The 126,481-nt window shown below is 38.3% G+C and overlaps 3 protein-coding genes and 1 long non-coding RNA gene across 8 annotated transcripts; all 4 read right to left on the bottom strand.

Moving 5' to 3' along the window:
* Positions 1–8,220: 8,220 nt before the first annotated feature.
* On the bottom strand, positions 8,221–18,516 carry FBXO5 (F-box protein 5). Its single transcript, XM_052694529.1, has 5 exons — positions 18,277–18,516; positions 12,278–13,008; positions 11,520–11,610; positions 10,274–10,435; positions 8,221–9,347 (listed from the first exon to the last, which is right to left on the bottom strand). The coding sequence occupies exons 1-5, from the start codon at positions 18,514–18,516 to the stop codon at positions 9,096–9,098; spliced, it is 1,476 nt and encodes a 491-aa protein (XP_052550489.1). The 3' UTR covers positions 8,221–9,095.
* On the bottom strand, positions 17,891–31,435 carry MTRF1L (mitochondrial translation release factor 1 like). Of its 3 annotated transcripts, none has more exons than XM_052694498.1 (7): positions 30,820–31,435; positions 28,365–28,444; positions 26,966–27,146; positions 21,851–22,014; positions 20,911–21,028; positions 18,987–19,123; positions 17,891–18,740 (listed from the first exon to the last, which is right to left on the bottom strand). In XM_052694498.1, exons 1-7 carry the CDS (start codon positions 31,433–31,435, stop codon positions 18,537–18,539), a joined length of 1,500 nt encoding a protein of 499 aa, XP_052550458.1. In that variant the 3' UTR covers positions 17,891–18,536. The 3 variants fall into 3 exon arrangements, with proteins under 3 accessions (XP_052550458.1, XP_052550468.1, XP_052550477.1); XM_052694508.1 differs by having other exon boundaries at positions 28,365–28,534; positions 30,820–30,935; XM_052694517.1 differs by having other exon boundaries at positions 26,966–27,121; positions 28,365–28,534; positions 30,820–30,935.
* Positions 31,436–33,875: 2,440 nt separating this feature from the next.
* On the bottom strand, positions 33,876–101,518 carry RGS17 (regulator of G protein signaling 17). Of its 3 annotated transcripts, none has more exons than XM_052694553.1 (5): positions 101,338–101,518; positions 63,702–63,845; positions 42,730–42,819; positions 39,111–39,345; positions 33,876–36,483 (listed from the first exon to the last, which is right to left on the bottom strand). In XM_052694553.1, the coding sequence occupies exons 2-5, from the start codon at positions 63,818–63,820 to the stop codon at positions 36,295–36,297; spliced, it is 633 nt and encodes a 210-aa protein (XP_052550513.1). In that variant the 5' UTR covers positions 63,821–63,845; positions 101,338–101,518; the 3' UTR covers positions 33,876–36,294. The 3 variants fall into 3 exon arrangements, with proteins under 3 accessions (XP_052550513.1, XP_052550503.1, XP_052550522.1); XM_052694543.1 differs by having other exon boundaries at positions 101,342–101,518; XM_052694562.1 differs by having other exon boundaries at positions 42,730–42,807; positions 101,342–101,518.
* A 15,773-nt stretch (positions 101,519–117,291) lies between these two features.
* On the bottom strand, positions 117,292–126,133 carry LOC128086259 (uncharacterized). The gene is made up of 4 exons (XR_008209313.1): positions 126,056–126,133; positions 122,463–122,542; positions 121,254–121,434; positions 117,292–119,063 (listed from the first exon to the last, which is right to left on the bottom strand). It is a non-coding gene; the product is annotated as an uncharacterized LOC128086259 (long non-coding RNA).
* Positions 126,134–126,481: the final 348 nt, after the last annotated feature.

Raw genomic sequence — 126,481 nt, 5'->3', positions numbered from 1 at the left:
TACTGTGGCTAAGCAGCTCAATTTACTTCTGAAACACTGCTAGAGCTGTCAGATAGTGAATCTAAGTTCTGTGACAACACAGCTGTAGTAATTGAGCATTACTCATTGGTATATAGTGACTGCCATGCCATGAGGTATAACTTTCATGTTTATTACATATCAAAGGCAGTCTCAAGATTGGCCCAGCACAGACAGTAAGTACAATCTATATCTACTACAGTGTTTCCACTTCTGGCATTTGTAATTTCAGCATTGGTGGCAACATCAGCTAGTACTAATGCCTCTGTAAGTAGCGGCTTCTCATTCAGCAGCAGTTACTAGTATGCGTAGGTGGGGGGTTTTCTGCTGTATACCCTTCACTGAAGGTATTTGTGAGGAGGCCAACAATCATGTGGTTTTCAGGAAGTTGCACACAATCGTTCATATTTTTTCCTATACTCAGTATTGTTGGACAACACTTCAACTGTCTGGTGAGATTACTGTAAAGGAAGAAACATCTGTGTGGCAGCCATAGATTCCCATGCTTCTTTGAGAGATTTTGCATAATGAAATTGCATGGAAAACTTCTTAAGGATCAATCACAAATAAATTTTCAGGATACAAAATCCTGTTTTTAGCAAGGATTAACTAGGTTTCTAAGAACACACATTTTTTTCAATACTTAAATACAGATATTTCTTGAAAAGTGTTCTCCTTGCTGCTAAAGAACTTCTTCAAGCAGTGATTGGCTGTGCCAAAACATGAAGTTTTTTTGCTCACCTTGTGCTGATGAGTTGAACATGAGTCAGCAGGTTTCCCTAGACTTTAAGAATAGGCAGCAGTCACAGAATCATTTAGATTGGAAAAGATAATGAAGATCATCAAGTACAAAACTATCGAACTGACTTGCTTACTCCCATTGCTCAACCATGTCCTTTAGTGTAATATCCACTTATCTCTTAATTACCTCAAGGGATGGGGACTCTACCACTTTTTTAGGCAGTCTATTACAATGTCTCATGACCCTTTCCACGAAGAAACTCTTCCTAATGTCTAATCTAAACCTCCCCTGCAAAAACTTGAGGCTGTTTCTACTTCAAAAAAGGGTCCAAGCCCCCATCCCACTGCAGCCTCCTTTCAGGTAACTCTGGAGAGTGATGATGTCTCTTTGAGCCTCCTCTTCTCCAGACTAAGCAGACCCAGTTCCTTCAGTTGTTCCTCAGATATTTTCTATAGTCCATTCTCCACCTTTACTGCTCTTCACTGAACATGCTCCAGAATCTCATTATTTTTCTAGCACTGAGAGGCCCCAAACTGAACACATTACTTGAGATGTAGTCTCACCAGTCACAGTTTGCGTTCAATTTCTTGTAAGCACAGATTACTATTCAAAGCAGCTTCCCTATAATTTCTTCCATTAACCTATGCTTTTAGTTAAGTATTCACCAAGGACACTACTTTGTTTCCACTTCACCTATTGAAGGCTGTAAAACCCATTACAACCTAGCTGAGGTTTCATTGGAAGTCAAGTAGTCCAACTTTTTTAGCGAGGCTTAAGGTAGAACCTTGAGATTCTAAGGAGAGTGAAAAACATCTTTGTATCTTTCATACCTCATGACCACTGAAGCCATGTAGTCCAATTTCTTCCCCTTAAGTGTGAGAGTAAGAAAGAGCTTTCCTCAAAATTCTGTATAAGCCAGAAATACAATTACATAGATATTTTTAAGGGAAACAAACAAACAGAAACAGTGTAATTGCTCTTCACCTTCACCGTGTAAAAATTATTAGGTCTATCAGAAACTACCTACAGTTTCCTGTATTCAGAAGTTGAAAAAGTAAATGTATTAAGTTTGTAATATCCACAGTCAGCTTCAAAACAGACACAAACTTTAATTCAAAGTGTATCATATTCTGCAGCACCATTCTAAATGTGAGAGTCCATACTACTTTTCTCAAAATTAACATACAGAAATAGGCAGTTCTGTCCAGATCACTTTAAGGTGTCTGTGTTCTTCAGGTCACAGAAATTTCAGTAGACAGATGAAAACTTGGTTAACTTTTACTCACAAGTTTTTCTACCTATCTATACTGGGCCATGTAGTGTGTGTATCAAGTCACCAAACATTGCCTTCTCCCCATCTCACAAACATGCCAGAGATTAATGTCTGCTGCTTGAGGGCTGTTATTTGCTCTAAAGACATCATTCTGCATTCAGTCTTTATTACAGGAATAGTTAGCAAAACTGGTAGAGTATAAGGTATCCTAATAGAATAAGGTATATAAGGTGGCTCCAAAAGTAATGCATTCTATTTGTTTCCCTAGAAATGACAATAGGTGGAAAGAGCACGATGATAGAATCATAGAATCATAGAATGGCCTGGGTTGAAAAGGACCAAAATGATCATCTAGTTTCAACCCCCCTGCTATGTGCAGGGTCACTAACCTCCAGACCAGGCTGCCCAAAGCCACATCCAGCCTGGCCCTGAATGCCTCCAGGGATGGGGCATCCACAACCTCCTTGGGCAACCTGTTCCAGTGCATAAAAATAGTGCAGTGCTTCCCAAGCACAACATAAGTAAACCCTGTCCCTGTGCTCTACCATGACGTTTGCTAAGCACTAACTTCTCACCAGCCTTGTATGCTGTACGAGCATAGACAGTCCACGCAGGATGGGCTGAATGGAGTTGTAAGAAAGGGCATTTTTTTTCTTTTCATTGGTTGTGTGCTTTGGGAGGACAGGAGGCTGAAGGAACAGAAGTGTTGTCTGAGTCTCTAATCAAACTTCTCCTGGACGTGTGTAAGAAGCCAAACTAATTAAACAGAACATCAACCCGCTGAGGGCATCAGGTGTCGGGAAAACATTGCCTGGAGAAAGCAGAGTGGGTTGGTAAAGCAGGTGCCTCACAAAGGATGGAAGTGTGACCTTGCATTACAGAACTGAAATGCACTATGGGAACACTTTGTGTTGGTGCCTGCAGAGGTTTGGAGCAGATGTTGTCATAATCTTACATGCAGGAGGCAAATGAGGAGCAGAAAGATGAGAAAGACCAGTCCCATTTGATCACTGAGCATAGCAAGAGTGGAAAAGAGTGGAAAAGAGTGGATGCACCTCTGCAAACAGTTTTTTTCCTCTTCCTTTTTAACAGTAAGAAACTTCGAAACACCCGCAGTGGGAAACAAAAGGTTAATTAAAAAGAACCCCAGTTTTTACTCTAAACTGATTGCTGGGACTCCTGCCAACCTGTTAAGGTTAAAGAGTTCAAGCATGCATGGGCTGTGGGTGGAATGGCTAAAATTTACAGCTAGCTCCCTGGAAAGTCACAGTTCAGCTGTTCTCCTGGAGCAGGTCTGTCCCTTTCAAAGTGTGAAGACTGACAAAACCTTTGCTCTCACCAACTGTAAATATACAACCAGCCTTGTCAGAGTACGTTTGTAACATCACGTACAACAGCAAGAATTTTTTTTAACCTCCTAAACACACACACTCACACATACATGCTTACTCCACACAGATGCACACACACAAGTGCAAAAAAATAAAAATTGTCTTTTCCCAGGAAACACAGAAAGGCAATAAATAAAATGATGGGAAAGGCATTTATGTTTTCCCTCCCTGGAGAGGCAATAGACAGAGGACATGCGCAGGGTGATTTCATACTGTCCTGGAAAACAAGCAACATCTTCCTTGGGCTGTGCAGTTTATGGCCAAGTCCTGTACAGGGCTCAGGCACTTCACAACAGAGCCAACACCGCAGCCTGGTGGGCTTAAATCACTGCAGCACTGTGCTGCCAGCCGCCCTCTGTGGAGATGAAGAACAAGCAATTGTAAGAGAAGATACTGCTAAAATAACCATTTTACACTGCCCTGGTGCCTACTTTCTGAGGACTTCATAACGTGTTACTGATAGAAATTACTTATTCTTTGCAGCCACACAGAAGGATCTTTAGAAAGTTGGACACAGACGTGTTTAGATTGGGATTTTCAAAGTTTTTGGAGCATCCCTCTGAGCCTGTGGAACCACACAGACTATGAATGGGCTTCAGTGACTGAACTCCTTGGATGATTGGAAGCAGAATTAATATTCGTGTATGAGTTTACTGTCCTGCCCTAGAATTCATTTTTAGCATTGCAGTCATCTGAACTAAAATAATTCCGCAGCGCCCTTTTTTCTTTTCTTTCTCAAAGAAATTCCTTCTGTGTTATCATTTTCTCTACAGCAAAAATTTAGGCTAATAGAAAATGTTGAGTAGATTTTTTTTGTTTGGCATTGCCTTAGCAGAGTGGAGGGATTAAACTGGTTGCTTTAGGAAATATCAGCCCAGTCTGTCTGCCAACAAATTCTACCTTGGAAATTCATCTGCTTTTGTTTGGTGAGCTTTTTAACCGGTCGGTGGGGCATTGGCTTTTGGATTTGCTCCACTGCTTTTGTTCTGCTACTTCCTTCTGCTTTTATTTATAGAATAGCACACGACTCCCTGCTCCTCAGAATCCATGATCTATCCCATTGTGCTTTCAGGCAAAAACAGGTTTCCAATGCTTTTCTCACATTTTCAAAAAGCCTTCTTGTTATCTCTTTCTATGAGACAAAGAAGTTTCTACATCTCCAATGTGAAGCTCCAACAGGCCTTGCTTGCACGTACACATGTCCATCATACATTTCATTTGCATTTCTTTCGAGGTGCTTCAAGAATGAACACACATATAAAAAAAACCATGCAACTCACAGTTTGCAAACTGCCACGTTCTTCCTTTGCTTGTGTTACATCCGCCTCACAAATTCTCTGCCTGACATGGCTGTTAGAATTGCTAACGCTCTGTGATGAGGACTGCTGCTGTCATTTTGGCTGTGTTTACACAGTGCCCCTCACAGCAGGGCTCACTTCCCCACCACGGCCCCTCACACTACAGCATATGCTAATAAATAACAGGAGAACAAGATACTTCCCTCTTTGTGGCAGCAGAATTGTAACAATCCTGATAAATACACCAAGGACTAGGAATGTTTCCAGAAGCTGTAAGAAAAGAAGCAGTAATTTATTGCAGGTGCTAAAAATACATTATATACCTGTGAATACAGGTGACCATCACTTGCTCAGGCAACCAGCGCTGTCCTTGGAGAGGAAAGACCACAAATGTCTCTTTCTACCATAGAGCAGCAAACAGCAAAGTCCTCCCCAAGTTCTGGGGGGCACATGCTTGCATTTTACTCCACAACAGAGAGGAAAAGCAAAGGTGGCCTGAAATACAATTAAATGTACTAATAATTAAATAATATCCTATTTGGGTTTCTGGATGGATCCAAAATGTTTTAAGTAATTTTTTCTATCAGGTTCATTATTACCCTTACACTTCATACAGCATTGCCACATTCCTCCTGTTTAATTTTATTTATCCCTTGAGCAAAGTCCCCCCTCTGGTACATCCCTTTATGTGCCTGGTCCATCTCTCTCCCTTGCACCCATTGGCACTTTCTGCCACTCCACAGCCATTGAAGCAGAAAGACTGGAGCTTTACCCCCCAGGGCAGCCAGGTGCTGGGGGGGCACAGACCCCTTTGCACATGTGTATAAATGGAATCAGCTGCCCTGCTGTCAGAGCTCCCCAAGTTTCCAGGGCGCCTGATCAAGCCACATTCCCTGGGTTATTCATGGATGCTTTCTCAGGAGCCTAAATGGATCAAGATTTTTTTAAGGCTAATAGGGCAGCTCCAGTTTCCATCAGCTGAGGATGAGGTCAAACAACTTGCTTTCATTAGCTCATTTGTTTTTGCCAAGAGAGTAGGCAAGGCATCCTCTCCCATCCCATCCCCCATGAGACTCCCAGTTCAGGATTTGCATGCCAAAGAGGTGGAACCCAAAGCAGCAAGAATGCCCACTCAGCTCGTTCTCCCAGTCCTCCCACCCCACACAGGGAAACATGCAGCATTACAATCTCTGGCAGCTGGGAGCATCTGATTATTTGTATGGAAATTTGCTCCAAGTTGAGAAGTGGATCAATGACTATTTCTCAAGCTGGCTCCATTTTGAGAACCAAAATTGAATTCTGGAGAAGCTGCTTGATTTCCCAGCTCTCCGCCACCAGAAAAGAGATTATTGCATACAGCAGGGATGATATAATTCAACTCCAACTAGGTTTGGGGCCTATTAGACCCAAATATAAAACTCACTGAGGCTCCAAGGAAAAGAGAATTGCTCTGTGCTTTACTCTTCCTTGCCAGGCCTTTACTCCTATCTCTATTCAGTGTAAATCCATTTGCTTATATTCAGTGCTCCACACAGATGGAAATGGCAGTTCAGGACATAACACAGGAGAGACTCATTTCGAGCAATTTAGTTCTCCTCCTTTCCCAGCTCCCCAGTTTGCCCTATTTCCATTACCCAACTGTGCCACCTCTGCTTTCTATATAGCATCGCTGTCTGCCCACCTCTCTCCTTGTTCTTTTTTATTTTGTTTGTTTTTTAACCCTTGAAAATACTTTTCTTTTACTTTCAGGCTTTTCCAGTCTGTGTCCCACATCTCTGGGTACACCCACCGCACACCCCCAGTGTCAGCACCCTCCCTTCTCCTGCCCAGTAACTGTTGGTGCTCTTTTGGCACTGTGTTTAATTCTGGAGAAATTTGGCTCACCTTTCACTATGTAGCCTCACCCCTCATACCATTCAGAGTGAGTTTTTATTGAACATTCTGATTATAAGAGGCAGTGTGGTGTTGAAGCCTTCTTATCACAGCTGAGAGATGTGCCAAACACACAGAGAGCTTGTCCTGCTCAGCCTGGGACAAGCAGCACCTTTCCAATCTGTCCTCAAAGGGGAAATTATGACTTTCCCTTCTGCATCCCTTCCCTCTCAACCTGGCCTCTCCCAGAATCAGCCTGCAGAACACATTGTGCTGCAGGAGATGCCACGGCTCTATGGAAAATTTATCATGAGCTGTGCTTCTCTCTGATTCACAGTCTCAGCTAGAAAACAGGTTTTCAACACAGTGACCACTGTTAGTTATGCATTTTTGCCAGCAATGATCTAGAGTCTGCTTGCCACGTTCCTAACAATCTGCACCTGCAGAAGTGACCTATTGTCACTGTCCCCACTGCTGAAACACACCACATCACTGAGTTCATATCCACTGTTTGGTCTCCACAAACATTCATCAAGCATTGACGAATGTCAATGAGTACATTTTTTTCCACATGAAGGAATTCAGTGACACAACTTTGCATCACCCACACTTCCAAGTCAAACACAGTATTGTCAGACTGCCCCTCTGCTGCCACCTGTTGCTCGCCAAAGTCACGAAATGTTGTCAGGAAAGGTTCAACCTCTACTGCCATACCACCATCTGCCTCTGATGTCATGGGCTGACACTAAATAGGATGCATTTGTATAGTGGGGTGGAGGCCTTCTAGCTTCTATTCTAAACTAACTTGAGAAGTTTTACATAAAGTTATTGACACAAGTCACTCAAACTCCTAGGATAAGTCTCAGATTTAGGTTAGGAGATTAAGTTTACCACATGAACACAGAAATTAAAGAATTCTGCCTATTTCTACCCCAGCTGCCAGAAGTGAAAACTCAAGTGCAGGAGGGCTCAACTGCAATATTTGATTGCGGTTAAACCAGAAGCTCATGTAGGACACTATGCTGCTATCCCAGTGAGTTGTTTGCTTGCTAACTAAAAAACAAGCAAGAGAAAACAGCAGTCATTTCCATCAACCAGTCAATCAGTGTTTTCTTGAAAGCCTGCATTCCTTTGCTGTGGAATGGTTAGAATGAGTTTACTAATAGCAAGGTAGATTACAGAATCACAGAATGAATCAGAATGGCCTGGGTTGAAAAGGACCTCAAAAATACCCAGTTTTAACCCCCCTGCTATGTGCAGGGTCACCAACCACCAGACCAGGCTGCCCAAAGCCACATCCAGCCTGTCCCTGAATGCCTCCAGAGATGGGGCATCCATAACCTCCTTGGGCAACCTACTCCAGTTGTCACCACCCTGCAACAGCACAACAGATTCCGTCAATTGAAAATCTGCTACAGTGTATTAGATCAGAAAAATAGTAGCAGTTACAAGGGCCCTTCAGTAAGGAGTCAGGAAGAGAGAAAGGGATTCAGTAGGTTTTACACAAAACCAGGAGATTTGACTGCTGTAAAATCAGAATTTTTAGGAAATATTACTAGCAGTGATGAAAAATGAGCATGAAAAATTACGGTTTAAGACTGAAAACAAGAAGTCCAGAGTTACTAATCAACTTGTGGAAAACTGTCATTTATTTTCACATTTACAAGACAAAAAAATATTTAACTTATTTACAAATATATACAAATACTAAAATGCATCTTATTATTTTGAAATAAATTGGCAGTATTTTTTTAGCAGTATTGCCAAGACACAGTACTTTCCTTTTTTTTTTTTTTTTTTTCAAAAATAAAAAAGATAATAAAGTGTTTCACCACATTTCTAACAAAACATCTGTAGATCCTGAATGAAGGGAGGAAAAGAAAATTTAAGATTCAAGTAATGCAAGCCATCAAAGAATATGGTATTAACATTCACAGTTTAAAACTCAGGGAAAACCTTGAAAAATTAATAAAATTTCGAGTCCTACACAATTTTATTTTAAAAGAGACTTCACTCACCTCATCTGACATTTTCACTAGAAGTGTTGTTAAAAATCTGGAAGAACAAGAGTAAGTATTTAAATAAAACACAGTTTAGGCTTCCTCCTGTTAACAATTCAAGAATGGCTCATACTGTGCTAGGAAGATAACTTGCCAAAACCATTTTTTTTAAATTCAGTACTTTGGTGAAAACGTTTGGAAGTCTTCAAACACTGAGGACAGAAGTCATCAGGGACAATATTTAAAATGTTATTAGAACCCACATCCAGAGTTTTCTTTTAAATTTGAAATTAAGACATTTCAAAATAGTTATTTCTGAAAACTCCTAGGAATGCAGAAATGACCAAATAGCACAAGGGAATCATAAAATTAACCTTTTTTTTTTTTTTAAACAAATAGCACAATAGCAGAAAGCATGTTTTGGTTTGGTTTTCTTCATGGAAGGATTAATGTCCTAAAAATCCTTTGTGGCACATCTGGCAATATATATGTCAGGATGGATCACAATCGACGCAGATTCTGCTTGCTTTTCTTAGTCCCAGGGAGGGTTCCCAGCTTAAAGCTTGATTTCACTGGTTTGCCAGTCATACAGTCACTGGAGCTGTGGTAGCTGCACATGCATTTCGTACAGAAGTCAAAGCCACAACTTTCACGATTGCACATTGCTCTTTGCAGATAGGAGTCGTACTTTGCAGGTGAGCCACAGCGATTGCAGACTTTGAAGCTTTCAGTGTTTTTCAAGGTCTTGGCTGCCTAATGGAAGAAATACATAAAGTCATAAACGGAGGGTAAACACACACTGCAAACGTTCCCCGACATCATTAATGTGCCACAAAATAAATCATGATTGCTCTCACTCTAGAGAAAGAAATTACACACACACTAAGTTTAATTCTGGTTGCACCAGATTTTCGTGGGAGACTGGACAGTCTTAAGGTACTTTGGACAGGATGAGAAGTATGCAGATTTTCATTATTTCAGCTTGAAGGACAGTAAGACTAAATGCAAAGCTTTAAGAAAAGCAGCCCAAATCCAAATTCTGAAACCTCCAAACCTCATCTGAGAACAGTGACTTTTAGCTAACTTCAAAAAGAAAAAAAAATTCCGAATCCTACTGAAAGTATTCATTTCACTTTTCAAAAAATGAACTGGTTGCTTAGTGTTTGAAACAAGAAATTGCCCACTGGAATTGAAGTAAAATTGACAGATTGTCTTGGATTGCATAATTTGAAAACGTGATTCATTATAAACCCATGGGAAATAGAAGGAAATGACTACACTTGTTATGACCAATGGAGGCCAATACTGAAGCAAAAAAAAAAAAACAACCAAAAACCAAAAACCAAACCATTGAGCCATTTTGATGATACTAATTACAGGGAGGAAAAAATTGATGTAAAACATCCCAGTGTATTAATGTTCTCCATTTTGTTTCTCTTACTGTCTTTAAATAGGTTCAAAAAGCAAAATTGGGCAGCTAACAGCCATAGCACAGCCTGGGTTGAAAAGGACCATGATCATCTAGTTTCAACCCCCTTGCCACAGACAGGGCCACCAACCACCAGATCGGGCTTCCCAGAGCCTCATCCAGCCTGGCCTTGAATACATCCAGGAACAGGGCAGTTACAAGCACTTCAAGTTGGAGATGCTTTACAAGTTGAACAAAAACCCCCAGTTACCTCAGAGAACTCCATGAGCCTGCTGTAATTTTTAGACGCTTTGGATCTGTTGCCTTTTTTACTCAGGCTGTTTGGTGGGGTTGCTTTCTGAACTGAAGCTAAAGCCGCTCGGTAGAGAACATACTCCCTTGTTGCAGCATGTTCTGACGTCTTAGTGCCACTCTAACAAAGAGAAAACAAAAGAAACACTTAAGAGATGTATCTGGTAACTGTTTATAGGCTATAAATCAACTTTTCGTTTAATAGAAATCAAAAACTTTACAGTTTACTTTCTTATTAATACATCATAAATATTTAAGCAGAAAATTCAATTTAGGTTTTAAAGCACAAAGCAATATTTCCACATATTTGCAGAGAACGGGAATGCTTTTACATTTTCTTTCTGAAAAGTAAACTCCTCCCTTCTTCCGATTTTGTTTGCATTTTTTGTTGTTATTTTTTGTTGTTGTTGTTTTTTGTTTTGTTTTGTTTTAAAAAAAGAAAAAGGTACAATGGTAGGGGAAAATGAAGCTTTGTGGAATTAATGTTTCTATCAGAGGTGTCCAACTGTTCCTCTACAACAGGTTGGCGTCAATAAGTACTACCAAAAGCTCAGCACAGTTGACTACCTCATTCTGTGGCAGACACCAAGCCTTGTTTTACTATCTTTTCACCTGTCAGGGAAAAACACAAAATGCTTCTGGTGTTCTGGAAGAGTTCTGCCTTGGTAGAGTGATAGATATAGCTCTGTATAGTTCCATAACTAGGTCTTGTATCTGTTGTTTCATCCAAAAAATATACAATGATAGTAGCTCAAAGTAGTGGAAAAAGGTTTATTTGTTTGTTTTTGTTATTTGTGGTTGACCACTTCAGACTGTTGCTTGAAAATGATCATCTCTGAGTCCCTCTTTCCTGAATCAATGGGGATGCTAAAGCAGCAAGCCTCTATGGAGGCTCCTGGTGAGTAGTGCTGGAACCGACACTCCTTTCTTCTCTAAACAGGACTTGTGGAAGAACATCCACATCTCTTGGGCCAACTTTCTCAGTAAATGCCCCTTGGGCTGTAAAAACAGTTTATACACTACAAGTGAAGTGACCATCAATATGCGAGATAACAGGGCATCCTAACAGCACAAACTCCAGCACACCAGTGAAACTCTTTCCAATCTAAGAATCTCTTTGATTGCTTAAGTCTGGGAAGATCCTGGAATAACAAAGACACACCACTGTTTTATGTTTTAAATATCCTATAAGTGCAGAAACTTACAGAAAGGTTATCCAAAGCTTTACTATACATTTGGAAACCCCATTTATCTTCTTGCAAAATCTTCTTCCATGTTGCGCTGACTTTGGCAAAACTGTAATGACAATACAAACATATCAATTACCTTCTAAGAAAGCTGGAATACTCATTATTTAATAGCAGGGATAACTATCCATACATTTATTTTTTCCATACACAAATGGGAAACGTCAACAATAATTGTCTTGTCTTTCTAGGAAGACATACTGTCTACAAATACAACAATTCTTGAATTAATGAAATGGAAGGGATCTTAAAGATAATCTAGTTTCAATCTCTCTGCCATGGGCAGGACTGCCATCCACTGGATCATGCTGCCTGGAGACCCATCCAATCTGACCTTGAAGGGCTCCATGGACGGGACACCCACCATCTCTCCATGCAGCCTGTGCCAGGGCCTCACTGCCCTCTGAATACAAAATGTCTTCCAAGCACTAGGCTCAACCTCCCCTCTTTTAGCTTAAAGCCATTTCCCTTTGTCCTGTCACTATCAGGCTGTATAAAACATTGGTCTCCCTCCTTTAAGCACTTGAGCTGCCTTTAAGTCCCCCAGGCTCCCTTTGCGAACGAACCCATGCTTGCTGTGGCTAATGACTGCATTGTCTTCCAAGTACTTTTAATAACTCTCACACTGATCTCTGTAACTTTGCCAGACAATACATGTGTTATGTGAGAATAGGTGGTTTACTTTCCCAGTGAAATACCAAAATTGATATACTTACTTTATTAAGTCCATCTCACCAAGATGTCTTAAGATGCTTGCTAATATATGCTTCAGGTTCTTTTGGAAGAGTTCAGCAAGAACGTCTATTCTATCTAATCCCATTTTCTTTCCAATTAAATTACGAAGTTCAAAATGTTCCCTGAAAACAATTCTGTCAAAATCAGTCCAAGATTTGAGATTTCTTTTACCACTTTTTTTCAAAGTTGAGCAAATCATTTCTTCATAATGGCTTACAGGTAACAAAGTCTTCTTGGACAACTGTACTTGGAACTCATTCTTCTCCAGGCAGTGCTGTGGTGTGCTACAGAGATTTCCAGACAAGGGCAGGCTGTCCTCTTGTTCTGTTGCATCACTGTATTGGCTACTTAACATAGAGGAATAACCACTGTCCTCATTAAGTTTACTATTTTCCAGTGCCTCCATTTCATAGACCCCTTCATCAAATCTTTGGGTTACGTGTTTGTTTTCTTTGTTATGTACAGGCTTTCCTTCATCTTCAGGATCTAGATTTCTGGAGGCTGCATGGTACAGTTCACTCAGTATTTTCTGATGCTCTTCATCACAGCTTCTGTAAAGCTTTTCCCCAGATTTCAAAGGACAGGGTTCCTCTGGTTTTGTTTTCTCTGCAGATTTTACAGGTGTGAACCCACCATGAAGAGCCGTTCGATCGAAATCACATTTCATTTTGAAAGAGTGATTAAAGTTCGATTTCATTGCTCTGTTTGTATTCTGCAGGTAATAAAAGGGAACATATTAGTGCACATCCTAAACTGCATCACAAAGTCTTTCTGTTGCCGTCTCTGGAAAGAGTGAATTTAGCTTCCATCCAACTAACCCTCTAGAGCATACAATGAGTGGAACCAAAAGCTTGATCAACCACTCAAAGCTAGAGCTTGATGCTGCATATAGGTGGAATGAGGGAACAGTGACAGAGAATGATTTACACTGCCATCATTCCACTGGTTTTACGCACCAGTGCTTCCCATTCCTGCCATTGCGCAATGATATGATGGAGACGCTTGCTCTTTGGTAGCAGCGGCTCCGAAGGCCATAGGAGAAAGCACAGTGGCCCAGTAAGGAGCAGAGCCATCCCAGGTCTGCCCAAAAGACTGGCACCCCAAGGCCAGAGGGAATGCTACTGATGCAGGCAGGCATCACGCAATTTTGGAAAGGGAAGGGGGCGAAGGGCACAGCAGAAATGAGCCAGACCACGTGGAGGCGTGGGGGCAGCAGTAGTGCTCAAGGTGAAGTAAGGTTACAGGCGTGGTTTTGGCGGGTGAGAGGCAGAGGCGCGGGGACTGGTGAGTGCTGGAGGAAATGGGGCCCGCGCTGCCCGTTCCCTCCCGCCCGCCAAGTGCGGGGCTCTTCCGTGCCGAGACTGCGGGGGGATGGGCATGGGGAGCCAGCACTGCTGCCCAAACCTGCGGAGAAAGCATTTCCCTTATGCTTCGGAATTGTTATGAAAGACAAGCTCCTCCATCTGAGCTGATGTTTAATTTAGGGAATTCAGGTAATTTCAACAGATTGACAAAAACTATAAAAAAAATGGAGCTCCTTCAATGCACTTCGGAGAAAAGCCCACTCCTTCATACCTATGTGCCGAGGAAATATGGAACGAATCCATCTCTGCCTTTGCACAACTAAAGCCAGAGGCAGGATACGCGGCTCCCTCACCCCTTCCCCCACAACGAGTACCGGAACCCCAGAACCGGGCCCACAGCCCGCGCTGTCAGCAAGCGGCTCCCGTTCGGCTGGGATCAAGGACACGGGGGCAGGGAACCGCGCTTTCCCCTAACCGGTTGCTTTCCCCCCCAAATAGTGGTAACGGGGCGGCGGCGGATGCCTCCCATCGACGGCGCGGCCCCGCGGGCGGAAGGGAGACAGAAGCAGCGCTGCCCGCCGCTGGGATGGGCGCCCCGCCGCACGGCACAGCCCGGTCCCAGAGAGGCGGGCTTGGGACAGGCAGCGTCCCGCATGCAGCGCGGCAGAAGGACCGGAGCGTCCCGTGGTTTCCATTCATCGCTATCCCATCCCAGCGCCGGCGGTAGGGAGAGAGCAGGCAAGGCTCAAGAATCCCCATTTCCAGTGCCCCTGACTCATCCCCGCGCATTTCAGCCGGTGCTCCCCACCCCACCGCCCCATCCGTCCTCGCTGCCCAGGAGTTCGCACCGCAGAACTCCCTGTGCAGCTCCGAGTCCGGCGCCACCTCTCCCCAAGCATCCCCGCACGGCGCGGCGCAGCCGGCGCTCACCTGCAGCGCTGCAGCCGCCGCGTCCCGCAAGCTGAAAGTGCGCGGCCGCCCTTGCCGGGTACTTTTAAAAACTTTGAATTTGGTACCAAAAGAGCGCCAGCCAATCGGACGCCGCCGGTTCCGGCCAAGCGGCCAATGGGGAGGAGGGCAGGAGGCGGGGGCCAATCCGAGGCGCGGCGAGCGAAGCTGGCCGCCTTCCCATTTTCCCTCCTCGGCAGGCGGGGAGAGAGAAGAGTGGTCGGGCGGTGGCGCGCGCGCGCGCTCCGCGGAGGTGTGGCCGCGAGCATCTCCCGCCCGGCCGCGCTCGCCCCTCGGTCCCGGCAGCGCGGGAGCCGCGTATCGCCCTGCCTGTGCGAGCAGACCCTGCTTCCGGGCGCTGCTGCGCTCCTCCCCCGCCCTGCCCGCGTGGAGGGTCTCCTACTGCTTGTTTAAAAGAATGAGTCGCTACAGCAATGCTGTGACGCGTCTGAGTGCTACTGCCGCCTTCCTCCATCTCCATTCATTTTCAAGTGGATGTGTATGGGACAGTCACAGCATCTCTCTGCATGCATACGGTATGAATTCATCATCAGTGAACAAGAGTTCCAGGGAAGAACGTGTTGCATGGACTGCATACCTCATCACCTCTCTTCCCCACCGCTGACACAGGGAGGAGGATTTCTTTTTAAGTATAATGGGCACTAGTAGTTGTTGGCATCCTGAGAACAGACTGGAAGTAAGAAGGTACCCCACCACCCTTACAGTGCATCTCACAGCTCAGGAAGGCCACACGTGCAGTGAGACTACAGGGGCTACTCCTCAAGTAATGCCTCCATGGCACCCAGAAAAAAATAGCACCCATTGACATTCAATGATGCTTGCTGAACATTGATAGCCATTAACCAGTGGATGTGAGCATAGTGAGGGTTGAGGGGTGTGTTTCAGCAGCGGCAACAGCAGGTCAACCTCTGCTGATGACTTTTACAAATGCAGCATGCAGGCTTCTGTTCGCTGCTGCCAAATGTGCACAGTTAATGGCGGTGACTATGTTGAAAAACTGTTTGTAGTTCAGAATTTGCTCTATCAAATATTGTCACTGTGTACTTTGCATCTGTCGTAGTTGCCCTGGAAATAAACAGGAGGCATAACTTTCGGAGCAACCTACATACAAATCTTGCATTAAAACTAATACAGCACATAAAAGAGACTTCAAACCTTTATGGCATAAAGTCTGTACTGGCAGACCAGCGAGATCCCTACACTATGTTATAAGCACACCCTGTACAGCACTCAGGTGTGTTCATTTTTAGATGCCAGTCAGCCGCCTGCCAGAATCACAGGGTCCCTGGATTCCTGACTTTTCTCACGCTAGCCCCTGGCCAAGCAATGAAGCACCCAGAATCTGCTTAGGAGACAGAAAAAAGCAGGGAGATTGTGGGCCTGGCAGGGCTGGACCAACAAGGCCCCACACGGGATATGAAAGGAAACCTTATGGCGGCAAAGACCTTAACTAACATTCATGGGGTTCATGCATTAGTCCCAGAGCTAAGCCAGGCTCATGTCCCTTATGCACCTAGAAAAATACAATGCTAAGAGAGAAGGAATCTCACACTCCTTTCATCATCTGGTAGAACAGAACCTGGCTTTAAATCAGGAAGAGTGCAGTAATGGCTCTGTTTGCAGCACTGATGTGGTAGAAATAAAGACTTCAGTCTTAGATGCTGATCCCATCAATCTCTAAATATTTTAAATACAAAGAGTGTACCAGCAGATCTGCTGGTAAATCTAGACATAGGTAAGGTTTCACACTTCTCAACAGGAAATGTGTACCTCACCTAACATACACAGGCACGTCAACATCTTAAGGTAATATATACAACCCCTTTAATTTAAATATTTGGAACTTGGTCTTTCTTACCAGGCTACGTTTGCTAGAAAACAAAGCTGATAGAGTCGATACTTGTTTTTGAAATGCATCCATTCAAACTGCAATCTTGAAATGAACAACACAGTGGGATTGAGTGTACTCTCAGCAAGTTCACTGATGATAGCACGCTGAGTGGCACAGTTCAAACAATAGAAGGGAGGGGCACCATCCAGAGGGACTTGGACAAGCAAAAAAAGCAGGCACTCAAGAATCTGATGAGATTCAACAAAGCCAAGTGCAAGTTGTTTTGCTTGGGTTGAGGCAATCCCAGATATGAGAACAGACTGGGAGACAAACTCAAAAGCAGCTCAGTGGAGGATTTGGGGATTCTGATGGACAAAAAGCTGCACATGAGACAGCAGTGTGCTCTTGGAGCTTGGAAGGCAGCTGCATCAAAAGAGGGATGGCCAGCAGGCAAAAAGCAGTGATTGTCTCCCTCTACTGTGCCTTTGTGAGGCTCCATCTGGAGTACTGCGGAGCACAGTAGGGATGTGGAGCTGTCAGAGCAGGTCCAGAGGAGGCCATGAAGACAAACAAAGGGCTGGAGCACCTCTCTTCTGAAGAAAGGTCAAGGGAGTTGAGCTTGTTTAGCTTGGAGTAGGCTTGGGAAGATCTTACTGTGGCTTTCCAGTACTTGAAGAAAGCTTACAAGCAGGACATGGACTGACATTTTATATGGTCTGATAGTGATAGGACAAGAAGGAATGGCTTTAAACTAAATGAAGGTTCATTTAGGTTAGATGTTAGGAAGTTTTTTTACTCAGAGGATGGTGACAAGCTGGAATGGGTTGCCCAGAGAGGTTCTGGATGCTCCATCTTTGGAGGGGTTCAAGGCCAGGTGGGATGGGACCTTGGGCAGCCTGGTCTAGTGGCTGGCAACACTGCCATGGCAGGGGGTTGGAGCTAGACAATCTTTAAGGTCCCCTCCAACTTAAGCTATTCTTTGATATGATAAACTGATAATGATCAGTTTTGCTTTTTCATTCCTTGTTAAATTTTATATAGCATACTTAGCCATGTTTCTATAAGCTAACTGTAGCAAACTCCTGCTTTTACTTCTTTCTTACTCTAATTTCTTATGCTAATAAGTCTCAAAGTAAACAACTGTATTCAAGGTCATATTTTGCTTAGGTTCTCACTTCTTATTTACTGGTACTTTGAATACATTCTGTGTGTGTATACACACATATCTACAATGAATGATGGGCTAACGTAGCATGGAGTTCTGTATTATCACAAATACTTAAGATTGTAAAATGCAGTCTTATTTAACCTCAGATAGGAATTTGTACCTATGTTAGTACATGAAAAAGGCAGTTCTTATGCTTTGAACAAATGTTTTAAGATGCTGTTAAACTGAACAGTTTAAAACAGTGAGCAGTCATTCATATTATGTAAACTTGAGAGGGAAAAAAAAGTGCAGATCCAATTAAAAACAATAAACTGTATAGAAATAGAGACTGAAATTGTATCAGCCTTCAAGACAGCCACCCTATTTTGTTGTTTTTTTTTTTTGTTCTGACACAAGAACAGAAACATTCTTTTTAAAAAGAATTCACAAAACTAGTGACTTTTCTTCTAGAACTCTTGCTGGAACAAGGAATCTTCCTATACAATTCCTTCTGCTTGATTTACAAGAACTCCCTCTCCCATACCACGTAAAAGGTATTAACAAATCTGCAGATTAGTAGTGTGTTCATTTATCACTTTCTTTGTATTACTAAACAAAATAGGATTTCTTTTTTTGTTATCTTGACTAAGCTATTTGACACTGTGGTGACACTGAAATTATTGTTTGAACAAGACTTGGAACTAGAAAAAACTCATTTTTAATGCATACCTTTTGAGAGTGGTGTATCAGTATCTTCTCAGTGGAGAAGTTAAAAACTGCAGTTACATCTGGCCCAGTCAAATTTACTTTAAGCACACTGCAGCAGCAACAAGGTGTTTTACTCAACAAGTAAGAATACTGTTTATCAGCCACGAGGAAACCAGCTTTCATTATCTGAAAAGCAGTTCTGTTGTCTGAATAGTGCTCCAAGGAGTTCTTTTGCAGGCGAGTATCTCTACCTGTAGACATGGCTTGACAAAGTGCAAGATTCATTTTTCATGTCCTGAAATAATTTCCATTAAAGATTCATAATCAGCGTATTCCTTCAGAGTTTGTATCATTTCATCTAGCATTTCTTCCCCTAACATGAAGCACTCCGTATGATGCACTGATCTGCTTATCCTGTGGTCAGTAATCCGGTCCTGTGGAAAGTTGTATGTTCTGATCTTCTCCGATCTTCCTTTAGTTCCAATCTATCAAACAAGAAGAATCAAGTTTACAACACTGATTAAAAGCCTTCTTGTAGGAAGAGTGAAATACTGATTAAGCATTTAAAATGAAATTTTTCTCTTTCTTACAAATACATAGTATCTGTTATGTAGTGCTTGGACTAGATCGGTAGTCGCATTAATTGCTCTTAAACTTGTGAAAGAACACAGGAGTTAACTCCCAAGAACGTATGCTCATATAGAATTAAATCTTCACAAAATGAAACTTACTTGAATCTTTCGAACACTGTTTCTCTTTCTGGTTTCTTCTTCTAGTTTGATGTTGTACAGTTTAGCACAAAGCATTTGCATAGCCTTCTCTTTGTTTCTAATTTGAGATCTTTCTTGCTGACATTCAGATGTGACCCCTGCCAAAAACATAATGAGAATTAACACTAAACTGGAACATATAAAAAAGAGTTTGCAATTTCTAGAGATTTTTATTATGAGGAAAAAAAATGTATATTTGGACAAGGAAGGTGAAAGTCCAGGCTCCTTCATGTCTGATGATACTTTGGGGACAGAACTGCTAACTGCAGGCTGAGTTGTGTTTTGAGCTTTATGGCAGAAGAAAATAAATTTATTTTGGTATATTGAACAATGAAATAAGTGATAAACTTCTAAAGATATCTGTAATTTTTTTACCACAGTTCTAGGAAATTTAGCAGTAAAACAGCAGGAATGTACACTAGATAGTGGCTATACAGAACATACAAAAAAAAAGTATGGTCTCTTCTAACAAATATACAATTCAAGTTAAGACAGTAAATTAACAACCTAAGAAAAGAGCAGGAAAAATAAACGCAGGAAGAAGATGGTACAACCTAAGTTTCTATTTGGAAATGCTATAAGTAACTCTGGTAAGATTACAGTAGACTGATACATAATTACTTAGCATTAATGTATGAAATACAAGTTTTGTTGTCTTAAAGCAAACTTTAAGAACAACTTTTGGGGTCACAGTGAAGACTTGTAAATGGAGTTGGGATGACAGAAATTGAAAATTTGAAAGAATACTTGAAAAGCAAGAGAGATTATGAAGATAAATAACAAAATTTCAGATTAGGTGAAATGCAAAAAAAAAAAAAAAAAAAAAAAAGAAAACCCCACGAATACCCCTATGCACTACTCCTAGCACATAAACACAAAAAACAATTGCAATACATTTTAATATTTTTATTAAAAAAAACCCTAATAACTGCTTTCAGCAAAAGCTAAGACCATTTGCTGCTTTTTGTCTGCACATTTGGAAAAAAACAAAACAATACAAAATTTTTCTAATCTGAGTACTTTTTTGTCATTGTGTCTTACGTAGAATGCTATTATCTTCACTATTTATCCTCCACTTTACTGAGGTGATGCAACAAGTGTAGAGTGGATTTATGTATTCAATAAATGCAAAGAAATGGGTGGCAAAAACCTGGATATGCAAAGATAAAGTGTACTCAGGATTATCCTGATGCTGTAAAGCCTGACTAATGTTTGTGGAGGAGAAGAGGAAAAGTTAAAAAGCAATGAAAGTCAAAGGCAGATGTGGATTGCTCAAAAGGAGGTTAAAAGCTTAGAAACAGCAATAAAAGATACGATAGCTGACATCAGGTAGCATTTGAGGGTGTATCTTATCCCTCTTACATTTCCTAACCTGAGCCCTGGGGATGGGTGTTGTAATTATGTCTGCAATCCATAGGAAAGGAGCCAGAAGACAAATGGAAGCTGGCAACCTAAGCACACTCTGCAACGGATGACACTTAAAACTTACTTACTCAATAAGGAAAAAGAGCAACCTCTCTTTCAGAGAACAGTCAAGAAAAAGTACATCCTAAGATTTTAACTTCTGTTTTTCAATTTCTTTTCCATTAGTTGAAAGCTTAATATAAAACTTTTTTTATAAATTGATTTTAATACTTCATGAGTGTCACACTTAGTGGAAAAACTGACAGCTTACCTACTGAGGCCTTAACTATTACAAATAAGGGTAAGCACAAGACACTGCCTTTACAACAGTATAGAGATTTTCTGCACACACAAAAATAACACAAAAACTTTGCTCTTCAGTTACCCAGGTTTGAAACTGTTCTTTCAAATAACACGGTACGAAGGAAATTATGACCGCATTTTTACAGTGTAGTTCTTATAGAAAGGAAAACTGAAGCACCTGTTGGAATATGAACTATCCGTACGGCACTGTCTGTGGTATTGACATGCTGCCCTCCAGCTCCACTAGCTCTCTTTGTTTCTATTCGCAAATCTTTTGGATTAATTTTCAGCTCCATCTGTCATGGGAGACAAAAAGAAAAGAAGTCAAATATGCACAATTGGTTTATTTTATAAAATATATTCAGGTAAGATCAAACAAATATGTTTTTCCTAAAGTTTGAGTGGTAGCTCAGATCCACTTATAAAAAGCGGGGAAATCAAAGATAACCATCCATGAGCACTAATCTCCTCCCTCTTCTGAAAGTTCTGCACTCTCCCTCAGACAAGTTAAACAGTATTTGAACTTGACTGGATGGGTTTCACATAAAAGAGAACATAGTGACTTTGTTGGCTCTGGAATGGGGTGGTGATCTCTGGGAGGAAGTAATGAAACAGCTTAGGGACAAGAAGAAGGAATAAAATATTTTGGCAGTTTGCTAAGATGAACATCCAAAGTTTTAATTATTAGCCAATTATTTAAAACCAAGCAAATCTGCTAAGGATGAATTGTCACTTATGCAATTTGGAAGGGGAAAATGAGGATACTATAAAAATAAGTAAGAGGATTCTAAAACAAATATCTACGTCTTCTCTAAACTAGTCTTTTGCCACTGCATCCACTGAACATGCAAGGCACAGTTACAGTATATTTTCAAGTGACAGTGAAGTAAACTGCCAGTGAGTTTGAGATAACAATTATGATGAAATATAGAAATTATATATTTTATTCCCTTAGGCAAAAATAAGCAATCAAATACAACTTAAAACTTTTAGATCAAAAAGCAAAATCATAATTAAAAGAGAATAACTAGACATACAGAAAAGACTTTGGTACAAGCAATATGGCAAGTAAAAGCATTGCTTATGGTAATACCTGTTATACTAAAAATAAATGTTACCTCAGTGGGTTGGGGTAATATTGCAACAGTCATTGTGCTGGTGTGAATGCGCCCTTGTTTTTCTGTTTTTGGCACACGCTGAACACGATGCACTCCTCCTTCAAATTTCATGTACTTGTAAGCATCAAGGCCTGCTATACTGGCAACTGCATGTCTTAGGCCACCTTAAATAAAAAACAGTTGTAGAAGTGTAAACAATATTGGCTACATGTTATTACATTTCAAGCATACTGAGGCATCATTGTTGTTTATTTCTTAAAACTACATATTTATCATTTTGATGCTTGAGTAGGATTACATCAAAAATGCAAGAGAACTCCAAAACAAACATTCTCACACAATATATATCAAGTAAAGGATAGTCAAGTTCTTCTAACAGAATCCAATTGAATTTTTTATACATACATAAAAGGTTGTTTATGAGCCATGCACACATACAATACCTCAACTATAGCAGAAAACTGACACCAATTGTAAGTTTATGTAAAGATCAAGTTTTGAGAGCCACTTTCAGTAACTATATCAAATTCTTTTGAGTAGTATTTGAGAACCTCAACATGTAGTGGATACAGAAAAAAACCATTACAGTAAGTCTATGGACTTAGTGTGGGACATCTGTTTTTTGTTTTTTTTTTTTTAATTATTCTTCCCCATTCTCTTTTACGTCTCATGTTTGTTCTTCCATTTCAAGTTTTTACTCCATCAGAATTAGCAGAGCTCCTGCCCCCTTACCCACATATTAAGCAAAATGTTTGACAGCAACACACTGAAAGTTAGCATAGAATGTTCAGAATTGGAACTTTCGAACTAAGACCCAATACAATCAAGACAGAAAGTTTGTTGCAATACTAGTCAATGGCATTCTTCCTCCTCCTTGTTTGCCGGAGTGCAATCCTTTCAGCTGTGCTAGCAGAACTGTTTGAAAGATTAGAGAATTGATGGCACTGTGAATGTCATTATTATTATTATTATTATTTTAACTGCTTTGTTTTTTTAATTCAAATCAGTTCCCAGATCTCATTCTCAGCAGAACAGGTGGTGTGCCAAGGGAGATACTGAAAAAGAGAAAACCTTGAAAGAATATTGCTGTATGAAGTCTTTGAACGTAAAAGCACAGCCCAGGAAAATGAGAGGCACATACATACTTCTCAGAAATACCATTTTAGGCTCTCTAGGTTAGGGGACAAGGTAACAGCTTTATAAAAAAGAAAGATGAAGAGAACATAGAATGTGATATCACTGCACACTATAGAAGTCAGTCATCAGCCAGAATGCAGGCGAGGTTTTTCACTACTACTGCAAATGTTTTTGTTCTACAGAAATTTAATGCTCCCTCCTAACTTTACTGAAACACATTACTTTTTACAGTTAGGTTTGTCAAAATCAGCTGAAATTGCCTTTTTTCCTTACTTTCACCTCATTTTTGTCCCTGTGAATTCTAAAATTTTACTCCCACCTGTAGAGATCTATATTACTTTCCAATCAAATGCATCACTCAACACAAGCAGTTCTTGATTTATAGTCATTATCTACAACCAATTCTGTAAGACAAAAACATCACGATAAATATGACTCAAAAGCATGTATTTTAACTAATAAGAAAATGCATCAAACACTTCAGTTTAAATCAGTAAGGTACTCTCTAACAGGAGCCATGAAATCTTAATTATTATGCAAACAGTACTCAAATGAACAAAATAACCCCTCTTGTAGAAGAAGATATATGTAACCTAAGCAAACTGTGTATTTGTGTTTGCAGTGCTAGAATCAAAACATAGTTGCTCCTTCAGATGTAAAAGTACTAAAAAATAGTAATAGTAAAAAAATAAAAATTAAAAAAAAAAATCACAACAACAGAAAGATATAAGAAGCATTTTCTGCACATGAGGAAAAAGCCAAGCCAAATCCGATGTAAAAATAACTTGAATGGCACTCTAGACAAAATTAATTATGTAATAAGCAGTTCATTGCAATAGCTAATGTTCTGTCTTTTCTCCCTCACTTGTCCTGTCATTAGCACATCTACAACAAGTACAGTCTGCCTATCTGATCTGCAGTTACATCTGTGATATGTTGAGGAGACTTTAAGTCTGTAGCAATGATTGTGCAACTGTGGTAATGTGGAGCTTAGTACAAGATGACCAAGAAAGTAGTTTAAAACAGGTATTTATTTAGGTAATATTGCTTCAGATACACTATTACCAATACACAGTAACTTCAGGTTTATCAAGAAACACAGTCAAATCCAAGAAAATTCAAACAAACCTTCTATCCATTTTTTTAATTTTTTTTTTTATTTTTTTAATATTGCAAACATTACTTAGGCCTGTCAAACACAGCTAGCTCCTACTACCTATTGTTTGCCTCTAACTAAAAGCGTCCTCTCCATTCTGTAAAGCCAAGGTGCAACAAACAAGGAGCTTGAGCTCTGTTAGTTTCCTTATGTCACGTTATATTCAGACCACAACAAAGTTTGATATCTATGCTTCCACCTGCTGCTATAGAGCAAGGAGTAAACAATACCACATGGGACTGTGCTTTACTGCGCATGTTAAACCTCAAATATGCTATTTCTCAGAGTCATTTCTGGTGGTGTGTCCATAATGTAAGTTAAGAGTGGATTTAGACTAATTCTTAGTTGCAGCCGTGCTTAACATTCACCTTATTAACCTCTTTGTGTTCAGATTCTGGAGCTCTTTGAAATGAGGAAGCTTGATCTTTTAGTACAGGACCTTCTTTTTTGCTCATGCAGTCCATAAGAATTCAGTGTGGATGGGATATAATCATCAGCCATACCAGTGTATATCTTTAACTTGCTTCTTAATAAACCCTGGACCTAAGGAACTGTATAGGAATATGGTGTCTGTGCCATCTACAGTGGTTCTACCTTGCAACTTACTCCCAGCATCTCAAGTTTTGGATGTGTGTGTGGTCATAAAAATGAGTATGGTGAGGAAATGCATTTAAGAGGCAAACAAAGAATAAGGCAAATTTTTTTTTTACTGCAAGTTTATATCCTCCTTCCCTAAATATTCATCTCATTCTATAGGCAAGTCCTCAGTAAGTCAGAATAGTTCTGACACGTATCTAACCCCATTAAACAAGAAGCTTCAATAAGAAAAAAATGGTTAGATATGTATTAATTTATGACTCTGATTTCCAATTTCAGGCACTGAAAAGAATACTTCTGCAGGTTTGTGTTCATTATCTAAGAATTCACCAAAAAGGTAGTCAAGCACAGCTCCCTTTCTCTTGTAATCTCAGGGCTGCTAGTTGAGTCAGATCTGCCTGAACTATCCACTAACAATAGGCAGCTTTTAAGCCAAATCAGCAGATTGATCCAATTAGCACTGCAGCCTCAAAACTGCTAATGGAGAGACACAGAAGAGATGTAAAGTTGGCAGCTGGCTATAAAGTGGGACTGTCCCTATTAAAGCTGACTTCTTCCGTAAGTCCCTCTTCTTCAGGTATGAAATAAAGAAAACTCCTCCCTTTCCCTCATATCGTTTATACTTATCTAACCTGTACCATGCTGATTCAATTTGCTTTTAAAAGCAAGTAAGTTTGTCATTGCAGAATCTAGTTCAGTTTCTGGTGAAGTACTGACTAAAGAGAGATTAGCTGTTCTGATGGATTACATCCTGTAATTTCCCAGCTCTTCCAACTACATCTTCAATGTTTCTCAAGCAAGCTATTTTCCTTGTTTTTCTTTCCTCAATTAAAACAAAAATTTTAAATGATTATTTTTCATGTTGTTCATTACTTTTTATCAATACCTATCTATCAGAAGAGTTAATAAAAACATAATTATAAATATGAACTGTTTGTAGCTATAAAAAAGAAAAAAGGATGCTGATGAAAATACAAATAGTTTCAAGTACTAGATGCAAAATGTGTGAGCACCCAACTACCAATCCATTCCCACTGTAAAATACACATTACTGCCACAGCAAAATATAGGTTACCAAAATACACTAGCTTTACTTACCACACTATACATAACAGCAAGGCTGCAGATCTGTCAACACAGACTTAGCAGGTCCAGCCTGCTGAGAACTGTGACTAGCTATCTGTCAAAAAGTGGTCCCTACCACCACTCATGCACACCATCATATTTCAGTCTGCAGTTAACCTGAGCTCACTGAACCTTCAACTGCTGGAAGGACATGAAGTCACATTTTTCTGCTTCCACTCTCTCCATGATTATTTCTCTTTCCCTCTGTTGTACTGGATCACCTGAAAACTGATTAATTTTTGTATGTAGTTTGTCTGCTGAATTAACTTGGTAATGTGGCTTTCAGCAATGACGGAAGTGTCAGTGCAGAAAGTCATGTAGAGACAGCAGCCTGATTTTTGTGAAACAAATTTACACATCAGCTGGTACAATCAGTAAATTAATGTCCTGCCTCTGTTTGTTATGTAAACCTACCATGCTCTCTTTCTGTAAACACACTGCTCCCAGAGATGCAGAGAATCAACTTAACAGCTCCATCACCAAATACAACAGTTTCTAATCTTCTTGCATTCAGCTACAAGTTGCTCTTTATTTTATGCTATTTATTTTTATAAAGGCACCTCTTTTCACTAGCATCAATAAGGTGAAAAACTGATAAGTTAAATTTTACTCAAAGGCTTTTTTAGGCGATCATATGTTTTAGTTCTCCTCTCAAAGTTTCAGCAACTCCCTCACTTTGTGTATCCATTAGCTGTTACATGAGCTACATCCAAACATCTCCTTTCCCTGTATAATCCTCAATTTCTTTTTACAAACACAGGTTATATAAAACTAAAACATAACAGCATGACCTTCTGAATTTCTTATCTGCAAGCCCTTAGTTTCATTTCTGTTTTTTTGAAACTACTGAAAGAATTTTTTTTTTAGTATGTTATTATTTTAATAGCGCTTCTCAAGTGGGATATCACTCTCAAATACAGAAGCTGAAGAAAATTGTACCCAGACATTCAATCTCTGCTTCTAAATATAATTTCCCAGAAATTTGTTTCCTGTAGTCAGGAAATTCATATGGCATAAGAATGAATTTTTCAGCTTAAATTAGAACGTTACAAACAATTACCCTTTTTTTTTTTTTTTTTTTTTTTGGGTAAGATACTGACCTATTTCACTGGGAAAATACTCTAGTATTTCAAATTTCCACTTTTTATAGGCAGCGTATCGTCGATACATATCAAATATCTCTGAAGTGAACAGCATCGCTTCTTGTCCTCCAACTCCAGCAGTCACTTCCATGACAAGACCACTGTTTGTTTCTTCTGAAGGAATCAAAAGCAATACTATCTGTGAATGCAAAAACACTCATCTAAGATCTCCCCCTTCAATCCAGAACTGATATTGTATAAAATGCCATGCAATAATTTATCTACTCTGCATTCTCCTGCATTAACTCACAGACTCTCCAGAATCTGCTTTGACAATCCTTGAATTAATACACAGGAACTGGGAGGGGAGGATGCTGCATTGCCAAAAGCCTCCCTGGGTCTGTTTGCAGAAACAAAAGATTTATTTCAAGACCCACAAAACTTCATAGAACTTTTCATCAATTAGAAGCACTGCACCAGTTGCACACCATAGGATATATAATGATTCTTGCAGGAAAACAAAACTTCTCCATTCTCATTAGATTCCTCTTTAAACCAATATCAACTTCAGAACTAAGAAGATGCTCTGGATTACATTTCAACACCAATTCAGCTATATTATTTTTATTTATTTAAAGGTGAGATGGCTTTATTGATCTGTTGGATAAAGATATACCAGAATATTAGAACCAAAAACTATATAATAGTTCCGAAGGATTGATTAAAACTCTGTATGACTTATAAATAATTTTCAATCATCCTTCTTTACTAGTACTAGGTGATGTCTCTTTCTACTTCAGCTTTCCCTTTCTTCTTTTAGCATATATCATAAATATCTATTAATAAATAAATATCTATTTTTTTATAGATATTTATAATAATATGACTGTTCCATTGCTGCCAAAAGAACAAAGAATGTGAGTTACAGTCTATTTCTACTAACAGCCAGCCAGCTTCTAGTTTGCTAGTCGCATTACGAACATGTTAGCAGTTTACATAAAGGTAACTATTTGATACAAATACCCATAGATACTATGTAGAACCTATACAAGGTAGCAGTCTAAAGCAGTTACATAGTATTACACCATTTTTTTCAAAACCACATCATGCAAGTTGAAAGTTCCTAACCAATAACAAGCTGAACACCCACAAAGGTACAACCAGAAGAGACAAACTACAGCACCCACCTATCAGGATGAACTAATAAAAAAAAATTCAGCCACAGACTATCTAAATGCAATCTGCATTTTTCATTTTCTTTAGGTAACAGACACTGGTTGAGGAGTACAGATGGCAGAGGTCAGGAGGGGGGAAAGGAGAAGAGTTCATCATACATATCTTATTTAATGAGAGGACAACTTGGCTTTGTTAACTTAGGAATGGCAAGGAAACAACAAGCTTTCAGAGGCAATCTAACCTGGTGTTTCAGTTCAGCGATCTCTTCTTCACAGGAAACGATTTCCCTTTCTGCAAGTTTCCGCAGATCTTCACTTTCATCTGGAATATTTGAGTATGGTTAATCCTCAAACTCAAACAAGTGGCACCCTCAGAAAACCTTCTGAAAAATAACCATCTGAAGAACTTACTCTCCAAAATAAACAAAATCACATCAAATCTGTCAGAACATGTGATTAATGTTACGATCTAGAACAATGACAAACAGTGTTCAGATGTTTCTACACCTGAAACACAAGCAATCCCACTTTGGCATAAGAAAGAAAACATAATTTACTGTAATGGTGGCCAAAATATGGAGAAGGCTGCCCAGGGATGTTCAGGGGTCTCACCCCTGCAGACAGCTAGACCCAAACTGCACGGCCCTGGGCTATGTATGACTGCTCTGGGCAGTGGGCTGAGCCATTCCCTGACAGGCCTTCCAACCTCAGTCACCTCAGGATCCTGGGGAACACCCTCCGGTATTTCACTGTGATAGGGACATCAAGGATCAAAGCGTAGAGTCCCACGATTAACATTTCATTAAAAGGACTCTGTGTGTAAAAATTGCACATCAGTAGCAGTAACTTGAAGTACTCCATCTGTAAGAAGTTACTGTAAGGCAGCTGCAGAATTTCTAACACACTGCTGAAAGACATAAATACTCAAGAGTTCTCACATAAGAGGAACTTGTAATTTTAAGATGATACTTGACTGATCAACACTCATAATTTACAGTTAGACTTGTTTTCCTGTGCTACTATTTAAATATGTTAAGATGTCCCTTCCTCTCTCTCTCTGGTCACTATCAAATTTCAGACAAACAAAATACAGCTTAAACCACCTCTGACCTGTAGTAATTCAGCTCATTGCCCAAAAGAAAACAAAATAAACCCTCCAAAAGGAGTAAATTACATACATAATGAAAGGGCGTGGAACACAAGGACAGAACTGCATAGTCAATGGCACAAGACCAAAACAAAAGATGCCAGCCACCATCTCTTTGTGCACAGCTGAGTCTGGGAGGTACCCTCACAGCAAATACACACCTTTTCGGTACTGTGATTCATGTGAGCAATTAACTACATTTAAAAATAACTTTTGTTGTCTTTAAAGATCACATTCAACATCTGGGGATTATTTTTTTCTAAATCACTTCTGCAAAAAGGGAAGGAAAAGAAAAAAAGCATGTGTAAATTGGTTTCAATAAAAAGTATGCTTTATTTACAGCTGGCAAGAAGCACACACGGCTGAGTGGCTGATGAACTGTGATACCTTAAACACATTAAATTGATCACCTGCATCCATCTACTTCTTTATTTTAGACTGACTACTGTCTGATCAAGGTCTAGCATTAAGGCCAACAGAATCAGATATTCACTAAGTAATTGTGAAGAACAAACCTATTTCATAGCACAATTGCATATTTTAATATAGAAATGTAAAACAAGCTCTAAAATCACTTACGAGACATACGGTCTGATTTTTGGGTGGCCCTGTGTGGAGCCAAGAGTTGGAATCGATGATCCTTGGGCAGTGATAGGAAAAGGGGGAATTGTTTTAAACTAAGATGGGAGGTTAGGTTAGATATTAGGTTAGATATTTACAGAGAGGGTGGTGATGCACTGGAACATGTTGCCCAAGGAGGTTGGGGATGCCCCATCCCTGAAGGCATTCAAGGCCAGGCTAGATGTGGCTCTGGGCAGCCTGGTCTGGTGGCTGGCAACCCTGCACATAGCAGGAGGGTTGAAACTAGATGATCATCGTGGTCCTTTTCAACCCAGGCTATTCTATGATGATTTTATGATCCACGTGGGGCCCTTTCAATTTTGCATATTCTATGATCCTATGTAATACATAGAAATATTATTAAGGATGAGCTGCAAAAGTGCTCACAGTGACCGACCAAACCCTTATGGTCACTTTACTTAAGATCAACATCAGGTTGAAGGGAAGGGTTCAGAAGGGAGACAAAAATCCTTCACTCTATTTCCACATAACAGAAACTAACAGCTTTGGGCCAACTAATAACTTTTCCAACTGAAGCATTTCTCTTTTTTTCACTCCACGTCGAAAGAATGAACTGGGGAGAAAAAAGGAAAAACATTTTCCTTTCGAACAACGTTTGACATCTCCTCCAGCCAAAGCAACGAGAGATTTTAGCACTACTGTGCAGCCCCGAGCGCGCCCCGGCGGAACGGCACGCATCCCACGCATGCGCAGCCGATACCCTTACAGGTCGGCAGTGCCACTCATTCGCCTGCACCCGCCCCCTCCGGGAGGCCACCCAATCACGTCGGGTTATGCAAATTACACCCCGCACCGCCCACAAGGCCTCATGGACTCCAGCACGCCCCGCCCATGCAGATCTCGGCTCTGCCCTCCCCGTCGCGGCGGCCTGAGGCGGGACCGGGCACAGGCCTTTCGACGCGCCTCACCTTGTAGTGCCAGCTCCCGCGTGTCTCGCAGCTCCCGTTCCTTGTCACGCAGCTGCTGGATCCGCGCCGCCAGCTCCGTTCCGGCCTCGCCCTGCACCCGCGCCTCCAGGAGGCGGCTTAAGGAAGGGATGGCAAACAGTTCGTCTAAGCGAGGCCGGGCGCTCAGCCCACGCCGCGGCTGTTGCGGACGTATTGCCGCCGCGCTGCCCCTGCCGGACACAGCTTGGTAGTTGCAGGCAGGCAGTGCGATTGCCCGGCAGCTTCGGGCCGCGCAGAGAGCTCGCGAGAATAGTCCCATACCGGCTGAGGACTGCTCCATGCACTCAGCTCTTCTTTCGGCAGCCCATCGCGCCGGAGGTAACCGAAGGCGCTCGGCTGTTTCCCTTCCGGGTTTCCGGAAGCTGCCGAAGAGGCTCGGCCCCGATTTCAGCCATTGGGGCTCCCGTGGCGGAAACAAACGAAGGGTTTCGGCTCTCTTCGTCTCGTGGAGGGGGGCTGTGCTCTCTGATTGGCCGGCGCTGACAGTGCGTGCAATGGGGGCTGGGTGGCGTTGAGCTGAGCTCGGAAAGTGTACTGAAGAATAATGTAGGTTATTGTAAAAATATGCAACTGGCATAAAACTTTATTAGGCAGTAGTTTATGTTCCGGATGTCAAAGTCACATCTTTGCCATTCTTCCATTCTTGTTTGTGTCTTAACAGAAGGACATAACCATACTTCACAAGTGAACTACCCTGGTGAGATAGCAATAACCGCATCGTTGTACATGAATAAATCGTCATGGTCATGAGTGTTAATGCACCACTTTGAATAAAGCTCTAAGACAAAAGTTATGACAGTAGCGTAGAATTAACTTACTTGAAGTAAATGTGGAAGTAAGCTGGGCAGTGGTGCATAGTGCAGCCTGGTTATTGTGGGTCCCAGTGACTGCAAACGATTGCCACCCACCCATGCAGCGCCCCAAGTTGTAACAGGTAGATTGTGTCCCTGTTTTAAATGGGAAAGATGTAATTCCACTGAGTGACAGGTTATGGATAAAGGAAGGGGCAAAACCTGACTCTTGGCATAACATGAGAGTAGTTGTTTCCCAAAAGTGCAATTCATGTAATCCTTTTTCTAGCTCATGTTGGTGCCACTGCTGCATTGTTCTTTTGTATTGCAAAAGACACACCTGCTGCCAAAGCCCTGAGGTCTGAGGTGCACAAGAAGGACTGAGGTTTCATCTCTGCAATGTGTGCTCAGGACAGAGGTGAACAGGGCTGGGCAGCTGCAGCTGTATTCCAAGCTGCTCCAAAGGGGTGCTTCTACAAACAAAGCAGTGTTTTGGAGTTGATAGTTAAACATGATTCAAAGCAATGTGTGGAATACACATAAAGGGCTTTTGCAGCAATAGTTTGAGTATGGAAACTTCTTGCTCCTTAATGCAGTAAGACCAGCCAGCTACTTACAAAGGCCTTCTCACCTCTTTTATATACTATTCACAGGCAAATGGTTGTTGTGTTCACTACTGATGCAAGTCTGGCATCAAATGACAGTTCAAACCCCATTTATTTGATGACCTTGATGAAGGTCTACTGTATATTGTTGTTTAGATCACAGCCTAGCAGACACTTCTGCATACTTTCAATTTAAAGCAGGATATAATTAATGTGTGATTTCTATCAACTCTCTGTGAGTCACTGATTCTGTGGTGCTGTGAAGGGTTTTGTGGGTTCCACTGATGCTTGGATGAGTCTGAGACAGTGTGGACGCATTTCCAGGGCATTCTGCCCTGCCTGGTCTGGCCAGTGGACACTGAGGTCTCTTCCATACATATGTGTCTTCAAGCTAACTTAGATACTTTTGGTGTTTTCTGTGGTTTTATTTTATCCTGGGCATTTCAAACCACTTTCAGCTCAGATGCACATCACTAAGTTGAATGTGTGCAAAATACAACATATACTCAAGTATCTTCCAAACCTGAGGGTCTTACGAGTGTACCCACATGCTCTGCTTATTTGTGTCTATTTGGCATTGTGCTCTGCTTGACGGAAAAGCTCGAACACCAGACAAAAATGACAAAAAACGTAACTCACATTCCATAGTGCTATATACATTCTCATGAAAAACTGAAATACAAGTTAAATACATACTTATTTTATTCCAGGCTATAGAATAAGTGTATTTAGGCAGTTTTTCAAAGTGTATTGTACACTGCATGCACAATTAATCAGTTTAATAGCTTGACTGTTTTACATTTTGTGTTCAAAGAACTGCATGACAGGCAATGAGATCATGTTATGGCACAAGTTGTTGTCCATTCGGACTATATTCATTTTTTCATAAAATTTTGGGAAACCCAAACTGATAGATGAAATGTCTATTAATCATCTTAATATGAGCATTTGCTCCAAGAAAGAAACTTCATACAAGTTATGTTCAGTTTATAAACCCCTCCAAATAGAGGATTTAAGACAAGAAATTTTGAACGTGATTTCATTGCAGTATTACACTGAAGACTGGTGTAATATTTGTCAAAATGATGTAACAGTTTCCAAATACAGGTTTTGGAATCTTTAGCTAGAAATCCAGGTAATATTTTAGGGCCCACACAGTTAGCTTTAAAAATGTCCTTGAAAGGATGACTTGTCTTTTCTGACAAGAACTTCTACCCTATGTGAAATATCTTATAAAGATAGATTATGACTAGCAGGTCACCATCAAATAGTAACATTAAGAATATGTAAGTCTACATTCGTAAAGGTTTTTGCATGCAGTTTTGTCTTACACATTGTTTAGATGTGTGAACCAAATGTTTGTGCCTCAAACACCAACCAACTTGAAATTACACTATGTAAGTATATACATATATGATGCTGTATATGTTTAGTATCACAGTAAATATAACTGGTATTAAATGATACTAGACATATGTAGGACCATAGTTAAATTCCAGTTAAGAAAAAAAGCCAGAAAAAATCATTCTTCTAACAGTATTTCACAGTAGAAGGAGGCAGTCCTTTCTCACTGACTTCTCCCCCCTCAGGATTTGTAAACATCATAGCTATTACTCTATCATTATAATAATTGAATATTTTATTCATAATGGTAAGTAACTAACCAACATGAATAAAGTTGTCATAACACAATAACACTTTCAGACAAAACAGTTATTTATTAAAAGAAACATTTATAAATACTTTGTCTTGCATTTTAAACTACATTTTCATAAATAACAATATTTAAAAGTGCTGAATATGGTAGGATAGTCAGCAACGCCACTGTAAACAGATTTGTTTTCCACTTTGTAGTTTTTTTTTTTTAGATCCCATTCTGTCAAACACTACAACAGTTAAAATAGTTGCATAGGGAATAGAGAATAGCCCTTTTAATCATCTCCTGAATTCTATATAAATTACAAAACCAAATGAGTTTAAGAAACAGTTTGTTAAATTGTTCTTATATATCCAAAAAAAGCACACAGGTTTCAAGTAAAAAGAATGACTAAAAAATTCCCCAACTTGCTATTTGAAGCATGTTCAATAAATTAAGAGGAAAAAAAAGAGAGAGAGAGAGAGGTAGTAAAATAAAGGAAAAAATAAGCCCCAGAAAATAAACTAATACCTGTTTCCTACCAGCTACTGTGTAGAGCCAGAGCAGCCTCGGTAGCAGCGATTTCAGCAAGAGCTGGCACCAAGGAGTAGCTTGCTGGTTGGAGCCAAGTTTGCTGGGGCTAGATTCCACTTAGTTACACAACTGTAAGACCTTTTGGACCCATCAAAAGCAATGGGAGTATGTTGTGTTTAGTCCTAGGAAAGTGAGAAGAACCTTGCCTCTAAAGTATTAGTACAAGACCAGAGCTGACAGTGTTAAATATATATATATACAAACATACATACATATATATATTTAACTAGTGTTCAAAACAATCTCATGGTTTATCTTTAGCAGTTTGTGAGGGATGTGAACACTCATTTGTCTCATATATGGTAGGTATGACGATGTTGGTTTTTTTAAGTTCCAAGTCACTCTCTTTTTAAACATCAAAATGCATCCTAAAATTGGACATTTTTGGATAAAAAGGCCAAGCAAACACTTACTAAAACCACCATGGCAGAAAAGTGATTGGAGAACTGCGCTGCATTAGCTCTCATTTAGGGCTCAATACAGGACTCTCTACCCAGGAAAGATACCCATTGAGTTTCAGTAGGCATTTTGCTTGGGTAAGAACTGCAGATTTAGGAGCCCTTGAAATTTGGTTTAATATTACATTCCAAACTCCTTGTTCTCAAGGAGTTACTCAAAATCAATGAGGCCAGAAGCTAAGTCTTCTTTAACCGACCACCTTGTAAAACATTACTTTGCTTAAAAACATTTTTTGACTGGATTTAGCCTTAAAAAAAAAAAAAAAGAAAGAAAAAAAGAATCTTACAGGACAAATGCAATTCATCAAAATGTTCTAAAATGCTCTAAAATGCTACATGTAGGCAATTTTTTATTAAATTTCTTTATTAAAAAAAAAAACTAAATTATCAAGCTTTCTGTGTTTGTTTTTTGTTTTCTTATTTTTTTTCTTTTTTCTTTTTTCTTTTTTTTTTTTTTGCTGAAGTACATAACATTATACAACAGTGTTAGAACTGGATAGCCAGTCTTTAATAAATCAATTACAGTATCTGACATCTGAAATGTACATTGAAAATCTTTGTTCTTTTAACAATTAAACAATATCAGCGCATAGATTGTGTCACCCAGATACGGATCCCTTTTAGTGGTTTGTGCTTTTTTTTTTTTTTTTTTTTTTTTTGACATTGCAAACTCTGTAATGAAAATGCCACAGTTTTGGCAGTGAACAACCAGAGGAATCCTCCATGTGATTTATTTTAAATAAACAGTGATAAATAGCTCTTTCTTTTTCTATACAGAAATATTGGCTTCGAAAAGTCAGTGTATTGTACTCAGTAGAGCATGTTGAGTAATGCTACACCTTAAAAATTGGCTTTTTTCAGTTAGTGATGTTAAAAAATGCAAGCCTCTTTCTGGTTTGCTGCAGTTGTTTCTATGTACCATTAGACTGTATTGCACAAAAAAGTTCTTAAATACAGATATAATTTATGTTATTGGATTAAATATTGCAACAACTAAGTGGTAAGTGAAGCAGTTTTACCTTGCACATGCAGTGTGAGGATACACAAGGAGACTGTTCATAAAACTACAAATACATCATTGCAATCTTGACTGCAGTTGGGTGAAAGGGTTGTGAAACAAATGTATTTTGGCAAATCCGTTGTTTGCCTCCCATGCTATTTCAGGCAAGGAGGACCTTGGTAAAAATGTAGACAGAGACCATAGTATGTATTTGTTTTCTTCACAGTAGCCTGAGTAGAGCTAAAGTGTAGTTCTCCAGGAACCCAGCTCCAGATGTTAATAAACTACTTTTCTTCTGTCCCGCCCACCCCCGAAAAGATCAAGTTATTTTATTTGAAAATTAAAATTAAAACTAAGTTTCAGAAGTAGAGCCTGTAATACTTTCAACAAGAGACTTATAAATTTGAGAGTTCAAGAACCTCGGGAAAGAGTCTCTATGCATTAAGGTGTATATCTGGAGTTGGGCATCTTCATACATATGAGGACTGGGATCCAGCAAGTTTCTGTTGATCACTTCTCTCACCCGGGAGTCAAGACTAACCTGAAGAAGATGAGAACAGATGGATATTATATAGCAATGTTGGAAAGGTAGTAGAAATCTCTTTATTTCATATGGTTTGTTGAACATGTCAGGTTCATTGCTTTATTCAAGGTATATTCTGACTTTCAGAGCCATTGTTCTAAAATGCACACACGTGATTTCAAACTCAGATGGTTGACTTTATTTCAGTTTTGCTGTGGTCTTTGCATCCATCTTAATAGCTGTAAGATGAAATACTTCTATTTAACAATACAGTGCTACTAAATAAAGTTCTGCATTAACCTGGATTTCCCAAAATAAGTTATTATACGCTGAAACATTTTACTTTTTACATATTTAGACATATTTCTCAAAAGGAATGTTGAATGACCCTTTTTTGGAGAGCTGAAATGTTGTTGTTGTTTTTTCTGATCAGTAGTGCTTCAATATGTAGAAGCTTCTTATTCAGCATTCTCCTCTGAATGTGTCACAGACTATTTTTTTTCCATTTTTTTTTTCATTTGCTACACTTATAACTCACAAGTTAGCCAGATTTTTTTTTTTTTTAATTAATCTCCCCATTAATATTGGATATTTCAGATTTGCTCTTCTTTTCATCTGGGAATTTATACTTACAGGTTGTCATGTGTCCCCACTGAAGTTGTAAGAAAGTTTCAGTTTTAACTTCTAATTTAATTTCCTAGTCAGAAAATGGCATATTATGCTTGGGAAGAATGCACAGATGATTTTAGATTATCATTTAGAAGTTGGAGTGGATATACAGGTTACTAAACTCTAGTAAAAAAAAATGTAAACAATAAAATTAGTGCTTTCTGGATTAAGCAGAATGGCTATAGCAGGGACCAGCACTGGAACCAGCAAGGGTTTTCTCATCTAAGAAAAACAATAGAACATCTACTATAGAAATACTGAGCAAGGATGAGCTAAGCTACTATGATTTAAACTTATGAGGAAAATACACATTAAGATTTAAGCAATTGCTTCCCTCTGACATGTGCATGCAGGCACATATCTTAGCAAGATCAGTTCATGAGGCTAGCCAACAGATTCCTCATTACCAAGCAAAATGGCTCAAACAAGAAAGCTCACATTTGGCAGGATAGTGGTGTTTCTTTGCTATTGAATACTGTAAAAATTAATTGCCATTATAGAATGAAACAAATTAATTATGGATCTCTTAATTCACATTGTAGTTTTTCAGTGACTCACTAAAGCCATATGGCAATACTAATTGCAATTATTAAAGTTATCTCTTTGGTACATAGATGTGTACAAGGTATTTGTTTAGCACATCCTGCCTCAGTGATTTCATCACTGAACAAGGCTGAATATTTCAGCTCCTATGCCAAAGTTTCATCTGGAATAGGATGCTGGAATGACTGAGAACTTTAAAGCTCCCATTCTGATCTAAAGCATTGCAAACTGTTCTCATTTGCCTCATATGGTTTCCAGTAGGGGCAGGAGAAGTTGGGTTGATGACATCCTTGCGTGTACAGGGCATGAAGTTTGTGAGCAGTTTTCTTAAATCCTAAGTCCAAAAAGAGTTTTTTAGTCTTAGCTGCTGGTTCCTATTGGCTTTGGAAAGCAACAGGGCATATAGTAAATATGTGTATACTAGATACACATATATACTGTCAGAAATACAGTAGCTTGCTGTATTCACAGTTATCTCACTTCAAAGTTAAAACATACACTATTTTACAGAGAATGTAAGGGAGTTTTAAATGGCTGTGGGTTTCCTTCATAAGGATGAAATTGCAAATTATTACTAAAAACAGTACAAAGGTAAAATGTAGCAAGCAAGGTCCATAAGTAAGCATAAATTAACACACACAGAAACAAAGAAGAGTTGCTAAATGTGACTAACTAAACGTGACGAACGTAGCCTAAGAAACTCTTCTACAATGCCTGCATATTTATTTATCTGTCTTTTGTATATCTATATATTTGTCTGTTCCAAACTGTGATTTGATGCTTTTACTCCACTCCATTTGAAAATCATTTCAGTTGGAGAACTGAAGAAAACTGTTTATAATTTCCTGGATATTATCACACTTTTCATTAGAGGAAATATGTGATCACAATTCTTAGACTATTTTGATTGTATCTAGGAATAACCAAAGCAAATTTTGCTTCTTTCCCCAGACAGCTGTTGCACCAGATAAATCTGTTATTATTCTGACTTAAATCCCCCTGTGTTGTACAGGACACTAATTGTGAATCTATTCCATTATTTAAATACCATGTTAAATATTATTTTATTTGTCATATGTTGCTGAATATTTTGGCGTCATTTCTCCAGAAATCCATTTTCATGATGTACTTCGTGTCTTTGGCAGGCAAGTTGCATTACTAAAGAAGCTTTCCTGTTTCTTACCCTTCTGTTTCTGGAATTTCCCTTTCATTCCTCTTGTACAGAGAGCTTTGAGGAGTTGTGGCCAGTGATTCTAAACAGCTCGGTCCTTATGTCAGCACATGTTCCATCCCTCTCTTTCTCATTTAATCTCCTATACTGAGAATTGCTCTCATCTGACAGATCAGGCAGACTTTTCGACCCTTTCTGGCAATCCAGATTTAGCATGTCTGCTCTGGAATAGGAGAAGCCAATCAAACATTTACGGCTTTACCTCTTTTGGTGAAAGTATAGAAATGTAATCTTCATATATAAGTCTTGCTTTTTCTTCAATAACTTTCTTGTTCTGTTCCTTCTTTAGATCTTCACATGCAAGCCAAAAAAGCAGGTTCTCTTCACTATACTCTGTTCGAAGAAACTCTCTAAAAAGGTTCCTCCCAGCTGGTGTTTTCATCATCTTGTCAAAATTCTGAGCCCAAGACAAAATTTCATCTGCAGTAGGGTTTTGGCTGCAAAAGCAAAATATCATTACAAATATGTTTCTATTTTTGTAACAGTGTTTTCATACATTTGTCCAAAATTTATCCTTTCTGCTGTACTTCAGTCCAAAGTGAAAACCAGAATCAACAAGGCTTCAGCAGTGACAGGAGAAATTTGTTCACTCTTCACTTGCTCATTCATTATCTCAATAGCCCACTAAATGTGTTTAATATTAAGAGACATGCACTTGGCTTTCTGCAAGTTTTCTACTTGTGTTGTTCACCATCAGACTAAAGAAAAATCCAGTGACAGAAGTGAATTCCTGCCCTGCAGTTAAAGGAGATATGAATGCAGGCAGCTGACAGTGGGTTCTCTGTCCTGTCAGGCTTGAGGGACACCTCATGTCTCTGCCTGCTTCTGATAAGATTTGGCCAATCTCTGCCTGCCACACAATTTGGTTCAGCAAAGACGGGAAAAACAAAAGGTTCTTGGCAGTCAGGAGCATACTAATGAAGGCCAACAAAATAGTAATTCAGAGAGCTTTTAAATTAGCATATTTCTCTGTGCTTGTACCTAAGGGTTGCTAAGCTTCTCTCTGGTGCTATTGACCTGAATGATGATTTACTGGCACAAGATGTGATGGATGTTTCTGGCAAAACTGGAGAGAGAAGAAATGGGAAAAAATCCTTATTCCATTTTCTGAAGGAGGCTATTTACAGCTCATAACAGGATGCACAGGATGAGTGAATGAACAGAAGACCAGTCTTTGCCACTAATCCATAAGGTACAAATGAAAAGTCTGAGAAGGTCATACTCAAGTTACTTAACAACAGCTAAGCATGGTTTCACACTTTGAGTGCTCATCCTCCCCTTCCTGATAGAATACAACACAAGAATTTTAGAGTCTGCTGTTAACACTGTCTTTGTAATCATGTTGCACAATAAGTGACATTTGTCCATATAATTTTAAGTTCATTTTTCAACTGATAGTCTGCATGCAAGACAGAGTGGGTGTCAGGAAGCTATTTATGACACTTTTTTGGCAGACTAAAAGATCTAATAAATGAGAAAGGATTTAACATTTAAACTAAACAGAAAAACAAAAAAGTATAAACATGCAGATTTTATGGTGAAAAGTCTTCTCTCTGAAGAAAGTGAAATGAATCTGCTGGAAAGGGTGGAGCTGGCAAGCAATCCATGTTGCCTAGTTATCAGTTTGGAAAATATCTTTACTGCAGTTGGATGAATATAAAAATATATGAAAAAATACAGAGTAAGGCCATTTTGATCGAGTTTCATCTATTAAGATGTAAAACATCTGTAAGGTATATCATTTCATTAAAAACTGATTTCCCATTCCCCCTCCAAAATGCCAGTTTCCTGAGGAGATTTGTGAATAACAGCCCTGTGGTATACAACTAGATTAGCTTAAAAAGAGAATCATGCAGAATCTCCAATTTGATAAACTAAGTCTCATTTATGTCTAAATAACTTATCTTGATCTTGGGAAATAGGAGAAAACTCCTTTGTTGAAGTCTTAAATTTGTTAGACATGAAAGGCAGCCTAAACAATGCATCAGGGCAGTGTCTAAATGTTCCTTGTTCCTAGGTACATGAAAGAAGAGGTCAGCACTGAGATAGGATATTTAAACCTATGGATGTTCTCTTACCTGCTGCTCAGGTATAGCCATGACACACAGAACAGGCCTGATGTGTGCTGAGAGCAGCGCCAGTCAGTTACAACTGGAGTACATCATATAAAATGGGACACTGAGGACAGGACAAGGGCCATTCTGCAGTCCTTGCACCCTTCTGCTCACACCTCCTCCATTTTTTGCAACAAAAACTGGCAGTTTCTGCAGAATCTACTAACTTAAGAGCTGGTATAGACAAAACAAGGTATAAACACATCTCTTTACCTCCAAAGCTTTTGAAGTGGATCTGTGAGTAGCTGCACTGCTGAGGTTATACTTGGCCCTTGTTTGAATTTTACCTAATAAGTTCATATAAGTTTCACTAGCAGTCGATGGGAAACTATAGGTTTTGCCATAGACTAAATTCAGCTGGCCTATGTTATGATCTAGAGTTACTGTACCAGTACCTTAAGTTATGCAAGATGCAGTTTTATAACATGGCCGAGGTGAATTAAATTATTTAGGATTAATTTTTACCTAAACAATCTCTTTACCTGCTACCTCCACCTCTTTCTTTTGAGTTGAATCAGCTCAGATAAGTATCAGCTGGGGTACAGTTAGTGGTGGGGAGGCAGAAGAGGAGGGAGCAGAAGGACAGCACAGAAGGCAAATCTCTGAAGGCAGGGAGCTGTTAATTCACAGCTTTGAATTAACCACGACTTCTTCATGTGAAGCCACACCCCTGCACTCTTAATATTCCACTGACAGACCATTCAGTCTTCCTTTCTTCTGCCTAACACCAACAACGATGTTGATAAACTCCCCAGAATTCAAGATCTGGACCATTAGTGAGCTCTTTCATTAAGCTTTGTACTTCCTTTGCAAAGCAAAGCTACAAAGCTGCAGCGTTAAAATCTGCGAAACATTTAATCCCAGCAGGGAATGTCATGAAGTAAACAGATTCATCATGATGGAGTGCTTCTGTAAATTCTTTGCAGGTGACCTGAATTCCAGGGTGCTCAACTGTACTAAAGTTCAGCATAAAACAACTGGAGGATATAAACAATTAAGACATTCTCATATAAAGAAAAAAAAAAAAAATCTGTCAAGTCAGTTCACTACATGTTCTCTGTCAGTAAGGGGAGAAGTCTATAGTGCTTTTGTATTTTGTGGAAGTTTTTTTATTTATCCTTTCAAAACATGAAAAACAATGGTGGTACTGAGATATTTTGTTTGTGTTGCTTTTAAATTCAATCATATCCTCCTGAATTAAGTTTTAATTTACTTTTTATGGGATTAAAGAACTTAAAGCCACAAGTTCAGGTTTTTCCCAACACAACAAATATTTGCACAACCTTCAAACAGAAACAGAAGCTCAGACTTTCAGAATATGTACGCCTGTCTCTCAAGATGTGTGTTTCCTTAGGCAATTCATGTAAAACCATAAACCAAGCTGATGTACAAAAATTAAGCATGTTAAAAATTCTGACTGTAAAATACACTTTTGTCCAAGTTATTTTTCCTTCTTGACAGGGTAAGTAGAAGAAAACGATTCCACAAACAGCAGAGGCCCATGGATCGATTTAACTGTTTTCACGCATCTTCTGTTTCTCTCCATTGCTTTGTACTCATAAATATGAAACTGTCAGTAAGGCACTGTTAGCATTACATGATAATGTAAAATGATTTTGAATCATTTTAGAAGTCTAAAAAAAACAAGGCAAATTAGTTACAGGTAAATTAAAAAAAAAATAACTGAACAAAGTTTCAGCAACTTACCATTCTTCAATAACTTGGATGCTTTCCATTTTGGTTGTATGTGTTGGTCTTCCTGCATTGTCTCCTCTATCTTCATTCCTAACAGTGAGGCTGCAATGTAGTACAACACTTTATTTTGTCTAGAGAATGTTAGTTTAAAACAACGACTACAATAATGCAAACTTTCAAAAGCTATAAACATATTTCAAGTGTAATTTTTCACTCTTACCACTAAAATTTATACCCAACTTTCGGAGAGAAATTTTTCGACAACAATTTTTTTCCTGTAATAATGGTGAATATTAATTAACATGTGTTATTAGAATGTATGATTTTTTTTTTAAACTGACAGTTTATCCACTGAAAGTTGGACAAAAAGTCAGAGATCATGTTTGGAGTGAGTTTACTTAGTAAATCGTGAATAATGTTAGTAACAATAAGGATAAGGGGGATAAGAATATCTGAACTGATGAGATATTGCTATTCCACCAGTTCTTTATGAACATTCCCTTTTTAGTCTCTTGGATATGGAGTCAGTATATGGCTTGGATACAGAACTTAACATGTGGCATTTCCTTGCAATTTCATCTAATTCAAATTTCTTTTTCATTCCAAAATATAAAAGTTTCCGTCCTTTCAAATGAAAGGCTTCTGTTGCCCTCATGTTATTAGAAGCAAATCTTACAAGAAAAGAGACTTCCTTAATATGAGGTGTTTCTTGCTTTGTTGTTGCCGATTTTGAGCTGGTAATTTGCATCACTTACTTTTCTATGAATGCTCTCTATGCGTGTTCTGTACCATGGTACTGACAGAGAAAAAATACAGTCCCTAATGATTACTGAAATAATGTGCATTTTGAATAACTTATGTATTCATACAGGAACCGTGGTTCCAATAATAAAGCTTAAGAAGTGGAAAGTAGTAAGAAGGTAACTTCCCTTAACTGGGTATTCCCCAGGTGTTCAATTGAGAGAAAACAAGCAGCCAAGCAAAAAAAATCCTCCCACTCAGACCCAAGGATGCTCTAATTTTTAATATCTAGGTTCTATCATACAGTGATGCTCTCAATCATTCTAAGCAGAGATATGCAAAAGTATGCTGATACTGTAAAGCTTTCCCTCCTGCATTAATCAGAATAATTTGTACTCAGTTCTAAAAAATCCCAACTTTGGGACATTTTTAGTACAAATGACTTTTCTTCCGGCACCTTTGCATTTCTGAGTTTTATCAATATGTTTTCAAGCATCTGTCAGAGTTAATGGGTGATCTCAACTACTTTTTGAAAATTGTCAGTTTAAGCTCCCAGGTAAAGCAGAGCACATATTAAGACTTAAACATTACAAAGATGTAAACTTCTAAATAAAGCTGTTTGATGCTTGCTGTTCCTTCACTTACCTGCCAAGACCTTAGTTCAGGCCTTTGGTCCTGCTTCCCCTGTTACAGCGTAGGAATGCAGCTCCAGTGCTGCTAAGGTTTTAGGATGTCATCAACTGCTGCAGGAGAAACAACACATCCTGAACTCTGGGATTGGCAGGTAAAAAGCTCTTCCATCTCCTCTGACCTGATGTTTGTCTGTCTATAAAGGGAGCACCCATGGAAAGCGATGGGAGTTCCATATATAGAAGGAGAGTAAAAGGAGCCATTTGCTTTCTGTCTTGTAATCTTTAAGTCCAGACATGTAACTGCTTAGGGTTCACTTTGTGTCTGGGTGGAGCACAAAGTAGGGCTGAGAGAGAAGCAGAGAAGTCACAAAGCTGCTCTCCCTCCCTCCTTTGCAATCTCCAGTAGAGCCTCATTTGTGTTTTCTGCTGGGTTGGAAGAACTGTCAGTCCTTTAGTCCCTGGAAAAGAGAGACAGTGGAAGGAAGCAGGAAACAGCTTGTGTTCTTTGGGAATGCAACAGGGTGTTTACTTGAGTCTTAGAAGTGGCTGCCTGTTTTCTTTCTCCTATCACATAAACAGCAGCTAAACTGCACTGAGACGATTGTTGCTACTGCACAGTAGACTTATCTCAAGGTTTGGATGCAGAATCTTACTGGAAGTAGAATGTGACTCATGTGAGAGCAGTAAATCTACCCTCCTAATTTAATTTGATGTCTGGGGTCAGATGCTGATTGTTGTGCTCATGCAGAATCTCTGCAAAACTTTGGAAAACCAATATGGGTGGATGAAAGGGGAAGACAAGTAGTGAGTGGTAAACAAGAAAGAAAAATAGATAAAATAGACAGGAAATCCACGTTGACCTCATTGTACTTTTTACCACAGGAGTAATGGATCAGTCTCGTGCATCTGGATTGTCTGTAGGATTACATGTTGGTAAAAAGTTCAGATAGTGGGTCCAGAATGCATAATACAGTTTTCTGGTAGATGGATCTGATTCCTTTATCTCAGCATTTACACTGAAGGCCAACAGTTGGTTAGACGGTGCTGTGAAACAGGGAAGACTCTAAAGAGGTGTTATATTTGGTTGGAGCAATTTTTCAAATTTAGGTATTGTAGTTAAAACTGTGCTAAATTTATAATACACCATGGACTAAATTCTGAGTTATGTTTCCAGTGACAACCACTAGTCCTGTATTTTAATTCCTATTTATCTACATCTGTCAAGACTGGAGTTCCATCGGATACATTTCTTTTGATATGTTTTTCCTGTGAAAGAAACCATCATTTTAACTCAGTAGTACATTCAATTCAGACATGTTCTGTTTCCACTCAAGGAACTGGTTTGTGTTTGCTTAGAAAAAAAATTAAATATTTACACATTTTTGACTGTAAAGCTAACTTGAAAGCAGCCCTTAAATAATACTAATCACAGTAACACACTGCTACCTTTCACATCAAAATGACAGCATGGCATTGTTATTTGCTAAGTTGCTATCTTCAGTTGAAAATAGCCCATCTGCTCACATTCCCCTGTGGAATTCAAGCAGTCCTCAGTGGGAAAGGCACTCTGCATATCCTTCACACACAGTTCCATCATGGGAGCTAGCTGACTATAGCAGAAGAATTATGCTGTCTAGCATAGCAACTAAATATTAAAAGTAACAGGATAGAGATTAAAAAATGATCTTGGATATTTAAGGATTTAAGAAGAGGAAATAGTTTATTTATCTTATAAAAAAAGTAGTCAAATAAAAGGGAGGTTTTTTAGTTATTTTAACACATCTGTTTTAAAATAACTTACATGGTGCCTGTTATTATTTATAGTACATCCAACAAATATCTTTAGAGACCTAAAATGTCCATGATAAAACTAAAACAAAACTAATGAGGCCTTAAAAAGTGAAAATTTGAGATGTCTAAAGGAAGAGAATAAGTAGAAAGTACAAGCAATGGTTTGTTTCTGTTCCTTTGGAAGGTGTCTTTTACCCAATTTTATGCTTGTTTTATTGCTCTGGAGAGTGTGGTAAGAAGTATTTCAGTAAGCCCAGATGACCTGATCTTTATGTAGCTTTCAAATATATCTTGGGTTCCTGACTTTTATAAAAGCAGTAGATGTTTTAACTTCTGCAGATGTATCCTTATGAATAGTTTCTGTTTGAAGTCAGTGCCTTTGTATTGTGCTACTTTAGAAACTTTATAAGTAAAAATGTTTTTGAACAGAGACAGTTTGAAGAAGTATACAAATTGAAAACGTAACCACATATACAGTTAAACTATTGGGATTATTCACCTGTTCATATTCATGTTCAGCAATTGAATAGTTGTTCTGTTGAATAATTATTTCACTAAATCATGAGCCCATTGATGTATGGTAAGTAATAAAAGCCAAGCTAAGAGCAAAGATCTCATTACCTGTCCTCAAGGCATTTCCATCCATGGGTAGAACGTTAAAAGTTGCCTAGCTTCCCTGCTTCTGCACTTACCTCTACTGTCAATAGGAAACTAACAATTATTTAGATACTGGACCTCATCTTCCACTTACTGTGTATTTAGTCTATTAATAATTTTTCATTGCTTCCTAAAGCTCAGTGTGGCACATATTAGTGCCTACATCTAGTGAATCAGTGAAATTGCTGTTATGGCAAGAAAACTTCCATAGTGACAGATGCTAAGACTGATATTAGATGTGTATGGCTACCAACAGTTACTATTTACTCATTATATGCATCATATGCAATATATTATCACAACATTTTTGCAACAAACTAATGAACCAAAACTTTTCTGGCACTGAAAACACTGTCACGATGAAAGCCCATACCCTTAGTAGCCTTTACTGTGCTGCCATGAAGATATGCAGTAGAAATCAAACTGGGACGTTGTGGTAGGCTACTGAGTTGCTATTCAGGAGATCTTTGTTCAATTCCTAGTTGTTTGTTGAAGTTTTTAGTTTATTCTTTTGCTGATTTTTTTAGCTTCATCTCCAGATCTTTGATTCCTTTACTTCTATTATAAGCATCTGACATAAAATAAGTTATATGAACAGAAACGTATTTTCCTATTTTTAATTCAGATGCAGAAGAAGTTCAGACTGGTATCTCCTGTTATTTTTGGTTGTGGATCACCTTGATCAGACTTTCTTCAACACTTCGGTTCAATACTTTGGTCACTGAAAAATCAGCTGTTTGCACAGCTCTGTTCATGTGCTGGAGCATAGGAAGTTCCGCACAAATGTGTGCAAGAACTTCTTTATGGTGAGGGTGACGGAGCACTGGAACAGGCTGCCCAGGGCGGTTGTGGAGTCTCCTTCTCTGAAGATATTCTTCTTGCCTGGACGCCTACTTGTGCGACCTGGTGTAGGGAACCTGGTAAGGAACCTGCTTTGGCAGGGGGGCTGCACTCGATGATCTCTGGAGGTCCCTTCCAACCCCTACAATTCTGTGATTCTGTGTGATTCTGTGCTGCAGCATGATCCAGTGGAAATCAGAGATGTTGCTCTGTGATGCTGTGTAGCACTAAAGCAGACAACTATACTGGCACTCTTTAATTTCTTTATGAAACAGAATTTTTTCTTTCTGACACCTTGTTTTTCTAGTAGATGGAAACTGATGCCTGAAGGCATCGAAGGCATGGCTGTGCTTACGACCAGAGTGTGAATTTGCTATATTGTATACATTAATAATGATGAGAAATAACAGCAATATCTTCATGATCCATTTGTAAAGAACAATACAGCTATGTCAATCTCAAAATTACTTAGGCAGAGTCTAGTCAGTAATGCTATCTTCTATCTCACATCTAATGTTGTAAAAAATAGGCATCCATCAAATAGAAATTTTACCTGAGCAATATCATCCAAAGATAACTTTTTTTTTTAATTGCTAGCTGAGTGAAGAATGCTTCCAAGGGTTCATTTTTGTTACAATAAGTGAATAAGAAAAAAACTTCAACTAGAGTACTGTTTTTTATGAAGAAGTGAAGTCTTGCAGTAGATATTTTCATAGGCTCAGGTTACATTATATCTTGTGTGCTACTGGCTGTAATAGAGAGAAAGGGGATGCATCAGACTTCAAAACCACATATTGCAGATTCTTATGAGAAGATCATCTCACTCACTGTGACATTTACCCCTTTTTATTGAACATCTCCAGGGACAGTAACTTCACCAATTGCCTGCTCAGCCTGTTCCAATACTTCACTGATTTTTCTGAAAAGAATTTTTTCCTAATATCCAACTTTGTCAATAAGAATAGAAAGACAGACTAAATCACTTAGATTGTTGTAATTTTAATATATGCAAATCTTAAAAGTGCAGAGCAATCTTCACCAAATTAGTAGTGCTAAAGTCTGGCTTGTGTGGTGGTCTAGAGCAGAGATTCTGGTGACAAGGTCAGCGTAAGTTATGAATATTTAGCTCACTGAAAGATGTGAACCAGTAAAAACTGCAAATTTGGTATTTCAATATATTTTCATTGGTTGCCTGTGAGAATCTTTGAAGGGGAAATAGCAGTCAAGAGCCTTGGGAATCACTTACTTAAGGTGATCAGAATCTGACCTTATCTGATTCAACAGAACATCATCATCTTCGTTGCAAAGGTGAAACAGATTAAAAAATAAAATAAAATAATGCATTTGTCATACAGTTTTTGTCCACTCTAATTCTTTAATAAGATTAACAGATCTTCACTGAATTCAGTGAAGAAATACAGGATGTAAAATTTTGTTGAAAACATGTTAGAATCCTAGTGTAAAAATAGCTACATCCCTCTTGGAGGTAGTGAACTGTCTTATGTTTAAAACTAAATGATGGAGAGTATATTTAGTAGACTGTCATAGGAAGGATGCCTGCTGGGGAAAAGCCAATAATTACCATAAGGCTAGAAGGCTATAATCAGCCTACTTGGAAGCGTCCACTGAAACTAGAATGTCATTTCAAAAGGTCCAGGTACCTGTGGTGCTAAGTTTCCTAAGTGCCAGAGTAACATTTGCGCTACGTGAAAAAATGGTGCAAGAGACATTTATAATCCAAACTGTTTCTACAAGAAAAAAAAAAAAAAGGAAACAAACCTGGAGTCCACCTTGGACTCAGCTAAAAAATGTATTAAAAAAATGTCTGCAAGGTTTACTTCATGTAAGAAAAAAAATGCAAACATTCTGTTTTGGCTTCTTCTGTTTTTAAATAAAGCAAGCATTTGCAAGTTTAGCATCCTGGAGATTTTATGTTGCAGCTAAAAATCCTCCAGTATTTTAAAGCTTCAGAAGGTGGAAAGAATGTGTAGTCATAAACCTTCCAGCTCACGTGGTCAGCTTTTTCTGTGATCGCATCACTCTGACCTGCAACCATAAAAGCCACAATGATAACTAGATGATAACTGGCTTCTGATTTTTTTTTTTCCTCATACATCACAAAAGGTAAAATAAAAATGAGACAGATAATAAAAACAGACACTTTGTTTCTTCCAATGGCTCCCTTTCCAGTTTTCCTTGGTGGTATTATTTCTTTTCAATTCAGTTTTCTGCATTGTAATGTGGTGTACTTCAGAATTTTCCCCTTTTCCCATCTCTTTTTTTGAAGAGCATAGAGCTGAGAAACAATGTGTAACAGACAGTTGAGCACTTACATGTGCTGTGAATGTCCTTTCAACTGAAAAACTGAGTGCTCAAGATCCAGTAATTGTAAATGCAGGCAGTCTTCTGGCTCCCATATGAATCTTTCTGCATACTGTAAATCCTGTAGGCCATTGGGGAGCTTAAGGTGGAAATTTCCTGCACTGATTTTTGCTAATGAGTACAGAAGTTATTTCACAGACCCTTCTGCTGTGATGTGGTAGAGAAAGCAGATGACTGCAACCAAGTTTGTGTTGGATACAAATTTGACAGTCAAAGACACTTCAATTCAATTCAATTCAATTTTAGACACCAGATTTCCCACAAAACGATGTTTCTGAAAAAATTTCAGACTCTTCAAATTTTGTGATTTGTTTGATGTTCTTAAAATCAATGCTCTGATTATGCAGTAAAACAACCTATAGTTTTGGTTTCATTCATTGTTAGTAACTGTTATTTTAACTGTTTGTATTTATTTCCAGGTAATGAGATCCAAGATATATTTAAATGAAATATTGTGCTTAGCTTTATTAAATAGCTTAACTTTAAAAAACTCAAAAAGTTACATTCTGTCATAGGAGATGTTCTCCCCAGTAAGATTTCTGATTATAAGTTATTTTCTAGTAAGAAAACAATTAACCAGAAAATCCAGAATGTACAATTCTTAACTTCAAAATACTTCAGATTTATTAGTTTATTATCTCTCCTGCAAATACTTTTTCACCTTTCATTCAGAATCATGTTTATGCTAAGCAATGTGGAGAGAAGCTTGAAGAGCAATATCTTAAAGCATCAAAATCCCGAAACACAACAAAACCTAATTTTTTTCTGATCTTTTTTTCCTTTTTAATACTGTTACTTACCTGAACTAGATGAGTGGCACTGATGGTATGTATAGCTGTGAAATGTGGAGACAGGAGTAAACAGATGTGGTCAAAAAATCCTGTGCCTACACACTCTAGTATGTTGTTCTGTTTGTTGCAGTGTTTCTAACACCTACACTGCAGCAGTAATGAAGATGTGATAAGGAATTGCTGACAATTCTTCTGTACTTGTTCCATATTGCTGCATTTGCACTTTGGACTTTTCTGTGTGAAGAGCTAGCTTCTAGTCCTATGAGAAATGTGAAAGTTTAAAAAAACACTTTAAAAACATGACAGATTAAGGCAAGTCGGGGGGTCTTACCTTTCTTCATTGTGAAAATCTGAACTAAGGTCTGCAGATTATTTTGTTCATAGGATGATGATAAAATTAATCCTACTGTAATTCAGAACCGTGAACTTCCTCCTGATAAATAAGAAACTTCTCTGCTTATCTGAGATTGTACGTTTCTGACATGCTTTGAATGTGGGGGAGAGCAGGCTGAATTGCTATTTGCTTTTCAAAAGCAGTGGCTCCTTAATATTGTGCCGGATTCAGGGTAATTGGTCAAAGTCATTACAGATGTGACTACAAACCATAACAGAAAAATGAGATCAGAGAAAATTAATGTTTAAACTATCTGGATCATCTCACTGTATTAGACTCTGATCAGTTAAGGCATTTTGCTCTGTTCGGATATTCTTATTTGTGTTGTACTACTCCTCAGCCCAAGTAAAAGCAGAATTAAACCCAAGTGATCTAGTGCTTAAGAGTATAATAATCTCTTTGTTAATGAGAAGTCTTGGACAAGATTTTTGAGTTTATGTAAGATCATTATATAAGGTTATTAAATTGCATCCCACATGCCTCTGTGAAAGTAAATTATCCTTACTGAAATATGAATGCTAAGCTAAAGTAAGTCATAGGGGCTCAGTAAAGCATAAAGAAGGTTTTAACAAATTTGCAGTGTTCTACTCTACTCTCTAACATATTTAACGATTTTAAATGGAACAGATCTATAATACGGTAATCTCTTCTCTTCTTAAGGGACAGCTGGACTAACAGACTCTTTTCAATGCCATGAGCTATATCATCCTGCTGTATTTTCCATAAAAGTTGAACTCTGTAAATTTGGCAGACAAGCTTTCAAATTTGTCCAAATTATGCATTTTCCTTTTGAACCCAAAGAAGAATTTGAAAGCAAGGCCTTGTAGAATCAATAATTCAAGTGTTGATGTATCTTCCATCACAGACAGATATTTGCAATTTGATCACTGATGCAATTTTTCAACTGACTTTCCTCTTTTAGAAAATGTGAAGAAGCAGCTTAGCAGTGGAGAAATGAACCTTAGCAGAAGGGACATTCTCCTGAGATACCCACATATATATATATATATATATATATATATATATATATATATATATATCTCCACAATAACAAATGTTTTGCAAACATTCAAAATCTGGGATTAGTTTTTGCCCACTCAAGCCAAAATCAAAATATCACAGACTGGCTGAGGCTGGCTGGGACCTGACCCAACCCCTCTTCAAGAAGGGACACCCAGAGCAGGGTGACCGGGGCCATGTCCAGGTGGAGTTTGGAGATCTCCAAGGAGGAGACAGCACAGCTTCTCTGGCCAGCATGTCCCAGTGCTCCACCATCTGCACAGTAAGGAAGTGTTTCCTGGTGTTTGGCTGGAATTTCCTGTATTCCAGTTTGTTCCCATTGCCTCTTCTGCTGGCATGGATACCACTGAAAAGATCTTGTCTCCGTCTTTTTTGTACCCTCCCTTTAGGTCTTTGTGCACAGCCCCTACTCCTTCAACTTTCCCTCGGAGAAAAGATGCTCCAGTCCTATCATCATTTCAGTGGTCCTTCACTGGACTCTCTCCAGCAGCTCTATGTCTCTCTTGCACTGGGAAGCCAAGAACTGAGCACTGCACTCCAAGCATGACCACCAGTGCCAAAAACATCACATTTATTAGAATTGCATTTACAGAAAGACTGCAACTGAAAATATACTTAGGGGCTATGTAAAAAAATGTAACAATATTTACATTTTGGAATGTCTTATTTTTTCTGGATGGAAGAGGGAAATGTTCTCAAGGCCAGTGAGAGTAAATGAAGGCTAAAGGGCATGTGAAAGTAGACTTGTCCTTTTAATGGACAGCCTTTCAGAAAGCCAAGGCTTGCTGAACTTGCTTTTCTCCTCTCTCCTTGTGTGACTGATTTAATCTACCTGGCTACAGACACTGCAGCTCAGCAGGCATCCAAAAGCAGATGGAATCTACCAGCGTGCACTGTACTTGAACTCCAGAAATAAAGGACAGTATCTCCCTCAAACTTAGACTTTCACTGTTACTGTCAAGAGAGGAAAGAACTGGTGACTTAGAGCAGTCCAACTTTCCTAAACTTGCTATTTTTTTCTCAGAAGTATTTTGTTCTTCTGAAAATCTGTAAGAAAAATATGCTATGTTAGATTCCACTGCAAGGAGGCTAGATTACTTTTTCATAATGATAGCCACACCAGAAGGTATTACATCTTTTGGAAACTTTGAGTCTCATCTAGGTTAATTCTTTTTTTTTTTTTTGTCTCACTTACAGAATGTATTTTCTGTATAGGTAAGAAATACTTTGCTATAATATGAATAAGTTATCTTGCCATTGATTCGTAGTGGAATTACTCTGGTTTGTTTTGTTACGGTAGGGCTAGTTTCAGCTTTAGGCTGAATTCAACATCAGCCTGTATTTTTCTTGTCAGGTCATCCAACAGATCACTAGCTTGGCTGTCAGTTTCCTTCCTTCCTTCTGAATAAGATTACCATTCACATTCTGTCCTGTACAATGGATATATCCAATTACTAGTGAATCTACATTATCTGTACTCTTGGCTACAGCTATTTTGCAAGCAATTCCTTCATGTATTTACGAAAATTAAAAGTGACAGTTGCCTAGTGTTCGAAGAAATAGAAATTACATACATTATTTGAAAATGTAACTGGATGAATAAAAGACCTCCAATCCTGTAGCAAGCAAGCCTAATTGTCTCAGTTTATTGATATAAATGGACCTATGGAGTATTGATTTCCATAGCAGTTTTGATTGTTCTTAAAGAAATGAGAATAGCAGAAACAGTCAAGAATTGAAGATTTAGTGTTCATTTTCAAATGGGAGAAGATACATGGGAGCATTCATACTAAATTCATACCTTTTAAAAGGTGTTGTGAAGTTCCTCATTTAAAGAGGGCTTTACATGTACGGAAAGCATAATTCCTACCATAATGTTTATGAACACTTTATCAGATGAAATTAACTTGGGCCAAGTAAGATAGAGATCTTCCATTTAACATCCTAGCATGGGCATTAACAGATGGTTTTCAAATGTTGTTAGACAAGGCCATGAGCTGAAAAGCACTTTCAACATGGATATCAAAAGGAACTGAAGATATCTATGAAGACTCCAAAGCACATGCTCAGCACTTGCTGGTATCAGGCCGTAAATCAGCTCCTTAAATTGGAGTTGCCTTCTAGACCAATATGCATGGTATATGCATGGTATGGAGCTATCATGAATGACTAGAGAAGATTCTCATCTTGCCTTTCTGCCTCCCATAATGAATATCTGACCCACTTTCTACTGAGAGGATCTCCATCGCGTAAGTGTTATCTGCTAGGGGTGCAGCCTTATTTCCATAATACATTCTCTCATTTTTTCCCTTAAAAGCACTAGGCATTTATTCCTGTTTTAACTGACATTTTAAACCGATTTGCAATGATACATGGTTAAAAAATAAGCCTTCAGAAGATGGGAGTTTTGCTACGAACAGATTTAAGTAGCCTATTTTTTTCCTCTTTCAGCTTGAAACTGCAGACTGCATTTATTCTTCCTGGGCTGGGAAAGTTTTCTGGCCCTGAAGCTGACTGGCACCCCGTGTCTCTAGTCCATAAAGCCTATACCCAAAACAGGGTTGGTTTCTGCACCTGTGACAGGTGGCTGAAATTGTGCCAAAAGTTCACCAGGGAGTTAACAACTTTTAACAGTTTAACAGTACCATATGATTGCCTGGACTCCTACTATATGCTGGCCTCCTTTAGTTTGCTAACACAGATGCAGCCAGTGTTTTTAATTTAAATAAGATTTTGTTGTTGTAGTTCTGCATTTAAATATTCAGGTCCTTCTTACACTGCATGATGATAGAAGTTCTGAGAATTTGCAAGGTCACTTTTGATCCTTTAAAATGACACCGTCTATGAACATGCCTCAGTTGAGCTCAGATTTTGATGTCAGACCCATTTTGATCCACATCTTCATTTCTGTTTTCCATAGACTCCTAAGTTAATGCCTTCTTGAGTAAATACATTATTGTCCAGTTTTCAAGAAAGGGAAAAACAAGAGTGAGAGTGAAAGAAAAGAAGACTGATCCCCATCTGGGGAGATGTCAAAAGCTCCGAACTCCTAACAGCTGAAAATCATTCAAACTGTAACACAAACTGGACTCAAGCATCCTCAGCACTCTTGTCTTTATTATGGGTTGTTTTTTCTTTTCTTATTTTTCTTTTCTTTTTTTTTTTTTTTTCTCACAGCAACAGTCAAGCTATGTATTAGTGACAGAAAATCTGTCCTGACATTATAAATCCTCCTTCAGCTAACAATCTGCAGACATTATCAGGGTGAACAGCATTTGGGCTCAGGCAGGTGGGAAATGGGTATGAGTGGCAAGGGAGAGCCAAGATGCTGATGTTCTGAAGCTATCCATCTCTGAAAGAGCCTCAAAGGACTCATCAAATTGCTGTAGCCCACTGATGGTGATTCAGCCACTGCCTCCTCTCCCCCTATTCTCCTCATAGCAGGCGTCCCTGAATACACCCTGCACTCTGTGCCAGGACAAAATCAAGATCATTTTCTAAAGTTAACTAGATTTAGTCTGTGTTCTCCTTCTAAGGAGCTACTGTCAGCATCTTATGTATGGCTGAATTAAAATGAGCCTTGTGTAATTCCAAATCCCTTCTGAGCATGTATTTATTCTTCAGTTAGGAAGATTGTGGTTCTGATTTTTTTTTTTTCTTGCATTCCAATTTTCTTTGCAGAATTATTTTCATGAAATAGGACTATTTATATTTAGACTCTGCTTTTTGAATAATCTTAGCAGTATTATACATGAAAATATATGCATTTGGTTTGTGAAGTTGGAGAAATTTATTAAAAAGTTACTAATATATTATGGTTATGTTCTACCCCTTCTCTAACCCGCTTGTGTTAGCACAGACGGGTAAAATGCTACTAAATACTTGAGCCTCTATTTCTCAATATGAAATAAATTTCACAGTTTAAAATATTAAGAATCTAATCCTGACACTGTGGTGCTTGTTGAAGAGAGCCCAGTACTGGTTTTGATGTTAATGAGAATTCTATCACTGGCTTGAGAGCCATGATAAGCTACAGCTCTGCTCCTCAGATTAGACTTCTATTTTGTAATGGTGAGGAACATAATACCTTTGAAAACAGAAACTCTTATAACATCAGTTATGATGGTAAAGGTTTTTTCAAACCAGGGTTCCTGACTGAAAACTAATTTAGAATAATTTTTATGTGCTGAACTTCAGTGCGATGCCTTATATATCTTTATGCTTCCGCTATGATTTTATGGTAGACCAGCAGCATCTTAGTGACTATCTCTTTGCAAACATTTGCCAAAATACATGCAGTGTGTAGCTTAATGCTTTATCCTATAGAAGTTCTTGACTCAGATTTACTTTACGTGTCTCATCACGGCAATGATTCTGCACCTCTGTAGCAAGTGACCTATGAGACTTGTTTTTGCTGTGAGCCACTGACTGTTCCAGAGCTGCACAAGGCATTCTGCAGTGGTCTTTGGAGGTAGATGTCAGGGGACTGAGAAGAACACGCAGAAAGACAAAAAACAATGGATGGTATTGAAAATAGGGATTTCTAGACTACTTTTTGACTAGGGGAGATAAGACAAACTTGGGCATTTTAGAACAGGGCTCCAAAGTGACAGAGGCAGGTTCTCATGAGATTTTACTGCTGAATTTTTAACCTCCTTTAGACGATTTTACATTCAACTCTACTTTGTAAATTTTATTTCTGCTGTCTTTTTTGTTTGCTGCTGGTCTTTTGATTTCTTGCAGAGGAATGTTACTCTCTAGAAGTGGATGCAGGAAAAAAATGTATTGGAGAAATTTGCTGCCGTTAGCATACCTGAAAACCCCTCTGTCATATGTCTGCACTTTGTGGCATTATTCATGTAGAAGAAAAACGCTCCCCTCTTTCAAACAGTATCATTTCGCATCCGCTTCACAGAGTTGCAGGAAGGGCCCTGTCTCAATTATAAAGAAGAGAGAGCCTATTAAATATCATACTCTTTAGGAATACAGGATTCTCCTCCCTGATGTTTTAGCTCTAGAGATCATCTCTTTCTTTTGCTTTAAAGAGAAAAGAAATGCTTTACTTACTAACATAGTCTACAAAAGTATGAAAAGAACACTTGACAAGCTATTTATTTTTAGAGTGTCTTCTGCTTGTTTTTCCAAATGGTAAGAATTTAGATTTCTTATTTTAAAGTAGCTGAGGGATCACTGAGAGGCTCATTTCTGAGCACTATGCATTTAAGTCTTTGCCACAAGCTCACCCCGTGGTGCATTCCTGTGACAAAAGAAATGTCTGCAGGGCAGCTTTCTCTCATGGCCTTGCCACTCAGGATCAGTGGACTTAAAGACAAGGTGATTTAAAATCAGTTTTCTAAAATATTGCTTTATACTGTGTGTGACAGGTTATGTAATGGATTTTTTCCAGCGTTAAATTCTACCTGTCAGGAAACCTAGTGCTTTTATCCTCAGGAAGCACCAGTGCTGCCCACTGCAATGTGATAACCTTGGGCAAAGCAAGCTAGGCTGTCCATAGAGGCACAAAGCACAAGTTCCCAAGCAAGTTAAGCCCACTATCCCTCAAGATAAATTATACTCCATGAGAGAAGGGGAATGTTTTCATTTTTTACCTCTGTAACCACAAATTATAAAAACTGAAGGAAGTCCTGGAATATTTGAAAGAATAAAAACACTTAGAGTGAAACATTTTTTTCTGTTAAATACTTTAAAAGATGACACCTGTTTCGGTAAAATAGAGAGCAGTAATCTACACTCTCATGTTCTGCAGTGTACACTAATTCCCAGTGCACCTTTACACATTTGCTTTTCTCAGCTCTGATGTTTTGGGAAAAAAAAAAAAAGAAAATAGAATGCAGAGAGTAGAGTACATCTGTTTGAGATATGTTAGCCTATGCATTCAGGGAGGAAAAGAAGAATTTAAAAATTAGATACATTAAAAAAAAAAAAAAAAAAAGCAAAAAATGTTCTTCAAAATGAGTGCTTTTTGCTTCAAATATAAAGATTTTTTTTTTTTTCCCTGCTAAAAGCTTAAACAAAACCCCGAAGCCTTGGTGTACCAGCCCGTCATGTCCCTCCCACCCCCTCCAGTTTGCTCCTAGCATAAAACTGCTGCAGACAGAAGCAGAATACGGATTTTGTTTTCCACATCTTTCAGAACATGTGGGTATAATTTAATGCATTAAATTGCCGGGAGTTTTTGTTGCTGTTGTTGTTTGCTTTTATTTCCTTCCCCTCCAGTCTTTCTACCATAGTTAAACAAAATGAAGCAGCAACAACTATAACCCCAAGGATTACCTTGTATAGAGTCATGCAAAGCTTAGACTTAATTTTTCAATAGCAAACTAAATGCTGAACGTGCTGGAAATCTATTATTCATCTCAAAGTACTAGAGATGTGAAGGATTTTATTCATTTATTCATTCATTTTATTTTACTTAGAGTACCATTCATGCTATCTATTAGTTGGAAGGAAGAAAACATTGAACCCCATAGAGAAAAAAATATATTAATATAATTTAAAATAAGTCCTTAAAACTGTATCTGCCACCTTGCATTCATGGCATAAGTGACAAATATCTTTTTGTAGTTCTAAGTCAACTACTAAACCCATGCAAGGAAAATGTTCCCTTTAATAAAGAAAAATGTTTCTGTAGCAAAGCCTTCAGGAAGAAGTTTCAGATCTAACCCACAGAAGTTATGGGCAAGTTTTAAGAGCTAGAAGGGGAAGGTTTCTAGCCAACAGTAACTCCTGTTTTCTTCCAAGCTGGCAAATACCCTATCTTCTTTGAGATCTCTTGTGTGTGGGAAACCAGTTACAAAAGGGTCATAAGAAGTCAAATGGCAGCCATAACTTTTCTGCGGGCACAACTCAGAGACTGTTAGGCATATGAGCACCTCTTCCACAAGAGCCCTCAGCAACTGCTTTAATGGCTCCTTTTAAGGAAAAGACTTTGCAGCTCAGACCTTTGAAATAAGCTACAGAACTATGAGCTATGGTTGTGTGATAAGCTTCACTTATTCCAAGGAAGCTTTTTGATGTTCCCAGGCTCCTGCATTGAAAAAGTCTCTTGCAGGGCAGATGCTGGACATCTCCTGAACCTTCCTGTGTGTGGTGAAAGAAGAGAGAGATAACCAGGCATGAGAGTGTTTCAAAGCTTTGAAATTCATTGAGCACCTTATGAAATGAAGAGGACAAACAGCTGTTATTTCCTTGTCTAGGTGAGAAACAAAAGAGGGAGCAAAATAAAAATACACAATGTCCCCATTTTAGTGCCTTGAGTTTCTGAGAACTGGCAAATCACTAAAGAGGGCGAAATAATGGGCTTCCACCCTTCATTCACTGGGCTGAGCTCAAAGCAGTCCATAGCACTAAATACTAATAGTTTAGCTCTCTGGAGACAGTGCAGTTGAGGAAATTATACAGTCCTTCTAGGAGAGCTATGGCAAATTTTGCCACTCTTAAACTACCTAAATCAATTATGCCTAGTGAAGAAATCTTTTCTTCTTTATGGGAATGGTGCTTTGTAGGGTTTAAGACACAGGGTGAGATTTGTACTAAAATTCTCGATGCTTTAATGAGGCAGCCTTTCTGAAGCAAACACCTAAAGTCTACATCTGATCAACAGAGAGAGAAATGCGTTACAGGAGGACCTCCAGAGGGAAATATTTGCCTCAATTGATTGGATAACCTTTTCTTGTTGATGACTTTATAAACACTGTACTGTCTCCATTAAGGATATACCTTAGCTACTGACACTAAGGTACCAGCTCAATGCTTAATCCAGTTGAGCAACATTCCGACCATGCCTATAACAATTAAATGCCATCTTAAAGAGTCTGCTTATCTCCATCTAGCCAATGTGAGCAAACCTTAATGATCCAGACCTGCTCTGTAAATGGAGCAACTTATTCTACTGACAATTATCTGTGACAATGGATTTACTAGGTCTAAGATGGAGCTGGTTATCTTCAAAGTAGCTGGTATGTTGCTGTGTTCAGGATTTGTGGACAGAACAGTGTTGAAAACACACCAAAATTTTAGTTGTTGTTGAACAGTGCTTACACTAGCAAGGTCAAGGTCTTCTCTGTTTCTTGAACTGTCACACCAGCAAGTAAGCCGTGGGTGCACAATAAGTTGGGAGGAGATCCAGCCATGACAGCTGACCCCAAAAGACCAAAATGGTATCGCATTACATATGATGTCATATGGCAATGAAACTGGGGGAAAGAAGGAAGAAGGGAGATGTTCATCTTTCTGGTGTTATGCATGATGAGCCCTGCTTTTCTGGAAATGACTGAGCATCTGCCTGCCCCTGGGAAGGAGTGAATGAATTCCTTGTTTCACTTTGCTTGTGTAAGCAGCTTTGCTTTACTTATTAAACTGCAATTAAACCACAAATTTTATCCCTTTCACCTTTCCAATTCTCTTCCTAACCCACTTGGAGGGAAGGAAGGAAGGAAGGAAGGAAGGGCAAGTTTCAGTTGCCTGTGGGGCTAACAAACAATAATGGTAATGTGCTCCAATTGCTTGTTACCTTTAAGAAGGAATTATGAGAGGAGACTGTTTATAAAAAGATGTGCTGAAAGTTTCTGGATCCAAACTGTTGCTTGCTCTATTAGGCAAGGTATTATTTCCTCAAACAAAGGTGCCAATATTTGCTTATACTGTTATGCAAACAGAAGACTTAATGTCTATTCTGATTTTAACACAGGGTAGGGAAAAAAAGGAAACAAACATCACATGATTTACAGAAGACACTTTTAGAATTGCAGTGATTTGTATGGAGATACAAACTGTTGGACTAACTTTTCAAATAGATATAAGTGAATGATTCTTGCTATAAACCGCCTCCCTTTCTGTGAATAGTGAGGAAGTTGAAGCACTGAAGAACATTGATATAAGAGTTGTCCACAGTCAAAGAAGCTGAAGGAAAAACAGAAGAAAAGCCTTCTTATCTTGATATTGACAGCAAGGGCATTATCATCACATTAATGAACTCAGCTACACTTCCAAACTGGTATCCAGAGAAATTCAGGTTACTCAAAATACTTGTGGAACTAGAGAAAGCAAGTAATTACAATAGGTCCAGAGAAGCTGTTACAATGATTCTTCTTCTTATATTGTGACTGTGGTGAATTACCTACCAAGAATCACCTGTATAATGAATGACTAGCAAAGTTTGTTTTGTATTTTTTTCTATTTTATTAAGGCAAGTTGATGGAGAAAGAACAGTAATCTGTACACCACGTGGATTATTCACATTTACCAAACAAATTTGGAACTAGAACCAATTTGCTTTAACTCTGATTCTGAAACATTTCATATTGCCTTTCTCAAAGTTTTGTCCTATCTCCCCTCTTCTGGGGTTTACTCTATAGAATCATAGTAGACAGAATTGGGAAAGACATTATCTATTTTCTCTTTTTCATTTTAGAAAATAAAAGCAATGTCATTATCCAATTTGACTAATTGTTTTGACTTAATCAAAAAAATTAGTTTAAATTGACAGGATTTCTGCATTTTCAAACTAATGTATGTTATCAAAACCAAACCAACCAACCCAACAACAAACTAGCACTCAACTCCCCCTGAACTCCTGAAAGATAGGATATCAAACAGCAGAAACAGTTACCAAAGCAGCTGAAAGGACGTCCTATATTTTAAAGCAATAAACGCTCTTAGGGTTAGTATGCATAATCCATTCAAATACTTAATGGCATTGCATTCCCAGTAGCAGAGGCAGTTCAAGGGTAACAGAACTCATGAAAGCTTCAAAACAGTATATTTGTCAAATAAGGGTTCTTGAGTTGTAGCATGCTTAAAAAATATAACCAAATGTTCATAAATTTTAGAAATTAGATATACTTTTACGATCTTTCATGTTCCAGTATGTAAGGCAAAATCCAACTCTAGTTATACATGCACAAGGTTGAATTCTATTTCTATTCAATAAAGCGATTTTGCAGTCATGATGGATGATTCTATGAAAGTGTAATTTTAGGGATGGTTAAAAAGCAAACAAGATGTTAGGAATAATAAAAAAACTAGAACAAAAAATTGCTGTGTTACAGCAAAAGCATTTTTTGTACTCTTATCTACACTACTGCAGAAATTCTGGTCACATGTCACATGGGAGACAGTAGAATAGGAAATGTACATAGAAAGACACGAGGTAGGTGGATAGACAGCAAATAGATAAGTATAAAGAACTGGGTCAATTTCTGTACCACAGATTACAGATAAGACTATGGAAGAAAAGATAGATGAAAGGAGATACAACAGAACATTTTAAAAAATGATCATTAGGAATAAAATTATTCCCTGTTCCTCAGAATCATAGCAAAGAAGAATCAAATGAAATTATCTCATAGTAGATTCTCATAGTAGAAAAAAAAAAAAAAGGAATTAACAGATGATACAGAGCACAGGTCAAAAGTAGAATATATTGATAAGGAATACCTGAAATGCCAAAATTTTAGGCGAGTTCAGGAAGTCACTTCAGAACATAGTTAGAAAAATTAATGAAGGATAATTCATCAAGGGCTATAAAACTTCTGGGTTAGGAAGTCGTTAAGTTGTTGATTCCCAGAAGTTGTGAGCTTTGCTGGGATAAGGACAAGGAGGTGGATGTTCACTTCTTTTACCCTTCCCATCTAGCCTCCTTGGGTCACTTCTTGAGGTAAGATGCTGAGCTCAATGGACTTTTGGTCTGTAACAGTACAGCTAAACTTAAAACACAGCAGAAAACAACAGTAGCAAAACATTCTTCCTTTTCTTTCCATTAAAGCACTTCTACCTTTTTGCTGTATGGAATTAACACACAACAAAATATCTTGATAAAAGCATGAGCATTTGCTCATCTTTGTTCCAAATATCTACTTGTATATGTTTTTAAATGTACTGGGAGCAAATAGGCTCTGATTTTATATTAGAGGAAGAGGGCTGTTTCAAGTGAAAATAATATAGATACACAGAGGAATGGTCACTCCAGAGACTGAACTGCATAGGTAATAGGATGCACAGGCCCTGAGCAGCAGTGCAAGTGAATTAATTTATCTGTCAACATTAAACGTTCACAACAGTAAGAAGTAAAGACTTGATGTCTCTCAAGATACTGAGAATTTAAGGCTATTTCTTAAACTGTGTTTAATTCTTTGACTTTCCAAGCCAATTCTTTGTTCAGCAATAGACAAGCAAACATAATTCCTGAGCCTTTTTTTCCATTAAAATTTTGATATACCAGTCACTGGTGGAAGTAGAATTTAAATCCTGTGATTCCAAATTTTCAAATTATAAATTATTTAACAACTAACTGGTAATACAGTCCTCCCTTTTTCCCTCCTGAATGCAGAGAACTACAATATAAAAAAGAAATAGCAGAAAATAAATATAGAAAAAAAAAAAAACTTGCATATTTTGAATGCAAAATATAAAATATTCAGTATGAAGTCTCACATATATTAGCTTTTTAATGGATTTTTTATCATTTAGAATGATTTAGGTAGGGTAAATACAGCTTGAATTTACTATTCTCTCCTCTTCCCCCTCACAAGATGTCCAGCCAAATTAGGGAATGATTTAATGTGGGTTTTTTTGTGTGTGTTTGTGTAAAATGTTGAATTGTGCCTCTTGGCAGCAATCCTCTCCCAAAAGTTTGCATGCTCCCAGTTCTTGGCACTTGCCATCCTCATTGTTTACCTGTTGTGGATATGGAACCAAATATACTACAGGACATACCATGAACAGCTGCAGCAACAGCACCAACAAAAGCAACATGTGTTGTTGGGCCTTTGGTTTCCAGGTGCTTGAGACACAGCTGATGTTCCTTCATTTTGTGACTGCTGCCTCTTTCTCATTTCAGCTACTTCAGTGCCCAAGCGGCTATAAGAACACAGACATAAGAGATGTACAGAATTACTATAGACCGTCATAAAGTACATTCACATTTCTATAATATCCTCTAATTTTATTAATTCTCACAGCTTGTGGTAACAGAAGCATGTGAGCATCAACTCTGCTATCCAGGTCATAGTTCTGTCAGAAAAGCAGTTTCCAGAAGACCACATTTAGGTGATAAGCTTATACTACTGTGCCTTTCAATCACATCTGTTCTTATCACTTCAGATGGACTAAAAGAACTGCTACACTCCGCTGAACACCAAGTTACACAGCTTGGGTAGCACTTGCTAGAGTCTGAGCTGTTCATTGCAATATGAATATCAGAGCTTTTTCCATGGTACTAAAGTTTTGGCAAGATGGTTATTCACTTTAAACGTGAGTTAGAAAGTGATTTTAATTAATTAATTAAAGTCAGTATGGGCTTCACTGGTCTATGTCAGACCAGTGAAATTGACATGGGCAGTAATGACTGTCTGTTAATAATGAGCCAAGATTACAACATGTCTGAGAGGTTTGCTACTTGAGAATTATTTTCTGTAAATAAAAGGAAAAATAAATATGTATTTCCAATATACTCTGCCAGCTTTGGCACTATTTCTGGTGTCAGAAGATTTGCTTTTGCTCATTGCTGGTCTTCCCCAGATTTCATTAGGCCAAGGTAATTTTCTTTCCAGTGACCTGCACTATACAGCTGGAAGTAGTATTCCATGCATCACTAAGCTAGAATATCCATTGCCAGGTTATATTACTTTGGAAAGTTTAGATGCCAGTGTCATTCTAAATGGTTCACATCTTTCTACAACAACTGTTGCTTTCCCAGAGTAACAGTTACTACAAGCAAATGCAAATTAGAATAAATGTAGTACTTCTGTCTTTGAAAACAAACAAACAAACAAACATACATTTTATTCTGTAGGAAGCAGCTCAGTTTTAAGCAAATGTGGTTAGGAGAGGACATGGTGTCAGCAGCACACGCTCCGCTCCTACCCAAGGGCATTCTGCAGCAGCCAGGAGTGTTGAGGAAAGGTGGGCTCAAGTTAATTTGGCACTGGGGTATATCATACAGCAGTATATCTGTACTCCTTCTACATGCATTCAAACAACAGCTGTGAGGATTTGCATCTACATGGCTTGTAGCAAAAAACATTAAGCCTTAGAACTTGAACCCATGCTACATAACTTAGGTTTGGTGCTCATTTCAACTTCTTGTGCAGCTAACATTTCAGCATATATTGAAAAGCTGAGTCATTCCTACAGTGTTTTAGTTAAACTAAACAGTGAATAATCAGTTTATATTTGTTTCACACAACATGGTTTTTATTTAAGTGGAACGAAAACCCCAGCACTTCTACCATTCAGATATACTTCCAGAATTCACTACCTACTTAGGTTATTGATGTTATTTATTACTGTTCCTGAATTACTAAAGATTGAAAATACATTTTAAAAAATCCTGTTTTTCTATCTGTTGCATTTTGTTAACATGAGATACTTAGACACAACTGGAAGAACACCTGTATTTCTACAGTAGTTAGGAAGCAAAGGAGAAGTACTGCAGCACAAAGCATAACTTAGATAAGGATAGCATAAAGCCACTTTCTTTAAACTGCAGTGCTGAACTTCTGCTGACTATGCATGATGCATTTAATTTATTTCATAGATAGTTGTGCCATGCTGTGAGTAGTACTTAATTCAGTAGGCGCAATAACTATGGGTAAAGGAATTAAAGCCAGATATTTTCACAGGGAACATTTGCTTCTTGTAAGACAGAGGTTCTCACAACATTACTATATAATCACAAAGACGTATAAGTTTCAGAAACCAGGGAGATTATTGTGATTTATTACACATTTTTAGCTAGATATATAAAAAGTACTATTACCATTGCTGAAAAATGGCTAAAACCTGCTTCATTATAAATACAAGGTGGCAGGATAAAGGTTATCCATTCAGATATATTGATGACAATTGTGACTTTGCAGTACTTTTAAAATAACTTTAACATAGCACAAGCTGCTGCTGAGATAGCTGACCCTCTGCCTTTGCTTCTGCAGAGCCCACAGTCTCTCATTTCCTCACCTGAGGGTGCAGGCAGCAGCACTCGTGCAGGCACTTGATGAATGGGATAAAACCGCAGACACATTTTACAATTAATCCAGATCATCAAATGGAACAGATAGGAGATATTCAGCTGTAATTCTCAACACACCTTGCCAGGCATATCTTGGGGCAGAGAGAGAATTGTGTTTTCACAGGGGTGGTCCATGTCCTCAGCCTTGCCAAGCAAATTCTACCATTGATTGCATATCCAACCTTCACAGAGTCTTGCAAGTCTGGCACTACATGGTGCTGTGAGGAATCATGGACCTTCAGTGCAAAGCATTTCTGGACACAGTGTTCTCCAAGGATGCTCAGAGCATAGGCTAGCTGGTCATTAGAGTGGTACTTCTTACCTTGCTATCCTCTGAGTATGAGCCATGAAGCATCCTGTTCCTGACCACATATCAGCCCTTTGCTATAACTAGCATTACATCTTTTTCTAAAGCTTTTCTAAAGAGCTTTTTCTAAAGCTCTTCTAATCTAAAGCTATCAGGAATGTGAAAATTCCACCCCATGGTGCAAAACAATAAATACATTTACTGTGGATGAAGTAGGCTGAGCGGAAACTTTAGTTTCATAATATTTAGGTTTCATGTTGCATTTCCAAATATCAGATGTCATCTATGCCAGACTGTATTTGATTCTGTTAGATTATTTATGATGCAGAAGCAGGAATATCTTAATTCTTGAGTATATTCAGGAACTGAATCACAGACACAGGATTTCTATTTGGCGCCTTGTTCCAAGGTAGGGCAAATACATTTAGAATCTTTAACTCAGCAAGTCAGTCTAATGAAACAAACTATTTTAATGAAAACAATTCCAAATTTAGTACAAAAGTACGAAGAATACTGTGACCAGATATTAACCAGATCTTCTAGGACAATGGTACAAATTACATATAGGTCACCAAGATATCAGTTTGCTTTTTATGTTTTTCAACATTTTCATTCTTCTCTAGCTTGGCAATATTGCTTAGTGGTGAAGGTGGACCTTTATCTAGTAGAAGCAGTATTTCTCCTTGATAATCTTTATGATTTCTCAGACCATCACAACACAGGTTCAAGATTCTTCTGCCAATTTTGCACCTGGTTCTTAGCCTGTTTGGTGGCATGGTGTATTAGTAGTGTTACGATATCCATTTATGCTGATCAGAAATCACAGCAGTATTCCATTTTGCTTGACTGATTTATTCTCTTGGGGATGAGTGGATATTATGTCCCTCAGAGCAACACCGTAGTCATGGAGGATTTCATTTCACACAACATCTGCTGCCTCTACTCTTCAGCTGAGGAAAGTAACTCCAGGATACAGCAAGCGCTTATTATACTTGTTATGAGACAGGTAGCTCATATAAACTTCAAAGTAAGAAAGTCCCTACAGCTCTCTGTGCACCCTCAATATTGCAGTGCAAGAGGAATATGAAAACTAAAAAAAAAACAAAACAAAAACAACCTAGAAATTTGGAGTAAGGCTTCCTGTCAGTCATGGAACTGATGGCACAAGGATCTATTTTTGTGTTTAAGTGGTGTAATTAACATTTATTCCTGTGGGTACTCAGGAGTAATTACTAGAGAAATTCCCTTGTGCACAGAATAATGTGTAACTTGGGAAGACAGCTTGAAAAATTGACAAAAAACTTTTGTTTATTACATTTTTAACTGGGAAGTCCCACTGTATACTGAATGCAGTCAAATTCTATACACTGCCTTTAGTAAATGAAAAGAAGGTAATTTCTGAATTCCACCTGTATTTTTTCTTCTGTTTCCACCTCTTTGTCTCTCCATCTCTTTATACTTAGGTTTTAAAATGGTTTCCTGGGAAAATCCCAAGATGCTAGTTGCAGCACAAAGCACAGGCAGCATCATTACAGTGGCTCTGTTGATATCCATCATCTAATGAAAGAAGAACATTTGTTTGTTTGGTGTCCTCAACAGCCTGACATTACTGCCCTTCAAATTATCTGAACTTTACTATTGGCACTGCCCCATCCAGCTCTATCTGCTAGTGTTGTAACTTTCCTACGTACACGACCCTTCTGTAACCTTTTCTGTTCCCCTCTCAGGATTGAAACAGCATTCACTGGAACAGCTCAGGTTCTGGAAAGTCATAGAAACCTCTTGCAATTCCATTAGGGACTGATTTTTTTTTTTTTTTTTTAAATCATATCTTCTCAAGCTATACCCTAATGTCTGTTTTGAAAAAGGGATATCGTATGAGGGTGCAGATAAATGCGCTATGTCTGTACAGTAGGCAAGTAACATTATGTCTTTTGTTGCAGGTAGGACACATAGTAGCTTAGTTTTCAGGACAGAAATGGAGCAGAATTTGTTAAAGCAATCTGTCTTTTGTCAAACTTTTGCAATAAAAGAATAAAATCACCTCACCTCAGAAAGGAGCAGTTAATTACAAGGATATAGAGAGTAAGTTAGTCTGCAGGCAAGAAACTTAGCTCTTAAAATACTTTTCTTAGGTGACCTGGCACATCAGCTCTTCTACATTGCTTTGCTTCTTTTAACTTTTCCAGTTAAGGAACCAAAACATCATCTGTGTTGCTCAGATAAATTCAGACCTTATACCAGTTGATACATGCCCCAGATACAACTCTACTGATCTTCACAGATGCTTGTGCTGTTACACGAAATATAAAGGCTGTTCACACTCAGTCTTTTCTCTGTGCTCTCTTCATTCATTTAAGGGAGTGCCTAAGGGGTACTACTGAAAGATCTTATCAAATGTCCATGAGCTATAAAGATTTCAATGTGCTCCTGGCAATACTGAGTGAATAGTGAAATCAAGGCAGCAGAAAGTTATCTTTTGAAGTGCTACTGACTACCTATACATGCTTCATGAAGAAATGACATTTGTTCTCTATCTGAGATACCTTAACACAGATATATTCTCTGTTGTAGCACTGGATCTTGACAAGCACTCAATATTTCACAAATAAACAAATGTAAAGTAATAGAGTAAAATAAGGTTACCAGAAGAAGCAATGTAATTGAGTTACCTTGGGCTCCATTTACTTATTTCAATGCATCTATAGCCCATTAAAGAGTATTAGAAACTACTGGTAACAATGGAACCTTAATTCCACCTTAATTACTCTGAACGTATCTTACTTGTAAAATTTAAATTAATTACAGCACTATGGAAAGTTTTAAATATTTCTGTCATGAAGAATAAACATTTCATAAAGAAAGATCAAAGTTGATTTCTAGAAACCATTCTGTTTAACAGCAGATATGTCAGAACTTTGAAATGTAACTCCAAATTTTAACAGACTTGCTTTCCCATGTTCTTTAAAAAAAAAAAAACAAAAAACAACGATATTTTGCACCAAGTCTAAGTTCTAAAAAGACACTAAACATGTCACTAGAATAGAGCACTGATCTATGAACATTCATTTAACTTAAAACTGCAATTTTGGCTAACATTTTGAAATCTTCTCCTTGCATACTGTAATACTCTTTTTATGACTTTTCTAGGCATCTTGTGTGCTCATAAAGGATTTCTGAGAGTTCTTTTTATTATTTTTGTGGTGAACTTAGTAACTTAGGAAGCCCAACTGAAATTTCTACAATACTCATCAACTAGATATACATTTGTACTTCTGAATCAGATGTTACTGCTAAGAAACAAAACATTAAGTCTGACAGTAATATACATTATCGAAAAGTTTGAGATGCCTGTATGGGCTTTTTAAAGAGCTGTACCAAAATTATGAGGTGACCAAAATTATGACAAAAAAATGATTAAGAGCACTCTACAGCCTTCAGAAAGATTCCATAAAAAGGAAAAAGAAAACTCATCAGGAAAGCTTTAATTTTTTTTTTTTTTTTTTAATGTATTGTATTTAACATCTCAAAAACGAATCTCCTATTACGCAATTGAGAATCTGCTATTATGCCATTGTAGTTGGCATGGTTGCATCTGACTTAAGACACATGAAGCCACCACGCTTTTGAAAGATGCAAAGATATTCTCCTCAGAGAGAAAATAACTACTTTCTTTGTTGCTAAAAAATTAAATAGATGCTTGTTAAAGTCCATGACATTCATCATAAAAGGACACTATGATACACTAGAGAACACAAACAGCTTTACTGCAAGCATTAGGGTTCTGGTTTCTAAATGTGTTTATCTGTGCTTAAAGCCAATTTTCTGTATGGAAAGCCAGAAGTCATTTTTGGTGATATCAATTGCACAGATTTTGTAAAGTTTCAGTGAAAAAAAAAAAATAATAATCAAGAAATGTTATAGGGTCAGTAGAATTTGTAGCAAGTGTAGGAGGAAAAATATTCGTATGTGCAAGGAAATTATCCAACAAGCTTCAATGCTGGTGAACTTCATTTTCTGCACTTAAGACCACACTGGTAAATTTCCACAGGCAAGAAACAGCAGCAACTGTAAAATGATGCAGCATTTAATCAAATAAATGCACACAAATTTCATTTATAATGCACATGTTACTATGAACTGAAAAACAACGAAGGCATTAGAAAAATGGCTTTAGAGTGAAAACGGATTTTATGAAACCATTTCGGACATGGTTCCAGTCTCCGAAATGAAGAAAATCATCATTCTTCACTGTAAAATGAACATTTGCATCCTCATACAAGTACTTCCCCACACCCCCCCTACATTCCTTCCAGAAATAGAAGTTTCAACTTTAGACAGAAGTAGCCTCAAGGAGGCTTCTGTAAAGTAGGTCTCCTGTAATAACATGACTTGGTCATCATGCTGACTTTAGGCTTGCTGACTGACTTCTGAGATATCCTCTAACTGGATCCTTCTGTGTTTCAACCCTCCTTTCCTCACACATCAAAGTACAAAAGAAAAAAGTAAAATAAAAACATTCAAGAGATTGGTGTGACAGAGAAAGAGGTTTTTGTTAGCACAGCAGAAAAAGAGGAAGGGAACAGAAGGTGGCAGGAAGGAGCAACAGGTTTAGGCATCTAGCATCCTTCTGGATGGCTGGGAACAGTGGGAGTTTAATGCAAGTGCACACTATGGATAGGCTTAATAAGATCCTGCTGCAGCAAGTATCTGCCAATAAGAAAAGCAAGGGAAGGTTGTTGACATATTTACCCTCAAAAAAAGTAGTGCTCGGGTTGTGCATATACACATTAGTTCCTGTGCCTCTTCCAATCCCAACCTCCCTCCAAGCTACGCTTTCATTGAACAGCAGCAAGCTTATAGTATGTGTGCTCCTCTGATTGGTGCTAATGCTTGCTGACTAGAGAAAGGGAGAGGAAACCAGTTTCTGCTCACAGCAGGGGATGTGCTTTTTCCTACCATGCTGGTATTTAGATTCATAGAACTAAGTTTAAAGCCTTGACTCTCTCATTGCATTGTGCTATTAGCAGTCCTTGATTCCACTCTGCTATTTTCTCTGCTCATTTACCTTTCTTGTTCCTCTAGACAGCAAACTTCTCTCTTCTGACTTCTTCCTTAGCTGTTAATTCTGTTTTAAGAGTACCTGCTGTATCTGTGTGATAGTGTAAGACACTGTTTACTATTACTCTAGAGCGTGCCCCACCACCATCCCAAGTCTGTAGCTGCAGTCCCTGGAAACTCGGGCTTTTGGTTTCTAGCCCTTGGTGTGGGTAACCACCCGCTCACTTGTGCAACAGGCTCAGATTTTTGGCACTACTATTCCTCAGCATTATTATAATTACATCTCTGTCATGTCAAGCCTTTCATTATGTGTTTGACTATCATAGGCAGGTCTTTATATATCAAAAAAGATGGGTCTATAATTAGAATCTGATAAGGTACAAGGAATGATTCAGCATGACATAGAAGGGATCTCCTTCCATCCCTTCCTTGTCATCTGCCAATCTCTTAGTTATCTTTCCAGCTGACAAGATCTTTCTGCTGTTTTGTGACTGTCTAGATAAAGATGATTTGTGCTTACTGGTACTAGGATTGGTTCTACACCATCAGTGCAATGTCACTGCATATGATAAGAGTGCTTTGCAAAGAACAAAATCATAATCACAGCCTTACCTGAGTATATTCTAGATAGCTGACTCATTTTTGGGATATGGACTAACAGTCATTCATATCATTAAAAATACGGTTTTTTACTAGAGTTCCTTCAAGATTGGTTGCAACATGCTAAATACATCTTCTTAATTTTTATGCTTTTATACATATAACTGATTCTCAATTTAGGAAGACATTGATTTTTTTCTGAATGATTCTGTTGCCATTAATTTTTTAGATTGAAGCTCTAGGAAGAAACCTACCATTGTCAGCCAAATCTTCACTACAAATTGTAATCAGATGTTCTATAAATTGTGTGTTTTTAAATTAGAGAAGCATATAAGAACCATGGTAATTTCTGAAATTACAAGTTCTTATGCAGTCTTGTCTTGCAATGTATGAGCTCCCTGTGAGCCCAGATATTAGGCTGAAAGCAAAATAAACAAACCTCATGATTTTTTTTTTTTTCCTAATGCTGAGTATCAGCTTTTTATGTTTCAGGCACTATTCCTAACATAGATACCTTAGACCCTTTCCATCTGCTTTTTTTTCTTCCCACAAAAAATACAAAGTTTCTTTATCTCTTTCCAGAGAAGCAGCTTTTACTTCCATACTTGGATAAGGCTTCTTGCCTGAACTCCTGCATTTCTGCTGGTCTATCTTGCTCTGTGTTGGATGATGCTTTCCCTTGCTGTTAGTCACACATTCCTCCTAGCGACTCTCACTTTACCATCTGCTGCTTCCAAGTTTTGTGTCCTACATGCAGCATCACATGCAAGGATTTCCCACTTACAAAGTGTCTTTTCCTCATTAAACAGCAGTTTGTGAATGTGCCAAATCTGCAGCAAGCACTGTGTCCTCAGACTTCCTCAGGGTTACTCCAAACCTCTGAAACAGATGCACTCCCCAGCTCACAGCCACAAGCATGGGAGCAGTGATTCAGAGGAGTTCTTCTCTCCCTTTCTGCTCTTGGTGGGCAGTCAGCAAATACAACACAAAAACAAACAAACAAACAAACAAACAGCCAGAAGTAAAAAAGGGAGCTGAGGGCAATGGGTAAATGGAGAGAAAAATGAGCAAATCTGACAGAAAGCATGGGTTTATTTCACTAAATCTTGGGTTAGAACCACTTTGGAGCAAAAAAATTAGAGCAGTATCAACTATTTGACTTGAAAAGCACCAGTATTTGTATGGGAGACTTTTTTGGTATTTGCATGGAGGTACACAAAAATAGATGCACAGCTTTCAATTTCCATGTGTCCTGAGCTATGTATATGTCAACAAAACAAACATTTCAGCAACAACATTTACTTTGGTCAAAAATGTAAAAGCTCTGCTTGGGTCTCATGGAAAAGCTGAGGCACACTCCACATTTTTACACATCCCTGGGCAGTGGAAACCACCAGTCACAGACCTGAAGCTGCTTCCTTCCAATTTTTCCTGACAGCAAAAAAGAACACAATGGTGACTTTCACAGTAATGAAGCTCTTCAAGCTTTTTTTTTTTTTTTTTTTTTTTAATTTATTTTTTATTTGCATACTTGTTTAATCCCTTTCCTTGCTGGAAGGATTCACAAATAGAAAAAGACAAGCTCCTCTGATTGTCTCATTGCTTGAGCACTTGCCTTAACTGCCTTAGTCCCCGTTAACTTCTGACTTGCTAGCTTATCTGGGAGGATGGGCTTCCCCATTCCCTTAAATTCACTTTCCTACCACCACAAACTGATGTGGCTGCTGGTACATCACAATGTCATATAGTGGACCCTTGTAGCACAATCACTCTTCCTAATCACAGTGGTGTGATGGAACGGTACAGCATAAATGTCTGAACGATACACAGAAGGCCTAACATTTGAACAGGTATCTCTAAATTCAGAGATTCACAAAATACCAGACTGAGGGAGCTTGAGACATTCTGAAGCTAGTATGGAGAGTAAGTTAGCATGCTGTGTGCCAGAAGGAATATATGGAAGTACAAACAAAGAAAACAAAAGCAATTACGATTTACTCACCCATCATTTATCTTCCTATGGTCACTTTTTAAACACCAGTTTTAAAAACTACAGATTTCCAACCATACTAGTAAACAAATTTTCATAACAAGCTACCCATGTTATTCCATGTTTGCCAACTGAAAAGAATAAATTATGCCTTCCTGTATAATTTGATAGCTAGTGCAGTACGGACAATATTCATATTATTTCAGAACAAAGAAAAACAATAACGTAGATTTTTTTTTTTTTTTAGTTTACTATTTTAGCATCTGTACAAATGCTAAATATAGGTTTATCTAGAAAGAATCCACTATTTTCCCTCTTGGAAAAAGATACTTGAATTTGGAATTCATGCACCAAGAGTAAGTAATTTTCCAGAAAATATTTTTTCCCCCTCTCAGAGTATGATGCTATTCTTGAAGCAGTGTGTGATAAGGAAATGCTGCAACGCTATTGCATTTGTTTCAAAGCTGAAGAAGAGAAAAAGAATTGCAAATCATTTGCTACCTAGAAAAGAGCAAAAAAAAAAAAAAAAAGCCAGAAAACCCTTCTGAAGACCACTTGTAAGGGAACTTCAAAAATGTGTTGTATACAAGATACGTAACACCTTATTTTTAGAAAATTTAAACTTGAAGCTACTCTGCTTTCATGATTTATTATAACCTTCATGATTTACCATAACCCAAGTCTAGTTATCACGCCATTATTAAAAATTAATAATCCTAATTCTCAAATGGATGGGACAAAAAAAACATGTTATGGAAACTTGAAACCTTTCTAATCTCTGGGAACATACAAATTTTGGTATGAAAGTGTCACATCTAGCCAAATTTGAATACTTAGAAACTCTAATCTTTTGCTTAGCATTATCTGATTTACAATCATCAACTATATTATTGTACAGTAAGACACTCAAATACCTTTTGCACTTGAGTATGCAAAGAGGTAGAGTGGAATTATTTGGATAAACAGCACCCAAAAGATCAACAGATGACATCTCTTGGAACGCTGTCTTCAGAGATGTCTAAACAAAGCTTGATACAGTGTCTAGTATATCACTCCTCTTCCTACCAACTCCATGCTCACTGGCAGCGCAGACTATTTGATGCCCTCCTGTTTTTACTGCTAGACTATAGATTCCATGAGAGAAGTTCCTTAGCACCTGTTCATCACATGTAGCACAGTGTTTAAATAAATGAGAGTGCATTGCATAAAGAACTGTATTTCCTCTAGACAGTGAAATCTACTTAAGTTGTTTCCTGTCTGAATCATAAAAAAGTTATATCTAGAGTAATTAGATGGCTAGATACTGTTTCCATTATTTAAAAGATATGTGCAAGAGTGCTGGGAAACTCTGGAATTAATTTTAATTACTGGAAAACTATCTACATTTTTCGTATTAGACACAAAGTTGTTTTGGGAGGATGGTTTCTAAGGTTGCAAGATGTGAATCAGATTCCTTTGACATTTTAAGTTTTTTACTAAGCAAAAATCACTGTTTGTTCCAGCCAAATAAATGAAAATATTCTTTGAGGCAAAAGATGAATTTTCAACACAATTGTGTAGCCTCAGATCTCTACAATGTACTTCTTGACAGGAGATGTGCAACTAAGTGCAATGATAACTAAGAACAGAGACTTCACACAGGGACATGTAAGACAGCATTTCTCAATAAGAGAGAACACTGCTTAGTTTCAAGAGCTCTCAAACTAGAGATGCTTTCATGTTGTTTTATTTTTGACTTATGACTTTTGCAAAGTTTTGGCATATTCAGTAAATGAAGAACTGGAAAGTCAAAGCTCAGCTTTTCCTCTTAGCACATTTGACATATGTCAGCATGCCTAATGCCAATCTCCTAGTCCTTGCTTGTTCTAACAAACACCTCTTGAAGTGGCTTCATAACACATTATAGGCAAGAAGAATGATAAATCCCAGCAGAGTTACTCAATTATATTTGGAGACAACTGGTGGAGAAGTACTACCATACAGTGCCCGGAAGAATTTATGGATATGGAAATTAATGGGGGTGATGCGGCCAGTGTGGCACCCTCAGAACCCTCTGTGGCAGAGGTCTCTGAAACTCCACCTGGAGCCTCTTCTGAAGGAAGGATAGCTGATGTAAAAAAAAAAGGTATGAGTGATGATAGCTCTAACAGGAACAGTTTTCCCCAGCTGTATTGCTAGTATCACCTTTTCATTGTTTAGTTGTCCTTTAACAGAGGAAAAGACCAACATGCAAACCCTGTTTCCTATTATGCATTACTGTCTGCTGCTTCTCCTTCTGAGGTACTTCTAGCACTTGCAGCACTACACTAGTGTGACATCAGCATTTAACTGACAGCTGAGATTCCATATATTTGCAGCTAATAACCTGGTCATTTTTTTATTCCAGCGCTGTCCAGGACTGATAGCAAACTATCTCCTGTGCACTCAGTCAGATTGCCACCTTGCATTAATCATTTTTTCCTTGATGTCTGCATATTCTCCCTAACAGCATATTCTAACACAGCTCCGTCATTTTTTCCATGCTAGGCAACCACATCTGCATTACTTGTACACTACTGCATATTAATTTTGAATGCTTCAAGTCTACATTTAAAATGCATTTTATATTTTTCTTCACTGTCTACAGTATCAAATTCCTATTTCTCATTCAGAATTTCAGGTAGGGGCACTTCCTTTGCACATCAACAATCATACTGCAAAGTTAATTCTGATACTTTAGTGGGCCAAGAATTTTGCCTCAAACAGCAGTCCAAGTTTACTTTAATATTAAAACAAACCCACCCAAAATTGTCTTTAGTAGCTCAACCAGACAAAAGCTCCACCTTCACTTGCATATGCAATACCTTGCTCAAAAGCACATTGTTTCCAAGGCTCATTTCTGTGTATTTCCCACACTTTCAACATAGCCTTGTGGTTAACCATCTCTGCTCAAGTTAGCAAGAATAACAAGAATGTCAGATTTTTCAGTGTTGTCTACATCCTGAAACATGAATGCTCCTGCCTGAGTTCTTTTTGGATAGCTTCAATTCCTGCCAAAAGGAAAGCATATCTGAATCTTCTTCAGAAGCCTTCCCCATTTCCAGAGAGAACTCTGGTTCCCAGTGGAGGATGATCTGCACCTTCTTTCCTCTAAAGCTAGGGGAATGATCTTCGTTGCTCCTAGTATGCTTTGAACCATGATCTTGTTGTGGTAAGCATCTCCCATGTAGCCCCTGTTATGAACACGTGAGAGTCCCCCTAATGATGATGTTTGGAATGAGCTTCTCCTGTAGGGGCTAACTCCATAAGCAGTTCTTACTGGGAGAGAAATATGGCAACAAGGGAGAGTTCTTTTTTCTATTTGCATGTAAACACATCTGCCACCCTTCCCTATCATATAAAGACAGTGTTTTAATGAGACACAAACAGGAAGTGGTTAGGGGAATGTTTCCAGGAGCTTTATTCAAGCTGATTAATCATTACAGATTAACTGAATGAAGCTAGCTAATGAAAGTGATGAAGACTCAGAAGCTGAATACTCCATTGATACTATTTGCTCCAACATAACTAATTGAACTGTACAAAAAACAGCTTGTGAAAAATGCATAGGTGATGTAGCTCACCATTCTGTACTAGTAGTTTGGTCTCTCACAAAGCTGTCAGGTATCCTACAGGCTTATCTGCAAATAAAACTTCCAAATAACCTGCAGTGATCTGAATCACTTGTGAATTACTTGGTATGATTCATAACTGCAACTGCATTTATTTCCTAGCAAATAAGACACAAACAAAATGCTAGTGATGATAGCAGGTAGACAAATTGAGGGTATTTTTTAGTTGTATAACTGAAAAAATGCTGAAGATTCCACAGAAATAGTACTTACACCTTGCTGCAGGTTAGCAAATAACATTTAACCTGATTCTGCCAAAGAATAATCAAACTTCCCTGTGATCACTGGAAAAAACTACATTTTTTGCAGTATTATAGGTTACTAAGGGGCATGGTAGCAGTGGAAAGATTTTGCTGGTTTTGCTCTAACCTCCTGGTTGGAGTACCCTCCCCCTTTTCCAGCTTTCCAGTTCAACATTAGGACGCCTCCACCACTGATGTCACGATTCATCAGTTTTCCAAATCCTGGGAGTATTTGCTAGATTTATCTCCTATGATACACTATTTTCTCCTTTCTACCTAAATCACATAATGTATCACTAAGGTTTCAAAAGTGAAAGCGCATCATAGGAAACAGCAGGTATAGGATATCCTGGTGCAGTATAGAGCCACTTTTCTGCAACAAGCATCTGAAATGCTTTGGTCAGAGTTGTTCAAATAATGCTTCAGTACTTTTGAATACCAGTTCAAAAGTTTTGTAGAGTTACTTCAACAATTTGAAATGAAATTATTTTAATACTACAGATCTCCACTCTGGGAATATTGTCTTTTTTTCTTTTTCTTTTGCTCAAGTTAATGCCTGTTCTAGAGCCAAAGGAGTTGGAAAAGTTCACTGCCACTCCTATCAACCTTATAGGCTTAACAAATTCTAATTGTTATGCTATAACAGGATGGAAAGTACAGAAATAACAGCAGAGTAGCACAATCCTAGGCAGCAGAAAATGAGAACAAGCTCAAATGCAACAGCTGTAGATACAGAAACAAAGGAAAAAAGACTGCTTACCTTTAGAATACCCAAGGCAGGCAAGGATCTCTAGCAAGAGATGCTCTTACCTCCAGTGCTGACCCTTAAATGAGGCGTGGGATCCTGGCTCCACCCCTTCTTATCACTCAGGTGCACTGAATGCATCTGAGCTCCCCTGGGTCAGCCTTGCCTTCCACCAGGTGCTCAATCACTTTCAGGCCATGACTCAGCGTTACACTAATCAATCCAGAAGAGTAATTTTGTTGGATCAAGTCCTTTTCTACTCACAACACTTTTAATTTTCTATATTGAAACTATTATTTGTCACGTTAGTAGCAACAGGCCAAATTTGGAGCTCCTTGGTCAGTGGTAAATGTAAACACTCCATGGACTTTCTTGCAAGTGTTCTTCCTCTGCTGCAGTGCCAGTCAGCCTGAGTCTTTCTGCATAAATCAGGAATGTCAGCAGCTCTGTACAGGCACTACTGCACCCTTGAAAACCCTTTCTCAGAGCCTACCCTCTTCTCATTCAGCTATTTGAGGCTGCAGTCTCCATTTCAGTCAGCATTTTGGTAGGCTGTTAGTGAATTGTGCTGGAGCTGGGTCAAGTCATTTATTGTTGCTACAGTCCTAGTGTTCTGCCTTCCCTTCTCTTCCCCTCCCCATTTCTAATGGTACACATACAAACAAGATGAAATAAAGAATTTTAACTAATTATGGGAGTTACAGGGGATTCCTGTAACAGTGATACTCATGTTCTCTTTTTGATCTGAAGTCAGAAAAGTATTATCATTTATATTTTGAGAGAGACAGTGATCTCTTGTCCTCTTGACAAGAACAGAATTTAATGTGAGATCCAAGCAAAGTAGACAATTATTACTGTTGCGGTTGGAAGAAGAGCTTCCACTGTGCTAAAAACTGGAGTACCTACCATGTTTTTGTTTTCCTGATCCAAAACCTTCCCATTAAATATTGGACTGCTTTAGTGAGTTAAGTATCTGTGGGTACTCTCCATTTTTTCAGTTCTGAGTCAGTATTACACATGGTGCGTTCCCTCTCAATTATAGTTTGATTTCTTTAAAATAAAGAATTATTCACCACAATTTCCAAACATAATTTATTCAGATTCTCTTGAAACATATTGATTAGGGTGTTCAAAGCAAGTAGCAGTGAATAAATTCCCCACAGGGAACAAGGGGGGAAGTTGAGAATGAAAGAGTAACTCAATGCACTCTCAAGTGCATAAGGAAAAGATTAATTATATCTGCCCCTGTATGGCTGTGGCTAGAAAGCTGGATTTGAAGAAGGAGGCTGCATTTGTCCCCATCTGTGTTAGGAGAAAAGAAAAAAAAAAAAAAAAAAAAAAAAAAAAGATTTATTGGTGAAATGGTTTTGAAATCTCTTAGCCATCTCATTTTTGCACCCTAGGACTACAGAACTTCCTGCTCATCCTACCTGTACCAGATTCCTTTGCTCTGCTCTTATCACTGTACCTCTTCCACCTCCACAAATAGAGCTCCTGGTGCAAGCACCACTGCTGTCTCTGCACCTTTCCACCTCCTCTTCTAGTGAGGTAGCTGTGGCAGTAGCAAGGGTGGTGGGAGGTACAGTAGCAGCAAAGATCACCTGTGTTATTCTCCTGAAAATTTAGCCTAAGAATGTGGAGCTTCATAGGGAAGGCTGATTTACAACTGGCAAAATTATTCTGTTAAGGCATTACAACAGGAACAGGAAGACATGTGACTGTGTATGCTTAGATAGTTTTCTGTAGTCCTGCAGTTAGCAGAATTTAACTTGCTTACTGGATGCTATTATCACTAAGAACATTCCACGAGTAAAGGGAAATCTATTTTTTAATTTTTTTTAATATATCTTTTTCTTTTTCATGAGAATGAGATGCTGATGACTCCCTTTTCTTGTAAAATTCCAAATTTTTGGCCACTGACACTATGCATGTTGATATATACTGCTGTCCTGTGGAGGACATATTAATAAGTGCAGATGCTTTCCACAGTCAGGGCATGAAGCAATCCCAATTTGGCTATGCTAGTTCCCCATGCTGTCACAACAAACAAAATCAGTAACGCTTTATGTGCTTACAAGATTTTTTTCTGGGAAAGAAACTGCCTTGTATAACATCACCTTAATTTTATGCCTTCAGTAACAGCTTGCTTGGGTAGTGCAAATATCATATTTCTTCTGCACAGTGTCCAACTGATAGCCAATTCCCATGTCATTCCGGAATAGACTTGGTCAGAATTTTTCAAATAGAAAAGATCATATTTGTCAAAAACAAAACTGACTGTTGAAGCAATTGGTTTTGACAGATGTCCTCTTTAAAAAAAATCTTATTTGAAATAGAGTTTGGAAGTTGCCAACATACCTCACTAACGTAGTGGTATTTTATATTCGGAACTGGAATAAAAGGATTCTAAAAAATCAGTTTTCATTAATCCTAACAAATTTCCAGATTTTCTACCCAGGAAGGAATGCTACGTCAGAGCAGATTTTTCTGCTATTCAGGACAGAAACATTTTGGAAAATGTTAAAGCTCAGGAGATGGGAAGAGCGTTCCTGTCTCTTCTAGGCTGGAGCTTTTCAGGACACTGTGTCACCTAGGTCTTAGAGACACTGCGAGTTAAAAGTGGAATACAGTCTTTTTATGATAATACCAATTTTCCACTTGCATCTAAACCACTAATTTTATAGGTTTAAAAGTCATACTCTCAGCAGTCAAGCTGAAAAAAACCCGAGTGCTTCCATTTGAATAAGGAAAACTGCTGTGGTGTGATTAAAATAGGAAAACAATTGAGAGGAGAAATCAAAACTAAAGTTATAGAATTTTTAAATGGTTACTTGGAAACAAATAAACAACAATAATAAAAAAAAAAAATCCTACATGCCACAGCAACCTAATTTTAGAGAATAAATCTAGAATATTTCTTGTGCTTAATCTTGATTTTTATGACATGAACAAATACCTTAAATTTGTTTCTGATTAACTGATTGCTATTTATTCCATGGGGTATACATAGTTATTTAACAACAGAAAACAGTGTTCCCTCATGTTATGTATTTAACATAATATAGATACTAACAAAAGCTTTTTAGATCACCAAAGCTTTTCCACTGTAAACAATTATACTTGAATGGCAACGAGTAGACACAAAGGCACTGGGCTGTACTCTTTCCTAGCAAATACATGTTAGCTAAGAAGTTAGTTATTCTATGTTTCTCATAATAATAAGAAGAAAAATAATATTTAGACACTCAAACAATTTAATCTCTGCTGTTACAAACATCTGGGCTACCCGACTGGATTGGCTCATCCCTTTTTGAGTACTCCAGCAGACAAGCACACCATTGGTCTGGGAGAATGGAATCCTTTACTCAAAATGAAGGAAAGCCAGGGCTTTCCTCAGTCATGTAGTATTGAATAGTCAGGCAGTGTCATAGAATCATGGAATGGCTTGGGTTGGAAGCGAACTCAAAGATCATCTATTTCCAATCCCCCTTACTGTGGGTAGGGCTGCCACCCACCAGCTCAGGCTGCCTAGGGCCCCATCCAGCCTGGCCTCGAGCACCTTCAGAGACTGGGCACCTCAGCTTCTCTGGGCAGCACTGCCAGTGCTTTACCACTCTGAGTAAAGAATTTATTCCTGACATCTAACCTAATTCTCCCTTCAAACAGTCATGCAGTACACAGAGAATTATAATGCTACTGAAGTGCTATTATCTTGTGGGAAAGGAGCTGTGTGACAAAGGATGTTACATCTTTTCTCCCTTTTTCTCCATTCATCTGCCATGAAGAGAATCAATCATACTTTTTAACATATGATTTTTGCTCTCCTTTCAGGATTGCTTCATTTATAGAGGTAGAGCTCAGGATGGTAAATGCGGCTTGAGCTTAAACCTGACAGTCTCTAAAGTCATAAGGATGTCCAAGAAAAGTTGGAGGAAGTCATATTGTCACTTGGTTTTGTCCAGAAGGAGATGGCCAATCATTAGCATGAAACTCTCTAGATGTCTACAAAAATGCCATAACAAATGGACAGACATTAGCATTGATCTCAATTTTAATTTTCAAGAAGAAAATGATGAATAAATCACATATCAATGGGAAAGATATGTTTGACTAGCATACTGCTGCTTGCTCTTGTATGAGATTACACTTGTTTAGGAAATGCACTTTGTATCTAGCAGTAAAAGACGCTGAGGCGCAAGATTTACTGGCTAACAGTACATCAGCAGTTAGTACAAGCAGAGGAGTCTATGTGTCAGTCAGTAAAGTTCAAAGCTGACACAAATTGTTATTCCTAGTTTTGCTTTAATGTCAAGATTATACTGACAGTCATTTTCCAGTGATCTCGGCAAACAGTCTATGAGACTTTTTATTGGTTTGCATCTTTAAAAAAAAAAATTCTTCAGGTATTTATTTCTCTGAGGTTCTACACACACCTATGTGAAAATAAATCTACGTGAGAATCATAAATAACCATATGATTACTCCTGTCCTTGGCTACAGAAGAGTGACCACAATCAAGTTTACTGAATATTACAGTAAATTATTTAGTCCTGATTACATCTCAGCACATGACCTGTCTGGAAGGATTCCTGTCTAGACAAAAGAGATGCAAAACTGAGTGTTATGCAGTCACTGCTGCAAAGACTGAGAGATTTCTCAGTACCTGTTTCACGAGACAGGTGCTTTCTAGCAGTGTTGAATCATAAATATATCTATTCTTTTCTTTCCCTTTACCATTATACTTGAAATACTGTATAAACTGGTACTATAAAACAAGAAATTGAATAGTGAGCTGTAAGCTTTACATGAGCTGTTAGGGAAGTGGAATTTAAACAGTAGCTACAGCATACATCAAAGGCTAATCATTTTAATAATGAAATTTGTTAAAAAGTAGCTTTAAGCACTACAAACCATCATTTCACACTTGTACAGAGCTTTCATAAGCATCTCAGGGTTGAGACATTTATCAGATTTCCAAATAACACTGAAAGCAAGATGAGTTGTGGTATCCTACAACTTGTCACATAAATGTGAAAGCAAATGCAGAAGGCAGTTGTTTTCTTTTTGTTGATAATCTTTATCTTTTTTTTTTTTTTTTTTTTTCCCTCCAGTTATACAGTAAAATCCTGAGTGAGGATTCAAGCACAAGGTTGTTGACTTGCCCAAATTTCTCCAATTAGGATTACACACATTTGATACTAGATACTGTCAAATTGCTTCTATAATAATAATTATTATTATTATTATCATGGTGGGAGAGTTAAATTCAAAGTTCTTATTTTGGAATAGATAACCCCTGCTTTTTTATTCAGGTGAAGAATGAAGGAATAATGTAGGACTCAGACTTATGCTTTATTTTTCTGATAATCAAGAAGATACTGAGAACTGCAATGTAAGCAGATGCAAAGTGATTTTTTTTTCTATCAGAACTCAAGCTTGGATACACTCTTTCCTAAATGAGTCAGGATTACTCCCGAGCAAATACAGAGGATAGCTTACAGTCCTTCCTCAAGAAGATGACATGTGCCGTGATGCAGGAGCTTGCAGGTGTTCACCCTGTTTTCCTTTTCAGAGGTGGTTCTGCCAGCTGTCTCAGCATTTTCTGCTTGCTTTCCACCTGCTTCCTTTACTCCATCCTCCTTTATGCTACTTCACTGTAATTCAGTAGGTGCTTATGTTTCTGTGGCATGTTTGCTTTAGGACAGGTGTCAACAAAACACTTTCAAACTGCATATTCTGACAAAAAGTAATCCAACACAGTAATCCAAGTAAGCCTCATATACCATAGCTTCTTGAAAAACTGGTTTTCTCTGTACTACAGCAACCAATCCATAAACTTCCAACTAAAAATAGCTATTATACTAACCTATATAGAACAAGGATGGCCCTCCCTCAGGTATAGAGGCTGTTTTTATGAAATGGGGCAAATAAATCATTTTTGATGTGATATTTGAAACAACAACAACTAGAAACTGCCCTAGTTGATAAAGTTGAAATACAATATAAACAGTTAATCATTCTTTAGATGTGCTTGGCAAATTTTCCTGGTAAGAATGCTATCACATTGGAAGATAACTTAATAGAGAGACAGTACAGGAAAGCTGGGACACTTCTAATGGCATTCCTATAGTGTAATGGGGCGGAGATGGCTACATTCAAGACAGATGCTATTATTTGTTCTAGTTTTACCATAAGTGACCCTATGATATTTCAAAAATCAAGCCTGAAAGCCCATTAAAAACATCTTGCTGGCTTGACTCATAACAAAATGTAGGAATTGTTTTTTTGTGCCCTGCTGAATAGGGAAGCTTTCAGAACACTCAACCTGATGATTCCTAGCTTTTACAGCAACATACAAGGCAAACTTAGTGGTCTAGTAACATGCTTTTATAACCTTTTCTCTTTTAATGGTGTGTCCTTTTCCATCTAAGTTACTGAAGCAATAGATAGGAATGTTGCTTCCCCATTTATTCATTTATTCCTGGTTTGGTGCTTTTGTGTAAATTTTGTGGGAGGCTTTAAAAAGTTGGTCAGTCTCTTAGTCTCATACAAAGTTATTTGCATGCTCTTCAACTGAAGTTCTGTGCACCAGATGCAATCAAGATCATGAAATTTTAATTCAGCACAAAAACCTGTTCCTTACTGCAACTTGGTTTTAAGTGTTCCCTTTGTGTAAGCCATTGTATTCCTCTAACAGACCACACTGATTCTTTATTTGTCATTCAGTGCTCATCTTCTCTGCTCTCACATCCCAAAATCCTACCATGCCAACTTGATCAGAGAGAGCCAACAATATAGAGAAAGCATGACCCAGTACCTGAGGGCTATCCTAAAACTGAAGCCTGAATTGTTGCTTACCATCTGAATTCTAGTAAGTTACTTCCTTGAACAGGAGTTAGAGGTTCTGAAATAATGTACTTCAGTTCTTCTTGCATAAAATATTTTTTCAATGTCATGAAACAAATTTATGACTTTAAAATCTTACCAGTTTGAATCAAGTGACTCCGGACTTCTTACTTCTGCATAGATGCCATCGAAGTGGAAGTAACTGTCTGCAGGTATACAACTAGGGGGTGCAAAAGATGCAAAAGCAAGACCCGTTTTTGCACAGGTTGGCACTAAACTTTGCTTTCTACATCTGGATATAACAACATAAGTTATAAGATTGACTGTTGGGTGAACAGAAAGGAGTTTTTCATTTTTTATTAAATAGTTTAGCTAGGACTTGAAGTAGAGTATTAAGATTCTGAGATGAGATGATAATGAGAGTTACATCAGAAATGTAGATAACCAGAGAAAAAAAAAATAACTAGTAAAACTTTGTGATTTGCATTTCACTAAACTACAGTGCAGCACAAAGTCATAATAGTGGATCTGTTTGTATTTAAGAAATCCTGGATGCAATTACAAATAACATTGTACATTATTAGTTTCAGTCCTACAATCACAACATTTTCACTCTCATGTGTGGCCTCCTGTCATACCAGTAATTTCACAGACTAGGGGAACTTACATGGCAAGCTAAAAATAATTTTTTTTTTCCACTAGAGAACAATTTCAAAATTGTCTGATAGCTCCCAGAAGAGGACAAAAATATGGTGTAGGGTTAAAATGGCTTTTCTACTAAGAAGCTTAAAAAAACACACAAGTGTAAAACTTCTATGTAAGAATAAGTATATTTTAGGATGTCTATTCAGGTTGAACACCCACTCAGGTGCAGGTCTTTCAAGAGAACTTTTCATGGTATTTGTTGCACGTAAATTTACTGTAGGTTTAGTCTTTGTCCCAGGAATGGACTTCAATAGACTTCAGAATTCAATGGTTTTGAACAACAGCTCTAAAGTTAAAACAACCTTTTTCAGCTATTCATTTATGTATTATATGTTATTATACATATTATAACATACTACAACATTATTATTATATACATAACATATTATGATATGTTAGTCCTACTGCATGTGATCACATTTTTTGTAAGATAACAAAAAGGACTAAACATGAGAATAATTCCTAAAGCTAAAACCGAGGCCCAACCAGAATGCCAGAACAAAACAAAACAAACAAACAAAAAAAAAAAAATCAAAAATGATAAATCACACACTTCTGGAATTTTTACCACGATGAGTAAATGAGAAAACCAAATCAATGCATCCTTTTGTTTCTAACACACTGTGGGGACTACTAGGTCCTGCAGAGCTGGCCTGCAAATACCAGATCACAAAACTGTGGCTGCAAAGTCACAATGAGCACCTTGCTTTTAGAGGTATTTCTGCCTCCAGGAAGGAAAGAGTGCTGTGTGAATTACCTCTGCAATACATTAGAAGACTTAGACACCTCAATCACTGATTCCTCTCTCCATCATTTCATCTGTTGAAATATTTCATTTTTTCCAGAAATCTGAAATCTCTCCTTCCTATCTCTACAACAAAAGGTCTTTTCTTCACACTCAGCTTTATTATTGTCCTCCCAGCTTTATGCTCTTTACTTTTACTTCTTTACTCTCCTATTCCATGCTTTTGCATCAATGTAGCCACCTCTGCATTTCTTCTAACATTTTGTCAATCTCTCAGGTTCTGCAGATTATTATTTCCACTCTTGAAGAATTGTTTCTTTACCTGGAAAACCCGGATATACAGTTCAAAAGTATACATACAGCCTAAATCTTTCAGTAGACTGTCTATATCAATAATTAGTTTTCCTGCTTTTCAAGTTCTTGCCTTAAGACGCAGGCAGAGAAACAGGTGGAGACCCAGAGGCAAAAGGTTCTCAGTGGATGTGTGAGACTGTGGAATAAGAAGTTTTTCAGATCATATAAAGGGCTGTATGCCAGACAACGTAACTGTAGTTAGCATCTCAATAGAAGTTTAATTTCACTTATTGAATAGGATAAACTTCTGTTTATTTGAAGTTGATTCAAGCACTTCCTCTTCCAGAAAGAAAATTATTTTGTAGTTTTGTGGACAATTCAATTTAACTCTATTTCATTCCACATGTTTCGTCATAAAGTAAGTTTTTGCAGATTTTTCTGCTAGGCTGGTGGCCTACGCTCATGCCCATTGTTCTATATTCAAAACACTGATAGGTTTACCTTGCAGTTATTGATTTGGAATAACACGTCTTCTCACTGGAACAGACTTGTGGGAAAGCACCATGATATATGAAGACAGACTGAGGGAGATGGGCTTGTTCAGCCTGGGGAAAAGAAGGCTGCAGGGTGACCTCATTGCAGCCTTTCAGTACCTAAGAGAGACTATAAACAGGAAGGAAGTCAATTCTTTGAAAGGGTAGATAAGAGCAGGACAAGGAAAAATGGTTTTAAGTTGAGGGAGGGGAGATTTAGATTGGATGTTAGGGGGAAGTTCTTTACTACAAGAGTGGTGAGCTGGAACAGGCTGCCCAGGGAGGTTGTGAATGCCCCACCCCTGGAGGTGTTCAAGGCCAGATTGGATGGGGCCCTGGGCAACTTGGTCTAGTGTTAAATGGGGAGGTTGGTGGCCCTGCACGTGGTAGGGGGGGTTGGAGATTCATGATCCTTGAGGTCCCTTCCAACCCTGGCCATTCTGTGATTGTGTGATATTTTTGTTGAAAATACTTTTAATTTCATTTTTCAGGATGCAGGAGCATCAAACACCTTAAAAAAAAAAAAAAAAGTATATGACTACTTTAATTGTCAGCAACTATCTCTGGCCACTGATCATCATGTCTCTACAGATCTACTTCTAATCTTACCATTCCCATTACTACTTTGAAGAAGTTATGGACACTTCTCAAAGACAATCAAAAGGTCTCAAAACTTCCTGAATTTTGTTTTCCCATCTTCATCCTAACTTACAACATTTTTGTTATAATTATACTATGACTGATGACTTCTGGATAGAGATTGACAAAGATTACATATTTCTGACGACAATATTTTGTACAAATTCACACCTGACTTTTGATTTTGGGAAGTTGCAGATTATATTTGTAGACAGAATAAACAGGTGCTGTGGTGGCTTACTTTCGCCATTAAGAAGCTTTGCTTATGAGGGGACAAAAATCAAGTGTTCCACTCAGTTGTATGGGTGAGAGGATCCCATGTTCCATTCACACCACTGTGTTGAGAACAAGAATAGATTTTTTTTCCTGTAGAAGAGGGCCTGGCAGGCTCAGCCACTGAGCCTCATGGAGTAAACAGTCACCGGACACACAAAAGACCAGTGCTCATTGCTTGATCACTGAGCCCAACACAGCGCTGTCTCCAAATATTTATTTAGGATGCCTAACTTCCAGACTGGCCTTTAACAAATTGTGCGTTCATATCTGCAACCTTGGGGTAGCTCTCTTCTGACACATGTAGATAATACTCATGACGCATGCCCTTTACTTTGGCACCCATGCAACATCTTAGGAAGGAGATGTGGATGAAAGTGTTTTCAAATGTGTTAATAGCACCAACCTTGAGCATTACTCAGAAGCAGTGAAAAACATTCAAAGTCTGAAACAGTCTAGAAGCCAAATTTAGATGATTTCTGAAAGGCTTTAATGTTTGTTTGAACAATACAATTTCTTTTAAAAACTATTAAAAATAAACTGAGGCTGAGTTATAATTGCATTTGCTGAAGGCATTGGTGCCTGTTAATCACATCAGACATTTGATCATTGTTCAACCTTCATAAGTTTAAGCCTGGCCAAATCTCATTTTGCAGTGAGGTCCTTGCCCTAAGACAGAGCTGAGTATTTCTCAGTACTCAGCTAAACTACAGTAAGCAGAATAAAGGAAATGTCATGCTTACTCTCAGTTCAAACCTTTGCTTAGGTGTAAAGACAACTCTTAGAATCACAGAATCACAAGTTTGGAGAGGACCTACAAGATCATCTAATCCAACCATCCTCCCATTACCATTGCTACCATAATTTACTAAACCTCCCTGGGCAGACCATCCCAGTGTCTGACCACTCTCGGAGTGAAAGTTCCTTCTTATGCCTAACCTAAATCTCCTTTGGCACAACGTGTGGCCATTTTCTCCTGTCCTGTTTGTTTCCTGGGAGAAGGGGCCAAACCCCTCCTCATCACAACCTCCCTTCAGGAAGTTATAGAGCACAATAAGGACTCCTCTGAGCCTCCTCTTCTTCAGACTAAACAATCCCAGCTCCCTCAGCTGCTCTTCGTAAGGCCTGTACTCCAGACCCCTCAACAGCTCCATTGCCCTTTTCTGGGCACATTCCAGGGCCTCAATGTCTTTCTTGTAGTGAGGGGCCCAAAACTGAACACAATATTCAAGGTGCAGTCTCACCAGTGCTGAGTACACGGGGATGTTGACCTCCCTACTCCTGCTGGCCAAACCACTTCTAATGCAGACCAGGGTGACATGGACATGCTGTTGGCTCATGTTCAGCCGAGCATCAACCAACACCCCCAGGTCCCTTTCCTCTTCACAGTCATCCAGCCACTCAGCCCCAAATGTATAGCACTGCATGCTGTTATTGTGGCCAAAGCGCAGGCCATTATTTACAGCAAGGAAGGCTCTGTGTCAGTGCTGAAACTCAAGTGACACAATTCTAAGCTTCCTTCTGATGTTAGCTGTACCTTCCATGGGACCGCCTTTAAATAAAAGAGTGAGAGGATGTTTATGGAGTAGTCATACAGCCTATCACATTCCTACTACACTGAACTCCATAGATAAAAATCAGGAGGAGGTTTTTCGATGAATGGAAGGAGAACTGTTCTCATGGCATTTAAGTCTTCCTCCTTCACAAAATACACAGATTTCACATTCTGAGGATTCCCTCCATCTTGTGGTCTACTTGATCTTAAGAGCAATATGAGGACATAAATATTAAAGGGGAGGAAGATGATTATGTTAGGTGGACAAATGGAAGGGTGGGAGACCAGTTTAACATGGATGACTGCAAAGGAACAAATGGGGAATAAGCTGTCTTTGGATAAATACAACAAGAAAGAAGAAAAAGGTTATCAACTGGATCTCTGGAACACTCTTAGAATAAGAATAGATATAAAACCCTTCCTGCTTCTAACATTAAATTGATCCTGAAAAAGAACAAAAAGGTAAGAACTGGTGGTTGGAAGCAGCTGGGGATTTGGATGCAATTAGCCAAGGCATTCCCTCCAGTCTATGCTCTTATTTTCCAGTGCTCCTTTAACTATTCTTAAGCCACCTGCTGGAATTGGCCATACTAATAAAAAGCAGCCTAAACCAGAGAGCTGCCAAGCACATGCTTCCAGTCTGGTTCAATAGCAGTCGATTTCCTTGGCACCCTGCTGCATATGCTCTTTACCCTCAGAGGATAAGACTCTAGCACAATTTAAAGCAGTCTCTTACCTACATGGATTGAGGTCTAACACATTTAAAAGAAAAAGTTTACTGTATTAATACTTCTAGCTTTGTTTTAAAACATAAAATGCTGTCTTCAGGTGATTCCAGTTAATATCTCACAGCATAGGGTCAAAATCAGGATGTCTCCAGTATTCAGTCCCTTTGCTGCATATGATCTCACTGCCCAGCAGAATAGTTTCTACTTAACAGCTCTTCGCATGTTTGAAATGACTGACAGCTAGCGTTGCATGTAAGAAAAGTTTCTGACACAGAACTCCATTAAAGTTAATGGAAAAATGCCTTATATGTTAACAGCAATTGAAGTATCTGGACTCTTAAAACTCTTACACCAACTGAATTCCAGCTACAGCTCAGTCTGCAAGAAGTTACTCTCTCAAACAAGTGTAGTCTTCCTATATTAAAATCATTTTAAATAATTTTTACATGAATTCAATGAAACTTTCCCCCTCCTCCCCTAACTTTAAAGGGACACGGAGTAACTTATTTCTTTTCACTAACAAATAAACTACTTTATATTTACTTGGGCTATCAGAACACTCCACAGCAAACATCTTGGAAAAACTGACTTATGCCACTGTCCATGGATGTGTTCTGCACTCAGCGCAAGGCAATTTATTCAAAATATTTGAAGCTAAATTAAAAATACATATGCTGATATAGATTGATTAAAGCATCTCACCTAAGCCAAGATTCGATCAAGTTGAAGAACCTACACTGTTGTTAATGTTGAGAGTAATTTAGGATTAGAAAACGTATTGTGCATTTGTTAGTAGAATTAAGCATGAGTTGACTAGTTAATTCACTCTCAGCCCTCCTGTTACGAGCAATAAAAAAATAAAATAAATGGTGTGCATTATAACCATGATCACACAGGATCTTTTATCAGAAAAGCTACCAGCAGGTAAGTGTATAAAATTATTTTATATTTCACTTAACAAAGCTAGAACAGGTATTATCTTACTGACTCTATGCATAATCAATGAATGTTATAATTAAGAAACATACAAGAAAGTTAGGCTAAACAGGTTACCACACTAAAGAAGAATGAACAGAAAGCTTACCGTTGTCCTAGGCTCACTGAGAAGACTTCAAGAGGAGTGATCTCCAAAACAGAACCTTCCCTAGTGGTAGTCAGCTCTTAAATGGGAGTCTAAGAGAGGGGGAGCCAGGCTCCATCCCTTCCACTAGTACAGGTGAGTTATTTTCACCTGTGCTCCCAGGGCTGACTCATTGCTCGCCTCAGGTGGTCTATCAGAGGTTCAGTCCGTGATTCAGTATTTCCCATACGCTCTGTGTATGGAGAGTTATCTAAGACAAAGCTATAAGTTTAATGGATCACACATACACAAAATGATAAAATAAAATTAAACCAAAACAAAGCAAAAAAAAAAAAAAAACAACAAAAAAAAACCACAAACAACAAACCAACCAAACAAAATCAAAACAAAAAAGAACTGACGAACCAAATATCAGAAGATTTGTGCAAGAAATATCATGTTATGTTTCCCTGTTCTCTTTCTCATTTACAAGATGTAGGGCTACATTGCTCAACCTTTCAAACCTATGCTTCCTATTGAAGGATGTTTTTCTAACAGGGCCATAACTAATGCTTTTAGCGCTGATAATCAGGTTACACATGCAAAGCATCAGTGTAATGACACAGGATGGAAATACATAGTCTTTGGTCTGGTCATTTGATTAGAAAGACTAACTTCTGAGTCAAATGCAAATTTCCAGTTTTGTTCAGGAGATTTTCTGTAGCTTAAGCTCTCCCTGATATTTTACATACCTGCATTATTTTGGTAAAAGTAAAGCTGTCAAGTGAAGTGTGAGTCAAGATTCTTGGTGTTAAATTTTGACTCTTTAAATTAACAAGAAAACTAATTTTTCCTTTTATAGTCAGTTTCTGCATCTGCCAGTATTTTACTGTGTCATCCTGAGGAATCACTTAATTAATAGCCATTTGTATTTCTTTTCCATGAAATAGCAGTGCTGCTTACTATGTCCTATAATGCAGAAGTAACACAGATATTCAAACAGTAAGTTTGCAGAAAAAAAAAATGGCTTGATGAGACAATTATTTTAAAACACTTCCTTAGTAAGGACAGCCTTTTCATGATGTGTTCTGTATACGTTCTCAGAGTTTATTAGATTGTCTAGATTCTCAAGATCATGATATGAAGGACAGAACTCCTCTCTTTTACTTTTTGGAGATTTCTGAACTCTATTTTGCTAAAAGATTCTGAAATGTCACCTGCTCTTACAATTATGTAAACCCAGGTCTGAGCATTATAAGCCCAGTCAAGAAAAAAGCTCATCAGAATTCAATTACAGAAAGTATATCTAACTTTTCCATTATATCATGCACAGATATGAGCCAGTCCCCTTTCTCTCCTTTCCTAAACTTTATACTTTTTTACTGGATATGCTTGAAGAATTCTTCTCTGTGATATGTTTGAAAGAAATGAATATTGAATATAAAACCATACCCACCACATCCCACAGATTTGGTAGAATATTGATAGTAATATTAATTTGAGGGACTAGAGCAAACTTCATATAATTAAAAGCATTCTATATGAGCTATGGTAAATACAGTCTATGAGGCTAGATAGATATGTTCTAGATTAATGAAATGTATTTATATTAGTATTTTACATAGGGTTACCAATTTGATGGCTGAAGTTGATGCCTACATTTTCAACATAAACTAGTTGACTTCTGTTAGTATACATAACACTGTGACTGTAGAATAAATGTAATGAAAATGAACTTGGTAAAAATTATATGCACTAAAAACTGAAAAATCTTGGACTGAAATTAAAAATGGTGTGTGCAAAAGGTGTGTTTCTAATTGGATACTTCAGAAATACGTTCTTATATGCAACTTAACTACCTTCCCCAAATTATGAACAAAACAGAAGGAACTATACAAATTGCTAATGATGATGTTTGTAGGCAAATACTGAAGGAGTAATGCAGGCCAACAAGGACAAATCATCAACTTAAGGTGATCTAGACCCATTTGTAACTAAGTCACAGCAAACAGGAGTTTACTTTGGTTGTATCTAATGTAAAGCAGAGAAGACAGGTTGCAGGCCAAAGCCTGCCAAGTCTCTGGATCTGGGACCACTCTAACCATGCCATACATAGAAGGTCAGGTCAGGTTCAGGTGCACAAGCTCAAGCTTCTGTTTTTCTTGTTGGTTTTTGTTTGTTTGTTTTGTTTTGTTTTTTTGCTTTTGCAGGGTCATAACTTGGGAATCTAACAAGAATTGAAAGTTATGGCAAGTAGAAGAAGTGCTAAATGCAGTCCTGTACCCAGAAGAGCTGCTCTTCCTTACCTATAAAAAACTGAAATCTTTGCCATGTGAAAGCCGCATTACTACAGTATTTTTCACTGACTGCTACTGAAACACAGTTGGGAAGTCCTTAGATGAAGAGGGATATTGATCAATTGAGGCAGGTTGAAGAAGAGCTAAGACAATGGCTGAAAGAGTATGAAACATATTTCATGGTAAATGCTCTGAGGAGTCATTTCGTTTTAAAAATAAAAAAGTCCAGGAGTGGATTTTTCAGTTTCTGAGTGCTGCAGGATGTGAGATAACATGCAGACAGTAGAGGTAAAATAAGGACATTTTCTTACACAGGATACAAGTGCTGCTTTAACTAGATTTTTCCCGTGTTCAATTTATGTCAGATCTCTCTGCCCTACACTACTATTTGCAGTACAGACATGCACTTTAAGACAGATATTTGATACAGGATGGTTTTTTTGCAGACAGAGCACAGAACAAATCCCATAAACAGTCAGACTTCTCTACAGTCAATTTTTGTATACTAAATCACTGAGCAGTGCCTAATTGTAAAGGTGCTGATCACTCAAAGCTGCTACATTCATAACTTTCTAGTTTATGAAGTTGCTACATCCACTGGGCAAAGGTGTTCCGTTTATTCTTTTCTATACCCTCACTACACCAGTACTGTCTTGACTTTTTTATAGTAGCTCTATGAACCATATTTACATATGTACTAATCAGATACTGAATCTGAAACTGGTCAGCATGATGCTTGTCATGCAGCTAAGATCTGAATATTACTATCATTTTTTTCACATTGTATGAGACAGTAAGAGTTGATAAAAATCTTTGAACACAATAAATACAACAGTGAAAAAAAAAAACAGTACAAATTAAACACTTGTTACCAGATTATGAGATACATCAAGTCGAATGAGTTAGACTATCAGATCATTATATGACAACTGCATTCCAATGAAGTAAAGCTAAGCATGAAAATAATTCATGGGTATACTTTTAAGCCACTGTAAATGAATGACAAAAAAAATAGGTTACACATCTCACTCCTCTCTTCTCAAACTCATCTTGAAAGCCGTGAAAGAATCTCATTAATATTTTAGAGCTTTTTTCATTTCTTAAGACATTAAGACTTGGAAACAAAGCTACCTTTTGGATACTGAGTAATCAGGAACACACTTCCCACCTACGTTCATTAAATTGGGGCTTCTTGTGAAGCCCTTGTAAAGGAAGTTATTACTCACTGCTCTTGATTTTCATACAATGCAAACAATTGAGAGAGGCACATTTACACCACCCAAAGATGTGGTGCAGTATGAACGATGGAGACTGGGAGCTGCTTGCAGTACTGGGTAAGAGCACCATAATAAAGTAGATTGACTGCCAAATTTCTAATTTCAGAACGTCACTCTCATTGTATAATAACCACACTATTAAAATATATTTTGCATATTTCCCTCTTATTTAGGCTTTTTGGAGATCATTGTGTATACTGTGACACTGGTTGGTACTGTGAGCAACACAAGGACTTAAGCTCCTTGCCTTAGCCATAATGTATCTACAAGTGGCAGAACTCTTGCCTCATGAAGTGCCCTGCATTTTGAGCTCTCTCATTTGAAAGCTGTCTGAATTGTAACAAGCGTAAGAATGTTGTGCTAAGGATAACCTGACAGCCTTCATCTGTGATTCCTGTGGTCTAATTACTTTATCTATGAACACAAGGGATTATTTTACTGCAACTGTCATGAGCTGCTGATAAACAAAGACGTTGTTACAGCATACCACATCACAGTAAAGCATAACATAGCAAAATACAACACAGCAAAAAAGCCCAAATGATATTCGACCTTCCCAAAACAGACTAACAGAAAGTCTTGCTTGGACTTGCACTGAGCTAAAATTACAAAGCAAAGTGGCATATTCAACTGACTGTTAAAGTAGGAAGCCATGATAGAGTAGTAGTCTCCTCTCACAGACTTTATTTTCTTAGTTTCATTCTCTCCCAGGCAGCACGTACAGAGTTGGGACTCTATAGAGTTGTCTAGCTTGTGAGTACTCCCTTATATTTCAGCAAACACGGGGCAGGCTTTTCTTTACAGGAAGCTGCTTTGGTAGCAGAAGCTGCATAGCTTTGTTAATGCATCACTCTCTAATTTACTTTCTTTCTCACTGATGAAACTAGGCAAGTTATTTTGTATTTCTGTATGGAGGATTATGCAGCAGTCATCTTTAAAATGTCTGAGTGTTTTTAAGTGTAATTTGCAGTATCTAATGCTTGGCGTTAGGATTTAAGATTTTCTTAACATTTTATTTCTATTCCACTTCCCTACCTGCAAATTGCCTACATACATTTTGTCCAGAAATTTTATGATTTCTAAGAACTCGTTGCCATTTGCTTACAAAATAAATAATGTATGAAAATTGAGATTGTATGAAAAATACAAAGCATTTTACCCACATTTTATAAACAAGGAGACTAAAGACAAAGCTAGCACTAAAAACGTAAAGATATTATAGATTCAGTATTAAATCAGTTTGTGTCACTTTGATTTATCCTATATTTAAAAAAAATTAAGCTGAGATTAATTAATATAGTACAAGAGCACAAATTACTCAAAGCACATCAGTCATTTAAATTGGATTTTCATCTATTTTGCATCACCAGAGCAGTGCAAAGATGCTGAAGCACAACAGCATGCCCAGCCCCTACTTTGGCTTAGGGGACCCCTGTTAGCCACGGCCCGGGTTTGTGGTGGTTTGGCAGGAGCAGCAGTCCAGACCATGAGATCATTGGTTGTGTACTTTAAGTGTTCTCGTAGGTCCCTGCCACAGTTACACTGCATGGCTGCTTCCTTTGTGCACATTAGAAGCAGCAGCAGTGCCAAGGGAAACCTTCTCAAAGCAGATATTCAACTTCAGGTAGAGACACCCACTTTTATCGGGCAAGAGGTCTCTGAAGCAATAGCCTGCCCATGGGATTGGCTTTCACACAGCCCCATGGCTCAGTCCCACTTGGCAGCACCTGCTGCAGTGCAGAGCTGACAGGCTCCATACCTTGGGAGAGGAGTAGCACCCCTCAGGAGCCTGCAAAGCCACTCACACAGGCCTGCTTACAGCCTGCATCATTATAGCCATTAGCTATAACCATAAATAGATAAACTTAATTATGACTTAATCTATTCATTTGTTTTTATACCCTATGCACAAGCTTTTAATTAATTAACAATATGGAAAGTCTGATCACATTATTTCATTACCAGGACCACTTAGGACAAACAAGAGGTCAATAGAAATGCTAAATTTCATTTTCAACTAATTTTAAGCCAAGCTAATTGTCACATTAATTTTATGTTCTTAGAGAATTTTTTATATATTCACAGAGCAAGCGCTACAAAATACGGTGAGGATGTATTTTTCATTAAGAACACCAAACTTGAAACACTGGTATGAGTGCAAAATAAATCCATAGCTGACAGCATGGAGATGTGATCAGAAGAGAGCTAATGGAACTGCAACCAATACCTCTGTAAGAGCTGATACATCTTTATATACTAGACCTTGTGAGTACCCACAGGAATCCCCATATGCTAAGTTTTTAAAGACGTGTGTGAAGCATACAAGAAAGTGGTTTCATTCACTCAATACAGGAGTAGAAAAAGGTCTAATCTCGTTAATCTTGCTGCAATCTTTTTTCAAGCTTATGCATTTTTTAACGATAGAAAGTTTATATACATATATATGTTTGCTACTTATATATGCATGCATAAATGTACAAACACCTATATGCCATTTATTAGTGGAAAACCATTCTCATACATCATTTAAGATTGGCTAGAGTCAGACTGACATCCCTTCTATACTGTCTTTGTAACAATGCCACCTGGTCCCTTCTTCCTTCAAACTGTTGGGATTACAGCACCTGAGGCCACCAGTGTTTTTTGTTTTTGTTTTTGTTTGTGAAAGATTTCTCAAATTATGTGAGTTTCTACTGTTCTCCACCTGACCACAATTTGCTGTGGATTGTTCCAAGTTGTGCCCATGGCTGGTTTCTGGATCTTTGGGTCCAAGTTGTGCTTCTGTAACTCTCTAGTCTCTTATATTACTCTTGTGATGGACTCAAGTGTGGCCTAGCAGTGAGGTCAGGGAAACTCTCTATTACAACAATTTCATCAATACCGATGCTCCCTAGGCATGATTCAACCTCAGAAGCACTCCTTGTGCCACATCAATCCAACTGTTCCAAATCAATTCAACTTTATGGGAGATTTAAACTTTACTTTTGAAACTATGCCCACCGTTCAATACACACACTCACATAAAATGAACTTTATGCAAAGGAATTACTAGTGATGCTAATCCCAGTGTGCAGAGTTCATGGATACATATCATTCCCCTTCACATGCAGCTTCCATTTTATGTTCAGTATATACTTCTTGAAAAATGCTGTAGTTTGAAAATAAAACATTTTATCTTCTGTTCGTGGTAAGGAGAGATGATTAGGATGGAAATTTTTGCTGTTAATCAGACTTCATTTTCAATCAACAGTGAGGGAGTTAATTTTCAGCAGACTGCTTTTCAGTGCCTCTTTGAAATGAGTTCATGGGTTTGGGACAATTTTTTGTTTGTAAATGTCCACCTGGAATAACAAGAAAGACTATTCTTGTCTATATATTTCAACAGAAAGACCAAGGGTTTGAGATGGCCTTAGAGTCCCAGGCAGCTCTTCTCAATTAGTTTTAGACAAAGTGAAGGGACCCAAACTGCCAGTGCAGGACCTGCACTGCTGTGAGGACACTGCCAGCACCTGCTCAGGCACAGGGCGTGCCTTTGTCATATATGAAGGCTAAAGAGCACCTAATGAAATTATCTGACGGCAGGTTCATGGCAAACAAAAGGAAGTACTTTTTCACACAAATCATAATTAAATTGTGGCACACACTGCCACAGAATGTGGTTGAGACCAAAGTATAAATGGATTAAGAAAAGGGAGTAGAGAAAGTCAGGGGCTTATTAAATATGACGGTCTGGAAGCAAGCTCCAGTTTAAGAAATCCCTGCACTACAGTTTGCTTGAACTTGAAAGCATAGTAGGAAAAAGAATCACTGCATACCAGTTCTGTTTCTTATGCTTTTCTCCCTTCGGTATCTGCTAATGACCGCAGTCAGAGCCAGGATATTGGACTGAATGTGCAACTCACTACTGCAATTCATTTGATCGTATGCTTTTAATCAAATTATTTTCCTATTTTGGCTACTTGGAAGGATCTAAGGCCTTGATTGAGAAAAGCATTCACTGTCTGACTCTCACGTATTTTACAGAGGTAAATACTTGCACCTCTCATAGCCTTCAGCTATGCAAACTTACTGGGGTGGAGCATGTGCATCTTTTATTAGGACTCTGCTTATTATGAGTACAGAATCAAATTAAAATAAATATTTGATATCAGGGATAACAGTAATACCATCTCTTTATAAAGGTCAAATAATTTGTTTGCCTAACTGGCTTGGGTCTCAGGAAGATTCTCCGGTGATTTACGTCAGGACGGTGACACTCGCATCCACTGATTTGAATGGGGATTATTTTCCTTTAAAGAACTCCCAAAATTTGCAATGCATGTATATATTACATTTGTGGAAAGCTATTTATCACCTGTTACCTACAATAGCATTGCCAAACGATATACAGCTCATTCACATTTACCTAGCAGGGTGTTTGAGATTTCATCCATTTTGCAAAAGCTGCAAACCTATACCATGCATCAGTGATACAGAATCAAGGACCCCAAATATTGAAAATCCTAAATGCCTCTGACAGTTCTCAGTCAGGCAGTGTGGGTAGGGTTTCCCTAGGAATCAACAAGAGGCAGCTATGAATTGTGCAACACAGCCTTGACAGACGAGCAAGCGAGGTAACCTCAGCCTTCTTAACTGCGGGTGCTTTCATCCCGGGGAGAAGTGAGGAGCCGCGGGAGCAGCGGCAGCAGCAGCACACAGCGGCTTTCGGCGGCTAGAAGGGCGGCAGCATCCCCCGCCCCGCCGGCAGCCGGTGTTTCCCCGGGCGCAGGGAAGCCCCGCGCCGCCGTGCGCTGTGCCGGTGCCAGCACCGGGAGCAGCTCCTGCCCCGCCGGCCGCGCCCGCCACCTGCTCCTGCCGCCGTGCCGCCCCCGCCCTCCGACATTTCCCGGGGAGGAAGGAGGCCGGGGCCGGCGGATGGCGATGCCGCAGGGCAGAGCGGGCGGGGGCGGCGGGTGCCGCCCGGGTGCCGCGGAGGGCGGTGCGGCCCCGAAGGGCGGCGGCGGGGGCTCCCCAGTGCGAGACTGGGGAGAAGGAGGGGTAGGAAAGCAAGCTCTTGTGTTCAGAGCAGCCTCACACCGGCTCCTCGGATTGAAATATTAATTGCACTAACAGAAATAATCATTCCCTCCTTCCCCACCCTCCTCCCGCCAAGTAGACCCGCTTTACAAGAGGGAAGGTCAAGCAAGAGGAAAGGCAGGAGGAGCGCTGCCTCACCGCGAGCCGGCGGCTGTCACCCCGCCAGCGCGTGCCCACGGCTTTCCCGGGGGCGGCCCGCTCCCCCCGCCCGCGCTGGGCGGCATCGCCCGGCGCGGCGCATCCCCGCGGCATCGCCCGGCAGATCCCCGCGGCACCCCGGACACAGGCAGGGGGCTGCGGAGGAGGGAGCGGGCAGAGCCGGCGGGTACGGTTCCCCACCCCTTTGTGCACCGCGGGCACGGAGCCGCGCACACACGCACACACACACACATAGAAACACCACCTTGCAGCCTCAGCGCTGCAGCCGCCCGTTGTTGCACACACATACGCACACTCACACTGACATACAGCCGGTCCCCTCGCTGAACGCATTTTCGGCTGCACTCCGCCGCCCTCCATCCATCCTCTTTCCCTCCCTCTCTCCCGCCTCCCTCTCTTCTTTTCCTATTAACCCCCCCTCCCTCCCCCCTGCGTTTTGTTGTCTTGTTTTCTTTTCTTTCCTCTTTTTTCTTTTCCCCCCGCTCCGAGCATCACTCCAAAGCAGACATTTTGATGCCATTTCAACGCGGTGCGGGCTCAAACACAAGCGGAGCGCCTTACCCACCCCCGCCCGGCTGCGTGCAGTTGGCGCTCAGCGATCCCGAGAAGGGCTGCGGCGGTTCGTCTCTAGCGGAGCAGGGCTGTTGCCATCCGCCCAACTTCAGCACCCACAGCCGGCACGGAGCGGAGACGGCGGCGGGCAGGGAGGAGGGCGGCTGGAGGGAGGAAGGGCGGGAGAGAGGCAGGCAGGCAGGGGAGGGTGCGAGGAGCGGAGGCTGGGAACCTCCGCACATGCGCTCTGCCACCGCAGCCCGGCGGCAGCGGGAGTTTCCCCGTTCGGCCCCGGAGGGTGAGTCACGGCCCGGTCCCTCTGCGCTCCCGCTCAGTCTTAGCTCTTGTCCCACGTTGATGTTTCCAAACAGGGGAAAAACAAATATGGACAAAGGTTTATAGAATGCTGTCCAAGTCTTGTAGTATAGGCGAGAAGAGTGCAGCGCTGTAGTGCCTGAATAACTTTTGGATGTCAGGCACCTGAAGCACAACGCCTGATTAAAGAACCGACATGGATCTGTCAGTGGCGACCGCACGAATCAAGAGCAGGGTGTTGTGAAAATCCGGCTGCAAATCCCGAATCCTGCCAGACATTGCCACTTATTTTTTTCCTTGCTTTCCAAAATCAACTTACCAAATTTTTGCTCAACAGAGAGCGTGATTTAGCCTCCCTTTTACACCTTACAAATCTGGAGCCTGATACGCCTCAAGGCAACAGCGTTGGGTTTTTATTTGGCATCTGGATCCTGTCAAATCACAATACGAATCCAGAAATGTTAATATCTCAAGAGATAATGCATTGCTGCGTTTACCACCTGGCCAAAGCAATCTTGCAAGGCGCTACAGGAAGGCTAAGGGTTGGATTAAGGTGGTAGCACACCTTGCTGTCAACCCCTATTAATTCTCTTTACAACACTGATCTAGACGAATGTGTATCCCATCGAGATCTCAAAACAGAGTGCTTCAGGACCTGAGCCCAGAACTGCGTGTATAGTAGGGCTGAAATTAAAAGGACTGGGAGCAGTCCAGAGGGGAAACCATCACTTCTATTTGCTTCTATCCTGATTCTCATGGTAATGAGGTCCAAGAACTGGAAGGGATAACTCCACTTGATACCAAAGGTGGTTAAGTTTGTTAAGTGAAGACACTTACCTTATGTTTCCATCTCTTCAAGTTCCCAGAGTTAATTTTTTTCATTCTGTCTCTTCTGTAGCTTACAGGTGCTCATAGCTTGTCTCCTGGCAAATAGACTCCTCTGTGCCTGGTCTATCTACAGCCTTCTCTTGAGTTGTTCAGCCAATTAAATATAACAGAAGTAAGAGCAATGGATATTTAGTTTTGCTTTTAAGTTTTTCTTTATTGCTTGAAGAAGACCTTTAGGGCCTGATTTTTTTTTTCCCAACTGTGCCAATTGTCTTGATAAAATTCTGCCCGCACATAGAGTCTTGCCCTTGGATAATCAGACCACTCCATATAAGGATGTTGGTGTAACTTGACAATAAACAACCAAGTGAATGGCAATTTGGAAGTGTTTGTGGAAATTTTTCTCACATTCTGTTTTCTTAGAAGTAATGCTGTGAAGAGTCTTCTTTTATTAAAAAAAATAATAAGAATTAGGAAGTGTTAAATGTTTTGAATGTGCTTCTAACTCATCTTCACTGTTCACAGAGAGTTAAACGGAAGTTAAAACTTCCTTGTCTTTAGGCAGTTCACACCCCAGGTCGAAGTAGATTATCCCACCTGTCTAGAATATAGCAAATGTAGATTTGGTTTTCTGATCCTTCAGAAAAAGTCATAGAATATCCCAAGGTGGAAGGGATCCATAATGATTATTGAGTCTATCTCCTGGCTCCACATAGGACCATCCAAAATCCAAATCTGAGGGTAGTGTCAAAGACTTCTTGAACTCTGGCACTTAGGGACATGCGCACTGCTCTGGGCAGCCTGTTCCATGCCCACTCCCTCTGGTGAAGAACCCCTTCCCTAACCCCCAGCTGTCCCTCCCCTGACACAGCTCCATGCCATTCCCTCCGGTCCTGTTGCTGTCACACAGAGCAGAGCTCAGCACTGCCCTGAGAGAAGCTGTAGGCCCTTCAGCTTCTTCTGCTGTGGGCTGAAGAGAATACAGACCCTGGGAGACATTCAGAAAAGAGCATGCCTTGCTGTCAAAAATTCAGAGCATCACAGATAGATGTGCTGCCCAGTGCTAGAAAACACTGTTCAGAAAAGCCACCTTTTTAGGAAATATTCCTGAGCCTTGTTTAACTTACAGCTCATATATTGAAGTTTGTTGACTTCATATTGAAGGTGGTAAGCCTTCAGAGCCTGCTTAATGTTGGGACAACAGTTTTGTTCTGACAAAAGCTATGAAATTCTTTCAAATTCTTTCAATTCAAAGCAGGTGTCTTCTCCTATAGATTTTCATTTATAGGAAATTCAGAAACTCAACCTAAAGGGTGAGTGAATAATGCATACAAATAAATGAAATGATTTTATCCACATACCAGAAAAAAATAAGTATCTCAATTTTAAAATTTCATATTAGAAAACCCATGTTTCAATTATTTAAATGAATAAAAGATTTCAGCTTTCTGTAACTCTTTTAATATATTCCCCATAGCCATTCCAATTTGCTATAGATTTCTGCCCTGAACCCATTCCTTGTTGTTCTTTAAACTCCTGTTTATAAAAACACTTAACTTCAAAAGCTGTTCAGCCACTCTGTTCAGACCACTGGCTAATCCTTGTGCCTATTATAGACCCATGTGTTCAGTGACTTTTTTTTCCAGACCTGTCTATCTTTTCTCCCTAGCTCCTGTCTCTTGTTGCATGCTTCTTTGCATTTCTTAACCCAAACAATTTTCCAATTACCATCTATTCACTGCTTTTTCAATTAAAATCTGTTGTTGATTTTCCAATGAATTGTCACTGACTTTTTAGACAAATAGGATGAATGGAGCAGTGCATTATAGAAGAACTTCTAAAAATGTAGAACACTGTGTACACAAGAAGGCTTTCTAGTACAAAGTTTGCATGTAAATAAAAAGTAGAAAGTTAGTAAAATACACCAGCTTTGTGATCCTTGACATCAAGACTCTTATTACTTTAATGGAAATCCTGATGATTATTGGTTAACAGTATACCTTCAGTGAATTTCATGTTTTACCTGTACAATACAGAATATTTATTATTTGTCATGGTTGTGAACTCTTCAAGATTACATTCTATAGTCTTTGCACCACTTCAACTTAAGAAAAATCACTGGCTGTAATTAAATCATTATTAGAAGCTTAAAATTAATCAGAAATTCATGACCTTATTTCATTTCCTCAGCATAGGTTCAGTGTGACACAAAATGTATTATTTAAAATGTGTCAGAGCCTCTGATAGTATATTTTTTTTTTCTCTGTAAAAAGCAGTATTACAACAGCTTGCATGGGTCCTGTTAGCTAGGCAATGAACTGGAAAAATGCGTTGTAATGACAGAGGTGACTGGATAAGTATGGATTGCCACATGCAAAATACTAACTTGGATCTTTCTTATGCATGCCCATGCAACACCAGGATTTTTTACAGCCATGAACCACCACCACCATGGTTTCTAATGCTTTTTGATACTATTCAAGTTCAAAGAATTAAATAGTCCCAGCTTCTCCTTCTTGCCACAAGCACTTAAGTTGAAGAAGTTGATTGTTTGGATAAAAGATGAATTGCAAAGGTGCATAGAACTGCAGCATTTTAGTGTTACAAAGATTCATTTTTGCAGCAGTAATAAACTGAACAAACTTGGAGCCTGTTTTTGAGAGTCCAGTTCCAGATTTCCCCAAGCAATGCCTGTAATTTGTCTTTTCGTATACAGAAACAAAGGCTTCAGAATTCCCCTTATTAAAGAACCGCTCTTTGCAGATGGCAGTGCACTTGTAGCTCTCCGTGCAAAACCCAGAGATAATGACATCTTGTTTTGCAGCTGTTTCTGTTAACTTTGGCTGAGCAATCAGTATTTCAAAGGCTGGTATTATGTGCCAACAGCCACCAAGCCCCTAAAGTCTGTTGACTCAAATGGGAAAAAAAACGTCACTGGCACTAAACTGAAGAAACCCGACTGAACTACAGTTCTCGTGTCTTAGATCGCTTCCTGTGGACATGACCTGTCATGGTGGCCCCTTCATCAAATATATTCCTCCATTACAAGCTACACAAAGACTCCTTGCACTATTCCTTGAGAAAAATGCATTTTATCCCCCTTCTGCATGTGCTAGAGTGAATGGATTTTAAAAGGTTGCTTTGCACAGAAGTGGGATATAGAGATTTATATCACTAATCAAATGATCTGAGCAGCTTACGGTGAAACAATTCTGCTTTTTAAAGGGAAGTGAACAGAAAGAACCAAGAGAAAGTAACTTTTTTAATGCTAATAGTCACAAAGTCACTTTATCTCCCAAGAAATAACACTTGGGTGGCAAGAGTTATGTACTATTTTGAATCTATCTGTTTTTAGCAAATGTTAAGCCCAGAGTTATGAGTTTTGATAGGTGCAAAGTTGATCGTCAAGATCAAGAAGGCACAGCTCATTAAGTACTGATTCTTACTTGGCTTGCTGATCCACCGACTGTGTTCCTCTAATTTGATGTAATACTAAACCTTTGTTTTGTATCAATAAAAAGAGAGAATCAAACTTTATAATTTTATCCTGAGTCAAGAAAGCCTTTGAACACATAGTATGTGAGACTTAAATATACAATTTAAGATAATTCCATAATTAAGAGGTTGAGAAGTATTAAAAATATTTTTTTCTCAAATGAGAATTTGTACTTTCAGTTGTGCTGTACATAGTTTATAATTTCATATATCTTAAGTAAAATGAAAGCACAAAGACTTTTGCATTGTACATTGTTTTTACTTAGTTTATTTCATAATTCCATGGAAATTATAATTAAAATGAAGTAAAAGGTAAGAGTGTAACTAACATTTGGTGAAAAAACAGTCCCTCCACATCATAACACAACAGCAATTATATGTGTTTGTACTTTGGAAATTATTAAAAAAAATAAAAGATAAAAAAACTATTGTTAGACTTAAAGCCTCCAAGCATTTGAAACCAGAAAATATGAGTGATATGAGTGAATGTAAGCAGAAATCTTCAAATAGGTAAATGTTTTAGGTGGCAATATATACATGAATATAGAATGAAGTAAATGTGCTGGAATAAAACTGGGTATTTTATTTCATGGATAGGTCTGTATAGTATCTGTTACACATCATAAGGTTGAAGCAATGTATATAATATAAGATGATAAAGTTAATGTTGTGTCCAGTAATTAAATTTGTTCATTTCTTTTCTAGCATACATAGTACTCCTTTAGAGTTCTTATCATCAACCAGAACTGGAATTAGAGACACATTTCTCAGAGTTCCTGAGAAGACTGAGGAGAACTTTTTTTCAAATAAAACCAACCAAGAAAAGTACTATCATGTATCTGGAAATAGAGGGTGATACTGTCTCTTGTAAAGTTGCTTAACTTAAATGTGGCCTTCTCATCCATCCCCACTACATCTTGCAGGAGTTTACAAACTCAACCCAAAGCCCAAGTTTCCTGCCTCAGGAAACATCAGCCACAGGCTGGTGTTCGTGGTTTGTATATTTCTACAGACCCAATGCATATGCAGAGGTCTTGGACAGGAAGGTAGTTCTGCATGTTTGAGACCCATGGTTGCACCACAGCCCACCAATAGCGACTCAACTTTGATTCTTTTCCTGCTGATCTTGTTGACTTCGGCTGTCAGCATCACAACCCCCAGAAAGAGCACATCAGTATTCTTGTTTCACTGTTTGTCATTTCATATTGAAGAATGCCCTCAAAGTTGGATTTTCTTGTCTAGAAATCAGCATGTGATAGCTGTTTGGATAGATTCCTCACCACAAACTAGATACCTTTTTCCTCTTTTGCCCAGAGAAGCTGTGGATGCCCCATCCCTGGAGGCATTCAGGGTCAGGTTGGATGAGGCCTTCGGAAGCCTGATCTGGTGGGGGACAATGGGGTTGGAATTAGATGAGCTTTAAGGTCCCTTCCAAGCCATTCTGTGATTCTAGGATTCTTTTTCTTGGATCATCTCTATAAGCTGTACAGTTCACAGGTACCTGTGGTAGTGGTGAGTCTCAAGGCAGTGGTAGGGACACTGTGAGAGAAGCTGATGTGAACAGATTGCCTTTGCCTGTTCCCCCTGCCTGCCATAGCACAGCTGTCCTCTGAGACATCTGTTCCTCTGGATGAAAATCAAATTTGAGCTGGCTGCCTTTCCTCTCGTTAGCCAACAGATGGAAGCAGAGTACTCCCTCTCTGGTGTCAGAACTTTACCTGTGCCACTCAGAGCTCTTCAGGTGGGGAAATCTTTTGGTGATGCCATTTGGCATGGCTAATTACTCAGCATTCACAAACACACTCCTGTTTGGAGGATGTCTAGTCTCTCCACCAGCATTTATATTTGCATGTAGACAGCACTATTCTCTTGTTGGTATTTGCTATTCCTCTTTGCAATGTAATAAGCAGAAACTTTCTGAAATGAAGCTTGTATGTAGTCACAGAGAAGAAACAGGGTGACTGAGGTAGGTAATCAGTAGCAGATGTCTCAAAGAGTGGCTAAATTTTCTTTGTGAAAGATGCCTCAAATATTCTGCAACAAATTATTTTTCTGTATCTATTTTCAAATGGATAATAAATAGAAACGTATACTTCGTTCTTTGTCTGATAAGCTCATCTACAAATAATTTCTGCAAACAAGTAGCTGGATACAAACAATGGGAGATGAGGATGTCTGCGACTTCCACTTCTTTATTACAGTGCTGCTCAACCTCCTACCAAATACATCATCTGAAAATTTCTGATAACACTCCAGTGGCTGCCTGTACAATGTTACTACATTCAACTCAGAATCAACATAAATTCTCAGCATAAACTCTGAATTCTCTTGCTAGCTTGCATTTCCCCATTTCTGTTCCTTTTCTCATTTGCAGGTGTCAGGGTTTGTAGGATCTGTTCTTCCTTTTCCTTGCAGTCCTTTTTGAAGCACCCCCAGGCTGAGAAGCATGGATGTGCATAAGCTCCACTCACAGATGTAGGTTGCATTAGTCCCAGTTCAGAAAAGCCACTGAGGCTTTGAGACAGGGAAAAGAAAGTCTGTGCAGGTCTGATGATTTGCAAAATACTGCCTTGAAAATAAGCTGTTTGGTGCAAAATGGCTCTTTTATAGCTCCATTTGGACTTGCTTAGTTTTTTGTTTCTGCTATTATCTCTCAGTTTTACTGTTTTCTAACTTTATGGCTCCTACAGTCTAACTAACAAGAGAGAGTGGTGGTAATTTATTTTAACTATGTATGATTTTAAATGTAGCCAAGTCCTGAATCAAAGGTGTATCAACAATCCTATTCAGGCATTTCGGCCATGACAGCTGCATCAGGACCGAGCAGAAAAGTGTGGAAGTTGGCTCCTTTGCTTTCTGTTTCCATTCTACATTTGTAGGGCAACCTCACATCCTAAACTTACAGTTCATTTAGAAGAGAATAAGAGGAAAATTTCTGCTTTTTTTTTTTTTTGCTTTTTTTTTTTCACAATGGAAAACATTAATATTTGAGTATGCCACAATTATGGCATCAGTACAGATTTTAAGATCTGTGAATTTGTCACTCAGCTAGGCAGTGTGATTTAATGGGCTGAGCATGACTGGAATCTGAGATGCTGTGTGTAGCTACTATTCGTATATGGTGATTACGTACCTGTCAAAATTCACTTCTCTGAGTAGACTCCTAGATTAGCCTTTATTTATTTAAAGACTTTTAGACTAGTCTAAATTTATTTAAACATGGTAAAGCAATTCTCAAATTATACCGAGGCAGTCACCTAAGCTCACCATCCTTAGTCTCCCCCTCAAAATTTTTCCTATATTTATTATCTTCTTCTGTTGCTTTTGTGTTAAATTGCCATCCTCTCTTTCAAGCAAGACTCTTGTCTTTATTTTCTGAAGTACAACATATGTCTATGTCACTAAAGGGAAATTGCCTGCCATTGTTGATGTCATATCATTTAATATTGCATGGTCTGAAAGATACAGTCCATAAACACAGCTACAATAATATTGTACAGAGAAATGTGAACTGGTACTCTTTGTTCTGGAGAAACCACAGTGAGCGCTTGAAATGAAATCAGCCAAAAGCTTCTTTCCCTTCTGAAACTGTTGGCTAGAATAGACCCTAGGGTACACTACTGTAAGTCCTGAGTTATTCTACTTAGCACATTTCAGTGGTCATTTCAGTTTGATGATACCACATAATAAAAGATAAGTGACAATCTTAAGGAAATTTATGTTCATGTGAGCTCATAATCTGCCCACCAGTTTCTTTTCCTTTCCCTCCATGAAACACAACACTTTGTCAAGATTAGTTTGTCTCAAAACTAAGAAAGATAGCATTATGAACAACACAATAACTGCGTATTTAAAAGCCCAGCTTTTTAAGATTAGTTGCATGTTAGCTAAACCTGTCCAAAGCCTCATAATTCAGTAAATGGCTTGTAACTAATATTACCTTGTAAAATACTAGGGCCCAATAAACAAGATGAAACAGAGTCTTTTTGAGAAGAATGATATTATTGTTTCAAGAGTTTTTTAATGCCTGTCACAATCCAGAAAGCAGCAGACCAGAACTTGAACAGCAAGCTTAGTCTGAAAAATGAATGTTTAAAAATTGCACTCTCTAACCAAAAAGGTCTGTTTCTCAGATATAATCAGAGCTGTAGTGGTGGGAAAGCATCTGGAAATTTAATCACACTAAGGAAAACTACAAAGAATTCCTAGAAACTACTTTATGAATCAAAATCAAAGGGCTTAAAATGAAGTAACATCAAAGTATCTTAAATAAACTCTTTTATGCTAACCAATTGCTATGTACAAGATTCAGGCAATGCTTATGATCCATGTGTTGTCAGAGGCAGGTAGACAAGGTTACCAACGTTAAACGAAATAACTTTTCAGAAATTACTCATTTTTCTCAACTGAGATACATCAAGCTTCTAATTTTTACAGAAAAGTTAATAGCTTGCTCGTGAGTTTTGGAAAGGCCAGCCTTCTCGTAACATGTTAAATTGGCCACCAACTCATTCATCATTAAAAAAAAAATTGGTTAAAGTTGTATCTCAGTTGCAATTCAAAAAGCTCACACCCATTTTAATACAATTGATTGAGCAGCTGGACTATTATAATTTGCATAAGGACAGAGTTTGCAGGACATTTCAGATCCTGTAGGTGGAAATTTGAAAATATATCTTTTTTGTATAAATCCTTCAGTAGAAGATGACGTGATCTGAGAAAGATGATATAAATGACTCACACAAGTGATAAGGCCATTCTTTTAGTAGCCCTTTACAAATTAAAATCTTGGGTAAAGTTATACAAGCTTAAACATATACAAGCTTAAAGTTATACAAGCTAACAAAACTTCATTTTCAAAGGTGCTCATCCAGCAAATTTCTGGCTCACAGCAGAATAGATGAAGTTGCAGTTTAGCCCACTGGAACTGGGAAAGCCCAGTTTTCATTATGCTTTTTCTCCTGAGAGCACAGTAAGATCTATTCAAGTTAGAAGTTGAGCTGCATTCCGAGGCTCTTCTGTTCTTTGATGAGTACCATCTCCTCAGCTACGAACAAGCTTGATCTTGCTTGATGGCATCTTTTACAGGCTGATAGGCCACATACTATTTTGCAAGTTAATGCAAGGAGGCGCGTCTAACTTTTCTGGTGATGCTGGTAGCTAGAATAGCATTTGTCTATGCAGCAAATCTGCAGCACCAGATACTCTGCTTGTGCATGCAGAAAATGGCAGGGAAGTTTTTAATTACCTGGCCCATCTATCAATGTGCTGTGATCCCAAGTCCAAATGTTGAGTAATACCAGAAAATCCTGATAGCAGAACAACAGCTATTGGATATGATTTTTAAATAACATTTATATGGAAAGCACAGTAGTAATTTTGCTATTAAGTTACTCCAGTCTTTCATTCCTTATCCATTAAAAGCTCCCTTCACCTTTGCTATAGAGAGCTATTGTGTCAAAATTGGAAATGAGGTTTGCATTTCAAAGTAAATAACAAGGGAACAGTTGAGAACATCCAATTTAGGAGAATAGCAACATGACCAACATACAATAAATGCAACTGTAGGAGTGAAACAATTTTTCAAAATGAGAAAGAAAGAAGTAGAGGAGAAAAACATTGAGGAATATATCTAAAGTGGCTTAACATCTATCAACCTGAGCATTTTCTTAACAACATTCCCAAACAAATATATTATTTGGTTGTGTCCCTCCTCCACTCCAGCACTGGGGTTTTGAAATCAGAAGACTTAGAGAAATTTACATCTGCAGAAGATTTGGACCTTAGAATGTGCAAGTGTAAGTACTGGGACGAATAACAAGAATCACAATTGCTAGGATTTGTGCTTGTGTTGATGACCAAAAAAATTAACTGATGCTCCAGTGTTCCCCCAATCCATTATTGATTATTACTTGTCCTTAATGAAAAATATTATTGCTATAAATCCTAGTAAATAATACAATTTTTTTCAAAGATGTCCTTCATATTCATTTTTTTCCTCTTCTGCATATACTAATGATACTTTTCACTGACATTTGCACATCTTGTCTCATTTAGACTCCAGTGTTCATTCCTGAAAGTTCAGTGAATAAAAATCGTGTGTAAGGTTTGAAAAATCTGTCTGAAGGAACAGTGTGTCAACAAACCAGAAGCTTTTACAGTGCAACTGTAAAGCTAATTTATTTAACCTTTTCTTTCCCAATAGACTGTCTGCTTTACTTTTTTATGTGAATATCACAACATCCCTCCCACGTATCATTCACGTATATTTTCTCTGTGGGAGAAGAACAGAAAGAAAATTTCATGACAGACATCTATATTTTTTGTTTAAATCTTACTTAGAGAAAGTGCTCTGGTACTATGATGATTAGCTCAGCATGAATATAAAGGTCAGACTAATGATGTGTCTTGTGCCACCTTCCTCCTCTCACAGAAATGCATAAGGTTTGAGGGCAAAATTTGTCCAGTCTTTCCTGAAATGAACTTTGATATTCCTGTTGCTGGACCTGACTGAAGTAAGAATGTGGAATAGGACCTTATAGGATAAAATGCAAGGAAATTAGTGCTGTTTCCATTTTACAAACCTTGAAGGTAAGTTGCTTGCTGAAGAACACACCTCAGATCAAGAGGCATATTCAGTCCTTACACCACAACTTTTGCACCTTTCCTTCAATTCTACTCTTAGTTTTCAATAAGTTTCAATTAAATTTTGAAATCCCAAGTTCCTATATACTGTATTTATGAAAAAAAAAAGAGAAAAAAATATGGTTTAAAAGAAAAACATGTATCAAAATATGGTACTTAGAACAGGTCTAGAGTACATCTTCAGCTAAATTTAACTATGGCAACTTTAGGAGAAAAATAATAGATCTGATATCCTTTTAAGATCGTTTTTTTCTACCCTTACCCTCCCTCCTTCTATGGAGAAATGCCAATTGTTCTCTGACATGGTAATGATCTTAACATTCCTGTGCAAACTCTGAAACTTTACAATAAAATATTTTTAAAAAACAAATCATGATGACTGCATTGGATGAAATAAGTCAAAGAGTTTTGAATCACCCATGTATGTTCAGTGCTGGTGCCAGGTTTGCCATTCACATCTTTTTCTCTTTGGACCATGAAGCTGAATATGAATATTCCCTGCAGTTTTGCTAATAGTTGTATTTTTACGGTATTTGCTGCAAGGTATTTGACATTTAGTAGCTTGGTCCTGCAAGGCACCAAATCCCTCCTCTACGGCAGTCAACTCCTTAAACTCCTGCAGCAATTTGAGGGGAGAAAGCAGAGAAGGTGGAAAAAAAAAAAGTTCACTGTCTTATTAAAGTTGATTTATTTAAGCATTAAATATGGGAGACTGTATGAGATATAGTCCACACTGTGCATCCAGAGGTTGTGCATGCTAATAAATTAATCAGCCATTTAAGAGTTAGTGAAAAAGTGAGGTGGGAGAAACATGCCCTCCCTGTTAAAGCTTTGTCCCTAACAGAGGCCCAGTACCTTCAGAAACTCAGCCAAAAAGCACACAGAGAAAAATGAGTGAAAGCAGCAGGAATTTAAAAAGCGAATGGTACATCAAAGGGACAGGAAGGAACTGCAATAACACTGCTGTGATTGCAACTGGGCACAGTCCCAAGAGCTTGGAGAACAAGCACCTCCAATAAACAGAGCTGTTTCTGTACCAAAATGCTTATGAAGGCTTGGTGAAACATGAAAATATGTTCAGTAAAAGGTGAATATGCCGACATTTTATCTTCACAGTTGTTTATTCCTCAATCATGAGCAAATATAAAGCCCAATAAGGACACATCCTGCTGCCAGTATGCAAGGTCTCTGTGAACCTCAGTGCCCTCATGAAATCACACTCCTAAAGCTAACCAGGCAATGGCATTCAGATGTGCCAGCAGGCCCCATGTAAGAGCTCAAGGGTTAGAAACGGATTAGGAAAACAGAAAAAAAAAAAGTGTTAGACCTTTTTTTGTGCTGTGTTTTATCCTAATCCTTCCCAGATGAATGAAACAACAACTCCAAAAGTATTTACACTGAGAACATTATTTCCCTATTTATTCTCTTTTAAGTACCCCAACAATCATAGAATCATAAAGTTGGAAAGGAACTGCAAGATGATCTAGTCCAACTGCCCTCCCGCTACCATTGCTACCACAAGCACTAAACCATATCTCGTAGTTCCTCATCTAGACGCCAGGGACAGCAACCCCACCACCTCCCTAGGCAGGCCATTCCAGTGCCTGACTATGCTCTGAGAGAAGAACTTCTTCCTTATGTATAATCTAAAACTACTCTGGCACAATTTGTGGCCATTTTTTCCTGTCCTGTTTGTTTCCTGGGAAAAGAAAAGGAAAGTATTTAATTCTGAGAGTCAGTGTCCAGTCTTGCTTTGCATGCTGATGCCCACAACTAAAATAACCTCTGTGCATCTGGCTTCTATCATTTGTGCCTCTGAATTCACTCTCCAGCCCAGTATGAGAAATACAAACATAGGAAGTAATGTCTGTTTTCTTCTTATTTTTTTTTAAAGGAAACAGGTGCGTGCCTTGGGATGTGGAACAACTCCCAAGAAGTAAGAAAGGAGTTTCTGAGGGCTCCTTATGTGCCAACTTATGTGACTGCCCATCAGGTTCCATTGGCAAGTGCCTGTTTGGATTTATGATGTGCTCACTAAGCCCTGATCCTACAAACAATTATGTATGTCCTTTATTCAAGTAGGCTGTTTTCTGTGTTTAACTTTATGTATGAGGGGACCATCTGTGACTGTAAAGTTTAAAATGTGTGAAAAAGAAATAAAGCACAGGATTATTAAACACAAACAGAAAGTTAAAGCCAAAAATCCTCACCGAATGATAATTAAAATACAAAATACCAGCATAAAAGGAAGCTTCAAATGACTTGGAGAAAACTGAACAGAATATGAGAACCATTTCCTTGATTTTCAGAAGGCCCTCAAAAGGATTAATTGCTACTTGACAGCTGAGTAGGAATGAACTTATGGAATCACGGAATAGTTTGTGTTGGTAGGGATCATTAAGTTCATCTAGTTCCAATCCCCCTGCCATAGGCAGAAACACCTCCCTTTAGATGGAGGCAGATCAAGGCTCCATTCAGCCTGGCCTTGAACAGCTCCAGGGCAGTGAAAAACTGGCTTACAGATACATCAGTAATTAGAGTTCCAAACAGGAGCTAATATGGCACCCCTGCATAGCACAGCACACCTCATAGAGAGAAAAAGAGCTAAAAGAAGGTTCATGCTGATCTTACACTTTACATCCTCAGATTTCCCATCTGTGAAGGAAACAGCATAACTTCCCTGTCTCACCAGAGGGATTAGTGCTAGATTGTGAGGATGTCTTCATCTCTGTCTTAAGCACCACAGCAATGAAATCCTCTAGAAACAACTAGTGGAATGAGAAATGAGGTTCTGTAACCCAAGACACAATGAAGGCTTCCTTTGTTCCTTGTATGGTTCATATTTTAATTTCTCAACAGCCATTTTGTGATTTAGAAAATAAAGAAAATAAAGATAGATTTCTGAGTAGCCAACAGATGAAACTAATGTGGAAAAAAAAGGTTGAGTTTTCCTACAGGAGCTCAATGAGTCAGCCTGTTTACAGAAGCCACATTAGCCAAAGACGTAGAGGAGTAATATGCTACAGCACCAGACTACCAATCAGCCAAAAAACAACATTCCTTTTCATCTGTACTTGAAATATTTTACATGCCCTTTGGATATCGAACTACAGTGCACACTGGACTTTTCAATTGTAGAATATGCAATGTACTGTAATTTGTGTTGTTGATCAAAGGGATTGCTTTGATTGGGATGGTTAAAGTAGGAAAGCAGATCCATGTGTGTGCTCTTGTGCAAAAGAGAAACAAGGGACAGAAATTAATCAAAACATTGTCAGGAGCTGAATAAGCCTTGTACCACATGCTCCTTCTGGTCTGCAAGACTTATACTGAAAATACTTTTGAAAAATAGTATGTCTTATAACATTCAGGGCTATTATCAGATGCAGAAACAGGCTTGCTAAACAGATCATGTGGAAGGCAAGAGGACTGGTATACCTCCAGGAATCCAGGTAGGAATACTATTGGAATGAGGTGGTGTGTGCTCAGTCAATGTCTTTCAGGTAGATAGGATTAGTGATGAAATAGAAATTTAGCATTATGAATGCCCTAATGTATTTTTTCTGTAATATTTGGAAGGAAGCTCTTTTTTTCTTAAAAAGAAAAATTGTGTTTCTTCACATGGTTGCCTACCTTCTGTTGTATGATGGCTTCTTCAGAGATTCAGTACCAGGACAGGAGAAAACATTCTACAGATTTTTCTTGACATCCTAGATCTCAGATAGCTTCTTGTATTATGGTTAACGGAGACTGCAGTTTTCAGGAGCTGAAAGAAACCCTTCCTACCTTCCCATCACTAAACTTACCTCTGAAAAGGCAAGAGGTCTATTGTATATTAGCATCTTATATTCTCACTCCATTCAGGTATTTCTTTCACAACTAGATTATCTTTAAGAAAATATTTGGAGTTACCTCACATCAGTTGCAGTCAAAGTGATCAGAGTGAACATCACCAGTGCCCAATCAGTCACTGAGTGCAAAAGAGGCATTCTGCTCTTTCCTACAGTGTTGCTCTCTCCTTTTTTCCTTTGATATACTATATTCCACAAGTGGACATATAGGCTTATGGGCTGTGTTTAGATGTAAGTTTCCAGATGTAAGTTTTCATATTCGTCAACTCCTCTCCCCTGCAAATATCCTCCCCCCCTTTTTATTTTTTATTTTTTTAATGACAGTGAATGTACGTGAGAATGAGTGGAACTTAATGACACCCAAATCTTGCTCCAACATCTGATAAAGCCAAGAATTCTGCATCTGGGACATGAGAGTAAATTCTGGATATAGTGAGATGAATGTGGCCTTGCAGACTAGAAATTTATGATATATAGCTACATTTCAGTTGAGGATCAGAAGCTCATATGAATATGACCTCATGCTTTCTGAACTCTTAAAGGAACAATAGGAAAGTTTCACAAATCCTATAAATGAACAGAAAGAATTAAGAAACACTAAAACATATAAGAAAGTCAACATCTTTCGCATACATCAATTTCATTGTGAAAAGCATCTTGCAAAACATTTCATACAAAAATTAGAATAAACACTATCTAAGCAGCTTATACATACATAAATATTTTTAAGAAAACAATACAAAGCATAAACAAAGATGTTTCATCATCTACATTAAAACTATTCATTCTCTTTTAATCAGGTATTACAGGACCAATTTTTCCTATTCAAGTGCAGATTAATGATTTTCAAATATGTTAGAAAAAAAAAGAAAATTTTAAATCTAGATTAATTATTTTGAGTATCTTATAAAAAAATCAAAAATACCATTTTAATCTAGACTTTCTGCTTAGTACTATGCACTTCCTAGAATTTAAATACATAGCAAAATATTTTCTTAATTTTATATCAATACAGTCAGTGTTTAAAAGAGAGCAAGTTTATAAATCAGTAGAGACAGTCATATGAGGTAAAATCTGCTTTAGTATAGAAATATTATCATTTGGAGGTTGTGCTTAGCATCAAGATTTTGAAAAAATAGATTTTCATAGAAAAAATTGAGCAAATTTAACTGACACTGAAAAAACACATTCATGTATTTACTGCATGAAACCAACAGCAATTTTCTTTCCTCTTTGCATCTTGTCACATTTCATTTTTACCCCTAAATCTCATGGATATTTTTTCAATGAAACATGAATATTTTACAGTAATTTTTCGGAAGAATGTGACATTTCAGGAAATTCTGACCCTCTTAAAAAAAATAAAATAAGGAAAGCAAGATAGCATGAGCATCTTCCTCTCCATCTCACACAAAGGTAATACTATAATTATATAATTAAAGTTTTGAAAGTCCCTTCACATCACAAAGCACTCAAAGATTAGTAAGGCTTGCAGTCTAATGATAGTATCTACACATTACATTTGTTGGCATCTTAATGGTAATCAACACGTAGAAAGAAAGACTCACAGCAAGAGCTATACTCTTTCTCTGAGACATTTTGATGGTTTGTTAGGAGCAGCAGCCATTGTCTTTGAGTGATCAGCAGAATATCCTCTCAGATAAACACATCCTGATTACAGTTTTCTTCTCTATCATTTAGTGGGACAGAATTCTGGGGAATTCCACATGGAGAAAATTCCATGATGTGAGGCACTTGCTTTTAAAATTGAATGGCTTGGAAAGCTCACTCATCCAAACACATTAATTGGTTGAACGCTCTTGAGTGCTTTATCGCATTATTTCCAAGGGCTGCCTTAAATGCTAGGAATCCATGGTTCCGGTGATTAGTGCCAGAAAGCTGAATGTTAATTATTGCTAGGCTACATTAATATAGCAACAGATTATCTGTAACAAACTTCAGAAATAGATTGTTGAATGAACTTATTAAAATCTAATCATTTATATTATGAATTTCTGATTAGTTCAGTACAAAGGTTGATCATATGTTCTTTTATAAATGATCAGAAAAGCACAGAAAATTACCAACTTACTATTAATGTTTTACAAATGCAATCAAAAATTTTGTTGTAATGGCATTACTTAGGATAGGAAAAATAATTTTTAGTCAGCAAGCATTAATATTGATCCAGTGACAACACAAATTTCAGAAGAAATTTACTTTTCACTTGCTGTGAGACTAAGCTTTTTGGCAGGTCATTTTGTTCTGGCACAAGCATTTTAAATATTTTTGTATATTTCTTTCTTTTAAATTGAATTTTTACTAATTTACCACATTATTACAACAATTAATATATATGTATATTGGCAGATGCATTCAACCATCTCTGTTTATATTGAATATGCATATGTATGCTTAAGCAATCATACTTGTAAAATAAATTAGTGATAAAAAAATGAGGTACAGATTATCAGTATTTGCTGTTATTTTTAAATTGTGAAAAAAACACATTACACACATACTGCAAAAATGTTGCTGTAAGGGCCCCACTCATCATATTATGCCAAAACATCATTACTGGACTGAGTGGTCTCCTAAAACCTGCGTGGGAGATGATGGAATTAAGGACAGAAATTACCTGAGCACAGCAAGTTTCTATCTGTACTGAAACAATACAGCTGCACATGAAGTTCACTTTCTCTGGATAATTGCTTTATCAGACAGATTTCTGGTGAAGCACAATGGATGAAATAGACCCATACGGGCTTCTGTAGAGCGACGCTAACAATGTAAGATCATAAGACTATTGCCAATAAAAAGGCTTCTCTTTTGGCAATGCTATTCTCTCTGAACATGTTTCAAATAACTCTAGTAAACCAATCTACAGTGACCACGACTTCTTCATTTATTCCTTTATTATTATTATTATTATTTTCCTATTCACCAGAAAATATGACTTTTAATGAGGTTTTTAATGACAAAGACTATTGCACTTTTTTTTCCCATGCAATACTATAACATGTACTTAAATTTTGGTTAGTCTACTGACTAACCAAATCCAAAGAGCAGACTTCAGCTCTTCGCTCTTTTGTTATTTGGAAGTGAAACTAAGACAATCAACAACTTATTTGTAAATGGGTTTCATTCCTAGATGACAGGAACAGGGATATCACAGTGTATGTCTGCCTAATAGGAAACTTGAGTTTAGGTTTGTGAACTCTGGTCCCTTATAGGCAAGTAGAAAGTATGGCTCTGCATCACATCAGGCTTGAATAATATCTTAAAGCTTCAGTAAATGAAGTTCTCAAGCTTTAAAAAGCTGTTTTTAAACTACATAAAGACTTTTATGTAGTTTGACAAATAGATTAATGACAAAAGTACTGTTACTGAAGATAATGTAGATAATCTTCAGTTTCAAAAGTTTGCCATTAGACTGAAAACAATTACTTTTGAATTTATAGTGAGAAAGTTTAAAATGGATGCAATCTGGAAGCATTACTTCAACATATAGGAATAACTGCAAGTAAGTAGAGATATGAGTAAACTTGAGCAACTAGTAAAGAAATACATTTTAAATTGTTTGCTTAGAAAAGAACCCTGGTGTCAAGCTTCTTGTATTTTCAACTCTTTCTTCATAAAGCCATGGTAGACAACTTCTAATGCATACAAATGTTGCAATTCTATCTGAAATTTCTGTTGAAGAAATGTTTTTGATGGAATGTTTCACTCATTTGGCTTAATATTTCTGGCATGGAATTTTCAAAGCCAAGGAAATTAAATTCAGGTTGTGCAGCTATCCAAGTTATACATTTTTCCTGACATAAACACCCACAAGTGTTTCTACTTAACCAAATATTTTAAAGAAAAAATCCTAGCAAAACGCATGTCTTCTATGCCATTTGGCATGGGTTTTTTTGCAGCAATGGTCAGGAGTGGGAGTATATCTTCCAGTAGAATGCGGAATATTTTCTCCCCTTAAGTCATCTAGCATTTCCAGTTATTATTAATTATAATTTCCTCATGATTTAAAAAGAATCCCTTTTTATTCTAACCTAAGGATTAAAGGTAGAATATGAGTTACTAATACTAAGAAATGCACTCAAATATTTAATGCAGGTTAATTTTCAATTTACGTGTACTGGTGTTCGGATAAGCAGGGTTTGCTAGGGAAATTTTAACATCTCCGCTAAGAGAGTTTGCATGCCTGCCTTTGGAACAAAAATTAAACTTGGTGGAAACAGACTTTTTACAGAGCAGCCTGAAGTGCAATGCATGTTGTCATGTGATGCGTGAGAAAGCAAAGATGCACTCAATCTGTGATGGCTGGAACTCTCCTGAAGTGGAGTGGAAAGAATAGGTAGTGGTATACTGGTAACTAGTAGAAGAACCCTCAGCCCACTCATACAAATTCAGCTCTCTACAATTTTGCACCTTATGCAGTTTATTGGATTCAGACTGCTGCAGAACAGAATTTAAGATCATTATTTGCATATGCTTGGTATTGCCTAAGTGGCTAAGTGCTATTTTCTACAGTGATATAAGGTAATTCATTTACCAATCAAAATTATTCTATTTCACCCCTACCATATTAAGAACTGTTAGACTTAAATTCCTTTGAGATTTAGAGAACAACTTGGAGGATATTAAAAAACAAGTTATTAAAGTTAGTGAATTGGCCCATACAACTTCAGAATAAATATGACTGCTGTGCAGGTGGATAGCTTATTCATGAAATTTATATTCATCCATTTTGCCAAATGAGTCATTCAAGAAATTCAACTGAATAGTTACCTGCTGTTTTCCGATGACTATTTTCAGGGTCTAAAACAGGGCAGACATCAGAGCTCCCACTGCACAAGGTCTAGTGACAGGACTCAGTAGTTCAGGTTGGTGGTTGTACTTGGTGATCCTGAAGGCCTTTGCCAACCTAAATAAGTCCTTCTCTGCATTTCTATGACTGTATATATAAAGACTGAGTGCACAAAGGTAAAAAGATATAAATTAAAACATGACTATAACTTAAAGGAATCTCTCAATGGTTGTAATCTCTTTATCAGCATTTTTCATATTTCTGAATATCTCTCTTTCATCCTCAAAAGTTTTTTTATACCACCTTCTGCTTTTGAAAATGTTTATTGCCAGAAGTATTTAAGCCAATATTATCAAATACTGATAGGTAATATTACTTTGTGATAATATTACATGTCCTAATGCATCTCTTCCTAAAGCTTGATGGAAGTATTTATTTTACAGTCTTTTAATCACCCTTGTGAATTTTTCTGTAAGTTTTTACTAAAGATTCTTTCCTTGCACCGTGACTTGAAAGTAAGCACAACATCTGTATTGCAGCCACTTCATTGCTAAATGCAGACTGAATATCTTTTATACTTTTGTCTCCTTTTCTCCAAAATTCACTGAAACATGTTTTAAACCTACAGTGGAATTCACATGAAAAATACAGTTAAGAAAAAGATCTGTAAAGCAGAACTTCAGAAAACGCCCTTCATTCTCCTTGGAAATAAACAAATCCTCAGATGAAGGAGAAAGTTTAGCAAGGAGAGAGCAGTGGACTTTTTTTTGTTGATGTGATGCCAGAGGCCAGCCAGACACCTGGTCCAGTCCTTGCTGACCATCCAGGCTGCCATGTCAGCTCAGGGAGCTTAGACCACCCAGCAGAACCAGGAATCGTGTCTGAGCTCCCCAGCCCACAGGAAGGAAGAGGAAGCAACTCAGAGATTTCAACATTTGGAGTGGGTGATGGGGTTTTGATGTGGCAGTCTAATAGAGTTTCTCCAGCAGTACTTCAACATAACTGCCTTTTTTCCCCCCCCTTGTCTATCCATCTAATCTATTCATCTCCTTTTCATACTACTCCTGTTCTGCAGCTTTCCCAGACGGTTTAGCTCACTCTTAGCTTGGAATTCACTACACCACTGATTTCAGTTGCACAGTTAATTAGTAATATCTCTGTTCTATCAGTTCAGAAGTAGGAATGCTTACCTCTTTAAGATCAAGGTCTAGTCCTTCCAGAAAAGGTGATAATCATCTACTTTTCCAGAGGTGATGATCTACAAACATATCTTAAAAGAAAACAGTAAACCCATCAATTTTAACGAATTAAATGTTTTCAGTATTTAACAGACCAAATTAGTTTAATAAAATATCTCCCTAAAATTGAAATACGAGAAAGCTCCAAATGTAATGCCTCCCATTTTATTATGTTGGCCCATAGTATCAGAGGCAGATGTTGGTGATACAGCAGTAGAAGAGGATCTTTCCCACAAATATTGTTACACTTCGTGTAACAGTGCACACCATGTGACAGATGGCAAAAGAGGGGCAGTTTGTCAAATGGCATCTGACATAGAAGTGTGGATGAAGCAACAGTGTGGAACTGAATTCCTCAATGTGAAAAAAAAATGCAGAATTGCAGCCACTGACATTCAGTGACTCTTGTTGAACATTGATGGAGACTAAACAGTGGATGTGAGCTCAGAGAGGAAGCACGTGGTGTGTTTCAGCAGTGACAACAACAATGTTAAAGACAAGCCACATTCTTGACAGCCACACAGATTTCTTTAAGCACAGCATGCAGGCTCTTGTTCATTCCTGGTAAAAATGCATAGTTACTAGTAGTAATTATGTTGAAAAATTATGTTTTGCAGCTGAGAATTTTTCCCTATCTGATAGCATTATTGTGCTCTTTATATCTGTTACAGTTTCAAGAGAAATAAATAGGAAGCATTACTTTCAAAGCAATCTCCATATACTTACAATTGCCATCCACTGGTATAATAAAACTTGTAATTTTCTTTCGTTTACTTATTTTTTATGACCTCCCTTGACTAAACTGCGTCCATATTGAACCACTCCACTATTTTTCTTAGGAACAAAAACAGACTGATAGAACTATCACTAAGTGCCTCATTTCTATTTACACATTCCAAGTATTAGCACAGTATTATTTTTGTTCCAAATCTTAGAAAAGTGTAGAATTTCAGGCTGGTAAGGCTCTTGAAGATTTGGAAATATGTATTTTCTCATAGGACTCAAAGTGACAGTAGTTATTATAAGCCTCTTAACAGAAAACTAAAGAAATTATTCTATTTCCAGGTTTTTGTTTTGTTGGTTTTCCACAGAGAGTGAGTGTGGTTCTCCACAAAGTGAGATCTAAACAAATACATAAAAATCAGTAAAATATCAAGCTGCTTTCTAAAAATCAATTCTTGCAAGAAGATAATCTATCAGAATTGTGAAAATGACAGCAGAATTCCCTAACTGAAACATTTAGTCAAAGAAATGACTCAAAATGTGTTGAAAAGTAAAGACATCTGATTTTATCTGGAAAAAATAAAATAAAACTAAGACTGAGTCAGGCATTTAACAAAACATGCGTAATTACTAAACTGTGCAACACAACATATCCATGGACATCAAGAATTGTCACAGAAAAACATGGCCTCCTAGTTTCTCACTATTTGTGACTAAAATTTAATGCCAAACCTACAATTTCTACAACCTACAAACCTACAGTTAAACAGTGTGTCTTAGAAAATCTGTCATGTTCACATCTAACTGAATATGTTTAAGTAAAAGAATATGCCAATTAAAACCATTTCATGCTGTGTTTATCATTTGTAATGCTCCAGAGATCTCAGCTGGCCAGTTAACTATAAACACCATGAAGATGCTCTTGAAATCCAGCCCTGGTTACCCTATAATGGGAGAATCAAGATTGGTAACTCCTCCTTATTCAGTCTCATTTTGTTACTCCCAAGTACTGGAAAAGTTTTTGCAGAAGAACCTTTTAGATACTAGACCAGAGTAAGTTTAGCTTAATTCAACAAATAGAAGACATTTACGAGGATCCAGAACTAATATTCACAACTATCATAATGTGTAAATATCTTCTTTTGTAACTATTGTAGGGACTTACTAGTTACCTCTTACGTCAGTGAATATTCATAACACTAATCTTCCCCAGTAATTCACAGTGAAATCTGCTAAAGGATTGTGAGTAACATACTAGTTGATATCGTTTCAGCAGTACCCACTTCCAATCTTTCAATTTTATAAACCTGGGCTGGAAGACAGAAAAGAATGTAACATCTAGTCAACTAATAAAAGTTATTAGTGATTCATGCTGAGCACTTGAGACTCATAGTCTACCCAAATCAAGTTCCTTCAACTTAATAAAATTCAATTATTATACAGGCTCATACAGTTACTGAAGTACCAGAATATGCAGATATGTACCCACTGGGATTTTCAAGAAAATAAGGAGTTAATTGCATAGAGTCTCCTACAAATACCAATATCAGAATATTTCCAAGGAAGGCAAGCAAATTTAATGCAGCATTTAGCTCTAATTGCTGAAATATCTTGCAAAGCTACAACTAAAACTGAACAATATATTCAAAACCATTAAAGCTCAGGCTTATGAGTGGAATAGTAAATAGACCCAGTTGAAACCACTTCAGATCTCATCCTGCATGGATATGGGTGTATATAGCACCCATTCCCTAATAGCGAAACATACTCAGAGGTACTGCTATTCTCAATACATTTCACTGGCTTTCATTCAGTAACATCAAATTCATATAGCAATGAGGATTCCTGTCTGTGATGTCCTTGAAGTAGAGTGATACATCTCAGTCAATACAGCATTCCTCCTGAGAGAAAGTGATATTTTACTTGATATAGAAGAATAATCTATTTTGATCAGTGTGCCAAAGAAATCAGATTGTGAAGAAGCTGAAGATTAAAACCTTCCATCTTTTCCATTACTGCTTATCTCTCTCTTTTGTAATTAATCACACTGATTTTTTTTTTTTCCCTCCACATGTGGATAACATAGGGTCTTCATATCTATAAAAACATCAGGAGTCCACTTTTCAGAAGCATTATTTAAGTGCATCATCACTGAGCAGGTTCAGGGCTTTAACAAATGGGACTTAGCTCCATGCAATGGGCAATAAGCTTAATTATAGTTATCTTTAGATAACAGAACTCATAGATGGAACAACGATTCCATTTAGGCACTCAGGATCAGGTAGAAGCAGGGTCAGCTTCTGAAAGTACTTCATGCCTCAGCTACTACCTGCATTAGGACATAGCATAACTCATAAGTCACCCCTTGTTTGTCATTTCTCAGTACCCATTTAAAAAGGCATAATCTGAAAAAATCAGGACTATTTTGACCTTTAAAGATCTGGCCTCAGAATTGGTTTAGGTTTAAAATGGAGCAGAGCATGCATTTCTAGAACAGTTTCAAAACATGACCTTTATCCCACTCAAACTGTGTTCAGATGATGTACTATTTGACCTTCCTTTTCTGAGCCAGATATATGGTAATGGCAGCCAAAATAAAGGGTTAAAAGCAGGTAGCTATAGAAACCTATTTAATGAATACTCTTGTTTTGCAAGTCTAATTAATAGAGCTTAACATTAAAAATAAGCTTATGTCCCGCTTACGAAGAAACAAAATTGCTTTTATTGTGTTCTTGGTGATAGCAGGTATTCAAAGGTAGACCAATAGTTATAACCCCCCCCCATAAAAAAAAAAAAAAAAAAAACCAAAAAAACCAACCCACCTCACCCAACAGTTGAAGGAAAACCTTGGAGATATAGAACACAGGAAACAGCTGAAGCCCAAGAGATTCTCTTCCTCTAACAGCTGACCTTTATATGAGCCCAGGCTGGCTTCTCCCTGGGTCCATCCTCTCTGGTCATGTGGGGAGCAAAGGGGCAAACAATTTGCCTTTACACCTAAAGTAGTCACACCCCTTCATCAGGTGCTCAAACACAAGTTCAAGCTGTGACCTAACAGTTCCTCTATGTTTTGTAAACAAAAGAAAACTAGTGCAACACAAAGGCATGTCCTTTGTGCACAGATGGAATTTTTCCTACCACTCCCCTACAGCTTTTATATTTTTACTCTTCCTGGTGATTACCATTGATTGGGTTGTGTTATCTTCTCTACATCATTGTTCTACTCTATTGTTTTGCCTCTCCTTGAA

Source organism: Tympanuchus pallidicinctus, unplaced genomic scaffold (genome assembly GCF_026119805.1).
Source record: "Tympanuchus pallidicinctus isolate F22 unplaced genomic scaffold, pur_lepc_1.0 scaffold1, whole genome shotgun sequence".
Classification (NCBI taxonomy): Eukaryota; Metazoa; Chordata; class Aves; order Galliformes; family Phasianidae; genus Tympanuchus; species Tympanuchus pallidicinctus.
The sequence above is the reverse complement of the archived record's forward strand: the minus strand, read 5'-3'. Positions and strand labels throughout refer to the sequence as shown.

Bases quoted from the DNA above. Each gene is read 5' to 3' on its own strand.
- FBXO5 (XM_052694529.1), bottom strand. From the start codon at position 18,516: ATGTCTACAGGTAGAGATACTCGCCTGCAAAAGAACTCCTTGGAGCAC. The intron at 10,436-11,519 runs GTAAGTTTCTGC...TCTCTTTGTTAG, and splicing joins AAGCTTTGGATAACCTTTCT to AGTGGCACTAAGACGTCAGA. The intron at 9,348-10,273 runs GTAACTGGGGGT...TTCTTCCATTAG, and splicing joins GGCTCATGGAGTTCTCTGAG to GCAGCCAAGACCTTGAAAAA.
- MTRF1L (XM_052694498.1), bottom strand. From the start codon at position 31,435: ATGCCAGTTGCATATTTTTACAATAACCTACATTATTCTTCAGTACAC. The intron at 28,445-30,819 runs GTGAGGCGCGTC...CAAATATTCCAG, and splicing joins GCGGGAGCTGGCACTACAAG to ATGAAAGTGAAGATCTGCGG. The intron at 18,741-18,986 runs GTAAGTTTCATT...CTTGTTTGATAG, and splicing joins ACAGTGTTCGAAAGATTCAA to ATTGGAACTAAAGGAAGATC.
- RGS17 (XM_052694553.1), bottom strand. From the start codon at position 63,820: ATGAGAAAGAGGCAGCAGTCACAAAATGAAGGAACATCAGCTGTGTCT. The intron at 42,820-63,701 runs GTATGTCCTGTA...ACTACATTGCAG, and splicing joins TGTTGCTGCAGCTGTTCATG to CCTCACTGTTAGGAATGAAG. The intron at 36,484-39,110 runs GTAAAGCCGTAA...CATCTTCTTCAG, and splicing joins CTATACTTTCACCAAAAGAG to GTTAGTCTTGACTCCCGGGT.